Source organism: Pipistrellus kuhlii, unplaced genomic scaffold, assembly GCF_014108245.1.
Source record: "Pipistrellus kuhlii isolate mPipKuh1 unplaced genomic scaffold, mPipKuh1.p scaffold_m20_p_44, whole genome shotgun sequence".
Classification (NCBI taxonomy): domain Eukaryota; kingdom Metazoa; phylum Chordata; class Mammalia; order Chiroptera; family Vespertilionidae; genus Pipistrellus; species Pipistrellus kuhlii.
The window spans coordinates 30617-164677 of record NW_023425545.1 but is presented as its reverse complement, the minus strand read 5'-3'; the positions used below and the strand labels follow the sequence as shown (position 1 = coordinate 164677).

The 134061-nt window shown below is 57.4% G+C and overlaps 7 protein-coding genes and 1 long non-coding RNA gene across 39 annotated transcripts in view; 5 read left to right on the top strand and 3 right to left on the bottom strand.

Annotated features, from left to right (window-relative positions):
• The window catches only part of GRIN2C (glutamate ionotropic receptor NMDA type subunit 2C), a 17345-nt gene extending 7079 nt beyond the window's left edge, over positions 1–10266 (top strand). For all 4 annotated transcript variants that reach the window (XM_045572215.1, XM_036412418.2, XM_045572216.1 and 1 more), the window contains 11 exons: positions 1215–1813; positions 2090–2204; positions 3000–3211; positions 3308–3473; positions 3904–4057; positions 4866–4991; positions 5194–5423; positions 5995–6155; positions 6540–6727; positions 8042–8274; positions 8892–10266. In XM_045572215.1, coding sequence (XP_045428171.1) covers positions 1215–1813; positions 2090–2204; positions 3000–3211; positions 3308–3473; positions 3904–4057; positions 4866–4991; positions 5194–5423; positions 5995–6155; positions 6540–6727; positions 8042–8274; positions 8892–9962 — 3255 coding nt within the window. In that variant the 3' untranslated portion in view covers positions 9963–10266. The remainder of the gene's footprint in view (positions 1–1214; positions 1814–2089; positions 2205–2999; positions 3212–3307; positions 3474–3903; positions 4058–4865; positions 4992–5193; positions 5424–5994; positions 6156–6539; positions 6728–8041; positions 8275–8891) is intronic.
• A 6743-nt stretch (positions 10267–17009) lies between these two features.
• On the bottom strand, positions 17010–48553 carry TMEM104 (transmembrane protein 104). Of its 7 annotated transcripts, none has more exons than XM_036412423.2 (10): positions 48427–48553; positions 47711–47829; positions 44457–44578; positions 41888–41969; positions 41353–41446; positions 40708–40788; positions 37779–37878; positions 37292–37397; positions 23806–23899; positions 17014–17966 (listed from the first exon to the last, which is right to left on the bottom strand). In XM_036412423.2, exons 2-10 carry the CDS (start codon positions 47753–47755, stop codon positions 17206–17208), a joined length of 1485 nt encoding a protein of 494 aa, XP_036268316.1. In that variant the 5' UTR covers positions 47756–47829; positions 48427–48553; the 3' UTR covers positions 17014–17205. The 7 variants fall into 7 exon arrangements, with proteins under 7 accessions (XP_045428174.1, XP_045428175.1, XP_045428176.1 ...); XM_036412421.2 differs by having other exon boundaries at positions 17016–17966; positions 37292–37400; XM_036412422.2 differs by having other exon boundaries at positions 17016–17966; positions 37292–37400; positions 41353–41443.
• Positions 48554–48642: 89 nt separating this feature from the next.
• NAT9 (N-acetyltransferase 9 (putative)) lies at positions 48643–52615 on the top strand. 12 transcript variants are annotated; one of them, XM_045572232.1, is made up of 7 exons: positions 48643–48754; positions 49175–49350; positions 50102–50211; positions 50675–50818; positions 51383–51442; positions 51661–51755; positions 51856–52615. In XM_045572232.1, exons 2-7 carry the CDS (start codon positions 49274–49276, stop codon positions 51976–51978), a joined length of 609 nt encoding a protein of 202 aa, XP_045428188.1. In that variant the 5' UTR covers positions 48643–48754; positions 49175–49273; the 3' UTR covers positions 51979–52615. The 12 variants fall into 12 exon arrangements, with proteins under 12 accessions (XP_045428188.1, XP_036268337.1, XP_045428192.1 ...); XM_036412444.2 differs by having other exon boundaries at positions 48649–48754; positions 49265–49350; XM_045572236.1 differs by having other exon boundaries at positions 48656–48760; positions 49265–49350.
• Positions 52616–54021: 1406 nt separating this feature from the next.
• On the bottom strand, positions 54022–69848 carry SLC9A3R1 (SLC9A3 regulator 1). 4 transcript variants are annotated; one of them, XM_036412426.2, is made up of 6 exons: positions 69185–69843; positions 59126–59287; positions 58205–58358; positions 56232–56278; positions 54892–54981; positions 54022–54664 (listed from the first exon to the last, which is right to left on the bottom strand). In XM_036412426.2, exons 1-6 carry the CDS (start codon positions 69644–69646, stop codon positions 54476–54478), a joined length of 1104 nt encoding a protein of 367 aa, XP_036268319.1. In that variant the 5' UTR covers positions 69647–69843; the 3' UTR covers positions 54022–54475. The 4 variants fall into 4 exon arrangements, with proteins under 4 accessions (XP_036268319.1, XP_036268320.1, XP_045428180.1 ...); XM_036412427.2 differs by having other exon boundaries at positions 56238–56278; positions 69185–69836; XM_045572224.1 differs by lacking the exon at positions 54892–54981 and having other exon boundaries at positions 56238–56278; positions 69185–69847.
• A 1015-nt stretch (positions 69849–70863) lies between these two features.
• On the bottom strand, positions 70864–101660 carry RAB37 (RAB37, member RAS oncogene family). Of its 6 annotated transcripts, XM_036412432.2 has the most exons (10): positions 101164–101658; positions 81881–81991; positions 76496–76606; positions 75515–75556; positions 74940–75006; positions 74802–74854; positions 73606–73671; positions 72716–72772; positions 72561–72637; positions 72153–72366 (listed from the first exon to the last, which is right to left on the bottom strand). In XM_036412432.2, exons 1-10 carry the CDS (start codon positions 101233–101235, stop codon positions 72261–72263), a joined length of 762 nt encoding a protein of 253 aa, XP_036268325.1. In that variant the 5' UTR covers positions 101236–101658; the 3' UTR covers positions 72153–72260. The 6 variants fall into 6 exon arrangements, with proteins under 6 accessions (XP_036268327.1, XP_036268328.1, XP_036268325.1 ...); XM_036412434.2 differs by lacking the exon at positions 72561–72637 and having other exon boundaries at positions 70864–72366; positions 101164–101660; XM_036412437.2 differs by lacking the exon at positions 76496–76606 and having other exon boundaries at positions 101164–101657.
• On the top strand, positions 93072–97486 carry LOC123651286 (CMRF35-like molecule 1). 2 transcript variants are annotated; one of them, XR_006739903.1, is made up of 4 exons: positions 93072–94574; positions 95972–95994; positions 96890–97292; positions 97473–97486. XR_006739903.1 is itself a non-coding variant. In XM_045572238.1 (3 exons), exons 1-3 carry the CDS (start codon positions 94472–94474, stop codon positions 97043–97045), a joined length of 282 nt encoding a protein of 93 aa, XP_045428194.1. In that variant the 5' UTR covers positions 93072–94471; the 3' UTR covers positions 97046–97480. The 2 variants fall into 2 exon arrangements, 1 of the variants encoding a protein (XP_045428194.1); XM_045572238.1 differs by having other exon boundaries at positions 96890–97480.
• Positions 101661–104140: 2480 nt separating the features above from the next.
• On the top strand, positions 104141–113699 carry LOC118704606 (CMRF35-like molecule 1). Of its 3 annotated transcripts, none has more exons than XM_045572227.1 (7): positions 104141–104793; positions 107474–107803; positions 109115–109226; positions 111419–111531; positions 112361–112383; positions 112676–112825; positions 113339–113699. In XM_045572227.1, exons 1-7 carry the CDS (start codon positions 104745–104747, stop codon positions 113492–113494), a joined length of 933 nt encoding a protein of 310 aa, XP_045428183.1. In that variant the 5' UTR covers positions 104141–104744; the 3' UTR covers positions 113495–113699. The 3 variants fall into 3 exon arrangements, with proteins under 3 accessions (XP_045428183.1, XP_036268321.2, XP_036268323.1); XM_036412428.2 differs by having other exon boundaries at positions 104142–104793; positions 109163–109226; XM_036412430.2 differs by having other exon boundaries at positions 104507–104793; positions 109103–109226.
• Positions 113700–119481: 5782 nt separating this feature from the next.
• On the top strand, positions 119482–122681 carry LOC123651287. The gene is made up of 2 exons (XR_006739904.1): positions 119482–121208; positions 121418–122681. It is a non-coding gene; the product is annotated as an uncharacterized LOC123651287 (long non-coding RNA).
• Positions 122682–134061: the final 11380 nt, after the last annotated feature.

The following is a 134061-nucleotide window of genomic DNA, read 5'->3' as shown; positions in this document are numbered from 1 at the left end:
ACGCCCTGGTATTCCACCCGTAAATATTCCCGTGTGCATCTCCGCTGGACAGGGCTTTAAAAGAAACCACATCTAATAATAAAGATTCCTAACACCATCACATAGCCAGCCATTGTTCAGCACCCCCACCCCCCTCCGTCTCAGAAATGCCATGGAAGCCAAGTTTTGTTTGTTTGTTTATTTGTTTGCATCAGGAGCCAAGCTAGGTTCGCATGTGGAATTGTCCATGTGACTTCCGAGTCTCTCGCTTTTTTCTTGACATTTGTTTGTTGAAAGAACTGGGTTACCTGTTCTGTAGAATTCCCCCACATTTTCTTCTTAAAGATTGGGACAGTACGGGGGAGTCTTGGAGGGGCCGCGGTGGCCGCAGGCAGCCCTCAGGGAGCGGCTGGCATTGGCGTCAGAGCCCGGTGTGCACTGGCGGGCTGGAGCTGCGGGGCCCTGCACACCGGTGGCGGCGGAGGAGGCGGAGGAGGAACGTCTTCACCCCAGGCCTCCGTGGAGGCGGGTCCTTTCCCAGGGACCTTTGGGCCCGGTGGTTCTCTACCCTCAGTACTTTATTTTATTTTATTTTTAAATATATATATATATTTTAAAATATATTTTATTGATCTTTTACAGAGAGGAAGGGAGAGGTATAGAGAGCTAGAAACATCGACCAGCTGCCTCCTGCGCATCCCCCACCGGGGATGTGCCCGCAACCAGTGTACATGCCCTTGACTGGAATCAAACCTGGGACCTTTCAGTCCACAGGCGGACGCTCTATCCACTGAGTCAAACCGGTTTCGGCCACCCTCAGGTCTTTAGAAAGACACTCCAGCCAGCGCCCCAACTCCCAGACTCCGATTCAGCTGGTCAAGGGGCTCGATAGTCACCTGAAGAGCTGGTTGAAATGCAGATTCCCCGAGCGCCACCCCCAGAGATTCTGACCCAGCAGGGGTTCGAGACGCCCCAGGATGTGCATTTCCCACAAACTCCCAGGTGGCGCTGGCGAGAGCGTTTAACTCTCTCTCCAGGTGACCGGATGGGGCAGTGGTTAGGGACCACATCTGGGGCGGGAGGGGGGTTTTGCGGGGCAGGGCCTCCCTGGACTCAGCGCAAAGGCTGGCCGAGGGGACCCGAGGCTGGGGCATGGGCGTGGGGCGGGGCCTGGATCGCCACGCCCACCCGCCTCAGGCCCCGCCCAGCACGCCTCAGGCCCCGCCCTCCCGCAGGAGCCGGGCTCCGCCTTCCTGCAGCTGGGCGTGTCGCTGGAGCAGCAGCTGCAGGTGCTGTTCAAGGTGCTGGAGGAGTACGCCTGGAGCGCCTTCGCCGTCATCACCAGCCTGCACCCGGGCCACGCGCTCTTCCTGGAGGCCGTGCGCGCCGTGGCCGAGGCCAGCCACCCGGGCTGGCGGCTGCTGGACGTGCTCACCCTGGAGCTGGGCCCCGGCGGGCCGCGCGCGCTCACCCAGCGGCTGCTGCGCCAGATCGACGCGCCGGTGCTGCTGGCCTACTGCTCGCGCCAGGAGGCCGAGGTGCTGTTCGAGCAGGCGGCGCGCGCCGGCCTGGTGGGGCCCGGGCACGTGTGGCTGGTGCCCAGCCTGGCCCTGGGCAGCACGGACGCGCCCCCGGCCGCCTTCCCCGTGGGCCTCATCAGCGTGGTCCCCGAGAGTTGGCGCCTCAGCCTGCGCCAGAAGGTCCGCGACGGCGTGGCCATCCTGGCCCTGGGCGCCCACGGCTACCGGCGCCAGCACGGCGCCCTGCCCGCCCCGGCCGGGGACTGCCGCGGCCACCCCGGGCCCGTGAGCCCCGCCCGGGAGGCCTTCCACAGGTGGGCACCTGCCCGGGGCGTGGGGTGCGGCTTCAGGGGACCTGGGGGGCGGTGAGGCTGCGTGCCTGGGACCAAGTTCCCAGGGTGCAATGAGAGTGGTGGCGGTCAGTCCAGGGAAACAGAGGAAGACACAGTAAATGCTCCCTGTTGTCAGGCGGCGAGGCAGATGGGCTGGGCTGGGGTGTGGGGGGTGCGGGCGTGTGGGTGGGGTGGGTGACAGAACCTGAGCGGGCTGCGGGCAGGGCTAAGGGCATGCCCGCTTCTCTCCCACTGCAGGCACCTGCTGAACGTCACCTGGGAGGGCCGGGGCTTCGCCTTCAGCCCCGGGGGGTACCTGGTCCAGCCCACCATGGTGGTGATCGCCCTCAACCGGCACCGCCTCTGGGAGATGGTGAGAAGGGGGTGAGCCCCGGGCACTCCGTTTCCTCTCATGTTGTCTCCCTCCCGCCCCCCATCTGGTGCCCACAGCTGAGCAGAGTCCCTTCTGCCCCTCACCCAGCCCCTCGCCCCCGGGTCTCAGCTGAAGCCTTCCGGGTCCCCAGGTTGGGTGAGGCCCCTCGGCTCCGGGCTCCCCCCCCCCCCACCTGCCACCTTATCACATAGCCCTGCCGCTGTGGGAGGGGTAACCGAGAGCTGAGCTGGCCCCGCTGACATGTAAACAGGATTTGGGGAGATGGGGCTTAAGTAGGGGTGCGTGCAAAGCACTATGGGAGTGGAGAAGAAAGGCAGGAGTTAGTTCTGCCTTCCAAGGAGGAAACTGGGGAAGGTGGCACAGCAGGTGGGACATTTGGGCTGGGCTGTGGAGGGGTGAGTAGGAGCCCACCAGGAAGAGAAACTAACCTGGAATGGACACAGGAGCAGGAGGGTTTGGCATCTTTAAATGATGAGGAAGAAGTGGGGGTGATGGGTTAAGGACTTCATACAAAGGTCAGGGAAGTGAGTGTGGCAAATGAGTGTCAGACTCAGGTGCGGGCTCTGGGCAGTGGAGGCTGGAGGGAGCCCTCCCTCTGGCCCATGCCCAGCCCCTTGCCCTGACCCTACTGCTGAGCAATGCCCCGCCGCGGCCCTGCTCTGCCCTGCTCCGAGCCTCTCCAGGTGAGGGGCGGGGGTTCGAGGCCCCGGCGGCCCCCCGGAGGGTGGGAGTCCAGGGCTGCAGGTCCCTGGCTGAGGCCGGTCGCCCCTGCAGGTGGGGCGCTGGGACCACGGCGTCCTCCACATGAAGTACCCGGTGTGGCCTCGCTACAGCGCGGCCCTGCAGCCCGTGGTGGACAGCCGGCACCTGACCGTGGCCACGCTGGAGGAGCGGCCCTTCGTCATCGTGGAGAGCCCGGACCCGGGCACAGGCGGCTGCGTGCCCAACACCGTGCCCTGCCGGCGGCAGAGCAACCACACCTTCAGGTCCGCGGGAAGGAGCGGGAGGTGTGATGGCGGGCGGCGGTGTGCAGAGCCAGGCGGGGGGCGCCGCTGGCTCTGACTCCCGGCGCTCTGTGGCAGCAGCGGGGACACAGCCCCCTACACCAAGCTCTGCTGTAAGGGCTTCTGCATCGACATCCTCAAGAAGCTGGCCAAGGTGGTCAAGTTCTCCTACGACCTGTACCTGGTGACCAACGGCAAGCACGGCAAGAGGGTGCGCGGCGTGTGGAACGGCATGATCGGCGAGGTAGGCCTGCCCCACGCCCTCCTCCTCCTGAGCCGCCCACCAGCCCTGCTGCCCAGGCCCCGCCCCTGGCTGCCAAGCCCCGCCCCCAGCCGCCCAGGCTCCGCCCCGGCTGCCCAGGTCCCGCCCCCGCTCAGGCCCCCAGCTGCTCCTAGGGGTTTCCTCCCGTGTGGGGATCCTCCAGGGTGGGACCCCGGCCCAGCTCCCTAGGGCCTCCCGGCTGTCACGGGGGACCGGGCTGTCACGGATGAAGCCCCCTGCGGTGGTGAGCCCTGAAGGCGGAGCTCTGAGGGCCCCAGGGAGGGGACTGACTCGGCTGGAGATGCTGGAGGCGGGGAGGGGGGGGGTTCGGGGTGCTGGGGAGGAAGAGTGGGTGTCTGGGAGGAGGCCGTGGTGAGCGCTCCAGTGTGGAGCCCCGCCTCCCCGGGCCCAGGTGTACTACAAGCGGGCAGACATGGCCATCGGCTCCCTCACCATCAACGAGGAGCGCTCCGAGATCGTGGACTTCTCGGTGCCCTTCGTGGAGACGGGCATCAGCGTGATGGTGGCGCGCAGCAACGGCACCGTGTCCCCGTCGGCCTTCCTGGGTGCGCTCCGGCGGGCAGGGATGGCCCTGGGGTGGGCAGGGATGGCGCCGGGGCAGAGGGGCCCAGGGTGGCTGTGCGGAGCGTGGTGGAGATGGGGAGTGAGAGGAGGAGTGTGGGGGGCCCCTCCGGAGTTAGCAGCTCTGCCCCTTCCTGCTGTGTGGCCCTGGGCAGGTCGCTGAACCTCTCTGAGCGGGGCACCTCTGCCCCTTCATAGACCGGCATCACCAAAGGAGCAGATGCTCCTGGCAGCAATGGCTTCTGTCAGGGGGCTGACAGGATTTGTCAGAGGCCTCAGGCTGGTCTCCCAGCTCCTCCGGCCTTGGCTTCCGTGTCAGGAGGAGGAGCGAGACCTCTGAGGCCCTGGGGGAACAGCCAGCTCCTCCGAGCCGGGCCAGGGAGGGGCGCTGCGGAGCAGGAGTGCAGGCAGTGAGGCTGACAGAGGGGGGAGGCCGGAGCAGTTCCTTGGGTTTGCCCATGTGGCTTCCCGGGCTGAGGCTGGGGGCGGGGGAGGAGGGGTACAGGTGAAGGCAGTTGCAGGCAGGGGGATGAGCGGGGCGGGAAGGAGTGTGGGGATTGACCTTCTTTTCCTGAAAGGAAGTGGGGGGGGGGGAGCCAGGGGAGGTGTCCTGGGAGGGGGTGAGGGGACCTGCTCCAGGGCAGCTGGGATGGGAGACTTTCGGGGTGGGGTCTCTCCCGGGACCCCACTCAGGCCTGGGGCTGAGGGAACCTGCCTGGACCATGGGGACCCACTGTCCACCCGGGGCCCTGGGCGGTGGGGGCGGCCGCTGAGCCGCCTCCTGGCCCCCAGAGCCCTACAGCCCGTCGGTGTGGGTGATGATGTTCGTCATGTGCCTCACCGTGGTGGCGCTCACCGTCTTCACGTTCGAGTACTTCAGCCCCGTCAGCTACAACCGGAACCTCACCAGCGGCAAGAGTGAGCTGGCAGGCGGCCTGGGCGCAGGGAGCGGGCCCAGCATCCCAGCGGGGTGGGCTGCCTTGCCCTGGGGCGGGGATGGCCAGGGAGGGGGTCCCCACCCAAGACAGAGGGGGGGGCAGGCGCTGTGGAGCCGGGCGGGCTGAGACCTGGCCCCCCTGTGTTGGGCGAGGTGTCCCAGTGCCCACCCTGCCACCCCCAGAGCCCGGGGGGCCCTCCTTCACCATCGGCAAGTCCGTGTGGCTGCTGTGGGCGCTGGTCTTCAACAACTCGGTGCCCATCGAGAACCCGCGGGGCACCACCAGCAAGATCATGGTGCTGGTCTGGGCCTTCTTCGCCGTCATCTTCCTGGCCAGCTACACCGCCAACCTGGCCGCCTTCATGATCCAGGAGCAGTACATCGACACGGTGTCCGGCCTCAGTGACAAGAAGGTTCTGGGCCGCGGCCAGCGGGGGCGGGGGAGGCCCGGGGCAGGGGCAGGGGCAGGGGCAGGCCTTGGGTGGTAGAAGGTGACCTGGAGGCCAGAGCAGGGAGCCTGGTGATGTGGGGGGTGGGGGGCAGGGGAGAGATGGCTCAGGCCCCCTAACAAAGTCTCTCTCTCTGTTTTTTCTTTGAATGTATTTTATTGATTTTTTACAGAGAGGAAGGGAGAGGGATAGAGAGTTAGAATCATCGATGAGAGAAACATCCATCAGCTGCCTCCTGCACACCTCCTACTGGGGGTGTGCCCGCAATCAAGCTACATGCCCTTGACCGGAATCGAACCTGGGACCCTTGAGTCCACAGGCCGACGCTCTATCCACTGAGCCAAACCAGTTAAGGCTGACAAAGTCTCTCTTTATCCTGGCCTCAGTTTCCCCACAGGAGTGGCCTGAGCAGACTCTAAGACCATTCTGCTCCAGTGCAGACATTGGGGCTGGGACGGGGGTTGGGGGTGGGTGGGAGGTGGTGCCGGGAAGGTTCGGGGGCGGGTCATGGAAGGCGGCAGCCCTCTGCCCGCAGTTCCAGCGGCCTCAGGACCAGTACCCACCCTTCCGCTTCGGCACGGTGCCCAACGGCAGCACCGAGCGCAATATCCGCAGCAACTACCGGGACATGCACAGCCACATGGTCAAGTTCAACCAGCGCTCCGTGGAGGACGCACTCTCCAGCCTCAAGATGGGGTGGGTCCTCAGCCTTGCACTCCTTCTATCTCTCCCCATGGCTCCCCCGGCCGGCTCCGTCCCTGCGGAGAGACCCAGGGGACAGTGGGGCTGGGCTGTCCTGTAGGACCCCTGGGGGCGGGAGGGGGTGGGTCTGGGGCAGAGTGAAGCTGGAAACAAAGACGGACGCCCCAGGTGGTCCATGTGCAGCTGTGGTGCTGGCCAGGGTGCGGCCGTGCCCGGAGGGGGAGGTTGTGACCTTCTTAGATCTTAGGGACCAGAAGGCCTGGCAGGAGGGTGGGTGGGGACCCCCAGCTGTGGGCGGGCTCTTCTCTGCAGCCTGGACCGCAGGGAAGCAGGGAGGCTCCGGCCATCCCTCCCCCGGTGCTGGCCCGCCCTCCCTAGGAAGCTGGATGCCTTCATCTACGACGCCGCTGTCCTCAACTACATGGCGGGCAAGGACGAGGGCTGCAAGCTGGTCACCATCGGCTCCGGCAAGGTCTTTGCCACCACCGGCTACGGCATCGCCATGCAGAAGGAGTCCCACTGGAAGCGGGCCATCGACCTGGCACTCCTGCAGTTCCTGGGGGATGGTGGGTGCTGCCGCCGCCGCCGGGGGCTGGGGGTCCAGGGTGGGCCGCCGAGGCTGGCCAGGATGGCTGCTCAATGGCTGGTCAGCATCGCCACCGTTCTGGAGCCCCCAGGGCCTGCGGACAGGGAGAGCGCTCTGGGGCGAGAGGTTAGGGCAGTGTGAGTGTGTGTGTGTGTATGTGTATGAGTGAGTGTGTGTGTGTGTGAGTGAGTGTGTGTGTGTAAGGGTGTGTGTGTGTGAGTGTGTGTGTGAGTGAGTGTGTGTGTGTGAGTGTGTGTGTGAGTGTGTGTATGAGTGAGTGTGTGTGTGTGTGTGAGTGTGTGTATGAGTGAGTGTGTGTGTGTGAGTGTGTGTGTGTGTGAGTGTGTGTATGAGTGAGTGTGTGTGTGTGTGAGTGAGTGTGTGTGAGAGTGTGTGTGTGTGAGTGTGTGTGTGTGTGTGTGAGTGTGTGTGTGAGTGTGTGTGTATGTGTGTGTGCGTGCGTGTGTGTGTGTGTGTGTGAGTGTGTGTGTGTGTGTGTGTTAGTGTGTGTGAGTGTGTATGTGTGTGTGAGTGAGTGTGTGTGTGTGTGTGTGAGTGGGTGTGTGTGTGTATGGGGGGGATTTGGAGGGACTGGATGGGGACCTGGGGAAGCGATGGCTTCACCGGGAGGGAAGTAGGGTTGGGGAGTCCCTGGAGGGCGGGAAGACAGGAAGGACTCAGGCCACAGTGGGGTGGGGGTGGCTGAATTTCCTTTCTCCATCTCGAGAGGACCTGGGTGAGCCACGGGCCCACCTGGTCCCAGTGGAGGCCCAGCTGGCCTGGCACAGGGGCTCACATGTGTGAGGAGGCCTGCTGAACCTGCTCCCCCAAACCCAGCGAGAGCTTTGAGCTCAGAGTCCAACCCTATGAGATAACGGATGGTCTGATTTCCGTCAGGACCAGAGAGCAGCGAGAGAAGGGGCCACGGAGGTGTTTGTGGGTTCCTGGGGGGCCAGGCCTTTGGTCTGTGCCCAGCTCCATGCCTGGCATGTAGGGGCCAATACGTGTCCGATGAATAAATGAATGATAACATGGACCCAGCCAGCAAGCTTTTACTAGGCCTGAGGGGGGCGGAGATGTCAAAGGCTGGCACTGCCCACTCAGCCCCGCCACCCCCCCCCCCCGTCCTTTCTTCCTGCTGTTGACACCCCGACCCCTAACCCTGTGCCTGCCGGGCCCTATCCCTGTGGTCCCACAAGGGCTGGCACCCTGGCTCCAGGCCCTTCCTGCTCAAGGCGTGGGTGAGCATTGGGGGGGGGGGGGTCCCTCCTGAGCTAGGTGTGCCCCCGCCCAGGGGAGACCCAGAAGCTGGAGACGGTGTGGCTGTCGGGGATCTGCCAGAACGAGAAGAACGAGGTGATGAGCAGCAAGCTAGACATCGACAACATGGCGGGCGTCTTCTACATGCTGCTTGTGGCCATGGGGCTGGCCCTGCTGGTCTTCGCCTGGGAGCACCTGGTCTACTGGAAGCTGCGCCACTCGGTGCCCAGCACGTCCCGCCTGGACTTCCTGCTGGCCTTCAGCAGGGTGGGTACCGCCCCGCCCCTGGCCGCACCAGCATTAGGGGCACCGGCCCAGAGAAGTCAGAGGGAGCCATGGCCCCATTCCACAGATGTAAAGACTGAGGGTCCCCGAGGTGGCCTGGCCTGTGGCATCCCAGCCCCAGGGGAGCAGAGCTGTGCCTGCAGGCAGGCAGCACCCTGCGGCCCGAATCCTCTGCTGCCCCCTCCCCGCGTGGCTTTTTTTTTTTTTTTAAATATATTTTATTGACTTTTATTTTACTTACAGAGAGTAAGAGAGAGGGATAGGGAGTTAGAAACATCCATGAGAGAGAAACATCCATCAGCTGCCTCCTGCACAACCCCCACTGGGGATGTGCCCACAACCAAGGTGCATGCCCTTAACCGGAATCGAACCGGGACCCTTCGGTCTACGGGCCGAAGCTCTATTCGCTGAGCCAAACCGTTTTGGCAACCCGCGTGGCTTTAAAAGGGGTTCACTGCTTGGCGCCGCAGAGCGTCCTGGGTAATCTCCCGGCAGCACGGGGACTGGCCCTGGGGGGCGCTTAACAAGCGTTAGCTGCTTCCCAGGACTTAGCGGTGCCTGGGCAGAGGAGGGGCTCACAGCGGGTCTCCCCCCCCCAGGGCATCTACAGCTGCTTCGGCGGCGTGCAGAGCCTGGCCAGCCCCGCGCGGCCGCCCAGCCCCGCCGCGTCGGCCGGCTCGGCGCAGGCCAGCGTGCTGCAGATGCTGCAGGCGGCGCGCCACCTGGTCGCCGCGGCCGGCGTGGGCAGCTCCCTGGACCGCGCCACGCGCACCATCGAGAAGTGGGGCGGCCGCCGCGCGCCCCCGCCGCCCGCCTGCCCGCGCCCCCGGCCGCCCACCCCGCGCCGGGCCCCCGCCCCGGGCTCCGGAGGGGCGCGCAGGACCCCGCAGCTGCTGGGCCGCCCCCCGACGCCCAGGCCGCCGCCGCTGCTCGACGGCTGCCGCGTGTCCAGCCGGCCCGCCTGGGAGGTGCGGTGGCCGGTGCGCACCCGGCGCTGCGGGCGGCATCTCTCCGCCTCCGAGCGGCGAGCGCTCCCGGAGCGCCCCCTGTCGCCCGAGCGCTGCCGCTACAGCTCCTTCCCTCGAGTGGATCGGTCGGGGCGCCCCTTCCTCCCGCTCTTCCCGGATTCCCCGGAGGAGCCGGAGGACCGGGCCCTGCTCGGGCCGGAGCAGCTGGCCCGGAGGGAGGCCCTGCTGCACGCCGCCTGGGCCCGGGGCCCCCGCGCGCGCCACGCCTCCCTGCCCAGCCCGGTTGGCGAGGCCGCGGCCCGGCCCAGCGCGCTGCCCGCCGGGTGCGCCCGCCCCGCCTGCGGGCGCTGGGCGCGGGCGCAGTCCATGTGGCTGCCGTCCTACCGGGAGGCTTGCGGGGACCGCGCGTGGGCAGGGCTGCCCGCCTGGCCCCGCAGACAGCACGCCTGCCTCCACGCCCATGCCCACCTGCCGCTCTGCTGGAGGGCTGTCTGCCCCCACCTCCCGCCCTGTGCCAGGCACTGCCCCTGGCTCGCCGCGGCCTGCGGGCCTCCGGGGCACAGGAGCAGGACCCTGAGGCTGAGCACAGGCTACAGGGACAGCGGGGGGCCGGGGGAGGTCAGCGGGGCGGCCTGTGGGACGCAGGGCTTCCTGGGACCTTGCACCTGGAGGCGGATCAGCAGCTTGGAGTCGGAAGTGTGAGGTGTCGCCTGCTCTGGCTCCCTCCGGGTCGGCTGGGTCCTCCACGTGGCACTGCCAGCTTTAGGGGCGGACAGGCGTGGGCTTTTCTGACTTTTGCCACGAAACCCTGGCCATGGCGCCCAGCGGCAGTGTCCTCTGTGGTCAGTTGAGTGACCTCAGCAGCCTCGGGTCCTAGTGTGGGCTCGGTTCTCACTGTCCCTCATCCAGCCCAAACCTCCCCCAGGAGCCATGTCAGGGAGCAGCAGGGGCCGCCCTTCCTGCTGCCAGCCAGCCCTGGTCCTGGCTGTGGGGGGGCGGGGAGGCTGGGACTCGGGGATGGGCAGGGTTGTTCTGTCCTCTGCTGCACTGGCTGGGACATTAAACAAACCTTTTACAACCCACTGGTCCTGGCTGCCTCATTCTGCATCCTTGGGACACTAGGAGCATCATGGGAGTATCCCAGGAGGGGTGTCTGCCTAGAGCCATGGCTGGCAAACTGCGGCTCCCGACCCACATGCAGCTCTTTGGCCCCTTGAGTGTCTGTTACTCAAAATACCACGGCCTGGGCGAGTCTATTTTGAAGTGGCGTTAGAAGTTCAAGTTTTAAAAATTTGGCTCTCAAAAGACATTTCAATCGTCATACTGTTGCTATTTGGCTCTGTTGACTAATGAGTTTGCCAACCGCTGCCCTAGAGCAGGTGGGAGCTCCTTCTGGGCGAGTATCTGGGAGGAGAGGCTGAGGGAGGCTCCAGGGGCAGAGCCACGTGTATTCAGAGCCAGGCCTGCCCACCCCGGGGCCAGGTGTGACCCATGCACTCGGCACGGGGGCGGGGCCTCCGCTAGCAATGGGCGGAGCTTCTCCCGCAGTTTCCTTTAAGAGAGGCTGCTGCCAGGGCAGTGCGTGTCCTTCCTGCCAGGAGCCAGTCTGGGAGCCTGAGAGGGTCGTGGTGGAGACAGCAGAGGGCGGTCTGTGTGTGTGTGTGTGTGTTTGTGTGTGTGTGTGTGTGTGTGTGGAGGGAGCTGCTGGCATTCTTCGATGACGGGGTGCAGGCCATGATGGGGTGCAGGGCTCCACGCTGCCTGCTGGTCTGGAAGCCCAACTCAGGGGCTTGCCAGGTTGGGCACGGCTCAGCCTCGCTGGCACTGGGACTCCCCGGGAAGGAGGTCAGAGAACCGGCCCACAGCCTCAGTCCTGCGCCTCCCTCGGGGCTCCCGCCCTCCTTCCTTTCTCTGTCACATGTCACTGGCCCCGGACCTGATGGCTCTTGCTTGCAATCCTCAATGTTTCCGCATCTGCGGTTCCATTGAGCTCCCACAATGGCGTGGAGCGAGCACGCAGGCCCTCGGCCTTCCATTCATTCCACGACCCCAAACCCGGTGAGCGTGATGGTTGCTGCAGAGCACGCAAAGCCCGAGGCCTGGCCATTCTCCACAAGTTCAAGTTCAGTGAGGCAGGGCAGAGAGTAGCCCCAGGGAGTGGGGAGGAGGCCGGGGAGGACAGCTGGATGCCACCACCGTGAGCAGCCCCTGCCCAGTGCCCTTGCCCACACAGCTCCTCACACCCCCTCGCCAGACTCGAGGCTCCACGGCTGGGCCTGGGCCACGAAACCTGGCCACGTTCTGTGCGGTTTTCAGAGCTGAACCGGCAGCGTGTGGGATAGTGCTAAGGCCTCGCATTCGTGGCTGGAGAGCCTGACACCCCCAGGACGGGTGGCGGGTCCGTTGCTGTCCGTCTCCTGTTCTCTGCCCTCTGGTGTTTCACGGACCCAGGTCCGGACCGGGCTCTGTCTCAGGCGGCGGGTACCGGTCCAGGTGAGTGTGAGGCCAGCACCTGGAAGGGAGCTTGACGTTGGTGGCGGCCACTGGGGGTGAGAGGGTTAACTGCTGGCCACCAGCCTGACCCCTTCTCAGGCATCGAGGTCTGAGCACGGCTCTGGTGGAAGGCAGCAGCAGGTGGGGCTGGGAGGACTCACGAGGTCCAGGCCGCTCTCCGCTCGGTGCCCAGGATCATTAATAACCACGAACTGGAAAGGTGATTAAGGGCCGAATGTGGAACCGAGCCTGCTGTTGGCGGCTCCGAGGAGGTGCCAGTCCTGCTATGGGGCCAGGCCCTTGGCCGCCTCGGTCCTTCTCTAGGAATGAATTCTGGGGACAAGCGAGCCGTATGGGAAGTAGGGGCAGGAAGGACGCTTTCTGCAGCTTCCGAGCTGGGCTGGGCTGGCTCCCAGCCTCTTGCCCCGAGGGTCCTGCCCTGTCAAGGGGAGAGGACGAAGGCTGGCAGGAGGGAGGAGGGGCTGGCCATGCCAGGGAGGCCAGAGATGTCCAGTCATCCTCATACACAAGGGCCACAAAGAGCAAGCTGCACCCGCCCAGACAGACACCCCAGTGCTGAGGGGACCCCGGAGAGGCCCTTGGTCACTAGAGTCAGGAGTGGGGTGTCTGCACTCCCTCACCTGTTCCCTCCTGCAGCTCCAGTGCTGGGCCCTCCTCCATTTTTCCTGAGCAGCTCAGGGCCATGCCACCTTTTTCCTGGCAGCCAGGTGTGTGTGTGGGGGAGAGGGTGCAGAGTTTAGAAATCAACAGGCACGATGTCCTTGGTCAGGAGGCCTGGCTTTTTGTTTTTTAGCTTATTATTTTTAATCTTTATTGCTGAGAGTATTACAGTTGCCTCCTCCTCCCTCCCCTCCGCCTCGTTCCCAGCCTGCACCAGGCCTTCACCATCTACTGTCTGTGTCCATAGGTAAGATCTTCGGTTCATCTCTCCCCACCCCCCTACCCTCTTCCCTCTGAGATTCATCAGTCTATCCCATGCTTCCATGCCTCTGATTCTGTTTTACTCACCAGTTTATTTTGTTCATTCGATTTCTAGATTCGGTTGTTGATAGCTATGTAAGTGTTGCCATTTTATTCGTATTTTTATTTCTTCTTCCTCATCCTCTTCTTAAAGAATACCCTTCAATGTTTCGTGTAATACTGGTTTGGCGGTGATGAACTCCTTCAGTTTTTTTCTTGTCTGTGAAGCTCTTTATCTGACCTTCAATCCTGAATGAGAGCTTTGCTGGGACGAGTAATCTTGATTGTAGGTTCTCGCTATTCATCACTTTGAATATTTCTTGCCACTTCCTTCTGGCCTGCAAAGTTCTGTTGAGAAATCAGTCCGAATGGGCATTCCCTTGTAGGTAACTGCTTTTCTCTTGCTGCTTTTAAGATTCTCTCTGTCTTTAGCCCTTGGCATTTTAATTATGATGTGTTTGATGTGGGACTCTCTGTGCTTCCTGGACTTGTAAGTCTGTTTCTTTCACCAGGTGATTATTTCTTCAAATAGGTTTTCCATATCTTGCTCTCTCTCATCTCCTTCTTGCACCATCATGCAAATGTTGGTATGCTTGAGGCACCTTACACTATCTTCACAGGCGCCTTACATTATCTTCATGTTTTATTTTTATTTTTATTTTTTTGTTCTTGTAATTGGGTGTTTTTTGCTTCCTCATATTCCACATCATTGATTTGATTCTCAGACTCCTCTACTCTGTTGAATCCCTGTAAGTTATTCTTTATTTCAGTTAGAGTTTGCTTAGTTTCTGACTGGTCCTTTTTCATGTCTGTGACATTCTCACAAAGTCCCTGGTGGGCTGTGTACTCTGTCTTGTAGTTGAGCCTTGATTGCTGTTGGTGTCACTGGGAGGAACTGGCTGCTGTGAGGACCAGGTGCAGCTACAGTGGGAGAGCTGCTGTAGGAGACACCCCTATGGAGCAGGACTTGCTTCAGGGGGGCTTTGGTGCTCATGAGTCTGCCTGTTGAGTGTGTTGCTCATGGACGTGCAGAGCTGTAACCTGCTATGGTCTGAAGCTGTCCCCGGGGTGCACTGGCTCTCCGGCCTCCAGGGAGGTGCAGTCAGCCGCTGCCTGGGGCCGCCCTGCAGGAGCATTTGTATTGGGCTTGGAGGTGCCCAGACGAAGCCCAGCTGGGAAGCAAGGCAGGCTGGTGCTGGTGCCGGGTCTTGGGCCTTTTACTGATAGGCTTGGGGCACGCTGGCCCAGCTGCAGCTTGTTTAGAGATTTTAGCAGTCTGAGGCCAGAGCAAGGACAGGCCATTTATATGCAAAAGCTGCTGCAAACAGGTTGGGTGAGGCTTCCAATTCGATGGGGCTATAAATTGGATGGGGTGGGGTCTCAGGGAATAACCAGGGCAAAGCAAACAGAGATGGCTGGCAGTTAGCCCTGCTACCTGGGAGGTCCCAGCGCAGGAACAATGACCTCTGGGAACATCTCCATCTGAAGAAAACTGCCCCCAGCCTCTCGCCCTGGTGCTGGGGCTCAGAGGAAGCGGGACCTTGTAAGTTCAGCTCATGCCCAGCCCTTTAAAAAGAACAGCTGCCTCTAGCAGCCTCCGTATCTCTCAGCCCCCAATGCCTGCTGGCTTTTATAGCCTGTAGTTATGAGGACTTTACTTCCCAGCTCTGGGAGCCTGGGCGGGGGGGGTCTGGTGGGGTTGGGACCCCTGGCTCCTCATGGGTGGTCTCAGCGTAGACAATCTTCCTCCCAATTAGAAAGAAGGTGCGTGACGGGCTGGTTCTGAGCCTGCGCCCCTCTGCTCAGCCTCAAAGTGCTTTCTCCTTTTCTAGTTGTGGAACTTCCTTTCAGCCAGCTTTCCAGCCGTTCTGAATGATGGTTGTTCTGTATTTTAGTTGTAATTTTGATGTGGTTGTGGAAGGCAGGAGTACAGGCGTTTACCTACTACCACCACCTTGGTTCTCTTCCCAGCCTGCTCTTTGAAAGGAGAGGGGATCCCCTGGGATTGGGGGTCCAGAGACAGCCCCCTCCCAAAGCCCCCTGGATCCTGAGAATTCAAAGACCGTTTCTGAACTGTAGCAGGCAGGTGCCACCAGAAGACACGGGACCAATTAGGAGGCGATGGAACTAGGTGCCTGGGGACCCAAAGAGGATGTCTGTGAGTCTGGGGTCTGTGGCCTCCCACAGCCCTGAGTTTGGTCTTGGAAGAGCTTTTTAGTGGCCTGAGCCAGGCATCAGCCCAGCTCAGGAGCCAAGCCCAAGGCAGGCCTGGTGTCCGCCTTCCTGCCCACGTCTCCGTCTCCCAGCCCTAGAGTCTGACACTGCTTGGTTCTTGCCCTCCGGCTGGTTTCCTCCGAGGGGCAGCCCCTGTCCTCATCTCCACGGGTTTAGCCTAAGCCTGTTGCTGGGGCTGCTCCCAGCCCCCATGTGGCGAGAACAGCTGTGTGAGTAAGGGCTTGGCGAGGTGCCCACTGCCCACCTCCCACCGCTCAGCAGTGCCTCCCGCCTGCCACCTGCCCCATCCACACGCCCGGAGCGGCCTCTCTGGCTGCAGGTGAGGGAGCAGCAGGAGCTGCTGGCACGGAGCTCCAGGGCTGCGGCAGGGGACGAGACAGAGAATGCCAGCTCCCACCTTGGCCTGGCCTGACCTCGGGGCCAGCGGGCGTGAAGGCTGCGGAGTCTTCATTCTCCTCCGCAGGGAAGCTTGCCCCTGGGCCAGGCTGGGTGGCACCCTCCTCTGCCCTCCCACCACCGACCCCCTGGGGCCCTTCGATCAAGTGGAAACCATGACCCACCTCACCCAGCGATGTGACAACAAACGGACTTGATGCACACAGTGAGCGAGCATCACCTGGGATGGTCCTCTCCCTCCACCCGGCCCTGGGGCTCTCAGCAGAGAGGTGACCCCATCTGACCTCCCGCGGGACAGACAGGACGGAGCCCAGCAACCCAGACGGTGGCAGTGGGGCGCACCGGCTTGCTACAGTGACGTGGTCACCTCGGGCCAATTCCCTCCGGGCCGGGGCTGCCTGGCGTGGAGGCCACATAAATCACCGGGCCTTCTGATGCGAACACACTCCCATCCAGAACCTGCGAGGCGCCGGCAAGCAGGGCGACTTAACCTGCTCTGTCCTTAAGCAAAAGGAAACACACAGGAGAAGGTAAGTACGGGTGTTTTAATCGAGTTGTCAGCAGCGGGGCAGCGCCAGGGAGGCCCGCACCTCCGGGCTGGCCGACCTCCAGGCTCTCCCTGCTCTGCCCCTCAGGCCGGGCTTCCTGGAGAGGAGCCACAGCGGCAGATGGAGGTGAGGGAACCGGGGACACACAGGGAGAGGAGAACGGAAGACGTGGACACAGTGAGAAAGTGGGTCACAGGGTTCTCGCAGGCTGGGGCCGAAGGTGGGGGTAGTGCTGCCCGTGGACTCCCACGTGTCCTTCCGCCCCGAGACCACCCGGGCCCCAGACACCAGGGTCGCCACTCTGTCCGAGATACAAAGCTGGTGCATTGTGGGAGGCAGCAGTTCCCGCATGAGGGCTGAGCAAGGCACTGAAATCGGGAGAAAGGGCAGGGGCTCCGGGACCCCGGACAGGGGAGGGGGGCAGGCCCGGGGCTGGGGCAGCAGAGGGTCAGAAAGGAACCCAGGCCTGAAGCAGAAGGCACATCGAAATGCAGAGTTCATCCGCCACCTGCGCCCAGGAAGGCTGCCCGGAGGCGCATGCGTGATGGTGGCGAGGCGGGGTTACGGGAGAGCTGGTGAGGCGGTGAGAACCCGGCCCTCTCCACGGGAACGGCCGCCTGTGTTCCACCTCAGCCCCTGGCGCCCAGGGACATGCAGTGTGTGAGCACCGAGCACCCACAGCCTGGCGGGTGAGGGCTAGCTCCCGTTACTGGCCCTATACACTGTCCCCGCACTGCAGGAGGCCCCAAGCCCCAGCAGGACCCTCCCTGGGGCCACAGCTCTGGAGCCCCAAGCAGCTGGCGCCCACAGCAGGGTCCTCACAGCCCTGGTGCCCATCAGCACCTCCTGTTCTTGCCATCACGAGGGGAGTCCCTGGCAGGCCCTGCAGGGCGGGGACTGGGGCCGGGGTTCCTCCTGAAGAGGCAGCGTCTATGAAGTGGGTTTCCCAGGCCAGGGTGCCGGAGGGCTGGGGGAGCAGGGGACAGGTGCCCGGTACAAAGAGTGGCAGTGCCAGCGCTGTGTCTCCAGAGCAGGGAGCGGAGCCCGGCCCGCGGTGGGGCCATGGGGCGTGTGCGTAAGCAGGGGGCTGATTCCGGAGCCGGCCCTGGAGTCTGGGAGAGCCTTGTGCGGCGAGGTGCAGGCTGGGTGGGGACAAGATCCCAGCTACTGTGCAGGGTCCCCGCCCGGAGCCTGGCCGCCTGTGCCCCGTGGAGGCCCGGGAGGCACCCAGACGCGGCCTCTGCAGGCTGGGGGACGAGGCCCCCGACCCTCCCGTCGGCAGACGCCTGCCCTCAGGCCTTGGTCTCGCTGAGGACGATGTTGGCGGTGACGAAGAGGAAGCAGGAGAAGGCCCAGAGCAGCACGAAGCCCACCCAGAAGGCGTGGTGGAACGGGGACCGGTGCCGGTTGGCGGCGCGCGGGCCCAGGGCCAGCTGGGCGTCCTTGCGGCAGAGGTACACCAGGCAGGCGGGGATCACGTACTGGATGCCCGTGCCCGCGTAGGCACCCGTGATGCCCACCAGGGACTCCAGGTCGTGGGTGCAGAAGGCCACCAGCACCGGGGGCACCAGGGTGAGGGTGGGGAAGGCCACGCGGTCCACCACCCAGGGGTAGGTGCCGCCCTCGCGGTGGAAGAGCGTCTTCCAGTTGTTGCGCAGCGTCACGGCGATGATGGGGAAGTTGGTGCTGATGGTGAAGACGGGGAAGAGGCCCAGGAAGAAGCGCACGGCGGCCACGCTCACCACGTCGCAGCGCGCGAAGTTGAGGGTGTACATGTCCAGCAGGCTGTCGCCGCGGAAGCAGAAGATGGCGGTGAAGGAGAGCAGGCTGTAGAAGGCCAGGATGAGCACGTAGTCCAGGAGCACGAGGCGCGTGAGGTGGCGCTTGGAGGAGACGGGCGTGAGGAGGGACGGCAGCGAGTGCTGGCACATGAAGGAGTACACGCACACCCCGAACAGGTTCCGGACGCCCGAGAGGTCGGCCAGCGGCGGGCGCCCCTCCCCGTGCCCGCGCCCGATGCGGACCAGGGCCAGCACGATCATGATGGTGAAAGCTGCAAAACCGAGAGGGTGTCAGCGGCAGGGGAGACAGCCCGCCCGGCAGTGTCTGGTCTGGGGGCGCCCCTGAGGGACTGGAGCCCCGGGAGCAGGAATTGTCCCATTCGTATGACCCTGACGGCTGCATCCTGGAGCAGGTCAGCAGTTGCTATGGATCTTGTGAATGCACTGGAGTCCTCTCCCCATGTCCGGTTCACCCCCACCCCAGCTGGCAAAGCTCAGGGCGATACCTGCCATTTCTTGGTGAGTGACAGGCATAGGGGAGCACTGAGCTGCCAGCTGGCCCCTCAGGGGCTCAGGGCTCCCCGGGGTGGAGGCTGGGGGTCTCTGCACTGCCCCCTTCAGGCCACAGCACACCAGGCTCCCTTGGCCTGGGACTCACAGGAAGCCAAAGTGACCCTCCGCTCTGCCTTCCCCCAATGACACGACAGGGACATCACCTATGGCTTTAAATCAGAGCTGCCCGACACCGCCGAGGACAGGAGGGAAGGAGGGGGCGAGGGGACAGGCCTGTGAAAATCGCCAATAAATAAAATGATTTGTTTCGGACTCTCAGCCCACCTCTGTCCCTGCCGCTCACTCCTGCCACTGAGGGCCTGCCGCCCCAGGGACACCACAAACCCGCCGGCTCTGGTCAGTCAGGGGGAACGACAGCCACTTCCTCTCTCCTGGTCGCAGCCCAGGAGCTGCCTCTGGCTTAACCCTCCAGGGGGCTAGGGGTCCTGAGACAGGACACCCCTTGGGGCCTCCCCGCTCCGCAGGACGCCCAGGACCCCGGCAGTCTGCCTCGTTACTCCCGGGGTGCGTGCAGGGCCAGGATGTGGGGAGAGGGCGGAGGTGGAGTTGCCTGTCCTCGGCCAGGAAGGGTTGTAAAGCTGAGCTGGACAGGCGGGCGGCTGCAGCGGGCAGACTGGGGGCCGGGCTGCCTGGTGATTAGCTACCGAGAGGATGCAGCTGACGCTGTTGCCATAGGCAGGGCACTGGGGTCAGAGCAAAGGGGACAGCGGCTGTAAGGGGAGATTCAGATGCTGCTGTGCCTTTCCCGTCTCGGGGTGCCCCCTCGGGACCTGGTGCTCCTCCCGGCCCGGGCCAAGGTCGGCCCGGATTCAGAAAGAGGCAGTGCAGAGCCTCCCGGTTCCTGCCGGCCGTGGCCTGGGCCGGGAGCGGCTGTGAGAAGTGGGAGCGGCTGTCGGATGTGTCTCCCAGTCATGCTCCCCGGTGGGATGCTGCCCGTGCTTCTCGGCCTGAATCTCCAAGAGGCTGTAAGCGCAGGCGGAACTGGCTGGGGGCTGTGGGCAGCCTGGCTGGGCTCTGCTTTTGGCAGACAAACCGGTTTAGGAAGCGGATTCTGAAGATCTTCAGAGAGGGCTGCTCTCACTGTATCACTAACTCACCAAAAGGGACCACCTGGGTTTCTGCTGAACCTGACCCTCTCATATCCCATGCTGGGTCCGCCCTGTGGCTTCTGGAGGACTCCGCTCCCTCCTCCTCCCCCTCCCCCTCTTCACCCGGAAGCAGAGGAGGATGCTGCAATGATTAAGCTGCAGGCCGGAGGTTCTTCGCGGCTACGTGATTTATCCCGAAGGACTCGGCGCCTCCTCTCCCCTCCGAGCGTGCCGGGGAGCAGGCCGCTGATAAAGGGCAGGCGCTGGCGTCCCAGAGGCAATCAGGTCTTAAGTAGGGAATCAAGAGTTCAGGCTCTTCATCCTTCAACTCTCCACACCGTGGCCCGCGGCGCTGGGGAGGGGAGGGAGGGTCTCCATCTTTCATCCCCAGCTGTCACAGCCTGCTCGTCTGTCATCGCTGGGAGGCGGGCCGAGGGGCCTCTGGAGATTGGAAGCTAAACCCCGCACTGTCACCTCTCCTGAGGGCTGTCAGCGGCGCCTCTTGTTATGAACGGTCTCCCCACGATCCTGTGTCGAAGCCCTGACCCCCGGTGACTACCCGCGGATGGGGTAAGGAAGGTGGAGTGAGGCCATAGGGGGGCCCTAATCTGACAGCACCAGGGCTATGAGAGAAGGAAGAGATGCCAGCTGCTCTCCCCCTGCACAGAGGCCACAGCGAGAAGGTGGTTGTCGACAAGCCAGAAAGAGGGGCCTCCCCAGACACCAACCCTGCCAGCCCCTTGATCTTAGGCTCCCAGCTTCCAGAACTGAGGAACTTCTGTTGTTGAAGCCGCCAGCTGTGGTGGGTGTTATGGGGTCCCGAGCTAAGACGGCTCTTAGGCAGCCGCTGGATCAGAGAACGCAGGGAGAGGGGGGTGAGGAAAGCGGTGCTATGAGAGCGGCCCTTGGGTTCTCGAGCTGAATGGAAGTTCCCAGGCCCCGGGCCTGCTGTGGGCCACGCTGGCTCTGCAGACGTGTGTGGCTGCCGGACTCTGTCCGAGGCAGCAGCTGCCCGGGCCCGTGTGAGGCCCAGCGCGGCAGAGGCACCCCTGCACCCACTGTTGGTCAGATGCCTCACCCCATCAGCTCTGGGGCCTTATCTTCCCTTCCCTCGCTGCTGTCCTGACAGCTGGCCCGCCAACTTCCCGGGCGGAGCAGGAGTCCTCCTCCTATCATGCACGTCTCAGCCACTCGCAGAGAAGAGCTGCCGACAACCAGGCTGCTGGAGGCGGGGAGGGGGAAGGGGGATGCCAGGCAGAGCTCCGAGGCCGGCCCTGCCACCAAGGAAAGGGACCACTTGTGGCACGTGGCTGACTCTTCACCAAACTTTAGTTACGTGTCTACTCGACCCCGAGAGCCTTAAGGCAGAAACCCCGGCTCCTCTCCTGTAGACTGACTCTGCGTTTGCAGAGCGAACTTTCCGAAAACCAAGAATACAATGAAGGCCAAGGTGAAGTACACACACAAAGGCTTTCCTGGATCCCCTCCCCGGGCTGTGTGACCAGAGACGCAGGAGAGCCCTGGACGGTGGGCCTGGGGTGGGGGTGGGGGTGGGGGGAGGCGGGCCCAGGGGGAGGCCGGTGGGCATTCTCACATTGGAAGGGGGTCCTTCCCGCCCTCTGAGGAGCACGTGTGCAGGGAGAGGCTGTGAAGGAACGCGTGCACCGCGCTGGCGTGCGGAGCCAACAGGATGGGAACAGATGGCCCCGGCAGAGACCCGGCGGCTGGTGGTGGCAGCTCAGAGCCGTCCCACCAGGAGGTGCTCCGGGATCTGCAGGGGGGTCGGCCACACGGCCACAGATCATTCTGGGGACAGGTGAAACCACAGCCCTTATGCTCCCTCCTAGGCGAGGTCTCCTCCCGGGGACCTTCTGCCACTTGGGCCACCAAGTCCCCCCCTCGCCCCCCCACAGGCTGGAGGACAAACATGGGGCGCCTGCCAGGGCGGGTGGGGAGGGCAGGGCCGAGGAGCTTCCCGAGGCAGCTCCGGTGGATCTGCGGACGCTCACGGCTCAGGGGGAGGACGCCTGACCCACTTGGAGGGGAGGAGCCGGAGGAGGCGGCAGCGTGCGTGGTGTGGCTCTGAATACACAACCAGAGGGAAGGCAGCCCTGTGGGTCCCAGCGGCTCAGACCCAGACGGAGGAGGGCAGCCGCGCGGCAGAGCAGGGCTTATTAGAAAGAACCAGAGCTTTCATAACGCCAAACGGGGCGCCCTGAGCAGAGCCAGCTGCCCGTGTCCCCGGGCGCTGGGAGGCGTCTGCTGGCGTCTCTGGGGGAAGGTGGTAATGGGGGAGGGGAAGAGTGTCCCAGGCGGGAAAGGTCTACACCACGCATGTCACCCTCGAAGGCTCACACCGGCCAAGCAGACGAGGCATGCTGCCCGCGGGCCGAGTTTGACACGTTCGGTCTACACTCATCATTTGAACGGCTTGGGCCGTGGGCTCTAAAGCCACAGCTGCTGGGCCTGGGGACGCAAAGGTCAGCACTTGGGGCCGCGTCTCTGGGTGAGCCTGCTCCGCTGACTGGGAGAGAGGAGGACTACAGAGGAAGCCTCCAGCATCCCTTTCTCTGGGGCTCAAGCCTCCTCCAGGGCAAGGGGTTACCCCGGGACCAGCGCGGGCCTGTCCAGGGAGCGCACACAGGGAGGAGGTGCAGAGGGAGTGGCCGGGGCCCATGCTGTGAGCTCGGGAGCCTGTGGCTGACCCGAAGCGGCCGCCGGGGGTGAGTCGCCGCATGGCTGCTGAGCCCCTCCTTGCATGTGTGAGTTCAGAGGCACCTGCAGCCTGGGTCTGCCGCACTGACCGGCCTGGTCTCCCCAGGACTTGCTTGGGGAGCAAAAGAAATGCATCGAGGCTGTATCCGTCCTACGTGTCCTGACATGTTCCCTGACAAATGGCTACTCGAAAAGGCCATCCAACCCTCCCCATCCCATTAGGCAGCGCGAGGGGCTTCCGGCTGACGGGGGAGGGAGGGCGGAGGGTGCAGAGACTGTGGGCTGGCCCTGGGCTCCTGGGCTCCTGGGCCTGCTCGGGGCGGCTCCTGCAGTCCTCCCGCCTGGGGTTTCAACAGATGGCAGAGCAAATTCCTAATTAAGCACAAGCATGCTTCCGGCTCAGCACATCTATGATTTTCCGGTTCCTTTGTTGCTCATTTTCCTTTTGTTTTTCTAGAGCCCGAGCCAGCTTATTGCCACCCTGACTGCCTCACTTGTGGTCAGACGCCTGGGCGCCGAGACGGAGAGGGAAGGGGGAGTGGGCCGGAGGGTTACGGGGCCACGGTGCGCAGCTGCTCTTCAAAGGCAACATGAAAAGCAAGTTCGTTATCACCGACAGCGTGGTGCCACCGCCTTCGAGGAGTTCTAGAAACCTCACTGGGGTGCACCTGGGCCAGGAGACGCCTTCCACAGCCCCCCCTTCCATCGGCCCGCAGACACCCAGCACCCCCTTCCATCGGCCTGCAGACACCCAGCCCCCCCCTCCATCGGCCCGCAGACACCCAGCCCCCCCTCCATCGGCCTGCAGACACCCAGCCGCCCCCTCCATCGGCCCGCAGACACCCAGCCCCCCCCTCCATCGGCCTGCAGACACCCAGCCGCCCCCTCCATCGGCCCGCAGACACCCAGCCCCCCCCTCCATCGGCCTGCAGATACCCAGCCCCCCTTCCATCGGCCTGCAGACACCCAACCCCCCCTCCATTGGCCTGCAGACACCCAGGCCCCCTTCCATCGGCCTGCAGACACCCAGCCCCCCCTCCATCGGCCCGCAGACACCCAGCCCCCCTTCCATCGGCCTGCAGACACCCAGGCCCCCTTCCATCGGCCTGCAGATACCCAGGCCCCCTTCCATCGGCCCGCAGACAACCAGCCCCCCCTTCCATCAACCTGCAGACACCCAGCCCCCCCTCCATCGGCCTGCAGACACCCAGCCCCCCCCTCCATCGGCCTGCAGACACCCAGGGGACAGGCAGCCCCTCCCACAGCGGGAGGCCTGGCCAGGGTGCTTGGTGTCCCCGATCCCCGGATGCCACGCTGCTGCTCCCACCAGCTCCACAGAAGTGCCCCGGGGCTGCAGTGCCCGCTAAGAACGGGCCCCTCGGCTGACCCCTCGCTGGGCTGCATGCTAGCCTAGCCGGGGCGATGTTCTCTCTGTGACAGGGTTACTATCTGAGCCCAGAGGCCGGTGCCGGCACCCAGAGCCGCTGGAGGACAGGCTGGCTGGCTATCTCCCGGATCAAAGGGAGAAAAGAGGCAAATGACTTGCAGAGACGGCGACATCCAGACAAGGTCACCCCCAAGCATCCACCCGTCTGCAGCCCAGCGCCTCTCAAGGCCACTGCCCCGGCCGCGCTGCGCTTCAGGGGCTGCCTCCCTGGGGGGCCGGGGCCTCACCCCGAGGATCCCTGCTGCTTGGGGGGAGGGCCCCGGTCAGGAGAAAGAGAGGCGGACTCACCAACCCAGCGCATCAGGGAGGTCAGGATCTGTAGGTACTTGGTCTTCTGGACGTCAAAGAAGGTGAAGGGTCCCAGGAGGAGAGTGAAGACAGCCTGGGCGACAAAACAGGAGTGAGGGGGCACCGAGGCCGGCCGCACTGGGCACGCGTGTGACTGTGTGTGTGCGCGAGCGTGTGTGTATGTGTGTGGGGAGCATACACCATTCACGCGGCCTCTGCCCAGGCCGGGCCAGTCCTGAGCGCACCTGGACTGGCAGAGGCTCCCGGGGTCAGACGGCATCCGTGTGACTTTCCCGTATCATGGCACAGGAGCCAGAGCCACGCTTCTCTGCCCGTCCTCCACTCTCTCTCCTGAGGCTTCTGGAAAGGGGTTTCCAGGCGAGTCCCAGGCGACACCCTGGGACCATGACCCGTTCACAGCCAACACTGACGAGGGGGGCACAGCCTGGCACTGAGTGGGCATGGGCGTGGATCAAGTACCGGACGGCAGGAAGACGAGGGTGGGAAGCAGCACCAGCCATGCCTCGGGCACGCAAGGCCTCCTGGGAGGAAAGGACACGGGAGGAAGGGCACAGGGTCCAGACAAGACATGGAGGGGAGGGGGCACCTTCTGAAGGCTTCAGAGGAAAGGGTCAATCAGGATGTCGTTAACCAGTGATGTTTTGTGTGGGTTTTAAAAAAATTAAAAAAAAATTGATTTCAAAGAGAGGAAGGGAGAGGGGGAAAGAGAGAGAAACATTAATAATGAGAGAGCGTCACAAATCGGCTGCCTCCCGCACACCCCCTACTGGGGATCGAGCCCGTCACTGGGAATCGAACTGTGACTCCTGGTTCATAGGTTGATGCTCAGCCACTGAGCCACACCGGCCGGGCCACCAGCCATGTTTTCACCTGACAGAGGAGGGAAAGCAGGGAGAACAGAGCCAGTGGCTTCCGGGGCAACTCCTCAGAGAAGGACCCAGCCCCAGAGGAGCAGGGCTGGGCCTGGGGAGAGGGGGGTGGAGTGGGCGTGGAAAGTCTGGGAGTGGAGCCTGGCCCGAGGGGGCACTGAGGGCTCCTCGGTCCCCTTTCTCTTTGGAGAACAGGGGAGGGTGCATGCTTACTTGGAAAAAAAAAGAAGAAGAAACCCAAAGCCTGTCTTAAACGGGAAATTGGAATCCTCTCTGAAAAGATGGGTAAGGCGGCAGCGCGGAGCCTGGGCCGGAGGCGGGAGCGTGGGGTTTCCACGCCAGACCAGACGCTCGGGGAGAGAGGAATTAAGCGCCGCCGCTGGTTGGCGTAGCGCTGATGGCACCATTTCCAATCTGCCACTCGGAAGCGGCGGCGCATCAGACCTTATTAACATTTACACGGTGCCATTTCCCCACGTTAATGCTGATGACACGCGCCAGGCGCAGCCAGCCGGCTCCCAGGGCGAGCGTGGGGAGCGGGCCGCCCCGGGGAGCCGCGGGGGCCTGTGACCGGATGGGCGAACATTTCGCAGCTGCGGGGTCTGCCCCGTGCCAGGCAGGCGGGGCCCCGCAGCAGGGGGCTGAGCCCGGCCCCCGCCGCCCCCGGAGGGCAGGATGTGGGACAAGCTGTGACCTCTTATCCAAGTCCATTATCACTGTGCGCACCAATGACAGGAAGGACGCAAGTGGCGGCTTGAGAAGCTCTAATTAGCGGGGTCCGGGGGCCTGGCCCGGTCCACGGGGCGGGAGGCTTCTGGAGAGAGCTTTCCGCTGGGGCCTAAGACCTGCTTCTGTTGGAGGGGGTGGGGGGGGCAGTGATTCATCAGGCCAGGGAGGGAGGGAGGGAGGGAGAGGGCTGGGGGCCCGGAAGGGGCAGATTCACTACCGCTTCGCCGAGCAAGTCTGAGTGCAGCACCGCCAGCACGCCGCCTAGGAAGAGGCCGCTGCAGGGAGACTGTCCACGAGGAGCTCCCTTCGGAGGGACGGGAGAGGGGACGTCATGTGGAAGACACAGGGGAGGCCACTGGGCACCCAGCTAGGGAATGGGAGAGCCCACGAGGAGCTCCTTAAGAGCCGATCTGTAAGTCAGGGCTCTCAGCTCAGACCTGCCGAGACGGAGCTGTGTCCCCTTCATCCCCCCCCCCCCCCCGCCCCGCCTCCCTCCGACTTCTTGAGTGTTAACCCTGCAGCCCACCGGGCTTCGGGGGAAGGCTCCAGCCACTCAGTCCTGCACACCCAGAGCCCAGGGCAGGCACACACCATGTGTTAACTGCACAACGGGGGGAAGGGGGGTGCTTGTGTCAACATCAGCACAAAAACAAAGCAGATCGATGCCTCTCCCCCCATCCCCAACTTCCTCTGCATGTTCCCTGGTCAGAGGAACAAAGCGGAAACTTAAATTAGGAGCTAATCCCAACTGAACCCCAGCGAAAGGCTGCACACCCTCGGCCCGTCTCCCCGGCGGCTCCTGCTGACCGCCCGCCGCGTCCGCGCTGTGCGGGATCATGGTGCCGCCCGGAGCGGCAGGTCCCCTCGTACCCATCCCTCTCCCCTCAGGGGAGGCGGTAGAGAGCGCGCGGTTCTTGGAGAAAAGGAGACAGAGGAGGCGCTACAGTGACAGCCACCACAAAGGACAAATGTCCTAAGAACGGTAACCAATTACCTCCTGCAACAAGTAACCGCGAGGGAATATTCTAGAAGACAGGACAGTCAGCGGGGGGAGTCCTCCCAGCCTGTCCCCTGACCTAGACGTGAGCCAAGGGTGATATCCTTGGGGGCCAAAGCTAATGGTCATGAGGCCAGTAGTGGCCGTGAGGCCCAAAGCACTGCTCCCATGATGCCTCTAACACCGAGGCTGGCCCTGGCCGGTTTGGCTCAGTGGCTTGAGCGTTGACCTGCAGACTGCAGGGTCCCGGGTTCAATTCCGGTCAGGGGCACATGCCCAGGTGGTGGGCTCGGTCCCCAGTGGGGGTGTGCAGGAGGCAGCCGGCCAGTGATTCTCTCATTGATGTTTCTGTCTCTTTTCCTCTCCCTTCCTCTCTGAAATCAATAAGAATATATTAAAGATAAATAAAACTGAGGCAGACTGGGTCGATGCTGTTTTATTTCCCTGCTAAAGTAAAGGGTTTTGGGGTTTGTTTGTGGCTCCCGAGTGGTGAGATGGAGCCTCCAGGAGCCAAGAATTCAGGTTTGGCTTTCCCTTCACCCCCCCTGCCAGCCAGTCCCCATCCCTGGAGTTTCAGCAAAAAGGCCAGCGGGCCGCTTAGCGCCTCCCCGCTCTAGGCCGGGGGACTGGGTTTCTCTGTTAACTGGGCGGGCGAGGAAGCAACAAGTCTTGGGAGGTCGCGTGGTGAGTGCTGACCTTCAGGGTCTGACTGCTGACTCCGGATACCTGGCGAGACAGGCTTGGGGTCGGGGCTAGCTGGGCGCAGAGGGCGGCGTGCGATGGCCCAGCTGTGTGGCCTGGACCCCCTGGGGGCCACTCTGAGTGGTAAAGGGAACTGCTGCCCAGACTGCAGGGCCGTCCTCGAGGGGAGCTGGGGGTTAAGAGCTAATTGGGGTTAACGGTAACGCAGCGGGGGACGCATCCCTCCTCCGGAATGAACTTTCCCCGCGTCCTTGAAGTGCCGTGAAGACATGTTCAAGGATTCTATTTTTACTTCTCAAGTGGCTCCGAACATTTTGGTTGGGGAGTCTTTATTTTCCCAACGAGAGTGACAACGTCTGGGCTTCATCCAGAAGAAGGAGGCGAGTTCCGAGGCAGCGGGGACAGGGGAGGGACAACAGCCGCAGGACCCCCTCCTCTGCCCAGTCCCTCTAGGGGGCGTCCCTGCTGCCCTGGAGGGAGTCTACCCCTCCCCAGACCCCTGGGGGGCTGGGCGGGCCCAAAGGCGGCCGCCTGGCACCGCTGCTGCCCCCCGGCCTTCTCATTGGCCAAGACAGTGGGCCTGTGCTGTCTCTTTTCCAGCTGAAAGGCCAGATGGTCCCCGATGGTGGGCAGGATTCCAAGGATTTGATGCCCAAACTGCAACCTCTGTGGTCTGGGTGGAAAAGATAAATATTGTGGAAAACCCACACTGTCACTCACCGAGTGACTGTCAGCCACCCGGGGTTTATCAAGGACAGCGTGGCTCCTCTCCTCACGGCGTGAGACCGAGTCACACCCGTGTCCAGGGGAAAAGACAGGCTGGACTTGAATGAGGTGGGCTTCAGGACATGACAAGGCGCGGGGGGCGGGAGGGCGAGGCTGTGGGAAGTGGGGTGGAACAGGTGGGAGGCGGGAGGCGGGGGGCGGGGGGCTCTGCCTGGAGAGCCAGATCTGACACCTGCTCACCTCACGGCTCACCTCGCAGGCATAGATGTCAGAGAGACAGATGGGTGGTGAGCCCCCCTCTACCTCCTGTCCCAGAGGCAGGGTGTCCCTAGGCCCCTGCTGAGGGTGGGTGGCCCCTGTCCTGCAGTGCGGAGCAGAGGGTGGCCTGTCTCCAGGAGAGGAGGGGCCGGCTAGACAAGGCGTTTTCTGGCTGGAGCGGTGGCCGCCAGCTGCGGTGAGCCCTGGGCGTGAGCAGGCTGAGGGCTGGCAGAAGAACGTGCCCCCACACACCCAGTGGTGGCAGGCCACCCGAGGGCGGTCTCGTCCACGCAGACATTCCTCGCTCTCCCTGTGGGCTGAGTGCGCAGATGCAGACAGAAACTTCCTGGGACCGAGGCTCAGTTTCCTGGCTCTCACTTTCAGCCACTAAAGCCTTGCACGGAGAGACAAACTAGCAGTGTCTTGGTCTATTGGTGCAGAATGCCAACCGAGGGAGAGCATGGGCACACGGATTGCCCCCCAGGGCTGTTCCTGGAGGGCTGGCTGGGGAGGAGGTGGCTGGCTGCCTTGCACAGAGAAAGCTGGAGGAATTCACCGTGCCAGCCACACGACTCGGGGCTGGGAATGGCCTCGGGGTGGGGGTCAGCTGGTCCTTAGAACAACAGGACGGGGGAACAGGCAGGTTGGGGAGCGCTCTGTACCCCACGGACTGAGTCATGAGTGATGGGCGGTGGGGAGCCTCAGGGCCATCAATCCTGCCCCTCAGTCTCTTTGGAAAAAAAGGTCACCTACCCCCACCCCTCGCCACCATCTGACTGCCCGGGATCGGCGGCTCAGACATGTTGGTGCGGGCGCCCCACGGGCTCAGCCTGCAGGCTGTCTGTCTGCATCCCTCGCTTCCCGGAGGAATCTGATTGCTGTGGTGCCTGCGAGGAGGCAGAGCCATCGCTCTCTGTCACCTCAGCTGCCTGGTGCTGGAGCCGCGCGAGGAGAGGTGCCAGGTGATCACTGCAGATGCTCCGCTCCTTCCCCCCTCGCTCGCTCTGGCTCTACCCTGTCTCTACGCAAGGAGGGGGTGCTGAGTGGAGCTGGGGGCAGGGAGGGAAGGCAGTCAGGTGCCCAGAACACGGGAGCCCAGCTGGCTCCGCCCCTTCCCCACTGACGTGCGACCTCGAAATAGACCCAAACAGGGCGGGATTGGAACGGGAGGCTTTGCGGCACTGGGTAACCTTGGAGGTGGGAGGCAGGAGACGGCACGCCGGGCTAGCTGATGAACTGCTCTGTGGAACTGGCTACAAGACACTAACCAACAGCCCCCGCGTCCTCCCCTGTGACGGTCAGTGACTGGCCCACGGTGGGCTGAGAGGAAGCCCAAGCACCATCTGCAGGGACCCCAGAGGGACGTGTCCGTCCCAGGTAACAAGCAGCCACTGCCGAAGGAATGGTGCTGAGCCCTCTCTCCAGGGACACTCAGCCTGGAAGCACCTGATCAGAGCAAGCGACGCTATTCTGTCTGCACCGAGTGCCTGAGGCACGGACCCGGGGTTACTAGTAACACCAGGCTGGAGGCCCGGCCACCGTCTGTCCTGGTGGGGGCGAGGCCCAGGCCCAGGAGGCCTCTGGCCGCTGCCTTCACAGACACACTGGGGCAGCCGTTCTCCAAGGGAAGCCAGGCCGACAGGACCACTTACACCTGCGAGGGGTCCTCTAGGGCAGTGGGTCGGCAGATTCATCAGTCACCAGAGCCAACTATCAACAGTACAACGATTGACATTTCTTTTGAGAGCCACATTATTTTTAAACTTAAACTATATAAGTAGGTACATTGTGATTAACTTAACTAGGGTGCTCCTAAGCTGGCCTTTGTTAAAAACTCAAGGGGCCAAAGAGCTGCATGTGGCTCGTGAGCCGTGGTTTGCCGACCACTGGTCTAGGGGACCCTCCTCAGAACTGGTCCAAATGCAGATTCCTGGCCCTGCAGCCTTAGATTCTGCTACACTGGGCCTGGGGGAGACCCCGGAACCTACGTTTAACCAGAGCCTGAAGGTGTTCTCAGGCCACTTGGCCCTGGAACCAAACTCTGAGACACAGAGGAGGCTCCTACTCCTGACCTGGGGGAGGGCAAGAGCCGGGCGGGCTCCTGCCGCCGGTTACTGCTCGCACTGGTGAGGAGGAAGGTGCAGAACTGCTTGGTGCCTCAGGCTGTGTGTGCGTGTGTGTGTCCTCCAGCCCTGGGCAGCACCCAGCAGCTGGCTCCACAGCCTCTCCCCTGATCTTGTCACCGTTTCTAGAGAACGTCTCAATCGTACCTACAGGAAGTCCTTCCCCTGGCAAACCCGAGGTGCCCCGCTGCGCCCAGTGCCCCTGGGTTCACACTTGCCACAGAGCATCTGCTCAGCACTCCCCGCAGCCCCTCCCTCTGCACCTGCAGGCTTTTTAAAATGGGCCCTGGTCTACTCTCAGCTAATCTGCACGGCATCCGGAGCTCATGCTAATTAACCAGCAATTAGTCATTAATATGCGCCCTAATTGCTCATCTCCACCTCATGCCCATCATGCCCGTGCCCCAGGCACCTTTCTGCCAGCTCCCGTAGACCCTTGGGGCTCTCCACTCCGCCGTGCCCTCAGGGCCAGCCCGCAGACGGGAGAACGTGCCCAGAGACACTCATGCTCTGCACGGTCTGCAAGGCAGGCTGCCGGCTGGGAGGCCAGCCCCGCGGAGGGGCACGGTTATTACTTTGGAATGAGTGCTTTATTTAATTAAACAATTACTGCGAGGCCCTGGGGCACCATCAGAAAGACACCAGATTCCGCTTCTAACAGACCCTGGAAGGCAGAGCGTGCTGCGTTCGGGGGAGCGGCGCAGCCCCAAGGAACGCTGCAGGGCCTCGCCAGGCCCGCACTCATCCAGACGCCAAGCGTCAGGGACACGGAGCCGGGGACACACACACACACACACACACACACACACACGGCTTGGCATCATTTCCATCCTAGTTAGCACAAACAGCTAAGGGCATTCCGGATGACTTAGAACTACGAAGAGGCTGCTGGGTTCTTTAGACTACAGCTTTTTCCTGCATTTTGGGGAAAATAAAGAAAAAAAAAAAAGGGTGTGTGTGTGTGTGTGGAGGGGAGCGGGGGATCTAAAATCAACGACCAGGACATTTCCTTATAGAGTACAAAGCCATTTCTAGCTCCTGGGCCAGAAACGGAGGGGCCACAGCGTGGAGATGGCCGGGCGGGAGTCACCCTGGAGCAGCTTCCGTGAGGAAAAGAAGGACCGGCCACGCACGGGCCAATGACCAGGAGCACCAGGCTTGCACCCCGGAGGGGCGACTCCCGGAGGAAGGCTCGAGCCTCCAGCTCCGGGCTGCCTGGGGCCGGTGAGAATGGGATAAAAGCGGCCGTGAGAAAGCTCAGTGCAGGTCCCCGCACGGATGACGCTCCCCCCTGAGACTGGTTTGGAAGCTTCCCAACCACACGGCCTGTGCGTGAGCGTGGCCGTGGCCGTGGCCGTGGCCGTGGCCTTCGGCTCCCGGAGCCCTCCGGGGCCGGGCGGGCGTGTCCCCGGCGCTCGCTCTCCTGCAGGGGGGCTGCCGGCGATGCCGTTTCTGCAGGGACGGGCTCAGGGTTCCGCAGCTTCGCGCATGAACACGTGGATACCTCCCCAGACAAGAGCCAGCCGGGCTTCCGAATGTCCGCTTTACGAAGGCTCCATTTCCACAGAATAACTAAACGCACGAGGGGCGCGAGGTGCTGAAGAGGAACCTGGGTGAGTCCTTCGGTAAAGTAAGGAATCATCTGGTAACAAATCACCGCCACCCCTGGTTTGTTTTCTGCATCTGGGTATTCACATAGCGGGGTTTATTAGGCGCCCAGACGGAGCAGCAGCAGTTGGGGGCGATGAGACAGTGGGGACTCATGAGGTCCCTTGGCAAGAGTGTGCTAGACAGAGCACAGCGCAGGGGTGAGGGACAGAGCAATTGCAATGTCATTTGGAAAGGCTGGGGCTGGGGCTGGGGCTGGGGCCGGGGCTGGGAAGCACACCAAGGAGCCACTCCTGGGACGAATATACAGACAGCTCCAAGGGGCGGGGGAGGGGGAAGACAGAAAGAAAAACGCTCGCCTGCCTCTGTAGTATTGATTTTCTTGAAAAAGAAAGAGACCAGCTAATCCTTTAACGTCCATCAGTCCATCATTTCAATGAGCGCTGGTCGCTGGTTGAAGTCCCAGTTCACTCATCATCAGTGGACTGTCTGGGTCGTGGGTGCATGCATTTTGGGGTGTGGGCAGGAATTCATTCTTCCTTGAGACCCAGGGTCATGAAATAAAAGCAGAGGGTCAGCAACTGGGCGAGGAGGCTGTACAGGGGGACAGGGGTCCTCCCAGAGGCCACGCCCACAGGGGCCAGAGGAGCTGGGGGAGACACTGCGCACCCCTGCAGGCCGCGCTCCGGGGCTGGCCTGGCAGGCGTGTGGCCAGGAGAGCAGCTCTGCTTGCCCCACCTGCAGTGGCCGCCCGGCGTGACTAGCACCTTCCCCCGGGCATGCGGGAGAAGAGCGAAAGGCAAGACCACACCGCCCTTCCGGAGCCCCCAGAACTGAGCGAGGAGGAGCCGACAAGAGTGCACTGCGGGAGGAAGGAACAAAAGGCAAGAAACACAGTGGGCCTCCCTGGGAGGTCCCCAAACGGGCACCCTCCTCTGACGGGGGTGCTCGGATGCCCCAGCCCCGGTGGGCAACACCCTCCAGCCCCAGCAGCCCGGAATCTCCTCTCGGCTCGTTTCATTTGGGGGGTGGTTGCTAGCCAGAGAGAGAAGCTGCCACCAGGCGTTCACTGAGCATAGGATCCTGCTGCTTCCAGACTCAGCCACCCTACCAGACGCCCCCACTGTCCTGCCAGTTCCTGCCAGCCTCCAGTGGGGGCACCTTTCTAGCTCACGGGGCTTCACTCCACTCCCGGTCCCGACACGGTGCGTTCCCTGCCGTGTCCTGCCGGAGCTGGGCTCGGGGGCACCCGCCCCTGCAGGCGTACAGCAGTGTCCCCGAGTCTCCCCTCCTGGGAAGTCACCGCCGTTGCTGAAACCTGTTCCACCCGAACCTTCCCCCTCCCTGGTCCGGAGCCTCTCGGCCACCTCCTGCCCGTGACCGGTAAGAAGACGCGTCAGTGATGGCAGCGGCGACCCACTTCCTAGCAGATGTCACAGCCCCGGGCCCGGCGGCGCTGCTGAAGGAACAGAGGGAGACGTGGCAGGGAGGGACGCGTCCTTGGGAAGGCGCCTGCTAGTCCACCGCCGCGTCACTATCTGGGAGCCGAGCGAGGGGCGGTAGGAGCGACAGCTAATCAATCTGGCGGCACGCGGGATGTGCGGGCGCGGATCACTGCACAGGAGCCTGCCCCGGGCGGCGGCGCCCCAGCCTCCACACACGTCAAGCGCCAAGGGCTGAGGCCCAGGTGCCACCGGCCCCCTCCTACCTGGGCCTGGCAGGGGCTGCCCTGCTTGCTGAGCATCTGTGTCACCGGGGCCAGAGGACGTGGCTGAGGCCGAGGAGCCGACCGCAGTCTCTGCCTCAGCTCCGTGGCCCTGGGGGAAGTCGCAGCCTCCAAGCCTCAGCTTTTCCTGCTGTCAAACGGGGTAAGATGTCACGGACCTTCCTGCGTGGCCCGAGGACCAAATCAGAAACGAGAAGGTACCTGGCAACGTGCTACGCCAATGCAAGACAAACGGCAGCAGGAAGGACCAGTCACGGCTGGCACACCACTGCCCGGTGCACTGCTGCCCCAAAGGATGTGTTCCCCTCAAACGGCACTGTTCTAGGGAAAAACCCACTGGTGTGAAAGAGCAGACTGCACGCTGTTTTGAGGGTTGAAAGTGGACAGTGGCAAGTGTCGCCAAGTAAGAACCCAAGATGGCCTGGGGGGGGGACACGCTTCCTGGCAGAGAGAGAAACCCGGACTCTCAGGGAAGGCCAGGGGACCCTTCCAATGTCACCTGGGGCCGGTCCCCAGACTCTGCTCCAGGCAGTGCAGCAGACAGAACCCCCCTCGGCCCCCAACACACACCCTGCTTCCCTCTGACACTGTGGAGGAGGAGGCAGTGACCCGGCCCAGGCCCTGGGCGGAGGAGGTGAAGGGCAGGCTGGGAAGCATGTGGGTATGAGGAAGTGAAACAGGAACACTTGGCCGTGTCCTTGACTCTCAGGGACTACGACCCTAGTTCTGGTTCCCGAGCACGGAGCACAGTCCGAGCCTGGGCGGGACTGACTTACGCACCATCCCAGCACTTCCCCAGAGTCCCCGGCCCCTGCTCCCTGGCGAGGGAGGAATGAAGTGCTGAATTCTGGCTTTGTTTGCTACCAAGCTGCAGCTCTGCAGAAAGCACCTGGAGACGTCCCAGCCCGAGGCAAGGCTGTGGGCATGAAAGAGCACTTTGCTCGCTGAGCCTTCAAAGGAGCAGGAGGGGGGGCGGGGGTCCTGAGACGCCGAGGCAGGAAAGTAGGCCCTGATGTCAGTTCTCATGGGTCCTCATAACAGGGCCTAGATCACTTGCTGGGGCGCCCTGGGCAGCACACGGGACCCACAGGACCCCCACCTCCCAGCACCCTGTGATGCGAGGAGGGAGAGGGAGAGGGAGAGACTGACTCATGTCGGCCGCACTGCACGCACAGGACATGCGCAGAGGTCGCCGGGGGCGGGAGGGGAGGAGGAATGCTCCATCCGTTAAGGTCAAGGCTTGGAGAGGGGACTGGGAGCTGCTGGAGAGAACGCTCCCTCCTTGTGTGTGGTCCTGACGCTGTACACGGAGTTAATACCCCAATATTCTCATTCTGCATGTGCACCGCAGGCTCTGAGAATTAAACCGCAAAATGAGAGCCTGTACCTTTATCCCCCGGAACACACTGTCCCGGAATAGCAATGAAGAAGTGGTCATCGGGAGGCCCTTTCCAACACGCAGGCCCAGACAGGTGCACGTCTGCCCCGGACACAGAGGGCTGAGCCGGGGTCGGAAGGGCGCTGTAAGTCCGCTCGCTGCCTTGCCCGACACTTGGGTGGAGCCTGGCTGGCAGCAAAGTCAGAACCAGCTGGTAGAGAGGGGCATGGGCGTCTCTGGAAGGAAAGGACAACCTCCTGATCGAGGGTGACTGGGGGCAAGGGGAAGGGCGACCTCGGTCCCCCATGATCCAAAGAGGCCGCGAGGGAAGATGCCATCACCATGGGCAACAGAGAGCCCGGGACCCACGAAGGAACCCACACCTGCCAACCCCCTCTCTGCTCGCTTTGCCCCTCCTCCCATCTCAGAAGAAGGGACGCAGAGCACCCAGGACAGGTCTGGGAGACACTGTTCTGCAGCAGCCAGGGACCTGGGAGCTACACGCAAAGCTGGGAAGTGACTGCAGACAAAGGCATGGCCCACCCGCTGTGCATCTCTCCAAAGCGGGAAAGAGTACAGGGAAAGGGGTTGGGGGAGGGGGACTGCAGAGCAGCCCTGAGCCCCGGCAGTGCACAGGGAGGGAGGCAGCAGCAGCCCAGAGAGAACAGGCTGTGTCCGCTCGCCCTCCCAGTCCTGTTTCGGCAGCTTTTGCCGGCCTGGTGGCAATTGGCTGTAGGAGCTACAAGCCCGTATCTGGGCGGCGCAGGCAGTAATGAATGCCCGTCTGCTTTCCTGAAGATTCCTTCTGATCGGTCAGAGTTACTGAGATTCGGGGAGCGAGGCTTCCAGCATGTGGAGGGTTTACAGGAAGAAGGGAAGGAACAATCGAGGAAGACAGTAACGATGCTTCTAAATAATTCACCCGGCCAACGGCAGCGGCCAAGATTCCCAGGCTCCGCATCTCCTTTGCCGGGGGAGGGGGCTGTACCAGGCGGAGTCTGCACAGAGGCCAGCGGCCTCCTGGGAAAGACCCACCCAAGGGGCTCTGCACCCTCCCTCTGCCGGAGCGTGGCCCGTGCTGGTTAGAGATCCAGATGGGCTGCTACACTTCCTGGTACTTTTGCTAACATCACATCCTTCACTGTCAGAGGCTAACGGACCTGGGCTCTCCTGGCTGCCCCACCTAGTTTCTCTGCCCAGCCCCAAGGTGGGAAGGCGGGGAAGGGAGGTAGGAGATCAGTTCGCTACCAAATTACCAGCAGGCCTGCGGGAGGGGGAGCTCAGGTACATTTCCCATAAAAGATCAACTCCGAGCCAGAGCCGACCGTGGGAGAGAAGAGACACAGACCACCCGCCAGCTCCAGAAACGCAGAGGGGAAAACTCGGCTCTCAGGGTTTGGGCCACAGGGCTCCTCCGGCAGGTCTCTGGGGTGGGGTGGGGGTGGGGAAGGAGGACAACCGCCCAGCAGCCCCGGGCGTTAACGAATTCAGACCCGAACGGCACAGCTGGCAGGGCCTGCGCAGACCTTCGCCAGGATAGGCATAATTAAGTTAAGAGGCCAGCTCCCCGAACTGCTCAGCTCTCTCCAAATCAGCTAAGTGGCCACGTGTCAAACGGTGTGTCACCTAGCACACCTAAATTTGTGTTGGGGCTGAGGACCAAGAGGAAGCAGAATATTAATAGATACTGCAAAAGGCAAAGAGAAACATTTCTGAGTCCCGCCCGCCAAGCAGGCAGAGATAAATAACTGTCTGGTTTTGTATCTTATTACTTCCCCTCCCCTCCGCCCCTGCCAGTGGCACAAAGCAATCAAGACGGAGCCTGGAGATTCATCATCTCCCCTTGTCGGCGGGGGGGCGGGGGGGCGCGGCAGCGGGAGCAGGGAAAACGGGGAGCTCAATGGCAGGAAAGGCTGGTGGCTCAGAAAAGCCTCCGGGGTCCCCCTGGAGAGCCAGTTAGCACGGCTCAGTCCTGCCTGCCCGCCGGAAACCTGGTGTCCACCGGATGCTCCCGGGCTGGCCAAGAGGGAGGTCAAAGCATGGACTTCTCCAGAAAAAGTCGCCCTGGCACTCACTCCGACGGGCTTTGCTAAGACTGCCCCTCAAAACCGGAGCCACGTTCGCCACCATGGAGCTGGCAATGATCGGAATGCCAACTCCGGACCGCATGTGACGGAGGCCTGGTCGCCAGGACACTCTGGGGCCAGAGTCTTAGTGACGCGATCCGCTTTCTGCCCAGGATCGAGGCCCCCGGACTGAGCGGAGTGTGGAGCCACGCAGACCTTCCTCCCGGGAGTATGTGCCAGAGGCTGGAGGCAGCCGCACGCCCGGGCCGGCGCGGCCACTCACCAGGTAGATGCGGTAGACGTCCACGCGGCGCAGGCGCCCCCAGCAGGGGGCCGTGTCGTTGTACCTGGTGTCGGCCTCCACCCCGCAGGAGTCGTTGCCAGTGGTGCTGCTGATAAAGAGAACAGTGGCTCAGAGTGGCCTCCCTGCCTGGCTGGAAGCACACACAAGGTCACATTGTTAATCACCGGCAACCACTGAGCCCCCGCTCCCCCCAGCTGCTTCTGGTCCAACAATCTGACTTTCCACTAACGGCATGTTCCTGGGCCTTAGGGCATGTATCCCTGTTCCTGGCGCACCGTCAGGAACCCCAGGGGGACCCCCAGTCTCCTTCCCGGTGGGGCAGGGCAGCCGGCAGCTGTGCAGTGGGTCTCTGAAGGACAGGATGCACAGCTGGCTGGTCGTGCTGACGGACTCACTCGGTGTGTTTCTACCCTGAAAACGCTGCCCTGACCGCCCCGCAGCCTCGTGGCGACAGGAGGGGACTCACCAGGACACCTGCATGAGGGAGAAGGGCACGGCGGCGGCGTAGATGGCCAGGTCCCCGTACAGGTAAACGATGATGCAGATGTAGAACAGGTTGACCCCCACTGGAGGGAACAAAGTCACCGGTCAGGCAGCCACAGGAGCGTCTGCATTGTTTGGAGGACTCAGCTTCCACCCCGCCCACAGCGTTTGGTCCTCCTGGCTCCTGTTCTCTCCAAAAGGAATGAGAAAACGACTCCAAAGCTACACTGCAGTGCAGGCAGGAGACACATCTGCTCACAACTTTCACCGAGAGGGACTACGTGAGGTGGGAGGGTTGGAGGCGCCAGGTGAGTGAGAGGCGTGGGCTGGCTGGGGAGGAGCCAGAGGCACCTTCAGGCCCGGGACAGGGCGTGTGGGGAAGGGGTGGAGCGGGAGGGGAGGGAGGGGAGGGGAGGGGAGAGATGTCCTGGGTGAGCCCTCTGGGCCAGGGCCCCCTTTACAGCCAGGCCGGGGCCCAGGCCCAGGCCCAGGCTCTCAGACAGAAGACGGCGACCCGACCAAGGAACTGAAAAGCAGAGAAGGTAACGGAAGGCCCAGCTTCTCAACTACAGTCGAGAGGGTAAAAGCCCTCGATTTCCAAAGACCAATGGCCAAGCCCCAGACCGGGAGGGGGAGAGAGGGGGGGAGAAGGAGGGGGATGAAGAGGGGCAGGGGTGGGGCAGGAGTGCAAGGAGTGGTGCCGGGAGAGGCAGCAGCAGAAGCGGTGGTCCAGGCGAGCCACTCCCCTTATGAAGCGTCGCCAGGGAGGATGCTGGCATTGACATGGGGGTTCTCTGTGCAGAGGCCAACCCTGGTCTCCCGTCCTGCAGCCGGGAGTGCAGGCTCTGGTCCTGATCCCACTGGTCTCACTTCCCAACACCCCCCCGGCCTCCAGTCCTGTACAGTGAGGACTCCACCCGCGCTCACCGCCCGCTGCGCCTCCAGCTATAAAGATGCTGAAGGAAGGTCTGGGCCTGCAGCCCCAGGGTCACAGCCTGACAGCCAGTCTCAACCCTCCGTTCAGACTGACGGCTCATTTTGATGTTACTGATCTCAAGCGGCTGGCTTCACGGGAAACAGAAAAATGAAGTGACAGCTCCCTCCTGATGCCGGTGGCTCAGAAAAGCCTGCGGGGCCCCCCAGGGGAAAGCTGCGACACACTCCTCCTGGGCTATCTGAGGTCAGCTCTGCTCCTAGGAGTCTGCGGGGGGATGGCGAAGGGGGGGGGCGGGGGTAAGACCAGGAAAAAACAGACCTTGAAAGAGCCCAGGAGGGCCTCAGACAGCCTCACTGTCCAAGCTCAGGGGCCCCCGCGGTCTGCCTGCCACTCACACCCCGGCTCCAAGGACAGCCTGTGCCCAGCCTGTCTTTCTGCAGGGAGGACCCCGCTGCCCCCAGCCTCTCCTTCACCTGCCTCAGACTGCCACTGGCCCTCCCTGACCAGTAAATTTCATTGCTTAGTGCTTAGACACACAATGTTGGGAGATCAATGAACTTCCTGAGAGGACAGCAATGACGAGGCCTGGCATTCCTAACGGCGAGGGGTGAGGCGGGACTCACTGTGAGGAGGGTGGCGGCCTTTGGTGAGGGTGGTAGGTGACAGCCTGTACATCGGGAACAGAGCAGAGCAGTGGTTTTCAACGGGGGCGGGGGGCAACTTTGTCCCACATCCCCTACGAGGGACACCTGACGATGTCATAACTGGTAGGTGCTGCTGGGGACTAGTGTGCAGAGGGTCTCTGATGTGCATTTTATTTCAAAAGCTCACATTTGAAAGGAGACCGAGAACAGTTCCCGGGGAGACGTTAATTATGATCGCTTATCTTAGTCTGGAGAGGTGGGGAGAGGCAGAGACGAAACAAATCAACACAGAAGTGGGCAGACACGACCAATCTGGTTTTCATGAATCCTGGAAACCTTCCGTGAGGCTGGCACGGGGGATGGGAGCAGATGCCTGAGCCACCTCTGCCTGCTGATGACAATCTTTTGGACTAGACAGTCCAGTCACACCACCGGTGGGAAAGAGAACACTCAATGTCCCAAAAAGCAGCGAGAAGCTTCCAGCTTCTACAGCCCCATCCCCTCCCCCTCCCCAACTCTAAGTAATACAGCCACGTTCAAAACGGAAAAGAACGGATGCCGACGCCCCAATCTGCAACCAAGGGCTCCCGCAAAGGGGCAAACAACCTCCCAGGGGAACTGCAAAGGCAAGGACTTCAGATGTGTCTGACTCTACGAAGGAAAAACAGGTCCGAGCATTAGAAAACAAAACTCTTACATGCTCTTCTTCCAAAAGAACGAGATTTGCCACGGAGGTGTAAGATGTATCGGTGAAACACCCAACAAGCCAGCACCTGAGCCGGGTTGGATCCCGTGAGCTTGTAGCCAAGCCCCTGAAGGGAAGAGCCAGGAATCCCAAGACTTGCACAGGTAGGGAGTGGGGAGAGGTGCTAAGACGCTCAGATCCCAGACAGCAGCCCTGTGCGCGGGCTCCTAGCGCCCTCTGCTGGCCACCAGGAAGAGACAGAAACACGCAGCAAAGCCTCCTGCTCTGTGTTCTACACAGAAGAGTCCAGAAGCAGAGACAAGTCAGAGGCAATCAAGAGGCACAAAGTGACCAGCCGGCCTCCGTGAGTCCCTTCCTTGGGCAGCTGCTAGGACTGCCCACCTCTGTGTCCAGCAGGAGATAAGCGGCCGCCTCTTTATTCCTAACGCCGACGACTGAGAGGAACCCAAGGAAACCACCTGAGTCTCGGCAAGTTGGCTCCTTGGAGCACTGGGAGCAGGTCAGCCATCGCTCCTCTCATCGCCTGCCCCACCCCACTGTCCAGGTGGGACCCGCATTCCAGGCGCCTGGGTCAGTAGGTGGCGCTAGCTCCCCCTCCCTCGCCCACCTTGGAAATAACGAGTACCTTTACTGAAGAACATGGAGGCCATCTGTCCCATTTCCACCCGGTCTGTGATTTCAAACAGGTTTGGAGATCCATGTCTCTCTGTGGAGCCAGAGAACAAGGGAGAGAAGGTCAGTTCACTTGGCTTCTAGAAGGGGCTACAGAGCTCAGATTTCAGAATAATGAAATCCCTGTGTTTTACACTCTTGAGAAAACTTTTCCCAATGCTTATTGTTTGAAATATCTAGAAAGGGATCTCAGGGGGACGCTTAGCCCTTGCTCGGCCAGAGCAGAGATCACTCTCGGACATGTGCAGTACGTGTGTGTGTGTGTGTGTGTGTGTGTGTGTGTGTGTAGTGGGATGGGAGGAAGGAGAGAACTCAGAGAGCCTAGATTTACTCGCACTTCCAGAGTGCACCAGCACTGAAACAGGCATTGCATTATTTCCACAGCGCAGCAGGGGCGGAAGCTGGGGTGCCCAGGTCAGGCACCTTGCCCAAGCTGCAAGCGTCACTAAGTGCTGAGCCTGCAGGGGAAGCCTGGGCCCTGGACTCCAGAGCCTTCCCAGGAGCCTCCTGCAGGCGGGAAGGGCCACGGGGGCTCTGCAGACTCCCCAGGCCTCTCCCTCCACGGGAAGCGCGGGCTGGCCGGGAACCCGGGACTTACGCACAGAGAGGATGGGCCGCCGCTCCGCCCGCTCGTAGTTGTCCTGGAGGCTGTCGCTGTCAGAGGCCGTGGAGGAGTGGTCGTCATCTTCTTCCTGGGACGGGATGCGACAGGGAGGAGGGGAGCAGGCAAAGGAAAGGGGGCCTGTTACTGCGGGAAACCCCGCGACAACGGAGCACCTGCCTCCTCTGTTATTTCTTTCGGGAAGGGATCTGACCGGGAAGCTTCAACACGCCCACTCTGCCACATTAGAAGGCGCAGGCACACTCGGACGTCGGGGCCAAGGCCAAGGCACACATCCTGGTGCAGACGCTCACCGGGACTGAGCCAGGTCAAGGTGGGGCACACGGGAAAGGCAGAGGCTGCAGGCGTCTAAGCTGTGAGCTCAGGTGGCGGCTAAACTTCTGCTCTGGGGCAGGGTCCCTCCTAGCGCTGTGGACGCCGGTCCTCCAGGCGCCGGGAGGGGAAGGAGGGGCCTGTGAGCGGCACACAGGTGGACGGAGACCCTGCCCGAAGACCAGGGCGGCGGGCGCACCTGGTGGTTCTCCATCCTCTTCCAGCGGAGCTGCGCGTTGGCTGCGGCCATGGCCTCCACCACGAAGGTCGTCGTCACGAAGCTGCGGGGGGAAGACCACGCGTTCATCGCCAAAGGCAGGCGGGAGGGTTGGGGGAGGAACAAAGAAAAGAGGAAAAGTCATTTCAAAGGCCTGATGACTGACCACACCTGACCAGACTGAAACTCTGTCTCTCCTTGGAGCCGGTTCCTGGGAAACCCTCACGATGGGTCTGGCCGGATCAGAAGAGTGTGTGTGTGAGTGTGTGTCTGTGTGTGTGTGTGTGTGTGTGTGTGTGTGTGTCTGTGTGTGTGTGTGTGTGTGTGAGTGTGTGTCTGTGTGTGTGTGTGTGTGTGTCTGTGTGTCTGTGTGTGTGTGTGTCTGTGTGTGTGTGTGTGTGTGTGTCTGTGTGTGTGTGTGTGTGTGTGTGAGTGTGTGTCTGTGTGTGTGTGTGTGTCTGTGTGTGTGTACACAGGCTGCCTCGTGTGCTTGCCTCGATGTCCCCGTCCCCACGTAAAAGATGTTTCGGAGGCACGGGAGAGGCCACAGGGCCATGCAGTGCCGCACCCCAAAAGGGGCCTGTTGGGGCAGGGGTGGGGGGCCAGACCCCGCCTGGGCTCCGGGTCAGGAAGGGCAGGCAGGTCCACGGGCCGGCAAGGTGCCGGGAAGGGCAGAGGCAGCCTCCGCTCTGCCCGCTGGGACACAGGCGAGCGGACGAGTCCCAATGACACGCCGAGGACGGACCCGGGCTGGATAACTGAAAAGGATCGCTTGGCTCCGGAACCTGTCCTCGCCGCCCTCTCTGGGGCGGTGCGCTCTGACTTTCCTAATAACCTGGCTGATAGGAAAATAGGCCTGCGTTTTTATGGCCTCAATCAGAAGGGAGGCCGGGAGGCGGCCCCAGACGTCTGGGGAGAAGTCAGACTGCGGTGACAAATCACCCTCTCTCTTCCCGGGAAGAAACCGGAGAGGCCCAGACGACAGCTGGGACGCACGGATGCTCCTGTCGGCAGGAGGCACAGGAGAGGCTGCCTTCCCGCCATAGGCCTGGGGGGGGGCTCTGTCCCCGCCGCCGCCTCCTGGACAGCACGGCTGCGCCGCTGGACTTGACCCTGAGCCCTCCGACTGCTGTCGCCTGCCCAGGCGGCCTGCCCAGCCAGCAGTCAGGTGGCAGGTGCGGCAGGAGTTAAATCCATACCCACTCCGCGTTTGGAGCAGGGGGGAGGGGGAGATTCAGCAGCCGGCTCGCCGGCTCCTGGGACGGTTCCTCATTATCCTGCCTAAGTGACCATTTTAAGGCTTTAGATTTTCCCTTCTTTTTGGAAGTAAAACTGAAATCAATCTTAATTAAGGCGTGAAGAGGCTTCTCATGGTCGCACAAAGCCAACTCATTGATCATGTTCAAATATAAATGGGGTGAGCGAGGCGGGGGCATGGTGGCCCCTGCCCGGGGCCCCCGATAATCACTCCCCACTCGGACGGCTGCCGGTGCTGAAGGGCTTTTGGAGGGGACGGTGGAGTCACAGGAGGACAGGGCTTCTAGGGCTCTCGGCTGCCGAGGCTCACAGCCCACAGCACCGAGGCTGGCCCCCAGACCACCCTAAAGAAAACGCATGAACTGAAAAACTCGGCATTGTCCCCCCCCACGGGGCCTCTTCAAGGTCTCAGTCGGCTTCAACTACCGATGTTTCCTTCTTCCTCTCCCTCTCCTTGCCATCTGCTCCAATGCCGCCCTCCGTGACCCCCGAGCACCGACCTGAAACTGTGTTCACCGCCTCCCTCCCCGCACTATTTGTGGGGTTTGGTCTCCTTGTTACCGCATCACCTTCTGACTTGCTCTGCGGCTTATCTATTATCGACTGCTCACTGCCTGTCTCCCACCAGAAAGGAGGGTGCAGGGCAGGGCTCCCTGCTGCTCAGCGGGGTTCCAGCCGCCCGGTGGCCCCTCTCCGGGTGTTCACAGGGGGCGCCTCCGCCTCTTCTTTAGAGCTTGTGGATTGCTGCCCGGGGGAGAGGGCTTAGTCCCGGGTCCCTCAGCAGCGTGGGCACGGGCTCACCGGCGTCAGACCGCTGCCTGCACACCACACGTGGCCCCGGGAGAGGACCCTGAGAGGCTGGGAGGCGCCGGCCTCCTGGGTGCTGCCGGGCAGGAGGGCAGCACCCGGCAACGCCTGTGCCGTGTGTAGTTTACCGCTTACTCCATGGACCGTCTTAAGCAAATTCTAAACCCCACGCTAATTCCCCCGCACCTTCCACACCTGCCAGATTCCCTCCGGTGGCTCAGTAGCATTTTCTCAAGAATGCACACGAGGGCAGGCCCGGCGGGAGGAACCACGTGAGGCATTCCAGGCTCCCATTGAGCTGGTCCGGGCTGTGCGCCGCCCCACCTGCCGGAGGCACTGGAGACCTTTGTATCCGCCTCCCCTCCCCCACCCCCGGCTCTCCCCCCACCTGGGGCAACTGACATCTCCCTGCCCCCGAGGACGCTTCCCCACCGCCCTGCCTTCCCGGGCTGCTGCTCAGCTTGGCCCCGGCCCTGGAGCCTCTTACCTCATGAAGCCCAGGAACACGAGCAGGACCAGGCTGACGAGCCACCCGGCCGAGGCAAAGGCCTTGGGCATGGTGAGCGCGCCGGTGCCCACGATGAGGTTAAACATGTACACCAGTCCAACCTGGGGCACACGGAAGCGACAGTCAAGCCCAGACATTAGCTGACCTCTGCCCGCAACGGCGCCCGAGGACGGCCCAGGGCAGCAGGACCACAGCGGCCCGCCTCCAGCCAGGGAGGCAGGGAACGGGGAGCCTGCCCCCCAGGTGCTCACAGGCCTGCTCTGCACCCGGATGTTGGGGACCAGACGCCGACACTCGGATGACGGAACCCCCACATCCCATCGATCCTTTCCAGTGTCTCCGAGGACCAGTTTTATCTCCATTTTTCCCGCCACCATCCCACCTCTCGTCGTTTCATGGTTCAGAGCTGCGTCAGATGTCAGCTCTGTGCCCACCAGACCGGGGTCTTCCATTTTTCCTAGCTCGCCGGGCACGCGGCCCAGGCCACCTCTCCGCCCATCCTGCCACCGTTCTTTGGGACCCCGACATTCCTGCTGTTTCCCCTTCAGTCTTCCTCCCCGCACGAACCTCGGGTCTTTGTTTTTTAAAGTTGAGATAGGCCGAAACCGGTTTGGCTCAGTGGATAGAGCGTCGGTCTGCGGACTGGGGGGTCCCGGGTTCGATTCCGGTCAGGGGCATGTACATGGGTTGTGGGCACAACCCCAGTTGGGAGGGGGAGAGGCAGCTGATCGATGTTTCTAACTATCTGTCCCTCTAGCCTTCCTCTCTGTGAAAAATCAATAAAATATGTTAAAAAAAAAAAAAAAAGTTGAGATAGAATTCACAAGCCAGGAGATCCATCCCTTTAAAACACAGTTCAGTGGTTTTCAGTGTATTCCTGAGTTTGTGCAGCCAGCATCACCCTCCAATCCCACCTCATCACCCCAAAAAGGAGCCTGCGCCCACCTGCAGCCGCGCCCCTTTCCTGCTAGTCCCTGGCCACCAACCCAGGGCAATCACAGGGTCATGGACATCAGGGCTTAAACTCAACTCTAATTCATGTAACTCGTTAGTTACAACGCTCCCTCACGCCTCAGGCGGCACACAGCCAGACAGGAACCCTCATCTATGATCCCAGAAAACAAGTTTGGCTCACCTTCCACAGCGCCTGACTGGATCACCACAACCCCCGTGCGGCACCCGCTGGGAGCCCCGGCCGGGGGGTGGGGGGGGTGGGGGGTGGGGTTCGAGACCCCGAGGGTGGGGGCCGGTGAGAAACAGCGGGGGTTCCCAGAGCCGCTTTGCACAGTTACTCTGAGTCCGTGACACCCTCCTTTCCCCCTTTGCCGGCGACTTCAGTGTGGGAGGCTGGTGCGTCCCAGTGCGGGAACGAGCCCTTGGCTGGCTCAGTTCCGCTCATTCTCCCGTCTGCTCAGCCCTTCCCAGAGCCTCCCCTGGGCCTGGCTCTGTGCAGGAGGCAACCACTGCGTGTGTTTCTCTCATCGATGTTCCCATCTATCCCTCTCCCTTCCTCTTTCTCTAAAATCAATAAAAACATCTTCTTTTTTTTTTAAAGCAGAACCCACCGAGGCCTCGGGGTTCACTGCCCAATTTCCTGTGGGCACACGCTGACGTGTGAAATGATTACGTTTCAGCGGGAGACACAAGAAAAGCGAGCTTATCAGGCTTTCCTTCCTCAAACTGTCGCAGAAATGACTCAGCTCTAACTCTCCCATGTCCGAGCAGCAGCGACCCCGGTGACTGGTACGGACAGTGCGGACATTCCCTGCCGGAGCCGAAAGGAGACCGTGTGCTGGGACACGGCTCAGTTCACTCCACGTTCAAGAAAGACTCCCCCGGCACGGTGCCGAGGCGAAGAAGGCTGCCTCCGTGCCGCACACGGAGGCCGCACACGGAGGCCGCACACGGAGGGCACAGGCCAGCGGGAGGACCTCTGTGGAGGCTTCTCCAGCTGTTCTGAGGTCCCTCCTCGTCCATCACACCACAGCTGGAGAGGCTGGGACGCTAACGGGAACAGAGCAGCCTCCCAGGCTGGGAAGGGCAGTGCAAAGCTAAAGGCTAGGTAAGTTCTAGAAAGAGGACTCTAAAAAATAAAATAAAATAAAATAAATATATATATATTATTGATTTCAGAGAGGAAGGGAGAAGGAAAGAGATAAAAACATCAATGATGATGAGAGAATCATTGATCAGTTGCCTCCTGCACGCCCCCTACTGGGGATCGAGCCCACAACCAAGGCAATTGTCCTAGACTGGAATCGAACCCAGGACCTTTCAGTTGGCAGGCTGATGCTCTACCCACTGAGCCAAACCAGCTAGGGCTGGAAAGAGGACTCTTGCTACTTTAGACAGTGCTGCTTTCCCTGGATACCTGGTAGCAAGGTGAGTCAATCCTTTGAGTATTCCCACCCTCCAGCTACTTATTCAGGCAAGAGCATGCCGTAATATAAACATGAACAATCTTATATTACACAAAGAAGATAAACTGAGTGTGTGTGGGGCGGGGGGAAGGGGGGTAACACAAATCCAAGACGGAGAAATCAATCATTCTAGTTGTTCTAATTACAGACTCCACCAACTGCAGCTGGAAGCGTCTGCGTGCTTTCTCTGCCTCTTACGCCATCCAAGACTATAAAAGTTGTGCAACTTAAAATTCAGCTGAAAACCCACGAAGTTTCAAACCGCTGAGCTGAGCAAAACCCAGCCAGCAGCTGCCCATCACTGACCATTTGAAGAACAGACAGCACAGTGCGAAGAGGGTAGTGACCCCGAGGTCAAGATGAAGAGTTGGCAAGTCAATTTAGTTTTCCTGACCACTCTCTGATCCACATCTAAAACGTGAACAAACCTGCCCTAGCTGGTTTGGCTCAATGGATAGAGCGGCAGCGGGTCCTGGGTTAAATTCAGATCAAGGGCACATGCCTGGATCGGGGTTTGATCCCCAGTAGGGGGCGTGCAGGAGACAGCTGATCAATGATTCTCTCTCATCATTGATGTTTCTATCTCTCCCCTCCCTTCTTCTCTGAAATCAATGAAAATATATATTTTTAAACAGGTGATCAGACCTGAATCTCATTAACCCTGAGCCATACAGGCTGCTGCTGAATGGAGGTCCCTCACCCGCTCTCCCCAGGGTCTAGGCACGCGCCAGGCCAGGCCACAGCGGGCAGAGCGCTTCTCAGAAGCCGGGGGCAACTCATGTGGGCAAAACGGGTTGGGGAAGGAACACTCACGTAGGGGGAATAGAGCTCCCCGGTCTCCGTGATTTCACCCGCCATTTCCAAAAGCGAGGAAGGGAGCGCCGGCGGGGCGGGGCTTTCCTCCTGGCGGGGGCGGCGGCAGCTGCGGCTCCCTAAGGAGAAGAGCAACGTCAGCTTTCGGACGGACCTCGCCGGAGGTGGCGGCCGGTCTGCAGACCCCCCGGAACTCATGGTCTCCACGCTGGTCACAAGGCAGCCGGCTATCCCGGGGTGACTCCCACCTGGCTGGTGTTTCCTGGCCGTGCAGGCAGGAACGTATCCCATGCCACTCGGACCCCGAGTCATAGGAGAGGCCTTGGAAGCCACCAGCCTCACCCGCCCCCAACGCCCCCAGCCACACCGGGACGCTGGCTCCCCAGTGAATGCAGGAACAGCGGGCTCACTACCGCGCCGGGCAGCCCCGTCACTGTCTGCCTCCTCCGCCTCGGACGAGGGGCTGGGGGCGTCCCCAGGCCGCCCTCCAACCCAACGCCTCGCCTCAAAGCCTCTCCTTTGGAATGGGGCCTCCACTTCCTGCACCCCTGACCTGCTTTCTGCCCTCCCTGCCGTGGGGCTCCCCACCCTCAAGCCTCCCCCTCTACTTAGGAGCCCCTGTTCCGAGCCTCTCCCCGACTTCTTCCTCCCTCCCTCCAGAGAGAACCCGGAATCTGCGCCGCTCCGGCCCACCCACGTCGCGCGCGGCCCCTTACCTGCGGCGTGGCGCGCTCCGGGCCGCCGCGGCCGCCGCCTCCAGCCCCTGGGCAGCTGCCGGCGCCAGCTGTCCCGCACCCGCGCCCACAGCGCCCTCAGCGCGCATGCGCCGGCGCCGGCGCCCACCTGGCCGGCGCGCGCTGATTGGGCGCCTCATGGGGGCGGGACCGGAATTGGGCCTCGGCGGCTGCCGTCTGCGTGGCGGAAGTGGGCGTGGCGTGCGCCCGGCGTGTGCGGGAGGGGCGCCCGGCGGCCGGGCCGGGAAGCTGGGCGAGGGGGAAGAGGTGGCGCCCACGTTCTTCCAGGGACGCTTTCGTGGCGGAGGAAGTGGGTGTGAGCTTGGCCGCCCGGGGACCCCAGTGGCTGGGGTACGGGGTGAGGGTTCCGGAGAGTATCCTGTAGCTCCGCCCCTAGAGGAGGGGGCTGAGAACCGGAGTTCGCCCACCCTGAAGTGGCCTGGTGACCGGGCTTGGGAAGTGGGAGACGGAGGGCCGGAGGCCAGGAGGGTGATTGGAAATAGGTTGAAGGGCCCGGCTGGAAATTGATCCTGGGGCGGCGTCTCAGGACTGGGCGAGTGATGGGAGCTTTGGGTTAGAGGCCTCGAAGTTCTGGGAGGTGGGGCGGAAGGAACCCGCAGGAATGGCAGCTCCGTCTGGGCTCTTTAAGATGCCAATCAAGGATTGTTTCGCTATCTTTAGCCGGTCAGCTGCTTTCTCGCAAAGGGTTCAGAGCCCCTGTTCTCTGCAGTCTTTCCAAGGAAAGGACACCTCGGCCCCTGGAGGCGGCGTTCAGTGAGTTGAGAGCCTGGGCTGAAGTCTTTGCCCTCCCCACCCTCAGGCTGCTACCATGAGGTTAAATCAGAACGTCTCGCTCCTGGGGAAGAAGGTGGTGCTGGTACCCTACACCGCAGAGCATGTGCCCAGGTAACCGCTCCACCCGCCGTGGGTGCGAGGCAGCTCTCCAAGGTGCAGCCCCAATGTCAGAGGCTCTCCTCTGAGGAGAAGCATTGGTGTGAGAGGAATTATGTGCAGGAAAAAGTGAACAGTGAAGCCAAGTTCCCTTTTGCCCTCTCAGCAAGGAATTAGTTAATGCACACTAAATGTAAGAACAAAATTGTCTTTCTCGCCTGATTGTGAAGTAGTGACATTTCTTTGGTGCCAGTGGAGATTCTGTTCTTGGGGACTTTAAGTTAGCTTGTCATACACTGGGCTGATGAGGTGGTTTGATGTCTCCTGTTTTAAAAGGCGGGGACTGAGTTGCAGGGTGGGGCTATTTGGAAGGCAGTTGGGTAAGTCTGTAGACTGGAAGAGTGGTCGTGTAGGGGTGTATTCTCTACTTGTAGCTTTCTTTTTGGGGATTCCCTGTGCCCAGCCTTTGTGGAGATCTGTCCAGCCTTCTTTGCAGTGGTCAGCTTGCCATATTCTTCCCATCAGGAATTCGAGGACTGTTTGGCTTTATAGCACTCCCCACACTGACCCCTGGAAACTGGACAGATAGAACTGACCCCTCCTGCTGCTCTCGTCGGTCTAGCCTGCCTCTAGGTCTTGGGGCTTCTCTGAGCCCTTGAGTTAGCTGATGGGGTTCTCTTTTCTACCCTCTTTCTTCATCTCACAGTGTCAGATTCCGTGTTCCTGAATCAGTCCAACCTGCTGAGGCCCCCCTCTGCCCATGCAGGTACCACGAGTGGATGAAATCAGAGGAGCTGCAGCGTTTGACAGCCTCCGAGCCGCTGACCCTGGAGCAGGAGTATGCGATGCAGCGCAGCTGGCGGGAAGATGCGGACAGTGAGAGGCCAGACCCTGGGCTGGGCTGGGCTGGGCTGGCAGCGGGAGGGCCCCTCCCATTCTTTCCCAGCTGTAGCCCTGCTGAGGCACAGAGACTGGGAAAAGCCTGATGCTGCTGAAGCTGGTCCCTGTGGCGGACACCCTGGGCCAGGCCTGGGAGGATTTAGAGGAAGTATTTTGGGCTGTGGTTGTAATTGAGGGCCTGGCCCGCACATCCTTTGCTGGAAGCCCGGTGTGATTACTGCTCTTCTTGGAGTCCCCTGCTGTCTGAAAATACACTTTCTGTTTGGAGAAGGCCACCATTTCCTGCAAGAGGCAGATTTAGGGCTTTTTAATTAGCTGCCGGAAGCTCTGGCCCCCCTTTCTCCTGCCAGACTCGGAGACGCTGGTAGCTGGCTCTCTGGCGTGGGTAGGGAGACTGGCCTCACCGGGCGTGCCCATGACACTGTGCCTCCCTCCTCAGAGTGCACCTTCATCGTGCTGGATGCAGCCAAGTGGCAGGCCCAGCCAGGCAGCACCGAAGAGAGCTGCATGGCGGGAGACGTGAACCTCTTCCTCACAGATCTCGGGGACCCCACTCTGGGGGAGATTGAGGTCATGATTGCAGGTTCGTTTCCTCCCTCTGGGCCTTGGATCTGCTGAACCTTAAGGCAGCCGAGGCTGCCTAGGGGCCTCCAGGGCTCAGTGGGAGGCTCTGGCATTGGGGAGCCCGGCACCTGGCTGGGGCAGACTGTTAGCCTATGGGTCACTCTGTTCCTGTCTTATGCGTAGATGTGAACCCAACCTTTGGACTTAGGGTCTTCGAACTTCACTCTGCCCTGTTTTGGGGGTGGTCTAGGGAATCCTCTAAAATAGTTGATCTTCCCTGGAGCATCTCTCCAGGCTGTGGGAGGAGCCCTCCAGTTTGTGTCCTTCTTGGTCCTTAGCCTTCTCCTAAGAGGCTGTACGACTCCTCATAAGGCAGCACGTTGAGGTTAAAGGGTCAGCTTTTGGGGTCAGGTTGCTGGGTGTCTCCACTCTGAGACCTTGGGCAAGTCATCTGCCTTCTGCGTGCCTGTCCCTCATCTGCAGAATGGGAATAATGTTCACGGACTTGGCAGGATTGTGAGGATTAAATGAGATCCCATGTTGTGCCTGGCACATGGTGTCCATGATTGTCGTTTTCCCCTAGAGCCCAGCTGCAGGGGCCAGGGCTTCGGCACCGAGGCCGCGCTCATGATGATGTCCTATGGTAAGGAGGCCAGGGCAGAGCGTGGGGAGGTGGCCAGGCCGCAGGCGAGGGCTGGCGCACGTTGGGAGTCAGCCTTCTTCAGGTCTGAGGTGCGGGGGGGGGGGGGGGGGGGGGGGCACGGTGACGGGCGCCTGCCCTGCACACTGGGACAGGTGGGGCAGAGGGTGTTGGAGGGACTTTCATCCTGCAGCTTGTCCCTTTCTGATCTCCTCTGGGAGGAGTGACCAAGCTAGGTCTGACCAAGTTTGAGGCTAAAATTGGGCAAGGAAATGAACCGAGCATCCGGATGTTCCAGAAGCTTCACTTTGAGCAGGTAAGGATGAGGCTGGTTGGAGGTGAAGCCTGGGTCTGGGTGGTGGGGCCGCTGGTGCTAGAACTTGGGGCTGTAGCTTAGATCTCTCTGGCTGTCCTAGGTGGCTGTGAGCAGCGTCTTCCAGGAGGTGACACTCAGGCTGATGATGAGTGAGCCGGAGCGGCAGTGGCTTCTGGAGCAGACCAGCCACGTGGAAGAGCAGCCCTATAGAGATGGGTCCTAGGAGCCGGCTGAGAGCCCTGCACCAGGAAGTGAATGGACTGGCCGGCCTTCTCTGGGCTGGGGATCTCTCAGGGGCCTTCAGACTCGGGGCAGGACTTGCCTTGACCTCCACCCTCAGACTGGCAGTGGGCCTGAGCGACTCCAGGAGCCCCTCCTCCCGGCCAAACCTGCACTTAAGACTCTGAGAACCTGGGGTGTCCGGCATGAGTCCACAGGAAGCGGCGCGGCAGAGCAGAGCTGGAGATAACGGGGGTTGGGGAGGAGCCTGGTGAACAGGCTGGACTTCCCTTTTCCTGGAAGGCCAGCGGTGCCACTCTGGGCCACGGCCCTGGCCTGAGTAAAGTGCACTGCACAGCCAGCTTTCCGTGCCTCACTGCCCGCAGCCTGTCAGGCCACCTGCAGCATCTGTCCCGTCCGGCGTGGGAGCGACGGGGCAGCTCAGTCCTGTCATCCTGTGCAAGCAGGTTGGGTGTGGCCCTGAGAAGTTAGGAAACCAATGAGGGTGGCCCTGTAGGAGGCCTAGAAAATGGGTGAGAATCCTTGCTCCCCTTCTCTTTGGAGCCAGTTTTGAGTAAATTAGTTCTGGGTACAGCTCCTTGTGGCTGGAGGGCACCCCTCTGCTGAGTTTGAGGCCTGAAGGCACCTGTGTCCTGCCTGCCTCTGTCCCTCCACCTTCGGGAGCCGCTGCACCTGTCAACGCCACAAGGGGGCGCCAGAGGTACCGGTTCGGGATGGCATGGCTGCCGGGCAACCTGTGCTTAACAGAGCTGGGTCACCTCAGAGCAAGGGGGACACCCATTGACTTCTGTGCCCAGGCCCTCCTTGTCATAATCTGCAGCGGTATCAAGGAAAGAGCCAGGAAGAGGCTCGGGAGGGCATCTAGGGCATTTTCAAGGGTAGGAGCCCCAAGCGGGTTCAGGCAGCTTGCCTAAGGCCTGGGCTTTTGACGGCAAGAGTCTGAACTAATGCTGAGGCCTCTCGGTTCTGTTCTCTCGGTCCTGTAAAAATAGAACCTAAAACACACCTGAAACCAAGATAGAAACTCCACTTGCCGGGGCCCCCTTTACACCAGGCCTCCAGCCCCACATCCCTGGTTCTGTCAGCCACCTGTCCCCAGGGTTCCCCACCCAGTAGGTGACCTAGCGGGGCAGTCCTCTGGGTCTCCACCAGGGGTCAAAGCGCAGAGGCAAGAGTGGGGGCCAGGCCAGGCCAGCTGAGCAGGGCGTGGGGCGACTGGTGGGAAAGGATTTTGGCCCTAAACCTAAACAAGAGGACAAGATGGCCAGTGACCGGCTCTTCTCTCCACAGGCCCCCTACCGGGTTCACAGTCTCCCGTTCTCAGTCCCAGGAGCCTGGCTTCGGAGGCTTCCTGGTTGGGTGGAGAGTTGCCTGAGGCCAACTCCTTTCTCTCTGAGCACCTGCCCTGAGCTCCTGGCCCGGCAGCCAGCGCTCTGGCCACCTGGCAGACCTCCAGGACGCGGCTGCCAGAGCCAGAGGCATAATGGCCCTGGGTCTCCAGGAGGAACAGGGCCCTTCACCCTTGGCAAGTCGGTGCACCCACCTGCCACAGGGCAGATCCTGGGGCCCCGGAGGGCCGTTTGTTTTCGCCTCGGCCTGGGAACTGCCCTCCAATCAGGGCCAGATAAGAGCATATTGGCGCCAGCTCTGGCCACTCCCAGAAATCCTGCACCCCATCGACGAGGGCGGGAGGATGAAAGCCAACGGCTTCCCTTTCCCAGGCAGGCCCCAGCGGGTCACACCCCCAAAGCTCCTGGACTCAGGAAGGCAGGGCGTCCTCAGCACGTGCTCTGGGCCCCTAGTTCCTGGGACCAACATGCCTGTGCACGCTGACCACCAGGGAAGCACCTGGAACTGGTGGGTGGGGCCACCGGACAGTTACAGACAGGCCCAGGCCCCTCCCACTGCCAGGCCTGGGGTGCCTGCCCTCCCCTCAGCCAGAGGCCAGCCTGGGAACCCAGGTCTGCCGTCTCTTAGGCCAGGAGGACCGAGCTCTACAGAAGACACGGAGGCTGAGGCGGTTTGCAGAAACCAGTGAATTTCTGGTGGAGTTTCCTTACAATGGTGGTGCCTGGCTCAGGGCTGGCCAGGGAGTGGCCACACCCTCCCCCACCGGCCGGGGCTTCTGCGGTGGGAGTAGAAACAAGAAAGTTTAAGGCTGAGGCGCTGCTATGTCCTGGATGCAGCAACCTGGAAAATCATGTTAATCAGGAGACAAAAATCCCTCTACTCTGCACTCAGAACAAGACAAAACAAAACAAAAATGAACAAAAACAAGATGCCCAGCCCACAGCCCTTGAAATGCTGTGGCCGCTGCAATCCAGTCCTTGATCAATCAAAGTTATTGAGAAGAATCACATTTTGCCAAGAGGCGGCTGCTGGTGCTGATTTGTTTGCCATTCGGGGGTCAGTGGGGAGGGGGTGGGGGGTGGGGGGTGCGGGCCCAGCCCTGTCAGCTCGCTGGGTGGCGCGGGAGGCGCTCAGAGGTTACTGAAGAGTTCGTTTTTCTTGCTCCAGTCCATCTGCGGGGCCCGCTTGTTGCTGCGCTTCTGGTGGGCCCTCTCTTTGGCCACGGCTAGGGAGATGTTGAAGTCTGGGATGGGGTCGGAGGAGGAGGTAGATGAGGGTGCCGCGGAGTCCTGCTTCTTGGGGCTGTCTTGGGAGTTCAGCTGGAGGAAGGAGGAAGGCAGAGCGGGAGTCAGTGCCAGGCGAGGCTTCCGGGTCCTCGGCCTCGGAGAGGTGGCTCCTTGGGGCAGTGCCAGGGAAGCCGGGTCACAAGAACAGAACGTGGCTCAACATGTGACCTCCGAGGCGGGCTGGCGTGCCAGGCACCAGCGTGGCCCGAGAACGGGGTGCCACCAACCCAGTGCCGCCCGTTGCCCACCCGCCGGCCTACCTCCTCGCTGGTGTCACTGGAGGTGGATCGTGCCAGGGCTCGCCTGGGGCTCTCGGAGGCCACCTCGGCCAGGGCTTCATGACTGTTCTCCTGGCAGAGAGGACAGGTATGGGTTGGTGGGGGGTGGGTTGGGGAAGTCCTGAGCAGGAAAGGGAGGCTCCAAGGAAGACAGGTGCCTGTCTGAGAACCTTCCCCTGAGCCCAGGGCCTGAGCCTGCCCGCGGCCCTCGGGGACTTCCATTGTTACATTCCCCCAAGGACCAGAGGGGAGCCTGGGTGCAGGCTGGGAGGACCATCCGGGGATCAGCTGAACTGCCCGTTCCCCGTCCTCCCTGGGAGGCCTTCAGGCCTGCTGCCTTTTGGGCCAGTGAGCAAGGAGAGGTTCCTGGGGCGTGGGAAACCCCGTGATGCTTCTTGAATCTCCTGCTGCCCACCTCATTAGTTGGATTTGACCCAGTCATCTTAAAACTAACCCAAAGCAGCTAAAAAGGGCTCTGGAGCCGAAGCCGGTTTGGCTCAGTGGTAGAGCGTCGGTCTGCGGACTGAAAGGTCCCGGGTTCGATTCCGGTCAGAGGCATGTACATTGGTTGCGGGCACATCCCCGGTAGGGGGTGTGCAAGAGGCAGCTGGTCGATGTTTCTCTCCCATCGACGTTTCTAGCTCTCTATCTCTCTCCCTTCCTCTCTGTAAAAAATCAATAAAATATATTTTTAAAAAAAGGGGGGGGGCTCTGGAGTAGGGAGATAAAGTGCATGAGATTCTGCACCCCAAATGGAGTGACAGGAGGTCCAGGGACGCCTTCCACTGTGCCCCCGGGCAGGGGAGTCTGAGCAGACCCCGCAGAGAGCCTTGGTGATCAGTGCACCCCAGAGCGAAGGCCTTGGCCAGGCCTTCAGTTGGCGCTCAGCCCCTGCCTGGTTCCTGGGGCCCGGGCTGGCACCGGGCCCTGCCATCTCGGCTCCGGCCTCCACCGCCTTCCCTTCCCTTCTGCCTGGAAGGAGGAGGCGCGGGGGCTTTGTTCTCCCAGCCCAGACTGGAAGTAGCCGGGCAGCAGGCGGCAGACACTGCTGCTCTGTTCTTGGGGGGAAGAATGGCCTCTTCTGTGTGGGGGACTTGGAGGCGGGGCTTGTCCCCAGGATGGCGGGGTGCAGAGGGGCGTGCCAGGCCTCTCCTTGGTCCCAGGCAGGGGTCGAGGGCACACAGTAGGTGTACAGTGTGGACTCGGGAGGGAATAGCTCAGAAATGAGTTAACCTGGGCCAGCGGGCGGTCCGCCCAACCACACCCCCTGCCCCTCCTCCCGCAGCCCCAGCCTAGGAGCCAGAGAAGCAGTTAGGGTTCACCTTTACCTTCTGGATCTCCCCGTTGGTAACGGGCTCGGGCAAGGGACCTAGTGAGGGAAAAAGCAGAGGTGAGTCCAGATCTCTGGGCACGCGGGCGGGTGGGGCGTGGAGAGGGCGAGGGGCGGGGCTGGGAGAGATCTCGTCCCTGGTCAGTCTCTCACGGTGAGCGCGCGGGAGTGTGACAGGTTCCAAGACAACCTGCCGTCCCCACACCCCACCATCCCTCGGCCTCACAATGCTCAGACGTTTCCTACTCACTTTCCTTAGGAAGAATGTGCTGGCTCTGCCCCCTAAACCAATCGCACGAGCCGCTGACGGAGAATCAGCTGCTTGAGCAAAGCATTGTTCTGGGACGGGCAGAGAAGGCCGGCGGCCGCCTGAGAATCACCGGGGAAACCGGCTCAGAGCAGTGGTTCCGGGCTCTGGCCCCGGAGCCTCTGGTCCAGTGGGTCACTGGAACTAGCACCGCAGCCGGGCTGTGGTTGGTGCCCGCCCCTGCCTCAGCCTACCGGCCAGCGTGGACATGAGAGGACCGAGGGCTCAGGGCAGTGTCCCAGCCAGTGGGAACGGAGGTGGCGGGAGGGGTCAGAGGGAGCGGACGCTGCCTGGGGTCACCCCCATGGGCTCACTCAGGCCAGAGGCCCCACGAGGCTGCCAGGGGAGCTGTGCCATCTCTGAACTTAGCTTAACATCAATGTACATCCCCTCACCCCACCCCACCCGGACCACAGTCTGGGCAGCCAGAGAGGGAGGGGAGGGCTGGTGCCCTGGCGCTGAGGGGAGAAGGTGCTGGAGGAGGCCGGGAAGGAATCTGAGGAGCTGGGAGGAATCCAGACCTCTGCTGTGTCTCCCTCATGCCATGTCCCCAAGAGCGAGGCTGGGGCCTGGGCCTCCGTTTCCCCTCACTGAGACAGAGTGAGGTGGCACCCACCTCCCATGCAGAGTCTGCTAGGGATTTCCCCCTAACCCCCACTCCCTAGATTAGGGGTGTCGAACTCAATCAGAGAAGGGGCCAAAATCTAAAATCCAGCCTAAATCGCGGGCCGAATGGTTTACTGAACAGTCATAAACTGTCATTGTGATGGAAACGCAGCGGAGTGCAGTGATGACAGCGCGGTGCGGGCCACATTGCAAGGCCTGGCGGGACGGATTTGGCCCGCGGGCCTTGTGTTTGACACATGTGCCCTAGATTGAGCTAGATAGGATGGGGCCTTCCCTTCAGCCCCTCCAGCCAGGGATCCCAGCCTAAGTCATGTCCTTCATGTGGAACCCCTTCCCTCCCTTACAAACAACCCTGACACCTTCAGGGAGGGGCCGCCCATTGCGAAGACCATAGATTCTATCCCTGACCCTCCCCTCCCCCCTCCACCAGCCATCTTTCCTGGGAGAAAACGCAGAGCAGGGAGCTGCTTAACTCCGCCCTGCCCTGCGGAGCAGCCCTGCCCCGCGGAGCAGCCCTGCCCCCACTTAGCAAGGGGCCTGCCAGGCTTGGCAGGGTGACTGTGGGGGTGGGGAGGACAGGGGCCCAGGGACTAAGGGGGACCCACTGCTCTCTCCAGCCAGCAAGCTTGGGTTTCCAAGACAACCTGAGAGAAGGGAGGGGAGGCACGGGGCCCCTGTCCTGGACTCTGATCTGACCAGGCAGCAGCCCCAGAGTTAACCCTTTCCTGGCACCAGCCGTGCCCTGGGATCGTGGTGGGGGAAGCCCTGGTTTCCTTTAGGGCTGCACTCTGGCACCGTCCCTGGTGCCAGCTTACCTGTCATAGGCCATCGTCAGAAACCCAGGGCCGGTCCCGGCTTCCTGTTGATGCCAGCTCTGCCCCACTCCCTCCCCACCCCACCCTTGGCCTCCGCTAAAGGAGAGGGTGGGAGCATCGCAGCAGGAAGCTGTCACCCCTCACCTGGGACAGTCACGTCCAGACCTCCGGCCAACATCCCTGCCCTGGGGGCCTCCCGCCACCCGCCCAGCTCACCCTGCAGGTGCTCCTGAGACGGGACCACTTTGCATTTCTTGAAGAACTCATCCGTCTCCTTGTCCACCACCAGCAGCTTGGTCTCCTCGCCGCCAGCCTTGATGGCGGACACCACGTCGCCGTGCTGCTTGCCCTCCATGCAGATGCCGTTCACCTGGGGGCGGGCATGGTTACCAGCACGGCCTCAGCCCTGGGGGTGCAGGGTGAGGAGGCAGAGGGGTCCCGTTTGTCCTCAACCAGCCGGCAATCCAGGGACCCGGAGCCCCCCTTGCCCACGGAGTCCTGAACGAGGCAAGGGTCCTCCCACGGGATGGTCAGATGGGAGGCAGGACACGGGAAAAGCCGGGGAGACTGAGCAAACAGCTGGGAAGACGGACGGGCGAGGCCTGAAGCCTGGCTGGGCCCCCGCTTCGCTGTGGACCTGCCCTCGGACTCCCGCTCTGGCCCTGGCCTGCTCGGTGTAAAGTGAGAAGTCTCAGATCAGCCCTGAGGCTCGGAGACTGAGATTCTGGAACCCGCCCGAGGCACTGGTTCGCGTTTCCTCTCCGCAGCACAGCCTCCCCGGGAGAAGGACTTGGCCTCGCACCCCGTCCCTGCGCCTGGCGTGGAGGACACGGGTGGCAGGAAGCTCTGAGGTGGGGAGAGGGGGCCCGGATGTCCACCTGGATCAATGGGTGAATCATGAACTGCCCAGTGTGTCTGCTCAGCGAAGAGGCACCCGGGGAGGTGGGGGCAGGGAGGAAGTCAGTCCCTTCGCCCTCCCCCCACCTTTCCCTCCCTCCTGCCCGCCCGCCATCCCTCCCTCCGGCGTCTACCCGTCAGGGCTAACAAGGAGCCGCTGGGGCGATGGCTGCCCAGGAGCTGACTGTATCGGGGGAGGTCGCCAGGATGGAGGTGCCTGGGGACAAGGAGGGGCGTTACCTCCACGATCCGGTCCTGGGCCTGGAGCCCCGAGGCCTCGGCGGGCGAGTCCCGGTCCACGGACCGGATGAACTGGCCCGGCTTGGACTTGTCGCTGTGCAGGTTGAAGCCGTAGCCGTTGGGGCCCCTCTTCATGGCGCAGAGCCGAGGCCGCAGCTCACGCTGTGGGGACAAAGCAGAGTCCATGTCGTTCCAGTGTCCTTGTCCCCACTGTCCCTGCCCTGTGCCTGGTGCCGGCTCCACCAGGAAGATCTGATAACAGGCAAATCTGCTGAGATCCCACCCCGCCCTGCACTGGGGAGAAGCTGGCCCGGGGCTCCGGGCACTGTGTAGGGAGATCCCCCGCGGCGGCGAAATGCCTGGGTGACCCTGACAACAAGGCCCGTCCCGAGCCTCAGTTTCCTCTTCCGCAAATGAGAAGTGGGGACAGAGTAGCTCAGGTCCCTATCCTTCTGACTTTCTGTGGTTTATCATTTTGATTGATACCTTGTCCCTCCTACCAACGGCTCAGCCTGGCCCTGCAAGGTGGGTGACAGGTGGGTACCTGGTGTGGGAGGGGAACTCTGTATGATGGGAAAACCGTTTCAGAGTGTGTGTGTGTGTGTGTGTGTGTGTGTGTGTGTGGCAGGTGGGTACCTGGCACAGGAGGGAACCCTGGCCTCTGTAAGATGGGAAAACCGTTTCAGAGTGTGTGTGTGTGTGTGTATGTGTGTGTATGTGTGTGTGTGTATGTGTGTGTGTGTGTGAGTGTGTGTGTGTGTGTGTGTGTGTGGCAGGTGGGTACCTGGCACAGGAGGGAACCCTGGTCTCTGTAAGATGGGAAAACCGTTTCAGAGTGTGTGTGTGTGTGTGTGTGTGTGTGTATGTGTGTGTGTGTGTGTGTGTGTGTGTGTGTGTGTGTGTGTGTGTGTGTGTGTGTGTGTGTGTGGCAGGTGGGTACCTGGCACAGGAGGGAACCCTGGCCTCTGTAAGATGGGAAAACCGTTTCAGAGTGTGTGTGTGTGTGTGTGTGTGTGGCAGGTGGGTACCTGGCACAGGAGGAACCCTGGCCTCTGTAAGATGGGAAAACCGTTTCAGTGCCAGAGCTCTGCCCGTGCCCTTTCGTAGGTGGGCCTGGCCAGGCCGCGGCCGCAGCCCTGGGTTCCTCCAGCCCAGCCTGCTTTCCAGGGCCCCTTCCCCACCCAGCTCCTGTCTGCAGAGGGAGGAGGCCGGTGTTTACTGAAAGCTGGCAGCGTGTTTACAGTAAAGCCGTTCCTCAGTTCCTCACGCAGGCTCCTGTCCCCCCCTCTCCCCCTCCCCCCTGCTGCTCCCCACAAGCCAAGACCAGGGGAGGCACAGCCGGGGGTCCTGGTCCAGCAGAAACAGCAGGAGCTCAGAGGTCCCGCTGGTCCCCGGGAGCACAGACACCAGCTGGAGCCATCTCCCCTCCTGGGCCGCCTCAGGGGCTGAGCTCGGGGCTGCGGCCCCAGAACATGCGGACATGATGCAGGGAACCGGGGAGAGCGGGCAGGACCCTGATGCTGAGCACCGAGGCTTACCTGGGGCCCCTCTCCCCCTGCTCCCAGGCCTGGGGCAGGGCCACCGCAGCCAGGCTGTGAGCTCTGGGTCTCCCCTAGACACCAGGCCACCAGCAATGGCTGAAGCCAAGGCCCTGGCCCAGGTTCCAGCTGGCCCGCTGTGACCTGGGGCAGCGGTCTCCTTCCCAGAGCCCCGTTTCCCCATGGAGGCAGTTAGCACAGCGTACAGTCCCCGGCAGAGCAGACGTTCCCGCTGCCGTGAACACCCACAAACAGCCGAACGAAAGCGAGATGTGAGACTCCGGGGAGGGGTGCCAGGTTGCTCTGAAACCCCGGTCGGCAGCTGGGAGTGGCGGTGAGGAGGGATCCCGGGAGGCAGCACGTCAGTCAGCCGCCTCGAGGCTCGGGCCCCGCCCCTCACCCAGGGTGACTTTGCCTCTAAGTGCTGGGGCGGATCTTTCTGTGCTTCAGGATGTTGGTGGGGGGTGTGGATAGGCCAAGAAAGGAAGGAGGGCTGACAGTTGGGCCTGTGGGTACCCTAATCTGGGCTAAAGGCCTGGGCCCCCTTTCTCCGAGTCCTCCCCTCCCATTCTGTGGCAGGGCCCCACCGGCATGCCCAGCTGCTGCCTGTTATCCGGGCCAGCTCAGCCCTCTGGGATTGAGTATAAAACAAACGCTTCTCCCCTCAAGCTAATCCCCCCGCTTCTCCCCGCAAGCTAATCCCTCTGCAAAGCTGCCGGCCGCCCTCCCCCAGGCGAGGTGAGTAGAACAGGTCTGACGAGCTGCCGCCACCTGGGCAGGCTCAGCTTTCTGCTCAGCTCCACCGAGGCCCTGAGAACATGGCGGGGGTGGGGGTGGGGGCGGGAGTGTGAGTAGCTCCCATGTCTCTCCCCACCTGCCCTCCCTCCAAAGAGCCTTCCCAGAGCAATCTGGCCTGGGCCAGTCACCCCCGGCTTCAAGGTGGGGAAACTGAGACTTGAGATGCCATGCCCACGGCCTGGCGGCACACGGCGTTTCAGGGGAGGAGCCAGAACACCAGCCCTGTCTCTCCCCCCATCTGCAGGCTGGCACCTGAAGACCCGAGTTCAGACTGGGAGGGGTGCTCCCCCTCCCCACCCCGGAGCTGGGGCCTCAGCGGGGTCACAAGCACCTGAGTCCTCACCCCGAGGTGCCCGCAGCCTCTGTGGGGAGGGGCCTGGGAGCTGCTGAAACCACAGCCTTCCTTCCGGGTGCGCGAAGCCAGAGCTCAGCCTGGGCCTGGGCGGGGAAGGGGCAGTGTGGGTGATCTCAGGTTGGCATGGCGGCATGGCTGCCCGGCTCTGTGTGGCAGGCTCCCCGCACTGAGCCTTGCCCGGGGACCTGTCCTTAGAGCTGGAGGGCCGCACGGAGCCGTGAGGAGGGAAGAAATAAGGGAGCCAGCTGGAGGGGCTCAGGGCCCTGCTGCTCTCTTCCCTCCACTGCCCTCTGGGCAGGCGCCAGGAAACCCTTCTGAAGCGTCCCACACCCACAGAGCCCCATCCCGCACCCCCCTTCCCAGGTCCCCAGAGGCTCCTTCCTTCCCAGGGCCGGCTGCAGGCTTCGCATTCTTCCCGGGAGACTGGCGTGTCTCTCCCCGCCCCCCTCCCGCTGTCTCCAGGTGTCAGCGCCAGCTGCTGAGTCAGCCCGGCCCAGCCTGGGTGGAGGCTGGTGCTGACAGGAGCCCCCGGGGGGCAGCCTCCCTGGGGGTCCTGGGGCTGGCCCGGCCTGAGAAGGGAAGAAGGAGGGGTCAGGTGCCTGGAGCTTGGCCGTCATCGCTCCGGGGCCTGTATCCCAGAGCTGGGCAGGGCCTGGGGAGAGGGGAAATGGCCAGGCCAAACCATCTCCGGCCTATGGTGTGGCCCCAGGGGTTAGGGGCAGCCCTGTGCTGGTGCATGAGGGGCCCAGAGGTGGGGTGGGGTCACGACAAGGGGAACATGGTCTCAATCAGAATCTCAGTGAGGAGACTGGCAGAGATCCGCAGACAGAGGAAGGACCGCAAGGCGATGGTGGCCAGTGGGCTGGGGCAGCGTGAGCCTGAGTCACTCCCAGACCCACTTTCCGGAAAGGACCTGCCCGGAGACCTGCCTCCAGACTCACAGAGCCATCAGGAGCCCTCAGGTTCTCCGGCTGCTCCGAATTCCGTCCCGGGCCTGCCCTCCTCTCCGGGGGAGCCCCGCCCCGCCCCGCCCCGAGTGGCCGCCCGGTCACCTCCACCCCCGCAGGCAGCCCAGAGAGCGGAGGGCGGGCACGGAATTCAATAGGCACCACAGCAGCCACCTGGAAAGCTGCGGAAAGTCGATACCCTAATCCCAGCGCCTGTCTCTGGGGATCAGGCCCAGGGGAGGAGGGCTGGGGGGCCGATGCCCCGCGGGGCGGCCCCTCCCTGGCCGGTGCCTTGGAGAACAGCCCAGGTAGAACAGCCAGGCAGCTTCCTGCAAGGGGCGGGCTGTGGAGGGGAGACTGCCAGGTGGCTGGGGAACAATAGAGGTGACCCTCACCTCCCAGGGCCGCCCAGCCCCCGGCTCCTGTTTATGCACCGAACAGTGCCCAGTTGCCTCCCGCAGAGAAAGGAGCCCAGCCAGGGCAGGAGAAGGGCCTGGCTGTCCCGGCAGCAGGCAGAGGGTGTGCTGGGCTGAGGAACCCTGGCTGCTCGGTGCTCTTCTGGGTGACGTGTGACGGGGAACATGCGGGCACTGTCCTCAGGGCAGGCCGGGGAGTGGCCAGGAGCTTGGACCACTGGCCAGTGTCCACAGCTCCGGGCTCCCGGATCCTCTCCTCCCCCCAGGAGCGGAGAGGCTTGGCTGCCACCGACTCCTGCCCTGAGGTGGCTCCACTTCACCCCACAGAACCTCCGGTCTGAGGAATGCCAGACACCTCCACTCGCAAAGAGCCAGCTGCTCCGAGCCCTAGACTCTGAACTTCCTGCTGTCTCTCCGCGGAGAGGAGCTTCTCTGGAGCGCAGAGGGTGGGATCCAGCGGGGAGACAGAAGCTAAAGCGGCGGCCGCTTCCCCCAGGAGGGGCCCTGAGCCAGATCCCCCTCTGGCTCTTTCTCCCAGTGCCGTTCAGGGGCCCGTCTGAGGGAGAGGTTGGCTCAGGTCTCCCCAGGGCTGGGCAAGGCTGGGATGGAGCAGGCTGGTACGTGGGCTGCTGCCTGGCTGGCCACCGTCCAGGCTGGCCGCCCCATGCCCGCGGCCCAGCAGGCACTCCACCATCAGCCCCCATGACACCTCACCCTTCTCCCACGGAGGAGTCTCTGGACTTTACTCCTGGGAGCTGTGTCAGGAGGTTATTGTGAGAACCTTCAGGGAGCTTGTGAAACTGGAGCGTGGCTGAAACAGCACAGAGCGGCCACTGTTTACTGGGCACTTACTGTGCGCCTATCGCGGCACCAGGACTTCATGTGTATTTTCTTGTTAAAACCCAATTGTAACCCTGCAAGGGAGGTGTTATTGCCCTCATTTCACAGGTGAGGAAACTCGGGTCCAAAGAGAGCAGGCTCCAGACTCAGCTCCAGACCAGCATTATCCAATAGGAACACAATGCCAGTCATCTAGGCGTTAGTTACAGAAAAAAACATACCACAGGCCCAATATGGCATCACCCATGCTAATAACCACGGCACCACACCTAGACACACCACCTGGTCTAACTGCAGTTTCAACCTCTCCGAGAAATAGAATCTTAATCAATCAGTCTGGAACTTCCGTCACCTGGGCCCTCTCCCCACAGGCGAGAGGCAACGTGCAGGATAAAACCCTTCCCGGAGAAAAGGTGCAGGGCCCCAAATCACCCTTCTTTTGCCAACAGTTCCTTCGCCCCGTCCTTCTTCCTATAAAATCTTTCCCCTTTTGCATGGCCCCTCAGCGAGCCAGCCAGGTGCTATTGGGATGAGTCGTTTTATTAAGTGGATGTATTGGGGTTACACTGGTTAATAAAATTGTACCGGTTTCAGGTGTATGTTCGTATAACACGTCACCTGCATACAATTGTATTGTATTCATGACCCCATAAATCACTGAATAAAGCCAATTTGACCTTCACATTTACTTGGTTTGAGTTTTGTTTTTTGACATAGGTAATTAAAAGTTTTCTATGAGCCACATTAACAAGTAAAAAGGAACAAGAGAAACGAGTTGTAATACCTTATTTTACACAACATTTCAACACGTAATCCATCTAAAAGATGATCAATGGGCTATTTTACACCTTTTTGTCTGTGCCAGGTCTTCAACGCCTGGCAAGTGCGCTCACAGCGCCTCTCAATGGGGACCAGCACGTTCCCTGTACCAGGAGCCACACGGAGCTGGTGGCTGTGGCCACGGCCTGCTCAGATCCTCACCCATGTGGCTGTCAGCCCCGAACACTTCCAGATCCCCACCCGTGACCTTGTAACAGGGCACAGGGAGAGATGGGAGCTCGGTCGCACAGCAGAGAGCAGCACCTGAGCCGGGACCTCGGGGAAGCCTTTCCTAGGGCAGGAACCTAAGCATTGACTGAGGGTCTGGGGACGCGGTGAGTCGTCCGATGCCAAGGGACGGGGAAGGGAAGGCCAAGGCCAAAAGTCAAGACCGGCCTCCGGGGAAGCCCTTTGTACCCCAGGACGCCCAGAGATAGCAAGGGTGGATTCTAAGGACCTAGGGTGAAGGTAGAGACTTAGTCACCGGAGGAGGGATGGATGGGTCCAAGGAGTCTGCCCTTTGGGGCGAGGTGTTCCCTCAGGTGCTTGAAGGACACTGTTGGGGACAGGAGCACCTGGGAGTCCTGGCCCAAAGGGCTCAGCTCCCCGGACCCTTGCAGGGAGGTGGTCCAAGCAGCCTGGATGTGTCCCACCGTGATGGGCAGACACCGCTGGAGAGCCAGGCCCCCCGAGCACAACCCAAAGGTGTGGCCACATGGATATGCAGGCGGACGCTGGGGTCAGAGTAAGCTTTGTTCCAAGACGCTCCCAAGAAAGTAAGAGCCAGGGGCTACCCTAGTGGAGAAAGAGACCCCAAAAACATGGCCTAGTCCATTTCACACCCAAACCCAGTCCCGTCCTCCCAGAAACGGGGAGAGGCTGGGAGGCTGCCAGAAAATTTTGCCCAGCCCCCACCTTGTCAGCTGGGGTGCCTGCACCATCTTTGCCTCTGGGGTCAGGGTCAGGTCTGGTGGAAAGCACCCCAAGTCGGCTCTTACACAACCACATCCCCTCTCAGGGGCCCCGGTGCCGGAGTCCCATCTCAGAGACGCAGATGCTGAGGCTCACGGGGAACAATGGACAATCAGGGGCCCGGAGCCAGTGGGCTGGCGGATTGGACCCCAAAGCCCAGACTTCCGGTGTCCCGATTTTAAAATGGAAGCTGCTGGAAGGCAAGAAGAGGGAGTGGGGACATTCTTCTGGAATTCCAATCTCTGGGTGTGTTGGAGCCTTTGAGACGTCAGCAGGCCCAGGTGACTGGAGTGAGATGACTTAGGACAAAGGTCCCTGCTGGCTGTTAGGCATTTATTCACTAATTCAAAAAATTTGATTGAGCCTCTCCCTGCCCTGGGCACCAGGCTGGGACAGAAACAAATAAGGGCAGGTGTTGCCCGGGGCCTGGCCATGGGCCTGGCCACGCAGTTATAGAGATCAGTGATAGAGATCGTAAACAGAGCGTTCAAACCCAGCACCTTCGGAACGTGACGGGCGGGTGTGAGGACAGGGAGTGGGAGGAGGCGAGGAGAGGAGAGGAGAGGCTCCGGGGAGCCCTGTGGCCTTGGGGAGTGTGCCCTGCAGTGAAGGGGCAGGGGGACCAGGCCTGGAAGGCTCAAAGGCCGGGCGAGCGTGGTGTGCCGGCGGGGAGTTTGGACCTTGGGGTGGACACCGCGGGGAGTGGGGGGAAGGCTGCCTGCCAGGTGGTGACGGGCTGAGGAACATGATTATCCAACAAGAGACACCCCTACGTGAGCACATGCTTGGTGCCAGGTGTGGCTGCCGCTGCCCTTGCCCAACGAGGGAGGCTGATCCGGGGCTCGTCGCCCCATGGATGGGGCAACGATCGCTGTGGAATATTTATTAATTCACACACCACCCACTCGGTGCCAGGCACTGAGCTGAACACACACCCTTAAGTAATCCTGGCAACCCTTCGAGGCGGCTGCTGTCGCCCCCAATTTGCACAAGAGGAAGTGGAGGCTTAGGGAGGCGGAGAGGCGGCCCTGCCAGCACAGAGGAGCGGCTCAGGCCTGCCCGCTTGCCGAGGTGGGTCCATGTGCCAGGCGCCGCGCGCAAGGGGTTCGGTCCCGTCCTGTGACTGCCCCTGCCCTGTGGGTGGAGGGGGAAAAGCCACCAACAAGGGGGGCAGAGCTGGAAGCACACCTCCGCCTCCTTCCACACAGCGACAGGCCCCCTCACCCTCTGCCCCATCGCACGTCCCCTGCCACCCACTCCTTTCCACGTGTGAGAACTAACAGAGACCGAAACGGCCCCACTGAGAGGCCTTTGGGAAGATGATTTAGGATGTTCATGAACAGTTTTGCAGTGACAGGGTGGGTCAGCTTTAAGTCCACCATGCCAGATTTCATTTAGAAAGTGCTGATTGGCTGAGCACAAGGCTTAATGCCTGGGCCTCAAGGAGCTCAATTCAGCACCCCACAAAGGTGCAAGCACTTCCTGTTGTCTGCAGAATTCTGGAGAACAGGTGTAATCCAAGGCCCCCATTTTACAGGTGGGAGAACCAAGGCTCAGGGAGATTCTGATTGGCTTGCTGACCTGAAACCCCAAGGGGCCTGGTGGCGGTGTCCCCAGGACTGGGGGCTGGTTCTCCCCGCTAACACGGTGCCCGCAAACCACCTGGGGGACGCGGGTTCTGGGCTGCCCTGAGAGCAGGAAGCCGAGCCTGTGCCTTTCAGATGGCACCGGGGAGGAGGGGCGGCGTGTGCTGGGCCCTCCCACACCCGGCAGCAGCACCAAAAGGGTGATGGGAGGAGCTGGACCTGATGCAACTTCGGGGGTGGGGGCTGCGGGGTGGCGGGTTACTGGAGCGAGTGTCAAAGTCCAGAGGAAAGGGAATGGCAAATCGAAGCACTCAGCAAAGTGGATTTCTGCCTGGGGCCAGAGGTCACGGGCTCCAGCTCCCGGGTGTCTGACCCCGGGCTGGGCTGCTCCGGCCCCTGCCCCACCCCTGCCAGTGCCTTGCTGGTAATGGCAGGAAGTGGGAGCCTGGTGGCCCTGGCATTCTTGGCACTGCACTCCGCTGGACAGGGCTCGGCGTGACCTCACTTCCGTTACTTCCACTGAACCATTTGGTCCTCTCTGGCTCCACCTTCTACCTTTAGGCTGAACTGTGCCCTTTCTCTGTCCAGGGGAGGCTCCTGCTGGCACCGCCAACACCTGTGCCACATGCTGCCACCAGGTGGAGAGCCACCAAACGGGCCCAGGCCCTGCCCCCCACCCCCCCTGCCAGTCTGCTCCCTGAGGCCTCCCCCTCAGTCTCTGGGACAGAGCCTGAGCACAGCTCCAGTTTGCCACTGCCCATGGTGCAGCTGAGCCAGGCTGGGATGGTTTTGGGAAACTCTAAACATGGGTAAAAAACAACCAGACTTCCTGCTGTTCCAGGGACGGAGTGAGGCGGCTGCCTGGGCAGGACCACCTTCCCGAAGCTGCTTGCTGGCCCCTGCATGGCCCAGGGCCACGCACCACTCCCTCTCCTCCCTCCCCTAGTCCTCCTCCTCCTCCTCCTCCTCCTCCTCCTCCTCCTCCTCCAAGATCCTCCCTCCCGCGCTCAGATACCAGCTAGCGCTTACTCCTCACATTCCTGAGAATCATAAATCCTAGGAGGCAGATCCCCAGAGAGACCTCTGCACCTCCTCCCCGAACCCCACCCACAGCGCCCACGGCTGGCGGGGCTTCGCGCTTTTCTTAGAAGTCACACCGGCCTGCAAGGGGAGGATGAAGTCCAGCCGCTGCAGTTAATGATACACATACCGGGGCTGGAGGGGAGGGGGGCGCGGAGACGGCCCTGCCTGCCACCCCTCCGCCCTCCTCCCCTCCCCTCCCCGGCTCCGCGGGTCCCACCTGCTTCATCCCAGCTCGTCACCACCCGCCGGGGCCGGGAAGGAAGCGGGCACCTCCGGGGAGGCTGGGAACCGGGTGGCTGAAGAGCCGGCCCCGGGATGGGCGGGACCAGAGGTTTCCCAAAACATGGAGCAGCCGCCTCCAACCGAACAACGACAGAGGGACAAGGGGCCTGGGCCGCCCGCCCTCCTCCCTCCCTCCCACGTCCCAAGGCCAGAGAACAAGTGGCAGAGAGAGCCGAGTCCCAGCCCGGTGCGGGGAAGGGGTGGGGGCGTGGGAAGCGGCCCCAAGCCCGCCACCGCCCGAGCGCCCGGGAGGCGGGCGGAAGCAGCTTCCCCCGCGAGGATCGCGTTTCCAAAGGCCGGTCGCCTGGGTCTCTCCCCGCTCCCCTCTCCTCGCCCCGTGGCAGACTCGCCGCCCGGCCCAGGCCCCCCCTCCACACACACACACACACACACACACACACACACACACACACACACGCTTACCCGCTCGGGACGGCTCTGGTCGGACTCCCGGGGTTCCGGCGCGGCGGCCTGCGGCTCGCTTTCGCCGCCAGCGTCCTTCGCCTCGACGGCGGCCGGCGGCTCGGCCTGCGCGGGCCCCTCCTGCGCGCGGAGCAGCTCCTCCCGGATCGGGACGCCCAGCTTCTGCAGCCGCTCGTCCGTGTCCGGGTCGACCACCAGCAGGCGCACGGCGCTGAGCGAGGCGCGGATGCGGCTCACCACCTGCTGGTGGGTCTCCTTCTCCACGTTCTCGCCGTTCACCTCCACCAGCCGGTCGCCCGCCAGCAGCCCCGCCGTCTCGGCCGGCGAGCCGGGCTCCACCAGCCGGATGAACTGGCCCAGCTTGCCCTTCTCCCCGTGCAGGTGGAAGCCATAGCCGTTCGGACCCTTCTCCAGGCAGCAGAGCCGGGGCAGGGGCGGCCCGGCCGCCGCGTCCGCGCTCATCTCGCCCTGCGACGGCGGCTCAGCGGTTCGACGCGGGGTCCTGAGACGGGACGACCCAGCCCTTTCCCCCCCGCAGATGAGGAGGCTGGAGGGAGCACTCTCCGCGCCGGCGGGACGAGCAGCAGGTGGTCCGTGGGAGGCAGCCGCGCACCTCCGGGAACCCAACTGCGAGCGCGCGGCCCAATCCCCGCCCGCGCGGCGTCTGAGCTTCCCAGCACCCGGCCCGACCCCTTCTCCTCGGGGGCGGGGCCGCGCCGCGGGTGTGGAGCGCCCTGAGCCAATCAGAGGCCGTGGGCAGGGGGCGCTCAGGCCGGGTGAACTTCGCTGGCCAATGGGAACGCGCGGGGGCGGGACCCTGCGCTCGGCGCGGCGCTCGGCGGCGGGAGAAGAAAGAGGCTCAGGAAGTGGAAGTGTTTGTTACCAAGTGGCCCGAGTGGAGGCGGGGGCGGGGCGGGCGGGTTCCCGGTCCTGGGCCGGAGGGCCCGCCGGCTCAGTTCTGATCTCTCCCACCCGTGGGTGGCGGGGGTTGAGGGGAGCTCATCCGGGACCCTAACGTTTGAAACAGCCTTTAGCAGCCAAAACCTGGGTGCAGCTCCAATTCAGGGGTTTAGGAGGGAGGGCGGGTGGGAGGGGGAGCGACTGTTGCTGGGGAAACCGATCCGGTTCCGGAACGAGGCTGCGAAGTCGCAGCGGTTTTACAAAAAAAAAAAAAAAAAAAAAAAAGACCGAGATCCGCCTCGGACTCCACAGTTGTTTGAATAACGAAGTCCTCGCTTGTGGAGTCACTTGGTGCTGCCACCTGTTTATAGGTGCATGCTGTGATCCTCCCTGGGGCGGCCTGAGGACTCAGGAGAAAGAGGGGCTTTGCCGGCCTGCCCACGGGAGGAGGCCAGCTGGGACAATGGCATGGGCACTGGCCTCGGCGCTTGACGGGAGCATTGGGGTGGGGGCAGGCAGAACAGACTCAGGTAACCAACCGCAGGGAAAGGAGCCCTGGCTTTCTTCAATAAAGGAAACATGAATTGGACCCTACGGTGATAAGCCTTCTTTCAGCTCCTCACCGGAGGGGCCGTCTGTGAAAGGGTGGGGCTGGGGCTACTGGAGCACCAGGATCAAAAGATTTTGGCACTTGGGGGCGGTTCCTCCAATCAGCAGGAACCCTCCTTTCAACACATCCCCGCTACCCTGCGCATCTCAAAGAAGCCATGGACAGGATGTACTTTCCAAAATACTGCAATTTAATTCTGAAAAAAACAAAGTGCCAGCGGCCCAGAGCAGCCCGAGTGACTGGATCCCCAGAGACCTGCCCTGGGCAAGGTCAGGCTCCTCCCTGCTCGGCCTGGGAGAGGCCGAGGAGAGCTTCCTTATCAGGGCCCGCGCTGACTCCGCTCTCGGACCCGACCGCGAGATTTCTGCCCTGGAAGCAGACGCAGTGGCCTCAGACATGCCCGGTGCGCACCTCGTTCTCGCCCCTCTCCCCTGCCCCTGGCCTGGGGAGCCAGAGCATGGGCGCCTCTAGGTTGGGACCTGCGTGCCTCCTGCCCCCTTCCCGTTGCTGGGGTCAGGGCTTTGGGAGACGTGTGATTTGCTGCCCCTTTCCCCACCCCAGCTTTCCCCACGCAACCTTGTGTCGCACACATTCTGGTTAACCCAGACCCGGGGGCCTCCCCTCCCCTAGCTGTCTCAGGAGGGGGGGAGGGAGAGCAGTTCCGGCCCTGGGGCCTGTTTGAGAGGCAGCACTTGGGTTAGCACTAGGGCGCGGTTTGTTTCCCACCTGCTCTGGCGTTAGGGGTTTCCCTCTCACCGGCCCTTTCCCCAGGAGAAGCACTGCAGCTGTTGGAAGAAATAGCCTGCGGACTATTGGGATCTGAGAATCTACTCTCGGGCACAGCGGAGAGGAAAGTCCAACCAGGAGTGCAGGGAGGCCCAGAGAATAGCAACCGAAGGCTCCCGAGCGCCCGCCCGCCCGTTGTGCTTGTGAGCAGGAGGGGAAGGGCTGCGCCTCCTGGAGGGGGCTGGTAAGGCCAGAGGTAGCCAAACAGACCCCGCTCTCCGCTACTCCCCTCCCCCTGCCAGGCCGGGAGCTGGGCCCTGCCCAATCTCCACAGCTCTTATCTTCCCTGATAAGAGACAGGCTTTGGTCTAGCTCCCGGCACAACGGCCCATCTTCTGGGGGAGACTGGCCCCTGGGGAGCTGGAGGAAATGAAGTCTGGGGTCCGGTCAGCCTCTCCCCAGCCTCACTGAGGGTGGGAACAGGGTCCCTGCCTGCCCTCCCGCCCCACAAGCGCCTAGGAGGGAGGCCCAGCCCCCGAGTCCTAGTATCTACCAGAAGGCTAAGGCCATCACGTCCCTACCTTGGCTTTCTGGTACCCCTTTGTGTGTGTGTGTGTGTGTGTGTTGGATTATGTTTCACTAAAGTGAAATACAAATAGTTGACCCTCCCTGGCGATGCAGGGAAGCTACAGGAACTAAGGTAGGGGTGGGGGTACAGCCCCCAATTGCACTCGGCCCCCAACTCTCTCCCCGCATTGGCTTAGCCGCTGAGTCAGCCAGGTCCTGGGGAGAAGGCTGCGTCCCCGCGGGCCCCGGGAGCCGTCCCTCGGCCCCTCGGTTTCACAGGAAGGAGCAGCAGCCGGGCCGCTGCTTCTGGGACTCCACGTAGTCTCGGATCTGGAAGCTGGGCTCGCCGGCCTGCTGCCCGGCTCTGTACTTCAGCTCCCTTGAAGAGGAAGAGGCAACGGGCTGGGCAGCGAGCCAGGCGGGGAGCACCCTCCCCTCTCCATGGCCGGCCCGCTGGGGGCAAAGGGACCTCCCAGTGCAGGTGCAGTGGAGCCCCGGGGCCCGGCCCTCCTGGGTTCCCAGAGTGCCCTCCCCCCCACCCCCGCCCCGCTCCCTGCCCCGCTCAGCTCTCACTTGGCTATGGCCAGGAAGGCCAGCTCCACATTCATGCCCGTCTTGGCGCTGGTCTCCAAGAAGGGAACTCCGTACTCCTGCCAGGGAGAGCGTGTCCTCAGGGCCAGCCTCTGGTTGCCCCCACCCGTCACCCTGCCCACACGCCAGCCCCTTACCCTGGCCAGCGTCTCTCCGTCTTCCGAGCGAATCACCCTCTCACTGCTCACGTCTGCCTGCAAGCCCAGGCGGGTCACTCTGGGGAAGGAAGCTTTGACCCCAGCCCGCCCCTCTCCTGCCCCTTCTGGCCCATCTGTTGCCCCAGGACCCTGGTTGGCAAACGGGCTCACGGGCCACATGTGGCTCTTTGGCCCCTTGAGTTTTTAGCAAAGCCAGCTTAGGAGGACCCTAATTAAGTTGATAACAATGTACTTGTAATAACAATGTACTATATAGTTTAAGTTTAAAAAATTTGGCTCTCAAAAGAAATGTCAATCGTTGTACTGTTGATATTTGGCTCTGTTGACTAATGAGTTTGCCGACCACTGCCAGGAGTAGGCACTGCCCGCCCTCTGCTGGTGGCCTGTGGGACTGCGGGGGGTACGATCGGCACTGGGCGGCAGGGTTTCCACCTGGCTCAGGAGGAGTTCCCCAGCTGGGCGCCCTGGAATCTCCCTCCCTCTTGGGGAGGTGGGTAATGCTCCTTGGCAAGGCCGTGGAGACCCAGCCTCAGAGGGCTGAGAGTAGTTGGGGCTAAGCTTTCTGCTCTTGGCTCTGCATCCGGGACCCTGGTTACCATGACCTAATAGGGGCCGAGCACCTGGGCAGCCTTGGATCTCACAATCAGCAGCTGGCGCTTTCCCCACAAGGACCATCCCAAAGCGTAAGGAGGACAGAGAAGATGGGCTGAGCCGCCAGGACAGTCCGCCCCCTGAACTGGAGGCGGGGAAGAGTCCTTTGCTGGACAGATGGCCGGCTAACACTCGGGCAGTGATGAGGCTGGTCGCAGGGATGCTGTGGCAGCAGGAGAGGACGTGCAGGTGGGCTGGACCTGCCATGGACCACTCACCTTGTTGCCTAGCAGCATGATCACCACATCCCTCTGGGCGTACTCATGAATCTCCGTGAGCCAGGCCTGTGGGAGAGGGTGAGCTGAGCCGGGTGCAGGCTGAGCACCAGCCAATCTTCCCCTCCCTTTTGCCCTTCCTTCGTCTGTCCTGTTTGATTATCCTGGGCTACTCACTGCCTCCTCCAGCCCTGATGCCCTATTCACTCTCATATCTGCATCCTTGTTCTGGCCTCTCCAGTCCTGAGTGGCTCCAAAACCCATACAGTGCGACTCCTATTTCCACAGAAATGGCAGAAGCTTGTCTCAGCAATCAGTTGATAGCCACCAACGATGATTTCCCATTGAGAATTCTATGGCCACATAAGGACTCAGTGATCAAAAATACTATGATTGATTAGTAATGTCTGCCATGAGCATGGGGTTGGGAGTGGCAGTATGAGTGCCACCCTCTTTTTGTTTGAATTTAGAGAGGGAGCAAAGAAGAGAAAGAGGGAGAGAGGAAGAGAGAGAGAGAGAGAGAGAGAGAGAGAGAGAGAGAGAGAGAGAGAGAGAGACATCAATTGGTTGCCTCCCATATGCGCCTGACCTGGGGAGGAACCCGCAACCTACGTATGTGCCCTGATTAGGAATCAAACCCACGGCCGTCTGGTGTGCGGCATGATGCTACAACTGACTGAGCCACACCAGCTGTTTTATACCTGTATGTCTTGTTCCCCACTTTGCTCGTCGACCCCTTGAGGTCAGAGAGTACGGGGGACCTTTGCAGGGTTACACTCGGGGTCAGTGCTTACATTTGGTGAGTGATCGCCTGCTTTCCTCCGTATTGTGGTAGTGAGCACAGAGCCACGCCCTCTGTCTGCCTGGGTCACTGTCTTGCCACTTGGACTAGGTGTGAGGACAGACTTCTCTGCTGCTCTCCCCTCGGCCCCGTGGCTAATTGTCCAGGGCGGGGCTGGGTACTTTCTGAACTTGTGTCACGGAGCGCACTCATGAATCACCGTCAGGCCAAGCGTTGCCCGGTCTCCATGCCCACATGCCCATCGCATACCCAGAGGCGGATCATTGTGCCTGAGTCACAGCTCAGGTATGCTGCCAAGGCAGCCGTGTTCCGGGCCCCACCCTTCCCCCCAGAGCAGGGGGCAGCCCTGAACTCCGCAGCCCCGCCGTGGTTGCTCCGGGGGCGGACAGCAACCTACCCGGATGTTTTCGAAGGAGGCCTTGTTGGTGATGTCATACAGCAGGAGCAAGGCTGCGGGGGGAGAGAGCGGTCACACGGGCACGGGGCGAGGTCCCAGGGGGGCTGGGGACGGAGGTGGCGTGCGCCAGGGCCTTACCTTGGGCATCTCGGTAGTAAGCGTGGGTGACACTGCGGAACCGCTCCTGCCCGGCGGTGTCCCAGATCTAGGAAGGGACGGGCACAGGGTCAGGAGGAGGCAGGCGCGGGGCGGCGGTGGGCAGAGGGCACCCGTGTTGTGGTGTGAGAGCTGTGTGGGTGGGAAGGCGGCACCCTGGCTCCTCTGCTTCTCACGGCTCCTGCACACCTGCCGACTCCTGCCTGTGACAGGTCCCGGGGCCTGAGGCTCACTCAGTGCTTTGGCCCCTTCCCCAGCCCAGGGACGGGAGCCGGGAGGCAGGGGGGAGGGGGAAAGGAGGGGGCAGGGGAGGAGGGAGCAAGCCGAAGCTTGTCTGAGGCACTTGAGCTGCCTCTGCTAGAAGAGAGGGTGCCTGGGAGCGGCTTTTGCTTTTGCTGCAGACATCAAAGGAGCAAAAGCCGCTGTTTCTTCTTTTGGCCCCACAGGAAGTTGCCCCAGGCTGAGGGCAGGGCCAGGGCCACAGCCTCCTGCAGTTTGGGTGAAGAGCAGGTCAGGCCCTCCACCCCTCCCCAACTTCCCACAAGCCTTCCTCTCACCTGCAGCTTCACCCTCACGCCGTCCACGGTCACCACCTTGTTCTGAAAGAGAAAAGCACACAGGTGGCCGGCGGGCAGGGCAGCCCGGCTCCTGTGGACGGCCTTTTAAGGACCGAGCGTCCAGTCCGGGTGGCTCCCCAGGACTGGAGGGGGTGCGGTGACCTCAGAGCTGGCCCAGCCGGATCACCCCATCAGGGCAGTGGGCCCCTGTTCCCCAGAGACTCCCGCTGAGGAGCCCTCTCTTCGTCTGTGCTTCTCACAACACGTGGCTAAGGGGAGCCTGAGGTCTGAGAACTGGGGATCCCGCCCCTCCCCAACTTCTGCCTGCCTCTCCAGGAGCTGGGGCCCATCCTGCAACCAAGCTTAGAGAAGATGCCCCAGCATCCCGGAAACCTCCCCTGGCTGCCCCCCACTCCTCCTAAGTGGACTTCCTCTCCCCCCGCCCCTGGAGGGGGCACCCCACCTCTGGTGGACCCCTGCCAGGGTTGGGCCCTCACTCCCCTGACCTTTTGGGTGAGCAGGACTCAGAGGCCTCAGTGTCCCCATGTGGATTTGTGCAGAAGGACCCTGAAGGTGAGAGGGGGGCCCTGGCAGGCCAGCCCAGCTCCTCCGCCTGGCGCGGCCGTGCTGCCCAGAGGCCAGGAAAGCCTGGCGGAGGCCTCACCCGGGGGCCCAGGCGAGGGGGCACGGAGCAAGGGGGTTGAGGGCAGGAAGCTGGGCTCACACCGTCGTGGCGTGTGACTGCCCCACCAGGGGCCGAGCTTTAAGACTCACTCTCTCCATGTTCATAGCCTGCAGCGGGCAAGGGGCCAGGCCCGGCCTCCGCACACGGGTCCACGCACTGGTCCCTTCCCTGGGGCAGCCCTGGTGCCCTCCGGGCCCTGAGCCACCTCCTGCAGGCGGGACAGGCGGGACAGGGCAGTGCCCGGGCCTGAGCCGCAGCCCGGCTGGCTGCGGGGGCAGAGCCTGCGGCCACCTCACCCTGAAGTCTATGCCGACGGTGGCTAGGAAGGTCCCGGACAGGAAGGCCCCGTCTTTGAATTGGATCAGGAAACAGGTTTTCCCGACGCCCGAGTCTCCCAGAAGCATCACCTAGGAGATGGGGGCAGAGGCAGTTAATGGGGAGCTGGGGCGCAATTCTGGGCTTCCGGAGAGAGAAGCCCCCGGACAGAGGGGCAGAGGGCGAGCAGAGGATGCTGGCATGGGGGGAGGGGCATCTGCTGCTGGAAGTCCGCCTCTTCCCTCCACGCCCTGCCTCTCGGCTCTCCCTCTGACCTGGGTCCTCACCCACCCAGCGTTCTGGAAGCTTGTGCTGAGACCTCAGCACCATCAGGTCCCCAGATGTGTCCCCGGCCCTGGAACCACCCCCTCTGTCTCAGACACGTCTGCCCTGCTCACGGGCCCACATCCCTCCACAGCGTGTTCCAGCTGTGCCTGAGCGCATGCGTGGGCAGAGAAGCACGCAATAAACATTTTTAAAAAATCAGGAAGTGTTAATACTTGGGACAGGATTCCCAGCCAAGGGAGGTGTCAGCCTCTGCAAAGGCATGTTCTCAAGTTACTATGGTTTTGGTCACCACATGTATTTGGAAGTTACTGATGATGTGACATGTTGTGTTTTTTTTTCTTTTCTGTATTTGATGTTACATGTTTATAAAAAGGTTGCATGGCCTGGCCAGTGTGGCTCAGCGGTTGAGGATCAACCCATGACCCAAGAGGTCATTGGTTTGATTACTGGTCAGGGCACATGCCCGGGTTCCAGGCTCAATTCCTGGTAAGGGAGGTGCTGGAGGCAACCAGTCAATGTTTCTCTCTCATCAACGTTTCTTTTTCTCTCTCTCCTGCCCTCTCTTTTTAAAAAAAAAAAATTTTTTTTTTTTAAATACATTGCGGTGGGGAGACATTCAGTCTGAAGTTCTCTCAGCAGAAACCTCAAAGTGGGACAAATGGCCACAATGGCGTCCCTGGGTCCCTGTGGGGCAGGGAGTGGGGGCTGAGGGGTGTGCCCGCCCCTTTATTGCCGGGCCAGTCTCCGCTCATCTCCACTGGGGAGCAAAAGGGTCGGGAGGCAGCCCCTGTCCGGATACTCCTCCATCGTGGAGAACAGAGGTCTGGACCTACTGCTGGAACTTTCCCAGCGGGCCCATTAGAGGCTAATGGGTTGGAGAAGGACGAGGCCCGCATCCTTCTTGAGGTCTGACCTTGACAGAGACTTTCCTGCTGTGCATGCGGGACATGGGGATGCGCTGACTCTGCAGGGAGGGAAGGGGCTGAGCCAATGAAGGCCGGGGTCCTGGCTTGGGAAGGGGCTTTGGAAAGATCCCTGACCTGTGGCATGGCGCCCACAGTGGCCAGGAGGACGGAGGGGACTTCCTTTGAGGCCTTTCTAGAGCCTGGTAAGGGCCAGTACCAATCATGTTGCATGAACCACCCAAGACTTCCGAAGAGTGGGTGCAGGTGGGTATTGCCCGCTGCACCCCTCCGCCCCCCTTCTAGGGCAGCCCCGGGGGCTCCTGCCAGGCTGTCCTGGACCCAGTCTCCTGATGGAGGCCTGGGAGCCCTCTGTAGCCAGCACCCAAAGAGGAGAGGAGAGCGAGCGCCTGTGTGCTTTACAGACCGCAGCTGCCCCGAGCCAACGCTGCCAGCCACCTACACTAAACACAAACAGCTGCCCAACCTGGCCACCTCCTAGGGCCTAGGCCCGGGGTCGGCAAACTGCGGCTCGCAAGCCACATGCGGCTCTTTGGCCCCTTGAGTGTGGCTCTTCCACAAAATACCACGGCCTGGGCGAGTCTATTTTGAAGAAGTGGCATTAGAAGAAGTTTAAGTTTAAAAAACGTGGCTCTCAAAAGAAGTTTCAGTCGTTGTCCTATTGATATTTGGCTCTGTGGACCAATGAGTTTGCCGACCACGGTCCTAGGCAAACAGCTCATTGGCTTGTCCCGCAAGGAGGTCACGCCCCCTCCCCCCCCCCCCCCCCACAGCCTGGGGCTGGCTCTCCCAGCTCCCCTCCCACCGAAGGCCCAGGGGCCCATTTCCTGCCACGAGCCCACACAGGACGCCTATCTCAACGGCTCTGGGCGGGTGACTTGCGGAGTGGCTTCCCCTGAAACCGTGGGGAGGAGGCCCCAGCTCCTGGCTAGCGCGAGCCCTGCATGGGGGGCGGAAACCACGGCACAGAAAGAGGGTCTCTTCCAAGGCCGTGCATCCTGAGACCGGATGCCTACCCCGCCCACCTGGCGGCCGGCCTGGGAGGCTGAGTGCCCTTCGCACCTCTTCCAGAGGCCTGGTACCCGCTGCTCCCAGGGCCCGGCAGGGGGGCACCCAGACCAGCGTCCATGGCCACCCTCACCCGCTGTGCACGGGCCACCCTGTGGAGGGCCTGAGCGCAGAGAGCGGACTGGGCTCTCCCAGGTGGGCCGTGAGCATCACTGAGCTCTCGCTCAGGCTCTAACACCCCCAGGTGGCCTGCGTCCTGGGAGGAGGTGCGAGGCGGCAGCGGGAAGGGAAGAGGCTGGAGTTTGGGGCCTAAGGAACCCTGGTCAAGTCTCAGCTGAGAGCGGAGCTGGGAAAAGGGCATTCACCCCGTTGCTCGTCGCCAAGGGCCGGCTTCTCTGGGTGTCCGGGCACCCAGGGCGGGTGCCTGCGTCCAGGAAAGCCAACCCTTAGCCAGGAACATGGGGGTTCCCGGGGGCTCAGCCGGGGGTGGCAGGAGAAAGTTGGGGGAGTCACTTCCCAGCTTCCTCTCCTGGGCCTGGCAGAGCCCCCCAGACACCTAGAAGTTGGGATGGGCCTAGCGGCCGCGTCTCGACCCTCCCTCTCTCTCCGGACACCGGCGCCTGGCTGGGGGGAAGGACTGAGCAGCCAGAAAGGCGCAGGGTCCCGGGAGCCCCAGGGCCTCAGGTAGGAGGGCGCGGGGAGGGGTGGCCTCAGCACCCGCACGGGAGTCCCCAGCGCGGGACGCAGTGCGCACCCACCTTGAGCGCGAGGTCGTAGCTCGGGCTGCAGGGCGGCGAGCGCTCGGGGGCGTCGCCATCCCGGGTGGCGGCGGCGCCAGGCGTGCCCGTCATGTTCCCGGAGCCGAGCGGAGCGGGGCCGCGGCGCACCGGGCAGGGACAGCTCCACCCTCGCTCCACCCACTCCTTCTGCCCCGCCACCCCCGCCAGGCTCCGCCCTCTGCCCCCGCCAACCCGCACATCCGCCAGGGGGAGCGCCCGAGGGGCAGCGGGGCCCCGAAGCAACGTTGAAGGATGTCAAATCCACCCCTAGGACGGGGTTCCCAAAGCCGCCAGCCGTCGGGGTTCAGTTCCCACGGGTAGCGGGAAGGTCTGGCATCATTGGCGCCCGTGCACCGGCGCCGGGGTTTCCGCTGTCGCTGCGCAGCGCGGCCAGCAGGCGGCGCCCGAGCCTCGCCAGCAGGCGGTCCACAGGTGGCCCCGGGTGCGGGGTGGGGGAGAGGCTGGACCTGCGCGGTGCTGGGTTGGAGAGAGGGTGTACGACCGGAGGAAGTGGCGCAGGCAGCCTCACGGTTACTGACGCAGCCCAGCCCGAGCTCGCGTGAATATAATTTTAGTTACTGACCGATATGCACCTTGCAGCACACGGGCCCTCGTTGGTTGGTGCTTGAACTTTGACCCTTCGTGTAGAGCGCCTCTCATTTCCCCCTCACCTGTTGGGCTGCGTCCAGAATGTCCCATCACGGGCTCTCCCCGCCCTGCGAGGTGGGCTGGGGATTCCTGTGTGGGTTCTGAGGGCCTCCCCTCCCCGCGCCCTTTGCCCTGAGACCCTGGGACTCCCCGGATGCAGTGCCTTTGTGGCTGCGTCTAAGCTGGCGCTCCTGCAGGCAGGGCTCTGGCCTTCCCACGCGGCCCTCCGCCTCTGGCAACTAGGAGGCCCTGAACCTTTGGTATCGGATGAATTGATGAAGTTGCGAAGCGTTTTGAGCAGAGTCTCTGGGACATCCCCGGAAGGCCTGTCCTGTCTCAGCAGCGTCAGGCTCCCAACTGAACCACATACCTCCCTCCTTCTCGCAGGCCGAGGCAAAACGTGGAGGCCGCACCTGTGCATCCGCGGAGCGTGAATGAGAGTCTGTGCACCCGTGGCCACACCCACGCCCAGCCACACTCTGCCCTCTGAGTCTGACCGGTGGGAAGAGCGCGGGGTATGGAGTGTGACTATGAGGGCACCGCGTGCCCTGTGTGCTGAGGGGGCAGGCGGGCATGTGCCCGGGGTGGGAGGCCCCAGGCGCTGTCAGCACAGCCCCGTCCTCCTGGGGCTCCGCCCTGCGCTCCGGAGCCCAGCTGCTCCCAGTGGCGGGGAGCTGGGGGCACTGGTGTGGCAGGTTGGATTCTGGGCTCCGCACGGGGCCGAGCTCCCGTTTCAGCCTCACTCGGAAGCCCTGGCCGTGGTGGGCCCCGGCCTTCCTCCCTGTGGCCCGGCAAGCTCAGCGTCCGAGGTTCCCCTGTCTCTTTCCACAAGCGTGACTGCTGGTCCCAGCCGCGTGGCCTCAGGCCTGTGCGCTGTGGTCCCGGAGGCTGGCCTCCCAAACACCCACTCTGCCAAGCAATGCCACGTGCTCCTCCCAGGACCCCGGAGACCCCCAAGAAGGGCCTGCAGCTCCTGAGGATAGTCCAAGCCCAGAGCCAGTCCCCCCCAGAGGCCTTCCCAGGATCAGGGTTACTGAGAGCCGCAGTCCTGGTGAGAGTGGGCAGCGGGCAAGGGCTGCAGGGAGGCCTTCCTGGTGCCCGAGGGGCTGCGGGTTGGGACCACTTCCCTAACCTGCGCTGCCCCCGTGCTGTGTCCAGGGAGAGACCAAGTGCTAAAAAGAACTTTAACCTTTGCCCTCCCAGCGCCCTAGGACACAATGCCAGGACTGGGCTGTTTTTGTCATTTTAAGCCACACCTTTGCCTCTCAGGTTCTTATTGCCTGGGGAGGTGCGCATGAGTCATCTGTAGCAACACGTGTCCTTGTTTTTCCAGCTTCCGGTTGTGTGCCATCAATGGGGAGCCCCATAGGACTGGGGGGAGCAGGAGGAGGGCAGTGTGGGGGGAGGGTTACTGAGCTTTGCTGCGTTCCTCCACTGATGGTCACACTCCTGCCCGCTACCCCCTGCACACAGCCCTCTTGGTCCCTGGGTCTGTGCTGGTTCCCTGCTCTCAGCTCTCTTAGGCTGGGAGTGGGTGGGGGATGGAAGCCCAGTAACAGCCCCAAACACTGCTCCATCCCTCCTGGCTTCCCAGCTCCTGCCTACGCCTTGGTCAATGGTCTGTTTATTAAACCTCCTGGAAAGATCCAATGCGAGTGACCACCTGCTTCCTGCTGGGACCCTGACAGCCAACCGGGGCCCGGGGGCGGGGAGCACTCACCGTGAATCCGATGCCCACAGTGGCCGAGAAGGAGCCGGGGATGAACTTGCCCTGGTCGAACTGGACCAGCAGAGATGTCTTCCCCACGCCGCTGTCGCCCACCAGGATGGTCTGCAGGGACAAGGAGAGGCGGGAGCTGCAGTGTGATGTAGGTTTCTGAGATGGTGTTGTGGCTGGGACGTGTGTGCACATACAAAACCCACACACAGACATATTCACACAGATGAACCCAGATGCTCACATGGACAGAGGGTATGCACATACATACAACATGTACAGAGACACACTCTTACACGCAGATACACATACATGGGGTGCAAACACAAACACAGAGACACACTCTTACACACAGATACACATAGATAGGGTGCACACACACACACACAGAGACACACTCATACACACAGATGCACATTTGCTGAAGAAGGCAGGAAAGCAGGGAGGGAATGTTGTTTCACCCTAAGTTATGAAACGTCTAAGGTGCTGAAACTGGTTTGGCTAAGCGGATAGAGCATCAGCCTGCGGACTGAAGGGTCCCAGGTTCGATTCCGGTCAAGGGCATGTACCTTGGTTGTGGGCACATCCCCAGTAGGGGGCGTTCAGGAGACAGCTGACCAATGTTTCTCTCTCATTGATGTTTCTAGCTCTCTATCCCTCTCCCTTCCTCTCTGTAAAAATTCAACAAAATATATATTTTTAAAAAGTCTATTAAACAACAACAAAACATACACACACACACACACACACACACACACACACACACACAAAGAAAAAAACATCTGAGGTGACCATGAGAAGTTGCCTCTCAGGCTCCTAACCTCAGGGGCATAACTGCCCGCTACCTCGCCCCCTCGCGCGCCCCCCCCCCCACCCTCCCGGGGCCCTGCAATCCACCATTGGTGTGTTTGCATGGAGGCCACTTCACACAGGTGATGCAGCCAAAGGCGGAGGGGGGCAGGGACTCGGAGGCGGGTTTGTTTCTGGGGATACAGGACCCCCTCGTGGCTGCTTTTGGCCTGGGAACCCCCTCATGGTTTTATAGAACCGTCCGAAGACTGCCTGGTGGCCTCTGACCTTCACTTGGGGTCAGACCATGGTCTGAAGGCTCTCCCTGCCTCTCCTGGTTTCTCCCTGGTGTTTTCCCTAACACAATCCCTGCACAGTGAGTTCCCTTTTCATGCCTGCTTCCTGGGAGATCTGGACTGGCACAATGGCCCGCAGTAAGGGGAAGTCTAAAACAAGAGTATACAGCCCTAGCCAGTTTGGCTCAATGAATAGAGTGTTGGCCTTTGGACTGAAAGGTCCCAGGTTCGATTCTAGTCAAGGGCACTTGCCTGGATTGCGGGCTTGATCCCCAATAGGGGGCATGTAGGAGGCAGTCAATCAATGATTCTTTACCATCATTGTCACCCCATGCAGCCTGCTGTTCAGATGTTTCTATCTTTCTCTCCCTCTCCCTTCCTCTCTGAAATCAATAAAAAAATTTATATATAAAAAAAAATCAACAAGAGTGTACAGGGACGATCAGCATGTCAGGCCATATGCCGTGGGAAGAAAGAGTTAGCACTTGGCCCTGGCATGAGGCCTCGGAGAGAACACTCAGAGAAGCAGAGTGTGGGAAAAGGGGGAAGGACAGATTGTACTGGGAGAAAGAAGGAGAGAATTAGCGTGGAAGTTCAGGTGCTAAATAATTAATAAATAACAGTACAAGGATAAACTCTGGTCCTAGCCAGTTTGTCTCAGTGGATGGAGCACTGGCCTGTAGACCAAAGGGTCCCAGGTTTGATTTTGGTCCAGAGCATGTACCTCAGTTGCAGGCTCCTCCCCGGCCCAGGCTCTGTGCAGGAGGCAACCAATTGATGTTTCTCTCACATCAGTATTTCCCTCTCTTTTCCATTCTTTCTAAAAACCAATAGGAAAATATCCTCAGGTGAGGACTAAAAGAAAAGAATAAACTCTGTGTTCCGTGTACTCACAACTGTAAACCTACTTTTGTCCCACCCTGTACACACACCCAAGGGCTGGTACCCAGCAGTCTCTCAGTGGGTGAATGAAGGGACGAGTACCGTAAATGAGTGGATAAATGCCTTAGTTTCAAAATGGACAACAGTTACTTTGCAAGGCCAGCATCCAGGGGAAGAATAACAATGCAGTAAAAACAGTTCATTTTCCATCAGTTATTTACTGAGCAACTACTATGTGCCAATGTGGTTTTAGCCACAGGGGATACAGCCCTATCATCCAGAGTGGGAGAGATGCGACTAACCGGGCTCCGTCACCTATGGACAGATTGGGTTCTGATAGCAGATGAGCTGTAGTAGGCAAGTCTACACTGACCAAGAGGGATGTGGGCTTGCAGTTGCTGTATGCATTTCCACCAAGATAAATATCTTGACAATATTTGTTTATCAGACATCTTTCCCCAAAGTTGACAACAAAAATCTATTGAGTAATGAGTGACATGAACTCATGTGACACCTCAGCGACTCTGCTTGATTTCTGAAATAATCATGCATTTCTTCAGGAAGAGATAAAAGATGTTAAAAGTGATTATCTTGGGGTGGTGAGATAAGAGGCAAATAAAACTTTTTTTTTTAACCTTATCTGTGTTTTCACAATTTAAAAAAAACTCTCAGTTTGTTTATGTGACGTATCTCGTTTATTGATTTGCGAATACTGTACCATCCTTGCATTCCTGGGATAAATCCTACTTGGTCCTGGTATATGATCTTTCTGATGCAATGCTGGATCCGATTTGCTAGAATTTTGTTGAGGATTTTGGCATCTATGTTCATGAGGGATATTGGCCTGTAGTTCTCTTTCTTTGTGTTGTCTTTATCTGGTTTTGGTTTTAGGGTGATGCTGGCTTCCTAGAATGACTTGGAAGTGTTCCTTCCTCTTGAATTTTTTGGAATAGTTTGAGGAGGATAAGTTTTAGTTCTTTGAATGTTTGGTAAAACTCCCCTGTGAAGCTGTCTGGCCCCGGGCTTTTGTTTGCTGGAAGCTTTTTGATGACTGCTTCAATTTCCTCCATAGTTATAGGTCTATTGAGATTTTTAGATTCTTCCTGGTTGAGATTTGGGAGGTTGTATTTTTATAGGAATGTGTCTATTTCCTCTAGGTTTGTTGGAATAGAGTTGTTCATAGTGTGTTTCACAATTTATCTTCCTAACATGAACATGTATTGCTTTTGCAATTTAGACCAACTTCTTGTTTTGAATCACAAACCACAGATGGTTCTAGTGGTCTAAGTGATAGCATTGTATTTAGATAATTAGCTAGAGTTTGTTTTTTCACAGTGTAAAATTTTTATTTTAAGAATTAGGCAATGGACTCGGGATAGATGACCCCAATTTTGTTGTCAACATCCAAAGCATCGTAGCCAAGAGCCAGTTGAACATATGCCTTCTTCTCTCCATCAGGCCTGATCAGGGCATTGACCTTGGCCATATCAATGTCATAGAGCTTCTTCACAGCCTATTTGATCTGGTGCTTGTTGGCCTTGACATCCACAAGGAACACAGTGTCTTGCTGTCTTCTAACTTCTCCATGGCTGACCCGGTAGTCGGGGAGTTTGATGGTGGCACAGTGGGCAAGTCCAGGAAAATCTGGGAATACATAATCCCCTACACAAAGGAGTTGGCTCTTGTGACTGTTGGCTCTTGTTGCTCTAGGCTTCCTTGCATTCGCCTGTATGGCCCACGACCACGAGGACCCACATGCAATGGACTGATGAGTGCAGGGGGAGCACCAGCTAAGCCTGCCTGACTCTGAACTGCACTGCACGCACCCTGGAAACCTGGACACCAGTCTGAGGGAAGCCACAGTTACGCCTCTTCCTTGGTGGGACAAAGGGAAATGAGAAACTCTGGGAGTTAATTCCATGCAAATAAAAACCACTCATTCTCCCACACAAGTCTCAGAAAATGCTTTTTCTTGGGATATTGTAAAAAAAAAAAAATCCACTCCCACGAGCAATGAGGGGAGACGAGGACCTCTCCCCACCGGTAACACAAGGTCTGTTCTCTTCTGAACCACATCTGAGAAAGAGGTGTGGGTGGGGGTCATCCTTGAGGAGCTGGGAGGGGAAGTCAAAGGGGCAGAGAGCAGCTGGGTGGACGGAAGCTAGGGGCAGCTAAAGGGGTTCCGAGCGGAGGCGGCTGCTGGGTCTAGGGGCGGGTCTAGGTTTGGCAGGGTCTTCTCTACATTTTCTGTTGCCACAAGAAGGCTGCAATGAACCGCCCTAAACACAGGGGCACAGAGCGAGTCTGTGAGCGAGCAGTTGGATCTGGGTGGTGCTTCTGGGCTCGGGCGGGCTCCCTTGGGTGTTGAGGGTTGGCTGGCTGCTATCTGGGGCAGCTTGGCTCTGCTCCACATGCGTCTCCTTCCACCCGATGCTAGCGCTAGCCGTGTGTCATCACAGCATAGGCAGAGGTGAATGGGAGCAAGAGGGAACCCAGGAGGCCTCCGTGGGCTGAGTCTGCAACGGGTGCACCGTTACTTCTGCTGGGTTTCCTTGGGAAAGTAGGTCACAGGTCTGGTCCAGGCTCAAGGATGGGATGGGGGTGCGGCGGGGAGGGGATAGAACCCCCCTTCAGTGAGAACAAAGGTGGAGTAAAGAGCAGAGGGTGGGACCGTCTATCACGGGTCTGACGCCTACACAATGACGAGGCCGCTTTTTAGGAAAGAGGACCTACATCGTGAACACAACGCTGGGTACAGGGCTGTGAAAGGAGCCTGATCCGGTGAGGGGTGCTGCCGGTTAAGCTCCATCAGCCTCAGGGCACACCTGCCTCTTCCTCACTTTGGCAGGGAAGTGGGCAGCTTGAAGGCCCAAGGAGCAGAGCTGAGAGGGGGCGTCACACACGTGCACGCACACAGACACGTAGGTGCTTAGTGAGGAGGACTCTCAGATGGCCCGTGCCATCCCTTCTTTTATGTGGGACCCTGGGAGCCTGCGGAGGTCACTGACTCCTGCGGAAGGAAGTCGATGGCCAAGCCCGAACTAGGGCCGCAAAAGGGTCTCTGAGGACACAGGGGCCCCCAGCCTAGCCTGCCTCTCCTGGAGTCCCCAGAGGCACTTGCTTAGAGGAGCAGTCTTGCTGTCACTCAGAGATGACCAGATAATAACTCTGTCACTGGATATCAACCCCAGCCTGAATCTTCCAGAAACTTGTCAGTAATGCCAAGGGCTCCTTAATGAAGAAACCAGTTCATTGTTCACTGGCTAGGGGGCTCAGTTGGTTGGAGGGTAGTTCTGATATGCCTGGGTTGCGGGTTTGATCCCAGTCAGGGCATATACAAGAGGCAATCAGGGAATGTATAAATAAATGAAACAACAAATTGATGTTTCTCCTCTCTCCCTCTCTCTCCTCTCTCTCTCTCTCTCTCTCTCTCTCTCTCTCTCTCTCACACACACACACACACACACACACACAACAATCAATCTATAATCTTTATACAACTTGCATTTGCCACTCAGCGTTGTGTTCACGATGTAGGTCCTCTTTCCTAAAAAGCGGCCTCATCATTGTGTAGGCGTCAGACCCGTGATAGACGGTCCCACCCTCTGCTCTTTACTCCACCTTTACTCCACCTCCTGGGGCGGCCTCCTGGGGTGGCCGGGGCGGGGGTGGGCCACATACAGAGCCCTGAGCAGCTCCGAGTGGGTTCACTCCTGTGCTCATGCCCAAGAAAGGCAAGGCGCCTGCCCCTTGGTTTCTCACCCCCAGTAGATAATTGATCTTGTGAAAGGCGGGCTCTGGCCACTTCCTAGAAGAGCCCTGGCTTCTCGGTGCAAAGAACCCCCTGCTCTCCTATTTGTTCCTGATTCGAAGGAAGGCCTGAGGCCTCCCCTAGGGACTCAGTGGCTCCTCAAGATGTCACAGGGTGTGTGTGACATGGCATAAGTGCCTCCAGGAGCGAAATATGAGAAAGGCTTTATCTTTTCCTAACCTCTGAGCCCCACCCTGAGGGCTTGCTGGGATCCCAGTGGGGGAGGGAGGAGGAGGAATGGGCACGGAGTTGTAGGAGAAAGGGAGTAAGACCTGCAGAACCAGTGCTTTTTCTCTCTACATCAGCAAAATAGGTTTTATGGGCGGGGGGTGGGGGGGTGGTGGTGGATTGAGGGAGAAGTACCAAGTGTAATGAACTGTTTTATTTTTTAAAAGATTATAGATTGATTGTTGTGTGTGTGTGAGAGAGAGAGAGAGAGAGAGAGAGAGAGAGAGAGAGAGAGAGAGAGAGGAGAGAGAGAGAGAGGAGAGAGAGAGAGGGAGAGAGGAGAAACATCAATTTGTTGTTTCATTTATTTATACATTCCCTGATTGCCTCTTGTATATGCCCTGACTGGGATCAAACCCGCAACCCAGGCATATCAGAACTACCCTCCAACCAACTGAGCCCCCTAGCCAGTGAACAATGAACTGGTTTCTTCATTAAGGAGCCCTTGGCATTACTGACAAGTTTCTGGAAGATTCAGGCTGGGGTTGATATCCAGTGACAGTGAGTTTCCGGGATGTCCTCAGGACAGAGCTCCCTTGCCCCTTGGACAGCAGGGGCCCTGTCTTTGAGCCTCTTTCCTGCAGCTTGAGTTTGATAGCCCCTCAGCCTGATCTCCATTCCAATCTCTGCTCCAGAATCTCTCCCCTGACTTTCTGACATTGGCCCCAAGTCCTCCTTCACCCAGTTGAACTCCTGACCTTCTGAGCTCCTGAGAATCTGGCTACACCTGAAATTCCAGGTTTAGGATGTTGTGTCCAATGTCGGCTCTCTGTTGGGAGCTGGGTTCCCCGCCTCCAGGGTTGAGTAAGAGCCAGCCTGACCTGGTGGGTTTGCATCTGCAATTTCTAGAAGGCAGAGCAGCACTGCAAGCTCTCTTTCAGTTCTATTCACCGGTGGGAAGCGAGTCTGTAGGTTGCGCTTGCTGACTGGCTAGACCCAGGGGACCTGTGTGAGGATGAAAATGTACCTGTTGATGGTCTTCCCTCCCTTCTTCTTGTATCCAGGTAAGTGGGATCTGGGTCTGAACTCCTGGGAAAAGCTTATGGGCAGGAGGAGATGGCTGGCAGCAAGAGAAAGGGGCCCAAAACATGTCCTGCTGAGACATGGACCCCATTTCTAAGTACTTTCTCCAAGCTATGAGCCTGTGTGGTTCATCCACTCAGCTCATCACCAGAGTTTCAGCGGCTACAGTTGCCAATGAAGAAACATGCAGCATGGCTTTCCCACTGAGCCCAGCAGAAGGCATCATTCCTAACCCCTGGGGGCTGGTAGTTCCAGATGGACAGCTGGATGGGGCCCATCGGCCAAAGCAGAGGAGCTCTGGCTGCTCAGGAGAGCTGGTGAAGCTTGCTCCTGGACCTTCGTGACGGTGTTAGGAGCAAGGCAGGCTTTGGGAAAGAAGTGAAGGTGGAAGGTGCTTGAGGGAAGGAAAGCAGGAAGGTTGCCAGACAGGGATGGGAGGTGATTCCAGGTCTTTGAGGTTGAAGGAAGTTGCCGAGGGACTGGAAAAATCCAGAGGAGGTAGTGTGGTAGGGTGAAGAGGAAAGGAGGGGAACAGAGGGCTGAAGTGAACTTGAAGTTGATGGATACTAGCGGTTTGATTAAAAATTAAAGGGATTGTCTCGAAATGTTGGAAGGCCTCAGGGCCTGGCCTTTGGGCTTCTCTCTGAGGAGTCACTCCCTTGTTGATCTCCTGTCCTCTCTTGGCTTTAAATGCTGTCTGTATACAGATGACTCCCAATCCTGTATCCCTAGTCCCTGGACCTCTTCTTAGATTCCTGACAGAGCCTTCTACCCAATTGCCCATTGAACAGCTCCACTCAGATGTTGACATTTCAAATGTAACCTGACCACATTTCCCCCTTGAATTCCCTTCTGTCCCACCTTTGCGTTGGGAACCTCCATCCCTCTAGGTGCTCAGACAAAACTTGGGGACATCCATCTCCTCTCATATCCCATAATGACCCTTTACAATGTAAGCCACATTCTGTCTCTCCTCTAGCCAAAACCTTCCAACGACCTCCCATTGTAAAGATCCAGCTCCTCACTGAGCTACCAGGTGCTCACCATCTGAGTTCTTCCACCATATCATTGCTCTGGTCTCTTCTCTATTCTGCTCTCCCTGGTTCAACCACTTCATCCCCACTGGCCTCTTCGATGTTCTTTGAACATGTTAGGCACACTCCTGACTCAGGGCCTTTGCACTGCTATTCTCTTGAGCCTCAGGTTCCAGTCCCTCACATCTTTGCTTCTCATGGAGGCCTTCATTGATGACCTTAATTACAATAACAATTTTTTTTTGCATCATTTTTCTCCACTATCTGTCTCTTTCCTTCTTCCACCTTGATTGAATATAAGCTTTAGGAGGGCAGGGATTTTTGCACTTATAAACATACCAAGTACAGATTAGACAAATGGTGAGTTGAATGAGTGAATGTATCTAATGGCAACGAAGCTATGTGACTGCTGAAACCATTTCACCTCTAGACTAAATTTTTATACTTTCACAGAACTGAACTATTGAGACTTCTTAACATTAATTAGAGAGGACATACATTGCTCATGGGTATGTAAAATGGTGCAGTCACTTTGGAAAATAATTTGACATTCTTGAAAATGCTAAACATGTGGTTATGTGATCCAGCAATTCCGCTCCTGGGTAAATACCCAAGAGAATCAAAAATATATATCCATGTAAAAAGTTGATGCAAATGTTCACCCCAAATAGCCCTAAAGTGGGAATAACTCACATGTGCATCAACTGATGGATCAATAAAATGTGGTCTGTCCCTACAATGGATTGGCATGAGAATAGACAAAGGGACCAATAGGTAAGCAAGGAAAAATCTATAAGTAACTTACCTATTTACTTTTTGACAAAGAAACCAAAGCAATTCAATGGAGAACATGGGATCAGTGTGATATGGATTCTGTAGTTGGCATCACTGCTTTGGTCATGGTCAAAGACCCTGCATCCGGGGTGCTTCTATGTAACCATTAGACCCACTAGGAGCGGCCTCTGCACAGCCAGGGGAGCGGGTGCAGCAGCTGGATCTCCTGAGGCCACCAGCGCAGGTCAGGAGCAAGCACACTCGTGTGGAAATGGGTCGCCTGGCACTTCCTCCCCGAGAGACCAACTTAACCCAGAGATGCTGCAAAAGGACAATGATTGAGGGGCCACAGGGAGCAGGAGGGAGTGAATTATAGGAGGTAATGATTGCTCAGAGTCAATGCCTTTGTTTCCTTGAGCTCTGTAGTTGCTCTGAGCCAGTGGCACTTTGAAGGACAAAGGTCTGCGTTGTGGCTGGTGAATTCCTTCTTTGACTCTGTCCCACTCATCAGGCCTTGGACTTGCTGGAGCTGCTCACAGTGCAGAAGGCTGCCGCCGACCCTCGAAGTGGTGGTTGGGGAGGTGACAGATACATGATTTGTGTTTTCCAGACGCATCTTGTACCATGTTGGCACCAAAAGAAGTGCGAGGCCAGGAGTGGCACTCATTGTCTCTGCAGTGTCACTATGACACAGGGTGGGAGACCTACAGGAAGTGGTGGTGTCGTGGGGATGGCTGGTATAGCTGTGAGCTCCTTGTTGTAAGCGATGGATCAGAAGAGGTGAAGAAGAACCGCGTGTCCATCAGGGACCATCCGAGAAGCCTCATGGTCACGGTGACCATGAAGGACCTCAGGCGAGAAGATACAGACACTTACTGGTGTGGGATCGAGAAAAGTGGATCTGACCTTGGCGTCCCTGTTAGAGTGACCGTTGACCCAGGTAAGAGCAAGTGCATGTGTGTCTGTGTCCTTTCAGGGCCTGCTCTGCCCTGATCCCTGAGGTCCCTCTCCAATGACTGAAGGTCCCTCATCGGATGAACTGCCACCGAGGGGGTTGGTCCTGAGGTCTCGGGGAACCCCGGCTGCTCACGTGGGTTGGGAGGTGCAGGGCTTCTCTTACAGGCTCTTGGGGCTCCCAGGACCTCCCCTAGATGGGATCAAGCCTTTCTGGGCACATTTTTCCTCCGCACAGCTCATCGCCTCAGTCTATTGCCATTAGAGACCACGGGGTGGCCCCAGGTTTAGCTCACGGGCAGAAGGAAGCCTCTTCTGTGGGAGCCAGTTCCTGCCAAGGCTCCCCTGGCACTTCTGGTGCCCTGGTGTCCCTGCTCTTCCTGAAAGTTGGGGCCCCAGGCTCATAGCTGCTGTTCCCACCCCTTGTCCACATCTGATCTCAGGCCTGGGTAGCTGCCAAGTGCAGCACGTTCCTTGTCTCACTGGATCTCGAGAAGGATCCTGAGAAGGAGCTACCCAACCACAGAAACTTAAAAACTTGTCCAAAGGAAAGGCTCTTTCCGAACATCGTGTATTTGCTCAGGGCTGGTCCTGACCTGAGATGTCATAGCTCTTGGGTATGTTAGTTACCTGGCATGTCCCTGTTCTGCTCTTGTCCTTGCTGGATAAGTAAGGTGGGGAGGTATTGGCGGAGGCCCGGCCATAAACAGCGGGAGTGTTTCAAGTTTAGCTGAACTCCAGCTGCCCTTGCCCTGAGGCAATCCTGGGCCCCTGAGCCTTCCCAGGCCTGTGTGGTGGCCCCTTGGACCTGTGCCCGGGTCTCCGACAGCCAAGGAGGCCTGAGTGGTCCAGCTGGAGGCGCCTTCCCGGGCCCTGCCCCAGGCTCTGCAGGCCAGGGCAGCCCACATTCCTCCCTGGCTCTGAGCTACGTGCAGGGCTGCGGAGGGAGGGGGGGAACGGGGGAGGGATGCGATTGGGGTTTTGGGGGGGGATTAGCAGGAGAGTGGAATGTAACCTGTTCTGTATGATAAGCAACAACTACAGTGCCGACCCCCACCCCCAACATCATCTCCATTGCCAACGTATTCATAGTACCAGACACTCCAGAAGACACCACAGGCTTCCTGAATGGAACCAGCCACCTCTCTGATGGCAGGTAAGTCAGCTTGGATGCTGCAGTTCCCTGTGGCCTCCTTGTCCCAGACTTCTCCATGTGGAGGCCCTTTGTAGTGCCACGTCCCAGCCAGGATGCCAGGGGCCCTTCCACTTGCTCTCAGACCAAAAAGTGTCCTTGGTGAGATACACCACACCTTCCCCTTCCCCTTCCCCCTGCCCCCATCCAGCGTCCTGGAGCTCAGTGCAGTTCGGAGGTTGTTGGTTCATTCATGCATCCATCCCACTTCCACTGAGTTAATTCCTACTTGGCCGAGACTGTGTTAAGCTCAGGTCACACAGACATGGAGCGTCCCTGATGGAGCTCAGAGTGTGGGAGGTGGAGGAGCAGGCAATCAGGGCAGAGGGCATGGCCAGGGTGTGTGGGCACGGGGTCATGGGGCCACAGTGCCCCCAGGTCCAAATTCTGGGAGAACAGGAAGGGCCTGGGGAAGCCCTATTTCCGTTATGAATTCCTTTGTACTCTTATGGCAACAGCGGGGATCTCGACAATTCCTGGAGTCTCTCAACCACCTGGCAGCTCACTTTCTTGTCTGGTTTCCCCTTCTATGTGGGTCTGTGTCCCAATCTCTTCTTCTTCTTATAAGACCCTGGGTCATTTCCTTCCCAGAAGAGCAAGCAAGGGCGAGAAGAGTGAGAAATGAGGAGAGCGGGTGGGGGTTGAGGAGCAGTGGAAGCCAATGCCAGCCTTGGCAATTTCTTGGAATGAAGTGGGGCTGTTATGGGATTTTGAGCACAGGAGGGAGGTGCTGGAACTTTGGTTAAAAGCATTCCCTGGCTGCTGTGCTGATAATGAACTGTAGTGTGTAGTGGTGGTGTGTGTGTGTGTGTGTGTTGGAGAATGTATGAGTTTCTTGTGGCTGCCATAACGAAATAGCACAAACTGGGTGGCTTAACACAAGATAAGTATATTCTCTCATAGGAGGTCCATAGTTTGAAATCAAGGTTTAAAGAGGATTGGCTCCTTGGAGTTCACGTGTATGGGCTGATGGCAATGAACTTAGGCCCATTTCGGGTGCACAGACACTTCAGTGAAATTCCTATGGTTGCCAAGGAGGCACTGAGCTGATGTGGGGGTAGAATCCGTCCCATGCCTCTATCTAAGCTGTTGGTGGCCGGCAATCCTTGGCATTCTCTGGCCTGTGGCTGAATCACTCCAATCTCTGCCCCTGTTGTCACGTGGTCTCTGTAACTGTATCCCTGTTGCCCAAATTTTCCTTCTACAAGGACACTAGTCATTGGGTTAGGCCCCTCTAATCCAGTACGACACCATCTTGATCACATCTGCAAAGATCTTCTTTCCAAATAGGTCATCTTCCCAGGTTCTGAGTGACATGAACTGTGGGGTGGGGACTATGCAACCAGGCCAGAGGACCAGTGAGGAAGCAGGGAGACCTTGCCGGTGCCTGTTGTCACACCACCTCTCTTGGGCTTCTAGACCCATTGAAACTACCTTGTGGAACCCTCCTCTCACTTAAAAACAACCACCATTTTTGAGGGCGCCCAGGAGTGGGGGTTCCCAGGCAGGAAGGTGTGTGGCCCTGTCTGCTCCAGATTTGTGGGAGAAGGCCCAAAGGCAGGGGGCGAGCAGGGTTCACAGGTGTCTTCTGTTGTTTCCAGTGGCTTCCCCATGAAGCTCTGCATCTCCCTGCCCCTCTTCATTGCTCTGGTGCTGCTTCTCTTGGTGACAGTCTCGCTGTTGATGTGGAGAGAGGTGAAGCGACAGAAGAAAGGTGAGAGGACCTGGCTGGGGCTGGGGCTGGGGCTGGGCTGGGCTGGGTGGAAGTGTGTGGGCCCATGTCAACAAGGTTGGCTCCCTGGAGCTCAAGAGTGTGGACCAACCCCAGATCAGGTGTGCAGACACTTCAGTGAAATTCCTATGGTTGCCAAGGAGGTACTGAGCTGACACGGGCGTTGGGAAACACACACACACACACACACACACACAAACAAACACACACACACACACGTGAATGTGCACACATCTGCATGCTACACAACACACTGCACATGCACATACAGATAACACACAGATGTGTAAATACAGACTACATGTATGCACACACATGAGTCCTCTGTTGTTGTTTTTTTAAAAAAGGTTGATTGAGACTCCTACTTTTGCTCATCCTCTGCCCCAGCCATTCACTCACAAGCCAGCATCATCCAACAGGGGACCTGGCCCCAAGCAAACCCTCCTCCTGTCTGGCTCCCCTTCCACATCCTCACATATGGCACCGCCCCTTCTCAGCGCCCACTGGGACCTGCGCTCTCTCTCATGGGGTCCTCTCCAGCCTCCTCCCTCCCCACAGCCTGGGGATCTTATAATCTGGGAGGAGAATACATAACTCTGCTCATCATGTTTCCTCCCAAGTGCATTGTCCATGACACATGTTGAGGGTATTCACTGTGCTCCTCAGTATCTAGACTTTTGAAACTAAAAATCTGGGGGGAAACATTTTGTTCCTTTGTTGTCTCTAAAGCTGGGAGGCGGGGGCAGGGCCACAGAACAGACAGAAATGGGAACCAGCGAACATCTGAAAGCAGGTCCATCCGGTGCTGACCCAGCTTGAGCACCTGGGTCTCCATAGATGACACTTACGGATGGGCACCCGTGTGTCAGGCACAGCCAGGCGCCGGCCATGCCAGGAAGGGCAGGCTCAGCCACCCAGCAGCCCTCAACCCACAGCCCAGAGCCCAGAATTCAGTGGTTCACAGGCAGTGAGACAGACATACATTAAGTGCAGTGAGAGCTGGGAGAGGGGACCAGGCAGCAGGGCGGCTGGGAAAGGTCGGTGTGAGTGATGGATAAGATAGCATTACAGGCAGTTCTGGTTGACATTACAGGATGATCTCGGGGTGGCAGTGAGGAAAACAACCCCAGGATGCTGATGGCTAGCTGCCCCCCCCCCCCAAACCCATTGATGTCACAGTTCTGTGATGAGGGGAACAGAGGAGCTGAGAAATGGAAGCCCAGAGAGGGGGATGCCCCACGTCACAGACTGTGTCATCTGCAGAGTCAGGATTGGAACCAGGTCTCCCTTCTGGAGCCTCTTTGTTCACCTCTTTTCTTTTTCTGGGACCCTCCCACTCTCAGGATGAGCTTTCTAATTCTGGTTGTTTTGTCTTTTAGCTGCTGGGATACCCCCACAGCAGGTAAGAGAGTCCCTGGGGTCAGACCGGATATACCAGACGCACGTTCCCCCTCTGTTCTTATTTTCCGTCTCCCAGGGGCCCTGAGGTTCAAATGTGTCAGACAGACCATGTGCCCAAGTGCCCAGATCCTCCCAGCTGCCAGGCCTGGATGAACGGGGTGCTGGAAACAGCCAGGAAGGAGGGGCAGGTGTGGGAGGCTGAGAGGTGGGGCTGCAGGGGAAGCTGGGGGCGGGGGGCAGGGCAGCAGAGGGGCTGATGACCTTCTGCAGAAGAGGAACCCGGGCTTCCTCTCCCAGGTGCTCCAGCCCGCGGAGAACAACGTCTGCTATGCCAACCTGCCCTCGCAGCAGACAGGAATGCTGCCCAGCTCCTACAGGAAGAGGCCCCCCACCCAGCCCTCCTCCTCTGCCCAGAACAACCCAGGGGAGGTGGAGTACATCACCATGGTGGGTACTTGGTGGGGCTGCTGTGGGCCTTGGATACACCATCCCTGCTTTGAGGATGGACCTTCTCCCGCCCCTGTGGGCACAGAGGAGGGTGGGTGCCGGGCAAAATCGCAGCCATTGAAAGACTTGCCTGCTGAGCTCCCCAAGGTGCTCCCCAAGGCGCTTGGCCTTGGGAAGTGTCTCCATATCAGGTCTCCGCATGGGGCACTGGGAGCCTGGTCCGCGGAGACCCAGACTGGCCCAGTGCCCTGGGAGCACACGCAGACCGCGCTGCCCTGGCCTGGAGCGTAGGGAGAGTCTCTGCTGTGGCTGCAGCTCAGGGTGCCCTGCAGGGAGGAGGGAGGCGGGGATGGAAGGCCTGGGAGTGGACTTCAGAGTTCCTGAGGAGCATGTCCCCCAGCCTCAGGGAGGAAGACAGACTCCCTGACCCGTGTGCGTCTTTGTTACAGGCCCCCTTTCTGGTGACGAATGTTTCCTACGAGGCCCTGTCTCTGGACACCTTGGATCAGGACTCAATCTACAGCAACACGCAGGGCCTCGTCACCCCCCTTTCCAGCAGGAGCCAGGAGGCGCTCGTCCAATACAGCGTCATCAGGGAGCCTTAGCTGTGCCGAGGGCCCCCGGTCCGACCCCACAGGAGGCCCGTCAGCACATTCCTGCCTCGTCTGCTTTCTGCTCCCAGGCCTCTCTTCACCGCAGACCGGAACTGGGCTCCAAGCCTGGTCTCAGGGGGCTTCTGGGAGATAGAAAGGGGTCTCCCATATCCTTTCCTCTCCCAGAAGCTAGGGCTATGGTCTGTGGCAGCTGAGGGAGGATCATGACAATAATATGATGATGATCATGGCAATAATAGTAACGAACCTTTATTTATCGCTGCCGTGTGCGGTGGGCTGAATAATGTTCTATGTGTGCTCATCTCCAGAACCCGTGAGCGTTAGCTTCTATGACCGGAGGGGCTGGGCAGATGTAATGACACGAAGGACTTGGAGAGGGGGGATTATTCTGCATTATCCTGGCAAGCCCTAACTAGAGTCACAAGGGTCCTCCTTAAAAAAGGGGGTTAAGAAAGTCTCAAGAGAAGGCGCTGTAATGAGGGAAGGAGAGGTTGGAATGCTGTGGCCAGGAGCCAAGGAAAGCTGTCGCCTCCAGAAGCTACAAAAGTCAAGGACAGGATCTGTCAGAAGGAGCCAGCCTCGCGGAGACCCTGACTCTAGAACGTAGGAGAATCAATGTACCACGTCTACAGGAAGCCACCAATGGATGCGGCAGCATTGGACACAGACGCCCTATTGCGGCAGGCGCTCTTTCCTAAGTGCTCCCCCCATTGCAACTCGTTCCATCCTCACAGCCGCCCTACCAGGCGCCTCCATACTGCCCATCCTACAGTCCTGAGAGGTTCAGTGACTTACTGAGTGTTTTCACCTCCCTGTGGGCCCCAGGGAGGGTCTCTCTGGCCTGAGCGGGGAGGTGGAGACAGGGCAGGCCGGGGTAAATTTAGAGCCACTTCAAGTGTCCGTTTCACACTTCCCCCACTGGGTGCTCACCTCTGGCTGTTTACCTCAGGCCAAGCTGGGCTTCCTGCCCTGAAAATGGAGGAAGTCAGAGCCCTTCCCCAGAGCAGCTTAGAAGAGGAAACATCAGCACACCAACCGTCATGCGTTTCAGGAACTTTCTCACGAGAGGCCCCAGGGACTCTGCAGAGAGAGGAGCGTGCAGGGGGAAAGCCTGCAGAGTGTGGAATGACGCTGGGGGTGGGTCTGAGTCACCCTCCTTTACTGCTCAGGCTGACCAGGGGACCAGCCAGCGCCACTCCCCGCGCCAGCTGCCTGCCCTGGGGTCTGGGCAGGACCCACAAGCCAGCAATGACCAGTGACGTAACCTGCACTTCATCTATTTATCTCAAAGTCTCCCAGCACTCCAGCAAGAGGACAACAAGCTGCCGGAAACGTTCCGCAGGGAGTGGAGCCGCTCACTTTCTGGGCTTTCCACCATCTAGCAATTCTCTCCTGGCAAGTTTCCAGGACTATTTGACACACATCTGGCTGCTCTGTCAAAACATGAAATGACTCTTCCTCCTCCATAATGGTAACCTCCGGGGAGGAAGAAGGGGGGAGTGTGTGGGACGGGCTATGTGGGGGGAATTCTGGGAAACTGGAAGGTTCCAGTTCTTTATCTTGGTAGCAGGTTGCCCAGAGGTGCTCACTGTAATAATCCTTTAGGTGTACCTGTAGGATTTGAGCTTTTCTTGTGGTTGCTAAACTTCAATAAAAAGTTTGTTTAAGCCGAAGCTGGTTTGACTCAGTGGATAGAGCGTCGGTCTGCAGACTGAAGGGTCCCAGGTTTGATTCTGGTCAAGGGCATGTACATTAGTTATGGGGGTATGTAGGAGGCAGCTGGTCAATGTTTCTCTCTCATCGATGTTTCTGGCTCTCTATCCCTCTCCCTTCCTCTCTGTAAAAAGTCAATAAAATATATATTTTAAAAAGTTTGTTTAAAAACCGTTCTTCCAGCAACTGAGGTTGGAGGGGAGCTTACATCCCATGGTCACTGCATCCTAAAGAAACAGCAGGAATTGCTATGCAGCAAAATTAAAAAATAAGACAAATATGTTGATACCCTGCCCCTTTTACAAATGGATTTTTAAGTGGATGACAATAAAAAAGCCATGCACAATAATGAAGTAATATTAGGCAGAGGTAGTCAGCGTTGTCATAAGAAGAAAAACTTCCTACCCACGTATGGCACTCTCTTGGGCACCCAGAAGGTTTAAAGCCAGATTCTTCTCTCAAGACGCTCACACCCTAGCTGAGAACACCGGGCATTTATTAGCAGTTGATCTTTCTCGATGTGCTGATCTGTAAGTTCTCATGGGCCCCATCCACATTTCATCTGTGAGTAACTGAGGTGGGAAAAACCGTGCTTGATCAACAATTTAAAAACTGTGGCCTCCACATCTTAACCTTCCGAAAGGAATACTTCTATCCTTACAAGATGGCTTACGCTTGGACCCATATATCTAGTCACCAGGATGCTTTTGTAATCGACTGATAGTTATGTTCCTCGGCTTGCATACACTGTCTATAAAGGCTAGACTCGCAACCTCAAAAACCACAGATTTGATAAGCGTTTACTTCAAACTGTAATGGTTTTTAAATTTTCAGACTGGGGCAGTCGTTATAAATTCTTCTCTTCTACGCCCCACGGGTTCAGGCCTGGAGGGAGAAGTCACGTGGACTGTTCAAATCTACAGACCTGCTCCCTCCACTAGCCGATCCTCCGTTATCTGTGTCAGACGTAGCCAGCATGGCCCAGGGCTGAGCGTCTGACACTTTAATGTGCATATGTGTTTCGTAAGGATCCCGTTAAATTACAGATGCAGATGCAGCAGCCGCGGGTCAGGTGGGAACTGAGGTTCCAGCTCTCTAACAAGCTCTCGGGCGATGCTAACGCTGCTGCTCCATGGACCACACTTGTACAGAGAAGACATGTTAGACACAGAGTCAACATTCCTGGCTTCTAGCATCCGCTCTGCCACTTTCTACTTGGTTTCCTTGGACAAGTCACTTTGGCCCTCTGGACTTCAATTTCCTCAAATATAAACTGTGCAACGAGGGAAGAGGGTGTGTGGGTTTGTGTGTGTGTACATCAATGGAATTTTCAGAAGGGCATTTTTACTTTTTAAAAATATATTTTATTGATTTTTTTTTTACAGAGAGGAAGGGAGAGGGGATAGAGAGTTAGAAACATCAATGAGAGAGAAACATCGATCAGCTGCCTCCTGCACACCCTCTACTGGGGATGTGCCCGTAATCAAGGTACATGCCCTTGACCGGAATCGAACCTGGGACCTTTCAGTCCACAGGCCGATGCTCTATCCACTGAGCCAAACCAGTTTCGGCTTGATTTTTAATAACCTCCAAGTACAGAACAATGCGCAGCCTCTCCAGGGACCAACGAATAAAGTGATATTGCAAAGTAGAAACGGTAAGGATGGAATAAGGAGTGATGAGGATGCACAATGGCTTCTTGCAGCAAATAGAAGGTTCTGGTTCTTTCAAAGCAGTGGGTGGTGGATGAAAAAGTGTTGCCTAGAGCGGGGCTGCCACTTTCCTCGACAATCGCTTCCAGAGTCGACCTACCTTACTGAGGACTGAGTTGCAGAAGGAACTTGAATGAGGAAAGCCACGGACAAATAGGAACTTACAAATGAGCAAACCGTTTCAGGAGGATATGAGCGAGGTAAGGCTGGAGGGCAGGTTTCTGGAGTCACCAGGGAGTCTAGTTTGAAAACAACAATTTTTTTTCCTGCTGCAGATGATTTCTGTGTCTAATTTTAGCCAGCTGGCCAGGCATTGAGGACTTTTGACCACAACTATAGGACCTGACGGGGCTGGAGCCTGGGTGGGAAGACAAAGCGCCTCCCCAATGGTTACACGGAAGTTCTAATGGATCAGAGGAAGGAGGGGGAGGATGAGAAAGGGACACGGGCGATTTAAATGAATGAACGAAGCTCCTGACAACCTGAGCCTCTGGTGGCGGCCCCTCCCCCAGAGCACACGCATCTGTGGTTTGAGCAGAAAACAGGATCCAACAGAAAACGCTCCCTAGGCTCACAGACAGGGGCGAGTTTCTTTGTAAGTCCCCAAGCCAAGTCAGGGGAATAGACAGAACTCCTGGTGAGGGCGCCAGCGTTGGGACGGGGTGGGGCCTGGAGGGGTCTTACCTTATGCAGGACATGCTCATAGAAGTCAGGGCCAGCTCCCCCCTGGTAGGAGCCGAGGGTCTGCAGATCCATGTCCGGCTCCGAGTCCGCTGATCCCGCTCTCCCGCGTTCTGTGTCAGAGCTTCGGGAAGCTGGGTCCAGGCTCCAGGCTCAGCTGGGTGCTGCAGGCAGGGGTCTAAGTCCCATGGGCGAGGCCGCATGCGGGTTCAGCACTGGACAGCTCCCCCGGCACCTTGGAGGTTACCTGGAGCGCAGGTCTGAGACCTTGACCTTTCAGCACAGCGATGCTGCCCTCGTGTGCCTGGGACCCGAGTTCTGACACCTGGTTGGTCTGTCTCGTGACTCCAGGATGCAGGGAGGGATGCCAGCTTTCAGCCTAGCCAGCGGCCCGTGCGTATCTCATTCAGCTATGGGGTCTCCGGAGGCTCAGCGACCCGGCTGCATTCGCAGGGCATTGCGATCTGGGAGCTCACGGTTCCTGATTCTCAGTGAACGAGTGTCCCTGTCACACCATGAAGCTCCGCAGGGTTTGCGGAGGCGAAGTCCTGAGATGCTGGTGCCGCTTCTCTGTTCTCCCCGGACATTTGGGACCACTTTCCTAATCTCAGCGGTCTCCGTGCTGTGTCCAGGGGGAGCTCAAAGGTTAAAAACGGAACTTTAACCTTCGACCTGCCAGCGCCCTAGGACCACAATACTATGATTACACTGTTTGTGCTTTTTTCAATATTTTTTAAAATTGATTTCAGAGAGGAAGGTAGAGGGAGAGAGAGAGAGAGACATATCAATGATGAGAATCATTGATCAGCTGCCTTCTGCACACTCCCTACTGGGGATGGAGCCTGCTCCCTGGCATGTGCCCTGATGGGGAATCAAACCATGACCTCCTGGTTCTTAGGTCAACACCCAGCCATTGAGCCACACCAGCCGGGCACGATTACACTGTTTTTAAACTTTCAAGCCATGACTTTGCCTTCTGAACAATCTGTATCGATATATTCCCTTGCTTTCCATCTTCTGGTTGTGTGCCGTCAATGGGGAGCTCCATAGGATTGGGGGGAGCAGGAGGAGGGCAGTGTGGGGGGAGGGTTACTGGGCTTTGCTGTGTTCCTCCACTGATGGTCACACTCCTGTCCGCTACCCCCTGCACGCAGCCCTCTTGGTCCCTGGGTCTGTGCTGGGTCCCTGCTCTCAGCTCTCTTAGGCTGGGAGTGGGTGGGGTGGGGGGATGGAAGCCCAGTAAGAACCCAAACACTGCTCCATCCCTCCTGGCTTCCCAGCTCCTGCCTACACCTTGATCAGTAGTCTGTTTATTAAACCTCCTGGAAAGATCCAATGCGAGTGACCACCTGCTTCCTGCTGGGACCCTGACAGCCAACTGGGGCCTCGGAGGCCGTGAACAATTACTGAGAATCCGATGCCCACAGTGACCCAGAAGGAGCCGGGGATGAACTTGCTCTGGTCGAACTGGACCAGCAGAGATGTCTTCCCCACACCGCTGTCGCCCACCAGGATGGTCTGCAGGGACAAGGAGGGGCGGGAGCTGCAGTGTGATGTAGGTTTCTGAGATGGTGTTGTGGCTGGGTCAGTGAGCTCCTTGTAAACACACGTACACATGTGCATGCACACACACAGACACACAACATACACATGTGTGTGCACACACACAGACTCACACACAGAGACATATTCACACAGATGCACACAAATGCTCACATGGACAGAGGGTAGGCAAATGCACAGAGACACACTCTTACACACAGGTTCAGTCCTGCCATTACTCAGAGACAAGCAGATAGTAACTCTTGTCTCTGGACTCCAAGGGCAGCCTCCTCAGGTGGGCAGGGCCAGGAGGGCCAGGATTAGGGGGCTGGGCCACAGGCAGAGCCTGAGCAGCTCCGAGGCTGTTCACTCCCTGCTCCCACGCCCAAGAAAGGCGAGGAAAGCTCCCGCCCCCTTGGTTTCTCAGGGCCGTCATTTTCCCTGGAAACTAAGCACTCTCCTGTTTTCAGAGACCCTGGGCAGAGGATATGCTTGTGGAGAAGTGGGGTCACAAGGCTGAGCAGGCTCTCACCCGAATGGATAGATCAGTGGTTGGCAAACTCATTAGTCAACAGAGCCAAATGTCAATGGTACAACGATTGAAATTTCTTTTGAGAGTCAAATTTTTTAAACTTAAGCTATATAGGTAGGTACATTGTTTTTTTTTTTTTTTTTTTTTAACTTAATTAGGGTGCTCCTAAGCTGGCCTTTGCTAAAAACTCAAGGGACCAAAGAGCTGCATGTGGCTCTCAAGCCGCAGTTTGCCGACCACTGGGATAGATGATCTTGCAAAGTGAAAGGTCGGTTCTGGTCACTTCCTGGAAAAGCCCTGGCCTGTCAGCTGCTGCGCTTTTCTGTGCAAATAACTCCCCTGCTCTCCTATTTGTTCCTGATGAGGGTAGGAAGGCAGCAGGTCTCACCTTGGGACTCAGTGGATTCTCAAGATGTCACAGGGTGTGTGTGGCACATGGCAAAAGTGGCTCTAGGAGCGAAATATGAGAAAGGCTCTCTCTTTTCCTAAACTCTGAGCCCCACCTGAGGGCTTGCTGGGATCCCAATGGGGGAGGAAGTTAGGGAATGGGCACTGAGTTGCAGGAAAAAGGGAGTAAGACATGCAGAATGTGTCTTAAAAGAAGCAACAGCGATAGGTTTTAGAAGGGTGGGGGTGTGAGGGGGTGGGGGAGTGAGGAGTGATGGAGGATGGCCAGGAGCAATGTGCTGGTTTGTTTTCCTTTTTAAAAAAATTATTTATTGATTGCTTTTGAGAGAGAGAGAGAGAGAGAGAGAGAGAGAGAGAGAGAGAGAGAGAGAGAGAGATTTCCATGGAGCCAATGGCCAAGGCACAATGAACTAGTTTCTTCATTAAGGAGCCCTTGGCATTACTGACAAATTTCTGGAAGATTCAGGCTGGGGTTGATATCCAGTGACAGTGAGTTTCCGGGATGTCCTCAGAACAGAGCCATCTTGCCCCTTGGACAGCAGGGGCCCTGTCTTTGAGCCCCTTTCTGCAGGCTGGGTTTGATAGCCCCTCGGCCTGATCTCCATTCCAATCTCTGCTCCAGAATCTCTCCCCTGACTTTCTGACATTGGCCCCAAGTCCTCCTTCACCTGGTTGAACTCCTGACCTTCTGGGCTCCTGAGAATCTGGCTACACCTGAAATTCCAGGTTTAGGATGTTGTGTCCAATGCTCGGCTCTCTGTTGGGAGTTGGATTCCCCACCAACAGTGCAGAGGATTGTGCAAGTGCCGGCCTGATCATGTGTCTGCAGTTTCTAGAAGATGGAGCACCACCGCAAGTTCTCTCTTTAGAGAACTCTCGTGGCTCTGGGCAGGGAGGTATTACTTAAAATCTTATTCACAGTAACTATGAAATCTTGCCCATTACACCTACTTCCTCTTTTAGTTCTATTCACGCCTGGCAAGTGGCTGGAGGAGGAAGTGTGAGAGTGACTGTGAGTGAAAGCAGAAGGCTGGAGGATGAAGGAGCCGAGCCCGTAGTTTGGTCTTGCTGAGGGGCTCCACCAAGGGGGACCCGTGCGAGGATGAAAATGTACCTGCTGCTGCTCTTTCCCCTCCTCTTTTGGGTTCCAGGTGAGTGGGATTAAGGTCTGAGCTCATGGGAAAAGCTTATGGACAGGAGGGGGTGACTGGCAGCAGGAGAAAGGGGCCCAAGAAGGTGTCCTGCTGAGACGTGGACCCCATTTCTAAGTACTTCCTCCAAGCCATGAGCCTGTGCGGTTCATCCACTCAGATCAGCACCAGAGTTTCAGTGGCTACAGTTGCCAATGAAGAAACATGCAGCATGGCTTTCCCACTGAGCCCAGCTGGATGGGGCCCATCGGCCATGGCAGAGGAGCTCTGGCTACTCAGGAGAGCTGGTGAAGCTTGCTCCTGGACAAGGCAGGCTTTGGGAAAGAAGTGAAGGTGGAAGGTGCTTGAGGGAAGGAAAGCAGGAAGGTTTCCAGACAGGGACGGGGGCGGGGGGGTGGGGGTGGTGATTCCAGGTCTTTGAGGTCGAAGGAAGGAAGTAGCAGAAGTTGCCGAGGGACTGGAAAAATCCAGAGGAGGTAGCTTGGTAGGGTGAAGAGGAAAGGAGGGGGACAGAGGGTTGAAGTGAACTTGAAGTTGATGGATACCAGCAGTTTGATTAAAAATTAAAAGGATTGTGTTAAAAATGTTGGAAGGCCTCAGGGCCTGGCCTTTGGGCTTCTCTCTGTGGAGTCACTCCCTTGTTGATCTCCTCTCCTCTTTTGGCTTTAAATGCTGTCTGTATACAGATGACTCCCAATCCTGTATCCCTCGTCCCTGGACATCTTCCTATCGATAGATTCCTGATAGAATCTTCTACCCAGTTGCCCATCGAATAGCTTCACTCAGATATGGACATTTCAAATGTGACCTGACCACACCTGCCCCCTTGAATTCTCTTCTGTCCCACCCTTGCGTTGGGAACCTCCATCCCTCTAGGTGCTCAGACAAAACCTGGGGACATCCATCCCCTCTCATATCCCATAATGACCCTTTACAATGTAAGCCACATTCTGTCTCTCCTCTAGCCAAAACCTTCCAATGGCCTCCCAGCCTACTTGGGGTAAAAATATAGCTCCTTACTGAGGAGCTCACCATCTGAGTTCTTCCATCACATCATTGCTCTGGTCTCTTCTCTATTCTGCTTCCCCTGGTTCAATCCACTTCAGCTACAGTGGACTTTTAGATGTTCTTTGAACATATTAGGCACTACTAACATGTCTTTGGGTCTTTGCATCAGGGTCTTTGCACTACTATTCTCTTGAGCCATGGTCCCTCACATCTTTCAAGTCTTTGCTTCTCATGAAGGCCTTCATTGATGACCCTAATTACAATAACAATTTTTTGCATCATTTTTCTCCCGTTTGTCTCCTCCCTTCCCCCACCTTGATTGCATATAAGCTTCAGGAAGGCAGGGATTTTTTGCACCTACAACCATACCAGGTACAGATTAGACAAATAGTATGAGTTAAGAGAGTGAATGTATCTAATGGAGAGGAAGCCATGTGATTGTTGTAACGACCCCACCCCCAGATCAATTTTTTCTACTTTCATAGAAATGAACTATTGAGACTTAGGACATACATTGAGACTTAGATAGGACATACATTGAGAATTAGAGAGGACATACATTGTCATGGGTATGTAAAAATGGTGTAGCCACTTTGGAAAATAATTTGAAATTCTTGAAAATGCTAAACATGTGGTTATCATGTGACCCAACAATTACACTACTAGTAAACACCCAAGAGAATTGAAAATATATGTCCATGTAAAAATTTTGATGCAAATGTTCATGGCAACATTATCTCTAATATCCCTACAGTGGGAAAAACTCATATGTGCATCAACTCATACATAAATAAATATAATGTGGTCTGTCCATATGATGAAATTTTTTAAAGCACCTTTTTATTAATATACTTTTTATTGATTTCGGAGGGGAAGGAAGAGGGAGAGAGAAATATTGATAACCTGCTTCCTATACACCGCTACTGGAAATCAAGCTCAAAACTGGGCATGTGCCATGACTTGGATTGAACCATGACCTCCTGGGCATAGGTTGACACTCAACCATTGAGTCACACTGGGCAGGTAAATACTCATTAAGTTTTAAGAAAAATGAAAATACTACATATCAAAATTTAGGCAACATAGCCAAAGCTGTATTCAAAAGTAAATTCTTAGGAAAAACTCTAACAGTTGTCCGAAGAGTTCCACAGAGATACCCTGTGAACCAGCAATTGCATTTCTAGGAATATAGCTGAGAGAAGTGAAGACACACATCCAAGCAAAAAAGTATATATGAACGTTCATAGCAGCTGGATCTCCTGAGGCCCTCAGCGCAGGTCAGGAGCAAGCACACTCATGTGGAAATGGGTCCACTGGTGCTTCCTCCCCATGAGACCAGCTTAACACAGAGATGCTGCAAAAGGACAACGATTTAGGGGCCACAGGGAGCAGGAGGGAGTGAATTATAGGAGGTAATGATTGCTCAGAGTCAATGCCTTTGTTTCCTTGAGCTCTGCAGTGGCACTGTTAGGTGATTTTGAGGTGGCTCTGAGCCAGTGGAATTTGAAGGACTAAGGTCTGCGTTGTGGCAGGTGATTTCCTTCCTTGACTCTGTCCCACTCATCAGGCCTTGGACTTGTTGGAGCTGCTCACAGTGCAGAAGGCTGGGGCCATGGTCTTGGGGTGGGGTTGAGGGGGTAAGGTGACAGATACATGGATTTGTGTTTTCCAGGCTCATCAGTTGACATCTCAGGTCCAGAAGCAGTGAGAGGTCTGGAGCGGGGATTGCTGACTGTGCAGTGTCACTATGACCCAGGGTGGAAGGCATACCTGAAGTGGTGGTGTCGAGGGGCTGTTTGGAGCAGTTGCAAGATCCTTGTTCAAACCAATGGATCAGCGTTTGGGGTGAAGGAGCGTGTGTCCATCTGGGACGATCAGACAAACCACACGTTCACTGTGACCATGACGGAGCTCAGGCCAGAAGATACAGACACTTACTGGTGTGGGATTAAGAGAACTGGAACTGACCCTGGGTTCCCTGTTAGAGTGACCGTTGACCCAGGTAAGAGCATGTGCATGTGTGTCTGTGTCCTTTCAGGGCCTGCTCTGCCCTGGTCCCTGAGGTCCCTCTCCAGTGACTGAAGGTCCCTCACTCAGATGAACTGCCACCGAGGGGGTTGGTCCTGAGGTCTCGGGGAACCCCGGCTGCTCACGTGGGTTGGGAGGTGCAGGGCTTCTCTTACATGCTCTTGGGGCTCAAGATGGGATCAAGCCTTTCTGGGCACATTTTTCCTCCGCACAGCTCATCGCCTCAGTCCATTGCCCTTAGAGACCACGGGGGTGGCCCCAGGTTTAGCTCATGGGCAGAAGGAAGCCTCTTCTGTGGGAGCCAGTTCCTGCCAAGGCTTCCCTGGCACCTCTGGTGCCCTGGTGTCTCTGCTCTTTCTGGAATTTTGGGTCCAGGCTCATAGCTGCTGTTCCCACCCCTTGTCCATATCTGATCTCAGGAGGAAGGAGGCCCAGCACGGGTGGGGTGCTGTGGTTCACTCCTGAGGTCAGGAAAGGCTTCCACAGCCAAACAGTTGCACTCTGGGTGCCTTAATCCCATTATGAGCCATTGACACATCTGTGCTCAGAGACGCTCTCTTCTAAGACCTTCTAGAATAGACGCTCCTGGGAGCATCCAGGTGTGAACAAGTGTATGTGCTGGGCTCTGCTCCTGCCCACCCTTGGACAGCCAGCACCAGCTCACAGCGCACTTATGGCAGGGAGGGAACACACTCATAGCGCCCCCACCACACCTGGAACTCGGGAGGCCTGGGTAGCTGCCAAGTGCAGCACCTTCCTTGTCTCATGGGACCTTGAGAAGGATCCTGAGAAGGAGCTACCCCATCACAGAAACTTAAAAACTTGTCCAAAGAAAAGGCTGTTCCCGAACATGGTGAATTTGCTCAGGGCTGGCCCTGACCTGAGATGTCATAGCTCTTGGGTATGTTAGTTACCTGGCACGTTCCCGCTCTGCTCTTGTCCTTGCTGGATAAGTAAGGTGGGGAGGTATTGGCGGAGGCCCTGCCATAAACAGCGGGAGTGTTTCAAGTTTAGCTGAACTCCAGCTGCCATTGCCCTGAGGCAATCCTGGGCCCCTGAGCCTTCCCGGGCCTGTGTGGTGGCCCCTTGGACCTGTGCCCGGGTCTCCTACAGCCAAGGAGGCCTGAGTGGTCCAGCTGGAGGCGCCTTCCCGGGGCCCTGCCCCAGGCTCTGCAGGCCAGGGCAGCCCACATTCCTCCCTGGCTCTGAGCTACGTGCAGCGCTGTGGGGGGATTAGCAGAAGAGTGGAATGTATTCTGTTCTGTATGACAAGCAACAACTACAGTGCCGACCCCCACCCCCAACATCACCTCCACTGCCAACGCGCTCACAGTACCAGACACCCCAGAAGACACGACAGGCTTCCTGAATGGGACCAGCCACCACTCTGATGGCAGGTAAGTCAGCTTGGATGCTGCAGTTCCCTGTGGCCTCCTTGTCCCAGACTTTTCCATGTGGGAGCCCTTTGTAGTGCCACGTCCCAGCCAGGATGCCAGGGGCCCTTCCACTTGCTCTCAGACCCCCCAGTTTCCTTGGTGAGATGCACCACACCTCCCCCTTCCCCTTCCCCCTGCCCCCATCCAGCGTCCTGGAGCTCAGTGCAGTTCGGAGGTTGTTGGTTCATTCATGCATCCATCCCACTTCCACTGAGTTAAATTCTCTTTGGCCGGGACTGTGTTGAACTCAGGTCACACAGACATGGAGCGTCCCGATGGAGCTCAGAGTGTGGGAGGTGGAGGAGCAGGCAATCAGGGCAGAGGGCATGGCCAGGGTGTGTGGGCACAGGGTCATGGGGCCACAGTGCCCCCTGGTCTAAATCCTGGGAGAACAGGGAGGCCCTGGGGAAGTCCTGTTTCCCTAGTTACTGTTATGGCAACAGCAGTGATCCTGATAGGCCATCCTGTCTCTAGAGCCCCTGGCAGCTCACGGAGGACGTTCCTGTGTGTTATTCTGTTTGTACTTCCACTCTGCCGACGACTACGCACATCCCATCCTCAGACTTCCCACACCAGGGACTCCTTAGTGCCGTTACCCACCACACTTCTCTCTGGAGAGTTTCTCTCTACCGGACTGCTTTTAACAAGTAATAGCAAGGAGCTTCTCATTTTATGACTCAAAGCCAGGTGTGAGTACCAGTTAGGACTTTTGCTCAAGATAATGCATTCATTTATTCAACAAGTAGCTATGGAGCCCTCTCATATCTGACACCGATTTAGGGAACACAGCGGGATAGGAGGGTGAACAGAACAATCAAGCTGTCTGTCTGCACTCCAGGCACTTACAATCAAGAGATAATTAATATATCAAATAGAGTAATTGAGTAATTAATTGATGAACTTATTTTACAAATTTCTGTAAATAATGATGAGTAAGAGATAATCCTTATATACATCAGCTTGGGCTGCCATCACAAAGCAGTGTCAGCTTAAACAACTTTCTCACATTCTGGAGGCCAGAAGTCTCAGTCAAGGTGTCGGCAGGGTTGGTTCCTCCCGAGGCCTCGGTCCTTGGCTTGTAGATGGCTGTCTTCTCCCTGTGTCTTCCCATGGTTTCCCCTAGTGTGTGTCTGTGTCCCAGTCTCTTCTTATAAGAACCCCAGGCATTTCCTCCCAGAAGAGCAAGCAAGAGTGAGAAGAGTAAGAAATGAGGAGAGCAGGTGGGGGTGGCGGGAGGTGCGGGGGGTTGGGGGGCAGTGGAGGCCAATGCCAGCCTTGGCCATTTTCTTAGAATGAAGTGGGGTTGTTATGGGATTTTGAGCACAGGAGGGAGGTGCTGGAACTTTGGTTAAAAGCATTTCCTGGCTGCTGTGTTATTGATGAACTGTAGTGTGGTATGTATGTATGTGTGTGTGTGTGTGTGTGTGTGTGTGTCTGTGTGTGGTGGAATGATATATGAGCTTCCTGTGGCTGCCATACAAAATTGCACAAACTGGGTGACTTAATTAACACAAGACAAGTTTATTCTCTCACAGCCCAGGAATCATAATCTGAAATCAAGATGTTGACAGGGTTGGCTCCTTGGGGCTCAAAGGTAAAAACTGTCCCATGCCTCCATCTTGGCAGTTGGTGGCCGGCAATCCTTGGAATTCCCTGGCCTATGGCTGAATCACTCCCATCTCTGCCCCTGTTGTCACATGGTCTCCGTAACTGTATCCCTGTTGCCCAAATTTTCCTTTTATAAGGACACTAGTCATTGGGGTAGGCCCACCCTAATCTAGTATGACCTCACCTTGATTACATCTGCAAAGATCTTCTTTCCAAATAGGTTATCTTCCCAGGTTCTGAGTGACATGAACTGTGGGGTGGGGACTAGGCAACCAGGCCTGAGGACCAGTGAGGAAGCAGGGAGACCTTGCCGGTGCCCATTGTCACACCACTTCTCTTGGGCTTCTAGACCCATTGAAACTACCTTGTGGAACCCTCCTCTCACTTAAAAACAACCACCATTTTTGAGGGCGCCCAGGAGTGGGGGTTCCCAGGCAGGAAACGGCAAGCCGGAAGGTGTGTGACCCTGTCTGCTCCGGGTGGGTGGGAGAAGGCCCAAAGGCAGGGGGTGAGCAGGGTTCACAGGTTTCTTCTGTTGATTCCAGTGGCGTCTCCCTGAAGCTCTCCATCCTCCTGCCCATCCTCATTGCTCTGGTGTTGCTTCTCTTGGTGGCAGCCTCACTGTTGGTGTGGAGAGTGATGAAGCGACAGAAGGAAGGTGAGAGGACCTGGTTGGGTGGAAGTGTGTGGGTCAATGGCTGGGATGGTCATCCAGAATGCAATGGTCCACGGGATTGCCCACAGGACTTGGAAGGGGTATTTTCCCGAAGGCCACTGATAGCTGAGCCCAGGAGGTGCTGGCTTTAGTTTTCTGCTTTGCCTACCCCTCCTTGCTCTTCTCTTCTCTCTGACCCATCACCTCCTTCTCTGTTTCCTGACTTGACTCTTGGTGGCAGAAGCGGCCTGACCATTCTGGCAACCCAGACACTTCAGTGAAATTCATATGGTTGCCAAGGAGGTACTGAGCTGACAGAGAGGTAGGGAGAAACACATGTGCAAGGAATATGCACACACGTAACAAAGTGCACACACACATGAACACATATGTGCACACATACATATACAAACACACATGCATACTTGCATATGCGTCACACACAGAGTCCTGGGTTTTATTATAAAGGTTGGCTGAGATGCCTACTTTTGCTCCTCCTTCGACCCAGCCATTCACTCTCAAGCCAGCATCATCCAACAGGGGACCTGGCCCCAAGCAAACCCTCCTCCTGTCTGGCTCCCCTTCCACATCCTCACATATGGCACCGCCCCTTCTCAGCGCCCACTGGGACCTGCGCTCTCTCTCATGGGGTCCTCTCCAGCCTCCTCCCTCCCCACAGCCTGGGGATCTTATAATCAAGGAGGAGGGAGCCTGGCTTTGTTCACCAGATTTTCTCCCAAGTGCTTTGTCCGTGGCTCAGGTGATCAGTACCCGCTGTGCTCAGTAGTATCTAGGGTTTGAAACTAAAAATCTGACTGTTTTTGTCTTTTAGCTGCTGGGATACCTCCAGAGCAGGTAAGAGAGTCCCTGGGGTCAGACCAGCACGTTCCCTCATTTTCCATCTCCCGGGGACCCCAAGGTCCAAAGGTATCAGACAGACCATGAGCCCCAGTGTCCAGATCCTCCCAGCTGCAAGGCCAGGGTGGAAGGAGGCGGTGCTGGAAACAGCCAGGGGAGTGGAGGCCTGGGAGGAGGAAGGCAAAGGAGACAGAGAAGTGAGGGCTGCAGGGGAAGCTGGGGGGAGGGGCAGGGCAGCGGAGGGACTGGCGTCCTTCTGCGGAAGAGGAACCAGGGCTTCCTCTCCCAGGTGCTGCAGCCCCCGGAGGACAACATCTGCTATGCCAACCTGAACCTGAAGCAGACAGGAGACTCGCCCAGCTCCCCCAGGAAGAGGGCCCTCACCCAGCCCTCCTCCCCTGCCCAGGACGACTCGGGGGAGGTGGATTACATCAGCATGGTGGGTACTTGGTGGGGCTGCTGTGGGCCTTGGAGCGTGTCCCCCAGCCTCAGGGAGGCCTCCTCATCTCATCCACCATCCCTGCTTTGAGGATGGACCTTCTCCCGCCCCTGTGGGCACAGAGGAGGGTGGGAGCCGGGCAAAATCGCAGCCATTGAAAGACTTGCCTGCTGAGCTCCCCAAGGTGCTCCCCAAGGCGCTTGGCCTTGGGAAGTGTCTCCATATCAGGTCTCCACATGGGGCACTGGGAGCCTGGTCCGCGGAGACCCAGACTGGCCCAGTGCCCTGGGAGCACACGCAGACCCCGCTGCCCTGGCCTGGAGCGGAGGGAGAGTCTCTGCTGTGGCTGCAGCTCAGGGTGCCCTGCAGGGAGGAGGGAGGCGGGGATGGAAGGCCTGGGAGTGGACTTCAGAGTTCCTGAGGGGCGTGTCCCCCAGCCTCAGGGAGGCCTCATCTCATCCATGAGCACCTCTCCCCCCCAGCCTCCCTGACCCATGTGCGTCTTTGTTACAGGCCCCCATTTCGGGGACAGATATTTCCTACGCGGCTCTGACTCTGAACACCTCAGAACAGGAATCAATCTACATCAACACGCATGACCTCGTCACCCCCCTTTCCAGCAGGAGCCAGGAGGAGCTCATCGAATACAGCGCCATCAGGAAGCCTTAGCTGTGCCGAGGGCCCCCTGACCGACCCCACAGGAGGCCCGTCAGCACATTCCTGCCTCGTCTGCTTTCTGCCCCCAGGCCTCTCATCACCGCAGACCGGAACTGGGCTCCAAGCCTGGTCTCAGGGGGCTTCTGGGAGCTAGAAAGGGGTCTCCCCATATCCCTTCCTCTCCCAGAAGCTAGGGCTACGGTCTGTGGCAGCTGAGGGAGGATCATGACAATAATATGATGATGATCAGGACAATAATAGTAACGAACCTTTATTTATTGCTGCCGTGTGCGGTGGGTGAATAATGTTCTATGTGTGCTCATCTCCAGAACCCGTGAGCGTTAGCTTCCATGGCCGTAGGGCCCGGGCAGATGTAATGACATGAAGGACTTGGAGAGGGGGGATTGTTCTGCGTTATCCTGGCAGGCCCTAAATGGAATCACAAGGCTCCTCCTTACAAAAGGGAGGCAAGAAGGTCACAAGAGAAGGCGCTGTGATGAGGGCAGCAGAGGTTGGAATGCTGTGGCCAGGAGCCAAGGAAAGCTGTCGCCTCTAGAAGCTGCAAAAGTCAAGGATGGGATCCGTCAGAAGGAGCCAGCCTGGCGGAGACCCTCACCTAAACCCAGTGGAAGGGATCTGGAACTTCTGGCCTCCAGAGCTATAGGAGAATAAATGTACATGTTTCCATTGAGCCACTAAATTGGAAGAAATTGATTAAGCAACATTGGAAACAGATATCCTATTGTGGCAGGCACTCTTTCCTAAACGCTCGACCTATAGTAATGTATTCAGTCCTCACAACTGGACGCCTCTATTACTGTCCCATTTTACAGATGAAGAGTCGAGGTCCAGAGAGGTTCAGTGACTACCCGAGTGTTTTCACCAGCAACGGATGAGTTGGAATTTGAACTTGGGCATTTTGCCTCCAAAGTCTGGGCTACCACCTTGCACTATGGGTTAAGGAAGGAGAGAGAGAGAGAGAGAGAGAGAGAGAGAGAGAGAGAGAGAGAGAGAGAGAGAGAGAGAGAGAGAGAGAGAGAGTGTTCAGGCATGTGCATTCACACAGGGATAGTTAGTGACTATTTACAAACTCTGGACTCACCATGCTTCTTCTAGAGTCCCAGTAGCCCTCTCTCCAGAGCATGTCCTGAATCCTGTCCTAATCCCATTGTCTCCATGGTGACCAGCCTCATCCAAGCTACCATCCAGTCTCTGGCTGGAGTCTCTCTTTCCACCCCTGCCCATTCTCTCAGCAGCCAGACCTGCTCACTCCCTGCTTCTCAGCCTCGGTGGCTTCTTCCATAGCCTATGAGGCCCCTGGGACCCATGGTCCCCGCCTGCACCTAGGACCCCTCCAATTCTCCCTGGCCCTCTCTGCCCTTCCTCCCCAGGGCCTCCCTGCTGTCCTTGAACACAATAAGGCTTGTTAATCCTCACCTGAGGACATATCTTTTTTCCATTGATTTTCTTAGAGGGAGTGGAAGGGAGGAAGAGATAGAGGTAGAGACTGAGATAGAGAAAATATCTACGTGGGAGAAACACATCAATTGGTTGCCTCAGGCTCAGGGGCCTACAAGTGTTTATCAGGCCACTATCAGTGGGTCTGCTCACTCCCTGCTTATCGCCCTCTGCGCCTTCCTCTACCGCCTCACCTCTTCCAGCTGTGGACACTAGGAGCCTGGGGAGGTAGGTGGCCATCCCAGCGTGATGGTGCTCTCACTCCGGGGGAATTCCCTGGCATGGCAGGAGCTTTAGGATGGTGGGGAGTTTGCAGAGCCCTGACAAGCTTACGTATTCTTGGGCCGGTCATCTAAGCTGCTGGGGTCAGAGAGAGACTGTGTGACCCGGGCCGTTTTAGGACTTACACAGAACAGGAAGTGCTGACAGAGAGAGCTTTAAAAGGAAAAGGTCAACGCCGAGCAAAACCAGAGTGAGTCAAAATAGAAAATAAAAGTCAGAATAGAAAGCCTTGGGCCAGGGCACCGCTGTGCCATGCTAACTTCTGTGTAGAACGTGGCTTTACTGCTGAGTTTTAAGCAGCCAGCGCCAAGCAGAATCCATAACGAGTGAAGATTCCTGCCATGGATCTTCTGACATAAATTGAGAAACACCAGGGAGACGAGGATGTAGTTCAGTTTAGTGTGGCTGGAGGACTCTGTTTTTTTTTTTCTGGACAGTGGATATGGGCTGGGAATGGAAGTTTCTGGCAGCCTGGCTGAGCTGAGAGAAAGTAAACCAGCTTAGAAAGACAGATCCATGCCCGGCTGGCATGGTTCATTGTTGAGCATCGACCTATAAACCAGGAGGTCACGGTTCAATTCCCTGATCCCCGGTATGGGGTGTGCAGGAGGCATCCGATCAATGCTTCTCTCTCACCATTCATGTTTCTGTATTTCTCTCCCTCTCCCTTCCTCTCTGAAGTCAATAAAATTATATATTTTTAAAAGAAAGACATCCACTCTGACCCCTTTCAATTGCTTTATCCAAGCTTTTATAAAGGTGTCTACCAGACATATTGCTGGATTGGTGACTGTCTTTAAAGGGACCTTTTCATGTCCTCAGAGACGGGGTTGACTAGCCCGTGGCATTTGGGAAAGCCGCCCAATCCGATCTACAGCGGCACGGAGCAGACTGCTGGCTGTGGTCCTCCTGGGAAGCATCTGGGTCCTTTAGGGTGACCTGTCTGCAGGAATCGACCTCGAAGCCAGCCCAATTTGTTCAAGCCAGAACTGGAGTTTAGACCGTGGTCTGGCGGTGGTCAGGGCCCTGGGGGGAGGGAGGGGGAGAGGGGGGAGGAGGGAGGAAAGCAGACATATGCAAGAGGTACGAAAGGAAGGAAGTTGTTTCGTAATGTTTATAGATTGGCATCTCGGTGTTGTCTCAGCTGTATCCGGCTGCTCCACCAATACTTTCAGGCAGATTTAGGTGCTGGGCTCGCACCTTTACTTCATGCAAAGGAGGGAAAGTCCAGACTTGGTTCTTCTGGTCTGAGCGACGGTGGCATTTGCCATTTTGCAGTACGGTTTCCGGGAAAGCGCACTTCTGTGAGGGCAAAGTCCCCGGTATCTAACCACTCAGTTCTGCCAGAGTGCCTCATTAGTCACGGCCTGACTAATGCTCCTCGGGCTTCCCTCCTCTGGCTTTTGAATTATTAATACATAAAGATTCTACTTTATCCAAGTTGTAGGGTTTGGGCAGTCTTCTTTTGAGAATGATGTGCTTTCAGAAGACTGAACCTTTCTGAGAGTCAGTTGACAGAGAGTTATACCGGACTGGTAACCTTCAAAAATGCACAATGAAGACAAGTGTTGGATATTCAGAGATGGAGAAGCGTCGATCAGACTGTCAAACCTCAGAGGGAAGGTAGGGGAGGGTGAGGGTAAGGGGGTGAGATCAACCGAAGGACTTATATGCATGCATGTGAGCCTAACCAATGGACACGAACACCAGGGGGGTGAGGGCATGAGTGGGGAAGGGGTTGAGAGGTTAATGGAAGGATGAGGACACATATGTAATACCTTAATCAATAAAGAAATTAAGACAACAAACAAACAAACAACAGCCCTTTAGCCTGGGGAGGACCAGGCTGCTGAACTAAGTCAATTTCACGTAATCAGCAATTTTTTAGAACCAGAAGGTCTGATCTGGCCTTTTATTTTACCAAGTAGGTGTGTTTTTCGCCAATGCGATTGGAATTGGTAATTGACCAGTTCATTGAAAGAGTCGGTTAAATCAGGGAATCATGAAAGAGGCATTCCTCTTCTAAATGCGTTGTCTTGCTCCACATATCTGAGTGTGTAGCAATTGGCCAGTAGTTTGCTGTAGACCTGAGCCATTCCCTTGCCTTTCCTTTCAGGGGCCGTTGCCGGTTCGGCCTGAACTGCACACATGTGTGGGGCTGGAGCCCAGTTCCAGTTTGTCTAACGTGGAGCAAGACGCGTGAGACACTTGTGAAGCAATAGGATTGCAAAACCCTGACTCATTTTCCTGTTTTTACTCGGGATAGTTCAGTTCTCTCACTCATTCCTAATTTGACCGCATTAAAAAAATGACGTGCTTCTATTGAGTCTCTCCAAAGCGTTCCGTTTAGTTTTTGTAGAAATAACAGTTCTCTTTTGCTTACACTCTTTCATCAATGCCCTTTCTATTGATTCTCCTCGTTGATTAGCTTATGGCTGCAGGCATTAAATCACACCGTTACGATGACTGTGCACAACAGGCCTAAGCAAGTTTGGGCCTGAACACAGTTGACTCTTGGGCTTTTTTTTTTTTTTTTTTTTTTTTTTTTTAATATATTTTATTGATTTTTTACAGAGAGGAAGGGAGAGGGATAGAGAGTTAGAAACATCGATGAGAGAGAAACATCAACCAGCTGCCTCCTGCATACCACCTACTGGGGATGTGCCCGCAACCATAAGGTACATGCCCTTGACTGGAATCAAACCTGGGACCCTTCAGTCCACAGGCCGATGCTCTATCCACCGAGCCGAACCAGCTAGGGCCAGTTGGCTCTTGTTAAACGCTCACCTCAAGGGGTGAGAACAGAAAATCTACCCTTTGCTACAGGGACCATGTCAGTATGTTTCACCAAGAGACTAAAGGCTGTTGGTTGAACTAGTAAGAGTGGGATTGGCTAAGAAAGTTTCCCCTGCACCATCTGTTATGAACATAATCTCATAAGAGAAAGGACATTTGAGGACCCCCAAGTCCGAATAGCCGTCAGTGTTTCCCCAGAAAAGATGGTTGGTGACTTTATGCCAATGTGGACTTACGTTGTGTGCACCTAATCTCCCAAGGGATGGACACGTTGTCAAGGGCAGGCGCTCACATAGGGACTCGGGATTGGCAGCCAGTGATCTCATTCATACTGTTCTCTGGACATGATCCCCTCCAGTATGAACCAGCTGGTATAGTCTAGCATTCTCTTCACGACCTCCCGTAACCCTGGGCGTCTGGATGCTGACCCAGGCTGTCAGTCATGAGTGCCCTATGGCCCAATGCCAGACTCCCCCTGCCCTGCACAAGCCCTTCCCCACAGTGATTTCAGACTCACATGGCCCTGCCCTGAGGGTGCGGGGTTCTTGCATCAAGACAGGGTGACTGACTCATTGGTTTTCCCAAGAACCTCTGAGGACAGGTTCAGAATTAAGGAATGGGTAAGACTCCATTTCTAAGGTGCAGGAACAGACAAGACACATGCCGAACCCTCGTGCGTTAGAAAGTCTGTGCTTAGCAGAGCAGAAGAGGTCTTCTCTGCAGGTCCCTGGGGGGAAATCCCACCCTGGCGAGTCTCTGAGGTCTCCTCCATCCCTTTCCGTCACCTTCCTCTCTTCTGTGCCACCAACCCAGATGGCCCCAATCCTACCACTTACTAGTTTATTAATTTTTCATTTTACTTTATAAAACATCTGGTGCACACTACATAATTATATGAAGTGTACACATGTTATAAAGGATAGTGCTGAAGAAATGGAACATTACAAATACCACTGAAGCCACACAGCTCATTATGTGCCTTTTTTTTTCTTCCAAAGAGGAATATGGCTGCACAGGTAGCTCTAGCAGTCCGTTGCAGCCCTTGGCCCACTATTCTCACCTTCATGTTAATGGGTAAAGCCATCAGATGAGCTAGTCTGCATTCTGTGGTATTCTTTTTAATTTATTTTTAAAATACATTTTATTGATTTTATTTTTACAGAGAGGAAGAGAGAGGGATAGAGAAACATTGATGAGAAAGCACATCAATCAACCCCCTCCTGCACACCTCCTACTGGGGATGTGCCCGCAACCAAGATACATTTCCTTGACTGGAATCGAACCTGGGACCCTTCAGTCTGCAGGCTGATGCTCTATCCACTGAGCCAAACCAGTTAGGACATGTGGTATTCTTTAAAAAAAATTTTTTTTATTGATTTCAGAGAGGAAGGGAGAGAGAGAAAGGAATAGAAACATCAATGAGGAGAGAGATTCACTGATCGGCTGCTTCCTCTACACTCCACACTGGGGATTAAGCCCGCAACCCGGGCATGTGCCTTGACCGGGAATCAAACCATAACCTCCTGGTTCATAGGTTGGTGCTCAACCACTGAGCCATTGGGCCAGGCTACTCTGTGGTATTCTGTACTAACCTGACAAGTCTGTGCAGCTCCTGTCATTTTAATATTTTTCTCCCCTCACCCCAATGCCTGATCATGTCTGTGTTGTTGAAGGACCTGGTGACTGGTTTGTCACTTGAAAAGTACTGGAAGGAGTTCCAAAGCTCAGCTAATGTTCTCATTTCAAATTTTACACAGTCTTTGCGGGACTAATGATCATAAGCCACAGAAGCGGAAGAACTAAGCCCGGAGACACAATGTCCTCCCATGGAAACACCGTGCTGTCTGGCTCATGGCAAGTGAAAGCAGAACTGGGAGAGAAAGCATTTTATCTTAAAATACAATGAGACAGAGAACAGATGTGAGAGCAGGTGATGGCAAAGTGAAAGAGGTTCTGCCCCGAGCAGCCTTGATGTCAGTACATCTTGGCTTGCTTCCCTGGAGCTGTAATTGTGCAGTTGGGTTTTGATGGAGCCAGATTCCCAGGGGATAATGTTGCTCAGCTCCTAAGACCCAATTAAGGGTGACTCAGTGCATCAAGCCTCCTTTGCAGGGGCATCTGAGCAGCCCTGGGGCAGTCTTGAATCTGCAACGTGAACAAGTGTCCTCCACTGGTATAGACTCCGGTGTTTGACCTGGGCCAGGCGGAGATTGTTGCCAAGGCTGTGCTAAAATTTTATGACGTCTTTGCATAAAAGTTATTAAGACTTTCAACATGGAGACCCCAGGGTGTTAAACCAATCATGAGGCCCTTCTAAATGTGGGGCCCTGTGTGACACCCATGAAGGCACACTTGTTTGGCAGGCATCCCCCTCACTTGTCACCAGCCTTCGTGTGACCATGGCTGCTTATGCCTTCTACCCTCTGGAAAAACCCAGGCACTTTCACCAGCTCACCCTGGTCCCAAAAGGAGAAGAAAGAGCTTACCCTAATTCTAGCCGGAGCCTCCCCTCCTGTGTCCTCGTCCCCTGTCCCCACATCAACCTTCTCCTTGGGTGGTTGAAAGCTGGGTCATCTATTCCCTCTACAGGAAAGTCTGCTCTCACCCAAAGGGTGAGGTCTGGCTTCAGGGCCCCAATAAGTCAGTAATTTTATAGGGTGACATCAGCTCATTGCCTAAAGTCCAGTTATTAATAACCTAAGTCTGATTATGCAGTCTTTTTTGGGGGGGGAGGGAAGGGAGAGGAAGAGATAGAGAGAAACATTGATTTCAGAGTGAAACATATCAACTGCCTCCTGCATGCCCCCGTGGGGGATCAAGCGTGCAACCCAGACAAGTGCTTGGGCTGGGAATCAAACCAGCAACCTTTTGGTGCACCAGAAGACACCCAACCAACTGAATCACACTGGCCAGGGCTGGTTATTCGTTCTTAAATGACACCATGTGTGAGACACAACTAGCCCAGCTGAGGTGAGAGAATGACAAGTTTATTCCTTTTTCAGTCACTTCTCACTGAGGACATAAAAATATTGGGACCCAGCCTCCCCTGTGATGACCCTGGGAGCAGCGGCTGTGGCTTCAGGGCTACCTACAGCTACCACCACCCCTGTCTTCTGGGAAATCAAGCTCCTCCACTCATCTCCAGGGCTGGGCATGTGACCCATTTCAGTCCAATGAACGTTGGGTCTAGGTTAGGGGTGTCAAACTCAATCAGAGAAGGGGCCAAAATCTAAAATCCAGCCTAAATCGCGGGCCGAATGGTTTACTGAACAGTCGTAAACTGTCATTGTGATAGAAACGCAGCGGAGTGCAGTGATGACAGCGCGGTGCGGGCCACATTGCAAGGCCTGGTGGGACGGATTTGGCCCGCGGGCCTTGTGTTTGACACATGTGGTCTAGGTTGAGAGACCCAGAGAGGAAAACCCATGCCATTGCTCAGGTCACCAGACCCAACTGGCCAGCACCCCCAGGCTTCTCAGTTGCGTGAGCCAATGAACTCTCTTTCTGCTTCAGATGGTTTCAGTTAGGGGGTTTGCTTTGCCTTTAAAAGGCTCTTAACAACAAAAGAGATGGAGGGACTGAGAGCAAGAACATGTCATCACTGGCCCTGCTTATACCTTGTGAAAGGAGGTGTGTGTGTGTGTGTGTGTGTGTGTGTGTGTGTGTACACAGATGGCAGCCAGGGGCAGAGGTGCAGAAAGCAAGAAGAATTAAGAGCTTAAACATGACTTGGTTCAAGACACCTAAAATTATACAAGTGATAAAGACATGGAAAGGCATTTGCAGAAGCAGATGTTGTTAAACAACATCTCCACCTGGATGGGAAAAGCTGTCCCTGCTGAGCAGAAATGCAAATAAGAGGAGGGAACAGACGTGGGCATCAAGGTCAGGGCATAGGAACCACTTGCTAGGGGAACTCTGGAGCTCCACGTATTCCAACAATTATACCATTATTTCCCCTGGGAGGATGGACCCAGGCTGCGCCCCGCTGGGAAGGGCATTGCTGCCTCCTCCACCCTCTCCTGTGGGCACAGGGAGGGCTTCTCTGGCCTGAGCGGGGAGGTGGAGACAGGGCAGGCCGGGTAAATTTAGAGCCACTTCAAGTGTCCGTTTCACACTTCCCCCACTGGGTGCTCACCTCTGGTTGTTTACCTCTGGCCAAGCTGGGCTTCCTGCCCTGAAAATGGAGGAAGTCAGAGCCCTTCCCCAGAGTAGCTTAGAAGAGGAAACATCAGCACACCAACCGTCATGCGTTTCAGGAACTTTCTCATGAGAGGCCCCAGGGACTCTGCAGAGAGGGGAGCGCACAGAGTGTGAAAATGACGCTGGGGGTGGGTCTGAGTCACCGTCCTGTCCTTTACTGCTCAGACTGTCCAGGGGACCAGCCAGCGCCACTCCCTGTGCCAGCTGCCTGCCCTGGGATCTGGGCAGGACCCACAATACAGCAATGACCAGTGACGTAACCTGCACTTCATCTATTTATCTGAAAGTCTCCCAGCACTCCAGCAAGAGGCCAACAAGCTGCCGGAAATGTTCTACAGGGAGTGGAGCTGCTCACTCTTCTGGGCTTTCTTGCTTGTTGCTGAGCTGAGGATGGAGATGTGGCAACAAGTGGAGACACTGCTTTCATTTTGGTTACATGTATTTTTTCTTAAAAAAACAACAACCCACCACTTGCCCTGGCTGGGGTGGCTCCACTGGCATGAGTTGTTTCATGCGTCGAAAGGTTGCTGGTTCCATTCCAAGTCAGGCACATGCCTAGATTTCAGGCTCAATTCCTGGTTGGAATGAGAGCCATTTATTATTATTATTATTATTATTATTATCATTATCATTATTATTATTATTTGGTGTGTATGCGTTCTCTTATGATGCCCGGCATAGTTTCTCACACTTTGGAAATGCTCTGTACAGTTTGCTGAAGGACTAGGTGAGGCGCATGGACTCCTGAGGGATGCAGAAATCACAAGGTGAGCAGTACAAGAGGGAAGTGAAGGTCAAATGCAAGAGAGGAGGGAGAGAAGTAGAGATGACCTGCTTGCCTTTCCCACTCACTGAGAGGATGTGTTAGAGCAGAGCCAGAGGGAATGGAAAGCGCGTGTAGGACAGACTTTGCTGGTTCTTATCTCATCAATAATTCTTTTCCCCCCAACATGAATGGATGAATGGATGGACAGTTCACATCTTTCTACACCCCCCTGCCCTGGGTGCAGGTCTTTCTGAACTGCTACTGAGGTGACTGATTGTAGCTTAGCAGTTGTTTGCCCCTCTTGGAACAAGACTGGCATGTGGGTATTCACCAGAGCACTGGGGATAGTGAGTGAGAGCTCCATTTAAAAATTATTTTCATTGATTTCAGAGAGGAAGGGAGGGGGGATAGAAATATCAATGGTGAGAGGGAATCATTGATCAGTTGCCTCCCCCACACCGCCTACTGGGACCAAATCCAAAACCCAGCATGGGTGCTGATCAGGAATTAAATTGTAATCTCCAGGTTCATAGGTAGACGCTCAAACACTGAGCTGTACTGGTTGGGAGTGAGTTACAGCTCTTAAATGGAAGTTTCTTTGTCCCGACTCACTAGCATCTGGGCAAACACTGCCCCCTGTCTGTGCTTCCTGTTCCCAGAGCTCACAGTCAGGCCTGGCACAGCAAGAACCCAACCCTTGTGTGGTTCCTGAGCCTCTAACTCACATCGTTGCCCTTGATGGCTCTCCAGGCTGTACCGGTAGCAAGAGAGGGTGGGGCATCTCTGAGGGAAAGAGCAGCAAGGTTGTCCACATGTTTTAAATTATTTAGGTGCATAAAATATTCAGATTTGTGAGCACAACAGCAATTCTATTTAAAAACTCCAGACGTGTGATGGATGAACTCAATGTTTCCAAGCAGTTCCCAGCTTCCAGCCCACCCCCCAGGAATAGTCTAAGAGCTACTCAGGCTCATTTGGGTCAACTCCCAACTCTTGGGACCAGCTAAAGAGCAAGTGCCATACAAGGTGGATGATGTTTGGCATATGGTTTCATATAAGCACTTTTTAATGAGAGGTTTTGGGGCATCCCCACCCCACCTCCTCTATTTCCCAGAATACTCAACTTGCAAAACAAACCAGCAAACAACTAATACATTACCTAACATCTTCACTCCAAAAACAATCAGCCAGGCATCATTTTTTCCCTATTTGTGGGTAAATCAAGGCACACAAATGTTGTTCAAAGTCACATCAAGATCTGACTGATTCTACCATATAGCAATTCTTTTCTGACAAGTTTCCAGGACTTTTTGACATAACATCTGGCTGTACTGTCAAAACATAAAATGATTCTTCCTCCTTCATAATGGTAACCGCTGGGGAGGAAGAAGGGGGGAGTGTGTGGGATGGGGTATGTGGGGGGAATTCTGGGAAACTGGAAGGTTCCAGCTCTTTATCTTGGTAGTGGATGCCCAGAGGTGCTCTCTTTGTACTAATCCATCAGGGTGTACCTGTAGGATTTGAGCTTTTCTTGTGTTTATTTTTACTCCAATAAAAGTTTATTTAAAAAAACAAAAAACAAACCCTTCTTCCTAGCAACTAATGGTGGAGGGGGAAGGCTACACTCCTTAGTCAATGTGTTCTAATGAAACAGCAGAAATTCCTTGGGCTCTACTATGATACTTAAAAAAATAAGACAAGTATGTTGAGATCCTGTCCCTTTAAAAATAAGGTTCTGATTCTTTCAAAGCCATGGATTTTGGATTAAAAAGTGTTGCCTAGAGCGGGGCTGCCACTTTCCCCAACACTCACTTCAAGAGGAGACCTACCTTACCGAGGACTGAGTTGTGTAAGGAACTTGAATGAGGGAAGCCAGGGACAAATGAGAACTTAGAAATGAGCTAACAGTTTCAGGCAGCTGTGAGCGAGGTAAGGGCTGGAGGGCAGGTTTCTGGAGTCACCAGGGAGTCTGGTTTGAAAACAACAATTTTTTTCCTGCTGCAGATGATTTCTGTGTCTAATTTTAGCCAGTTGGCAGGAATTGAAGTCTTTTGACCACAACTATAGGACCTGACGGGGCTGGAGCCTGGGTGGGAAGACAAAGCGCCTCCCCAATGGTTACACGGAAGTTCTAATGGATCAGAGGAAGGAGGGGGAGGATGAGAAAGGGACACGGGCGATTTAAATGAATGAACGAAGCTCCTGACAACGTGAGCCTCTGGTGGCGGCCCCTCCCCCAGAGCACACGCATCTCTGGTTTGAGCAGAAAACAGGATGCAACAGAAAACGCTCCCTAGGCTCACAGACAGGGGCGAGTTTCCTTTTAAATCCCCAAGCCAAGTCAGGGGAACAGACAGAACTCCTGGTGAGGGCGCCAGCGTTGGGACGGGGTGGGGCCTGAAGGGGAGTCTTACCTTATGCAGGACATGCTCATAGAAGTCAGGGCCAGCTCCCCCCTGGTAGGAGCCGAGGGTCTGCAGATCCATGTCCGGCTCCGAGTCCGCTGATGCCGCGCTCCCGCGTTCTGCGTCAGAGCTTCGGGAAGCTGGATCCAGACTCCGGGCTCAGCTGGGTGCTGCAGGCTCGGGTCTAAGTCCCCCCGCGGGTCGGGCCGGGCCGCATCTGGGTTCAGCACTGGACAGCTCCCGCGGCAGCCCTGGCGGAGTACCTGGAGCTCAGGTCCACGACCTCAGCGTTTCAGCACCAGGAACAGCGGCACCGCCCTGTGAGCCCTGGACGTTCTGAGACCTGGTCTGCTCTGAGTCCAAGTCTTGTGACTCCAGGATGCGGGGAGGGACGCCAGCTTTCAGTCTAGCCGGTGGCCCGTGTGCATATCTCGTTCAGCTATGGGATCTCCGGAGGCTCAGCGACCCGGCTGCATTCGCAGGGCATTGCGGTTGGTCCGGGAGCTCACGGTTCCTGATTCTTCAGTGAAGCAGCGTCCTCGTCACACCACGCAGCTCTGCCCTCCCCCAGGGTTTGCAGAGGATAAGTCCTGAGACGCTGGCGCCGCTTCTCTGTTCTCCCTGGGCAGTTCCCTCCAGCATCTGTGAGACAAACAGCGGCGTGAAGCCTGAGGCTGATAGATGACGGGCTTTAGGGAGCCCCTGAAGACTCTGAAATGTTTTTGCAAAATTCTCCTTTACTGCATTTTCCTAGGGAGAGGATCCAGACCTTAAATTACACTCTCTAGGATGCACACGACCCCCCAAAAGTTAAGAACAACCAGCTTGGGAAAGGCAGAAAGATGTTGGTTGAGAGCACAGACTCCAGATTCAAACCTTGGCTCCGATATTGTGTAGTTGTGCCAGGTTACTGAGCAAAATGTTTTATACATTATCTCATTAATCTGACCAATAATTCTATGAGATAGTTATTAGTGTGTCCATTTTACAGGAATGGAAAGTGATGCTTCAGGGTGTTTTTTGTTTTTTGTTTTTTTTGTTTTTTGTTTTTTGTTTTAGAGAGAGGAAGGGAGAGGGAGAGAGAGAGTTAGAAATGTCGATGAGAGAGAAACATTGACCAGCTGCCTCTTGCACACCCCCTACTGGGGATGTGCCCGCAACCAATGTACATGCCTTTGACCGGAATTGAACCTGGAACCTTTCAGTCTGCAGGCCGACGCTCTATCCACTGAGCCAAACTGGTCTCAGCTAGATTTCACACTTTTAACCAATACACTATTTTTATTCTGAAAATTTTTAAAAAATATATTTTATTGATTTTACACAGAGAGGAATTGAGAGGGACAGAGAGCCAGAAACATCGATGAGAGAGAAACATCGATGAGCTGCCTCTTGCACACCCCCAACTGGGGATGTGCCCACAACCAAGACACATGCCCTTGACCGGAATTGAACCCGGGACCTTTCAGTCCGCAGGCCGACGCTCTATCCACTGAGCCAAACCGGTCCCGGCTTATTCTGAAATTTTGAGTTGACCCTCATGTGGTAATTAAGTGGCAGTTTCATTTAGGATCCTTAAGGAAGTAATCTATTAATCATATACCAAATGGGAAACAAGGGAACTGCTAGGTTCAATGGATTTAAATAAATTATCCAGAATAAACTCTGAGAATTTGATGCTGCATAAAATTATGAAATGGGGAGGTGAGACAGCTTTTCTTGCACTAAAACCCCAGCAACATCTCTCCTCCAGTGAAGGGCTTGGCACTGCTCCCTGGCCAGGCTCCGGGCTCTTGGCGTGAGTGAGAAGTACACAGGAGGAAAGGAACAGTCTGTACATGCAGCCACCTGTCCCCCTCTACCCACCAGTGAAGTGGTGGTGGAAGCTGGAGCAGCAGTCTTCCACCCAAGATGCAAGCCAGGTGCTGAGGACCACAGAGCTCCAGGCTACAAAGGACCTGAGGACCTCTGGAGCCACCACACCAGCCTTGGACTGCTTACCCTTGGATGTCAGAGCAAAGATACATACATTTATATCGTGCATATAGCATGGTAATATTGGTTTTTAATACAATAGCTGAATGGGTCTTCCAAATAATATAGTTGCTATGTGTATAAAGAGTAAACACTCTACCAGGTGGTCAAAAGAGTAAAAGAGTAGGGAAGGATGGGAGAAAGAGACTTTTCTTAATATGCAAAGCAGATGTGGGGAAAGGGTGAACAGGAAGGGGCAAGATAGGTGCCTAGGGACAGTCACTCTGAGGATCATCTACTACTTTTAGCAAATACACCCAATGCCCCACTCTGAGGACCCTTCATGCCTTAAGTTTTGTGCCCTAGGTGCCTCTCTTGTAGTCTTGATTGTGGGAAGGAAAGGAGATGGATAATAGAGGGATGGTGGTAACATAGAATGAGAGTAGAGTAGGGATGAGAAAGGGTGGAATGGGGAGGAATTTTAGGTGAAGACAGGAAGAGAGGAAAGAGTCAAGGGCAACCTTCATGTTCAAGGTTCCACACGGAAAGCTTTTAATTAAGAGAGTATTTCTTACACCTTGCATTTTAGAACTGGGAACAGATGGGAGGTCTGAAAAGCAGGCATAACTGGGGAGAAAAATTCTGCACTCAACAGGGAGAGTGTGACAAAGGACAGGGATGTGTGACAGTCAGGTGAGTGTCAGCAGCTCAACACCCCACAGCCATATTTAAAGTGAGGTCACCAGGCCATGGCTGTGGCTGAACTAGAGGGGGGACCTATTTCCAAGACAAGCTCTGAGGATGGGACTTTGGTCCAAGACACCTTACATTGGGAAGACCTTTATAGCTTATGTTCATTATCCTTTTTACTCCTCATGACATCGAAGGAGACACAGATTGTTGGTCCCATTTAACAAATGGCTAGTAAAAGCAAGAGTTAGAACTTGCACTCAGGTCTCTTTCTACTCTCAGATCCTTCCAGTGGTAAAGCCCTGTGATTCTCCGGCCACTGTGTAATAGAGTGTTCTTGAATACCTACTGTGTACAGGAGCTGGGCCCCAAAGGGGCTCTTACATGATAGAGAGTCATTTGTCTGCATGTCCTACATCCCCACTAGATTGCTAACTCTTGAGAGCAATGCACAGGCTGGCTTCGTTGTTGTTGTTGTTGTTGTTGTTGTTGTTGTTGTTGTTGTTAATCCTCACCCAAGGATATTTTTCCATTGATTTGTTTAGGAGAGAATGGAAGGGAGAGGGAGAGACAGAGAGCAATATCGATGTGAGAGATACACATAGATTGGTTGCCTTCTGCATGCACCCCGACCAGGGCTGGGAACCTGTAACCAAGGTATGTGCCCTTGACTGAAATTGAACCTGGGACTCTTCAGTCACAGGGCTGATGATCTATCCACTGAGCCAAACTGGCTAGGGCCATGTTGGCTTCTTTTAAAAAATATTTTTATTAATTTCAGAGAGGAGGTGAGAGGGGAAGAGAGATAGAAACATCAATGATGAGAGAGAATCATTATCAGCTGCTTCTTGCACACCCTCTACTAGCATGTTGGCTTCTTTGTGGCCTTCCTCAAAACACCCAGAACCTCCTTTATCCTCTGGACAAACAATTACTAAATAACGTCACAATGACAGAGCACAGGAAACAAACACTCCCGCTATGTGTTGAGACCCACCCTGGATCCTGAACCCGGCCTGGGCTGCAGAGAAGGCTTCTCTGGCATTTTTGTTTCTCCCCAAAGCGCTGGCCTTTGTTTTCTCTCTTATCTCCAGGGATGCTTTCCGCCTCGTGAGACACAGTCATCAATCAACAGTATGCTCTCCAGATACTGCCCCGTGCCAGACACCACAGGATGCGCTTTATCAGCCTCTTAATTTAGTTTACATTTCAGGTAGAAGCCAGACAAGAAAGATTTCCCCCATCCATCAATTCCTGCTTCTGCTTCTTTTTGGAAAAACAACCCACCATTCAAAAAATAAGTGTACCTGAGGATCATTTTCTCGGAGGTGGAAGGATAGTAAGAAATGAGCTGGCCAGAGGAAAATGGTCATGATGAGAAAAGGGGACAATTGGTATAAGAAGACATCAATTTCAGATGTAGACGATATATTTGGAATAAAAAGGGAAGCAATGTAATTTTTATTTTTTCAGTCTTCTGGAGCTTGCAAAATTTCTATAGTGAATATAGAAAATATATACTTAAGCCAGGAAACAAAATTTAGAAAAAAACAAGAAATGCCCTTTCTTAAGCTGGATGGCAGGCACACACAGGTGTGAATTTTGTTACTCTTTATCATTTATTTATAGGTGGAATAGATGTTTTGTATAAAGAATTTTAACACTATTTTTTTTTCAGTCGTAGAACCTCTTGTTTAATAAAATTTAATCTGGAAGCAGTCTTCATTGAAGCAGGGGTTCCCTGAAGGCTAGCCTATTTATAATGTCCTCTTGACTCTTGCAACAATTGTTGGCATAAACTTTATTTTGTCTGATATGAGTATAGCTACCCTCAATTTCTTTTGGTTTCTCCTTGCATAGAATATATTTTTCCATCCTTCACTTTGAGCCTCTGTGTGTCCTGAAAGAATCTCATGTAGGCAGCATGTAGTTGGGTCTTGTATTTTTATCCAGCAGCCAGTCTGTGCCTTATGATTGGAGAATTCAATCCATTTACATTTAGAATAAATATTGTTATGTAAGGACTTACATATGCCATCTTATTAATTCCTTCCTGGCTGTTTTCTATCTTTCATTCATCCTCTCTCTTTCTGCTTATCTTTGTGAATATGCTGTCATTCTCCTCTCTTTATCTGTTGTGTTTTTGCCTTGTGCTTACCAGGGGGCTTTCATAAAACATAGACAAAGCAGTCCATTTTAAGCTGATAGCAACTCAACTCTGATCACATACAAAAGCTTTACTATTTTGCTTCACCTTGTTTATGGATTTGATGTCACATTTTACCTGCTATTTTGTGTATTTGTTAAAAGACAGTATAGATATTTTTAATACTCCTTTCTTTTAATATTCTTGACTAGCAATTTTTTTTCTTTGAACATGTTGAATATACTATCCTACTTTCTCCTGACCTGTAGAGTTTCTGCTGACGAATCCACTGATAACTTAATGGGTGTTCCTTTGTAGTTTACATTATTTCCTCATCTCTCCCTGCTTTTAGAGTTCTCTTTCTGCCTTCAGATTTTAACAGTTTTATTATAGTTTGTCTTGGAGAAGCTCATTTCACATTGAGATAATGATGATCTATTAGCTTCTGGAAATTGAATGTACAAGTCTCTCTCCCCAGGTTTGGGAAGTTCTCAGCTATTATTTCTTTGAATATATATTGCCCTCTTCTCCCTTTCTTCTCTTTTTGAAATTGCAATTATTCTGATATTTGTACTTCTGATGGTGTTCTATAGATCATGTCAGCTTTCTTTGCTTCCCCCCTTCTTTTTTCTTTGATCTCCTTTGATCAGATTATGTTAAAGTTCCTATCCTCTAGGACTTTGACCGGAATTGAACCTGGGACCTTTTAGTCTGCAGGCTGACATTCTATCCACTAAGCCAAACTGGTTTCGGCTAGATTGCAGAATTTTATGTCTTTGAGTTTATTTATCAGATTATTATTAGTGTGTTTTTTGTTTGTTTGTTTTTTTGGGTGTGTGTGTGTGTGTGTTTGTGTGTGTGTGTGATATCCTGTTCTTTGATTCTTCATGTTCCTTGACATTTTGCATTTGAAGTAGAAGTCACCTCTTCTAATATTTATTAATTGGCTTAGGTAGGATATATTTTTTCATTGATTTTATCTGTATCTGGAACTTTCTCCGACCTTGTATACATATATCTGCTTTTTGCTCCCTCTCTTGGCAGAATTATTAAGCTTGTATATTTTCTCTCTACCTTACAATTTACTAGGCTGGCTGTTGGGAACCTCTTTTGTTTTCCAGAAGGTGGTGCTATAGCTCAAGTCTGTGGTTTTCTTTTTCACAGAGCCTGGCCTGTTTTCTGACCACACTCCTTCCCTGTCTACCAGACTGTATATTGCCACCACACTCAACTCGTGCTCAAGGATTTGGCTGCAGAGTTGGGGGAGGTATAGACTCAACACAGGCCATTGGGGAATTGGGTGAGGTTATCCGACGAGCTCATGGGTGAGTTACTTGCTGGAGTTCTAAATGTCATTTCTTCAATGCCCTTTGATATTCTTATCTGCCTCCTTTTAGTCATGGAGGTCCTGCCCTAATATTCTGGTGGCTGCAGAAGGAAACTGGGTTTCTTCAGCAGTGTCCCCCATAGCTGGTGAAGTTGGATACTCACTACTCTCTCTTTTCTCCTTAAAAGAGGTTGCAACCAGCTAGTTCAGCCTCACTCTGTGCTACCTTGGGTGAGTGGTAGTATTGGTTAAGTTCCATTTACCCTCTGCAGTGGATCTGAACAGTTCCAATGATCTCTTAGTCTAGTCTCACCTGTAGATTTGGGGGAACAACACACTCTTTAAGATTTCCTCTTAACCAATGACCACCGGTTGAGCTGCCTTTGTGCCTGTATGTCCCCATTGTTTACACCCCTAAGTTTTCTGGGACACTCGCTCTCATGCATGTATGAGCTCACATAGAAACTTCTGTAGAATCTAGGAACTGAAACTGCAGGCAGTTTAGCAGGAAGTGTGCAATGCTAGGCAGTTTCTAAGAGTTATTGCTCGTGTGGTTCTTCGTGACTGACCCTAGTTAGAAGCTTGTATTCGTCATTTTTTATTTTTTATTTATTTTTTGCTGACTAGTGGACTATGCATGTAAACATAAGTGGGAATGTGTAAAATCTCTTTGTATTTGAATGTGAGCATTTTACGTGTACTTCTATGGGGTTCATCAACTGGAAAAGCAGATCTGCAGGGGCTCCTCACACACGTGCCCCGAGATATCTGGAACTGCTGTGGCTCATATGCTTTCCCCGGGCCAGCCTGTGGGCACAAACCTTTGCCTTGGGTTTAGCTTTTGGCCACATTGGGCTTGTGAGGAGCTGCAGGAGTCCACCAGAAACCAGAGTGCGGGAATGTGCCACAGCGCAGCATTGCTGGCTTCCTCTTCTGCTGGGCTCCTCTGGGGAGAAATCAAGTCATGGGGGTGCGGAAGGAGGCCAGTGTCCATGTTCCAAGTTGTCCAGGGACATCCTGATGGAAGCAGAGGTGGAGGAAGGAGTAGCAACACTGTCCAGTACAAACCTCCACAAGGTGGGTCCAGGCAGGGTTTGCATCACAGGCTGGACCAGCAGAGGATGGAGGGACCAGGCCAAATGGCCCCTGTAATCCTGCCTCAGAACATGTCCTAAGTGTGGGACAAGGCTGTGGGGCCGGAGGAGCTGAAGTGGCCTTTGGAAATGAATGTTTCCAGTGATGCCCAGCTGTCGTGGCTCAGTGGTTGAGCATCGATCTATGAACCAGGAGGTCACGGTTCAATTCCCGGTCAGGATACATGCTTGGGTTGCTGGCTGATCCCCAGCATGGGGCCTGCAGGAGGTAGCTGATCAATGATTCTCTTTCATCATTGATGACCTCCACGACTAGAGCAGGGCAGATAAGAATATCAAAGGGCATTGAAGAACATCCTCCGGCATGTTTTTCTGAAATTAACTTCTTGTTTTTCTTCATTGACTCCTCTTCCTCAGCCAATCCCTTAAATGTCAGGTCCTCCAACATTCCTGTCTTCTTCTTGGTCTGCAGTGCAGATTCTCTGAGCAGTACATACACTTAAGTTGGAGAACATTCCTTTCACCACTGTCTCATCCATTCTACTGGCCTCATTAAGCCCCCCTGTCAAACTCTCCATTTAGTGTGTTGACCTTCCACCTCTCTCTCTTGGACCTCGAACTGCAGATCTTTCATGACCATTCCTGAAGCTCCTCCAACTCATTTCCTTCCCAGCCTGTTCCCCCCCGGCTTCTCTCACTCAGTTCATGGTGTCCCCAGCCCCAAAGCTAGATGTTCTAGATTATGTTTGGCTCCTTGTTCTTCACCCCGAAGGGACAAAAAATCTTGTTGATTCTACCTTTATTTTGTAGCTCTCACACTTTCCTTGTTTTGTCAATTCTCTTAGCCACTCTCAATATTTGGAGTTTTATTACTAGACTCCCCTCTTTCCAGTCTATCCCACATACCCCTGCAGGAGAAGCCTCTTTCCAAACCTCATTTGAAGAGAGGAGAAGGTGGTGGTGTAGGTAAATGCCTGAACTCACTGCAACTCCTCACAACCACATCAAAACTACAACTAAAATACAGAAAACACACCACACACACACACACACACACACACACACACACACACACTAAATAAAAATAAATAAAATACAGAACAACCATCATTCAGAACTGCCTGAAAGCCGGCTGGATGGGAGGGAGATCATCTCTGCGGAGGCCGCCCAAGAGGAGCAATAGGTCCCAGCTTCACTCCAGCCCCCCAGCCCAGGCTCCCAGAGCTGGGAAGAAAAGTCCCCTAACTGTAAAAACTAGCGGGGATTGGGGCTCGTGACACGGAGGCTGCTAGAGGCCCAGGTGTTCCTTAGGAAGAACTGGTTTACATCCTTAATTTACAAACATTTCACTTCCTCTAAGCTCCAGCGCTAGGGCGAGGCTCTGGGGAACCCAGACACATACCAGAAGGAACTGGATTGTCCGGCGTCAGGCAGGAAC

Excerpts from the sequence above, each read along its gene's own strand:
- SLC9A3R1 (XM_036412426.2), bottom strand. The coding sequence starts at position 69,646 with ATGAGCGCGGACGCGGCGGCCGGGCCGCCCCTGCCCCGGCTCTGCTGC. Across the intron at positions 59,288-69,184 it reads ACCAGAGCCGTCCCGAGCGG|CGTGAGCTGCGGCCTCGGCT; the intron begins GTAAGCGTGTGT and ends TTGTCCCCACAG. Across the intron at positions 58,359-59,125 it reads CCCAGGACCGGATCGTGGAG|GTGAACGGCATCTGCATGGA; the intron begins GTAACGCCCCTC and ends GCCCGCCCCCAG.
- TMEM104 (XM_045572218.1), bottom strand. The coding sequence starts at position 47,755 with ATGGCGGGTGAAATCACGGAGACCGGGGAGCTCTATTCCCCCTAC. Across the intron at positions 37,443-37,778 it reads TCCCTCATGCAGGTGTCCTG|CCAGGCAGGGAGGCCACTCT; the intron begins GTGAGTCCCCTC and ends GTGTGCTTCCAG. Across the intron at positions 17,967-37,291 it reads ACGTCTACCGCATCTACCTG|CTTTCACCATCATGATCGTG; the intron begins GTGAGTGGCCGC and ends TCGGTTTTGCAG.
- LOC123651286 (XM_045572238.1), top strand. The coding sequence starts at position 94,472 with ATGAAGCTCTGCATCTCCCTGCCCCTCTTCATTGCTCTGGTGCTGCTT. Across the intron at positions 94,575-95,971 it reads GGTGAAGCGACAGAAGAAAG|CTGCTGGGATACCCCCACAG; the intron begins GTGAGAGGACCT and ends TTTGTCTTTTAG. Across the intron at positions 95,995-96,889 it reads CTGGGATACCCCCACAGCAG|GCCCCCTTTCTGGTGACGAA; the intron begins GTAAGAGAGTCC and ends TCTTTGTTACAG.
- NAT9 (XM_045572232.1), top strand. The coding sequence starts at position 49,274 with ATGAGGTTAAATCAGAACGTCTCGCTCCTGGGGAAGAAGGTGGTGCTG. Across the intron at positions 49,351-50,101 it reads ACCGCAGAGCATGTGCCCAG|GTACCACGAGTGGATGAAAT; the intron begins GTAACCGCTCCA and ends CTGCCCATGCAG. Across the intron at positions 51,443-51,660 it reads GCTCATGATGATGTCCTATG|GAGTGACCAAGCTAGGTCTG; the intron begins GTAAGGAGGCCA and ends CTCCTCTGGGAG.
- RAB37 (XM_036412432.2), bottom strand. The coding sequence starts at position 101,235 with ATGGATCTGCAGACCCTCGGCTCCTACCAGGGGGGAGCTGGCCCTGAC. Across the intron at positions 74,855-74,939 it reads TTACTACCGAGATGCCCAAG|CCTTGCTCCTGCTGTATGAC; the intron begins GTAAGGCCCTGG and ends CTCCCCCCGCAG. Across the intron at positions 72,638-72,715 it reads ACGGAGAGACGCTGGCCAGG|GAGTACGGAGTTCCCTTCTT; the intron begins GTAAGGGGCTGG and ends TCTCCCTGGCAG.
- LOC118704606 (XM_036412430.2), top strand. The coding sequence starts at position 104,745 with ATGAAAATGTACCTGCTGCTGCTCTTTCCCCTCCTCTTTTGGGTTCCA. Across the intron at positions 109,227-111,418 it reads AGCCACCACTCTGATGGCAG|TGGCGTCTCCCTGAAGCTCT; the intron begins GTAAGTCAGCTT and ends TGTTGATTCCAG. Across the intron at positions 112,384-112,675 it reads CTGGGATACCTCCAGAGCAG|GTGCTGCAGCCCCCGGAGGA; the intron begins GTAAGAGAGTCC and ends TTCCTCTCCCAG.